A 144,179-nucleotide genomic window follows, 5' to 3' on the forward strand; every position below is an offset into this window, starting at 1 on the left:
CACTCCAATTTTGCAAGAATGATGCTGTCAGTGTTAAATGCCAGGGCTGATGCACAGAAATAGAAGTTAAAAACAAAAAAAAATTAGCACTCAGTATGCCAAGTAAATGTCAGATCTGGTCCTTGTCTAATAATAGTCCAAACATTTGTGATACTACTGTAAATTAAAGCACTTTTTCCTATTTGTCGTGCTTTGAAGCAGTACCACTCTCAGAACGCTTGCAATCAACCTTATGCAACAAGTACAAAAGCCCCCCCAACCCCCCCTTTGTAGCCTCAAAATCTGGCAGCTTCCAGATTAAGAGCATATTAACTTATCTTCTCACAGTCATTCATTTTGAATCTCAAGAGCAATACATTTCTTCTTTGCCACATAGCTGTTTTTGTTAAATGATAGTGCAGGCAGTATTTGTTCAGTTTTGTAATATAGTTTGCTCTCGGATTCCTGTCTTAATTTTATCTTGTTTCTCTTATACCTTCAATTCTGCTGTCAAATCAGTTGTTTCTCAACTCACTTTGAGCTGTGCTCCTTTACTTAGACAGTGTTTGGCAGCCATATCAGCATCACGCAAATGGAGATGTTCAGCAGTGCCTTTCAAGATTCCTCTAGTGAATTGCCCTTTCAATCACACTTGCTTAAAACATCCATTATAAGCAAAGAAACTGAGAGACTGAGGGGTGGCTCAGATGGAGAGAGAGAAAGGAAAGCTGTGACCTGTCTGTATCTTTACAGAGATGTGGTGAACCACTGTGAACTGATAATACACACATCTATCAGTGAGGGGCTTTTCTCTCCAGTGCACAATTTTATTTTCTTACATGTTAGAGCTGCTTTAAATTGCTCTTTGTGTACAGAGTAGTGACATGTTGCATAGTCTAATTCAGTGGTTTGTGTGTACTCTGTTTGTGTGGCTAATGGGTGAGGCAGCCAGGCTCTTCTGTTTACTCTGAACTGTCTCCTGTAGACAACACCCTGCCACTGGAGGGAAGGATGATGGGGAGACGATTCTGCCAGCCATTGAAGAGCCTGATGGTGCACCTCAGTGTGCTTGTGTGTGCCTACGTGGTGGTTCAGTGCCAGCTGATACTCAGCCTTGTCTTGTTTTCATTGATGCCCCAGAGAGGAACCTGAGTGGGTGCTGTGATGCTGCCTGTCTTTGTTGCGGTAATCAGGTGGTGATTTCCACACAGTTGGACTGTATCCTGTGAAAGGAGGATGCCGTACTGTGCCCAGGAAAATTGAGATTGAGATGGGCTCACTGTCATAAGCTTAGCAGCTTCAGGCCCGAGAAAGGCTGTTTGTTGATCAAATAGTAATTGTGTCTCAGAACATGCAGCATGTCTTGAAACCACTTTTATTTTCTTTCCTGTGCTCATTATATCTTGAGTTGAATGGACCCTCTTTACTTACTGACATTTCAACGGACTCTAATTTCAAATGCGCGGCTAATGAGTCATAATCCAGATGTTAATTGACTTAAATGTGCTCTAATGTAAAGCACATGTCTAAATATGGTAAGCTTATTGTACAGTGCTGTGTTAGCAATTACACAGTATCTGTAGCCTTCAGGTTGGTCAGATTGACTAAGAAAGGAAAACCACTTTTATTTGTTACAGTGCTTCTCCTTTAAATATGCACACTCACGCCTAGTGCTACTCACAAATGCCCATGTGCTTTATGCTCTGTCTGATTCAGTCACAGACACGCATTTACCCAGGCACACATTTGCTTGTGCTGTATCACACAAAGATGTCTCTTTTTGAAGTTGGTCAAAGGTGGCAGTGAAGATTTCTGGGTAAAGGCACTTCTGAGTGAAACAAAAAATTTTCACTCATCACTTTTTGTAACTGTACCTGCTGATGTCTTAATTTGATGAGTGTATGCTAGATAATTGGAGATAGTACAATTGTTATTCACTGGGCATATTATATATATGTTAAATATTGAAATAATAGCATCACACAGTTGCTGTTGATTTGTTGGCTGCAAACCCATGATGTGAATCTCCCGTTCCACCACATCCCAGAGATGCTCTGTTAGATTGAGAGCTGGTGGCTGTGGAGGCAGAACAGTGAACTCACTCCCATGTTCAAGAAACCAGTTTGAGATGATCTGAGCTTTGTGACATGGTGCATCAGCCACCAAAAGATGGGTACACTGTAGTCATAAAGGGATGGACATGGCCACCAACAAAACTCAGTTAGGCTGTTTAAACAATGCTCAGTTGGTACTAAGGGATCCAAAGTGTGACAATAAATATCCCCCACACCATTACTCCACCAGCAGCCTGAACCATTGGCACAAGACAGGAAGGATCCATGCTGTTTAGGCCAAATTCAGCAGCTAAAATTGAGACTCATCAGACCAAATACCAGTTTTCCAATCTTCTATTGTCCAACTTTGGTGAACCCATGTTAATTGTAGCCTCAGTTTCCTGTTCTTAGCTGACAGGAGTGTATGGTTTGGTCCTGCTGCTGTAGCCCATCTGCTTTAAGGTTCAATGTGTTGTGCATTCATAGGTGCTCTTCTGCATATCTTGGTTGTAACAAGTGTTTTATTGAGTTACTGTTGCCTTTCTATTAGCTTGAGGCAGTCTGGCCATTATCCTCTGACCTCTGGCACCAACAAAGTATTTTGACCCACAGAATTGCTGTTCACTGAATATTTTCTTTTTTTTTGGACCATTCTCTATAAACACTTGAGACAGTTGTGTGGGAAAATCCCAGGAGATTAGCAGTTTCTGACACCAAGAGCTATGTACATTCAGTCATCTTGACCATGACTTTATGCTTAAATGCACTGAGTTCCTGAATGTGATTGGGTGATTAGATATTTGTGTAAATGAGCAGTTGAACAGGTGTACCTAACAAAGTGTCTGGTGAGTGTACATTGCAAGATGAAATTACACATATATGGTGATAACATGGTGTATCTACATTACAATGCCATGCCCATTCCTTCATTGCAGTGCAGTCCAATGTCTTTACTTACACAAAACTGTTTGACAGGTTTCTTCAGTTGTACTACAGGACAGGAAATTATCAGCCCAAATGATTGGTGTTTTTTACACACACACACACACACACACACACACACACACACACACACACACACACACACACACACACACACACACACACACACACACACACACACACACACACACACACACACACACACACACACACACCAAGAATGCCAGCATTGTGAAATATGAGACTGCCTGTTTGCTCCATGGAAAGCTCTCTGATCATAAATGAGCACAGAAGTCAATACTGTCCCAGCCAGAAAAGCCCACTACGAGCCATGAGCCCACAGGGAAACATTTCTAAACTGTTAGAAAGCATATGATACATACTGGAAAATACATGACACCTTCAGCCTAACATGGTCATTCTTCTGTAAATAGCATTATGTATCACTACAGACCAGTAGTACAGACAGTTACTATTTCCATGGCCATCTCGGAGCAGACACAAGAGAGCATGTCATTTCATCTGATCTCAGAGTTGGATATGTGAGAGCCCCTTTAAGCATTACTTATGCTAAAATGAGACTCAACCATGTAGAAAAGAGGATAACAGACAAGATGGGGGGCAGCAGACGAGAGAGGAAACAGAAAGGAGCAAAGGAAAAAAACAGCTGAGAGGAGGGAAGAGAGAAAAGTATGGGAGTGGGAAACCTATCCTGGAATAGTCAGCATTAGCTGCAGACTCCACCCTTCTCACCCCTCCCCTTACTCTCTCTCTTTCCTTTGCAATCGCTCTCTCTCCCCCTCTCGCTCTCTCTCTCTCTCTCTCTCTCTCTGAAGCAGTCTCCCAGTGTGTCATTTGACCAGGCAGTTCACAGAGGCGAGAGCTCAGCACCAAAGAGAAAGCAGAGGGAAAAAAGAGAGACAGGGAGAAGGAGCACGTTCAGTGTAACAGTAAGCTTGCTGGAATGTTTCTTTGACTGTTTATCACCAGACGAAAAGCCCTCTGAGTGTGGATTTCTTCTTGGTTTGCTGCTTTTGTGGACTCTTACACTTGGTTTCTTGGATATGGGTTTTAACTCTGCGTGCAGTCAACTGAAGAGGAGGATCAACTGACACCTTTTTGGGGGATTTACACTTTGAGGAGTAAACCTCTACTTGTGTGAGGGTGAGGAAGAGAAACCAAGAAGAGAGAAAGAAAGGAGAGACAGGAACAGGGAGAAAGGGAGAGAGACACAGAGAGAGAGTGCCGGGCCATGCCCACCTCTGCTCATGGTTCAACAGCATGAAAGGGGGCCACCATCACCATCGCCACCACCGAGGCTGTGGCTGCCAACACTTGTTCCGTAAAGTCCTGGCCAAGTGTGGCTGCTGCTATGCCAGAGTCAGAGGTCAGTGTTAAACACAAATGCACACACACACACACACACACACACACACACACACACACACACACACACACACACACACACACACACACACACACACACACACCTAAAAAATGTTGATCTTTAATAAGCTTATCATCATCAATCTGAGTTTCCTGGTTTTGAGGTTGGATTTGTTCTTAAAAAACTGCTTTTGTGATCCCGTTTGTTGTGTGTGTGTGTGTGTGTGTGTGTGTGTGTGAGAGAGAGAGAGAGAGAGAAAGAGAGAGGAGTTTTTCTTGATCACACTAAGCTTAAGCATTAAATAAAGTGCCTCTGTTCCTCTTCTCCTTCTCCCATATATTATCTTAGATGTCCACCCATGTCTCTCTTATCTCTTCTCCTTCTGTGAGCATATGTTAATCGTTTAAATGTAAGCCCCAGTCCTCTCCCCTGCTCCCTTCACCTCCAGCTAAAGCAACAGATGTATGCACACACACACACTCACTCACTCACACACACACACACACACACACACACACACACACACACACACACACACACACACACACACACACACACACACACACACACGCACGCACCAGAGCAAGTGAAAAAAGTTCTCCCTACAGAGGACAACACCGTGAGGAATCGGAAAGAAGACGTGCAGCATGCATTCTTCTAGCGAGGACAGAGAACGAGGAAAGAGGGAAAGAGCCTGCATGTGATTTGGAAGGTGACGGTCCTCGTCATAATGAGTGCATGTCACTCAGTTATGTGTTTGGCATGTGGATGGATGAATCACGGGTGGGTCTGATCTACGATGAGACATTCCTCGACCCAAAACAGTGGGAGCAGAAGAAAATGGCAACAGTCCCCAGCAGCACCCCTGTCATTGTCTTCCCCTCCAACCCTGCTGTTTGCTGTAATGACGTGCAACATAAATAGCAGCTGTCCATCAGAGTGGTGTGGCTGAGTTAAAGCAGCAGGTGGCATGATATGTAACAACAGCAGTCAGATGAGCGCACACAGTCGTCCATATGCAGCTGTGTTTGTTTGTAGTTTATACAAAACTCAGAACTCACTGTAACCTTGAGGTGAGAGCGTGAAAAAAATCTCTCGTAGTGTTTCTACCTCTGTTGGCCAGTTGCTGCTCTGTTCCTGTTGCCATCTTGTACACACACACGACCTCAGTCGCTGTGGCTCAGAGGCAAAGTTAAAACAACAGCGTTGTCTAATAGCAGTATAAGAGTTTATGCTGTGGTGCCACACTGTGCATTTGTTCCATTTTACAAGCCTGCATCAAAGGCATAAACAATAGATATACTCTTTGAGGCTCTGTGCTTGGTGGGGGGTGGAGTTCATGAAGTAGACTTTCATATTGCTGACCGGCATTGTTGGATGCATACCTTAGATTCCTTCATTTTAATCTCTTATATAATAGTTATTCTCCTTTTCCATCGCCTGCAGCTCCCCACTGCATCTCTAGCATGTTATCATAGCAAATACACACACACACTTAGATCATAATATATAAACATGTGGGGGATTGGAGGAATGAAACATTTCAGGCTATTAAAATAAATCTCAGTAAACATATGGCAAGAGCATGATGCCAGCAGATTTCTTTAAACATCTTTTAGTGTATTGGGAGGGTATTTTGGTCCAAAGTGACAAGATGAGATGTTATAAAATTTCATTTCACAAACTGACAGGTGAAATATGAGTGCTCTATGCCATCTAGAGAAGCCACGTGTGCTCTATGAAACCTCCTCATACAAGAAAGCACATTTTTATGATGCTGCTGTGTACAGTTCTCTCCATTTATCTGTATAACAATTTCTGTAATTAAGACATGAAGGCCCACGGTCAGTTGTGGACTTTGGTATTATTTAAATAGTGCTTTTTTTCTCTCTCTTTTTAAATCTGATGTTATTCAGTCCTTTCCTCATAATTATATCTCATACATTTGGGAGATCTCATGCTTAACTTCAAACTCATTTACTGCATCTTTCCCATTGTTTTAATTGTGGCATCTACAGGACAAATACTGAACAATACAGACGTTGTTTCACTCTTCTCACAAGAAATTGTTGTTTCAGGTCAGGCATGGCACCATGTCACTTACCATCTATTTGTTCAAAGTTTGCAATTTTTTCTCAGAAATGCCTGAAGCAGTACCTATACTGTGTTAGCTGAGATAATCAGGGTCATAGCTTAGTGTTAGCTCCCTCCCAGCAAACAAAGATTTCCTCTTTATTGTAATTTTTTAAATCATGATAGACTGTCTTCCTCTATTCAGTTGGACACAACTGTTTACACTGCTTTTACATCACTCATTGATTGTTAAAAAACAAAAAAAAAGGCCTCATGACTGACTCAAGAGGAAATTATCGTGTGTGGCGTGATTCATTCCTTACTTAGGCATAATGGCATTTACTTGCATGCTGGGTGATGACATGCACTATGCTATTATGTCACACCATATGTGTTCCTGGTGGATGCTTTTCACATGCACACCGAGTCCAACATACTCACAATACTCACATGTGGTTTTTCAATAGCTAAACTTCAATGGCTAAATGACTTCAGGTGCTGTTAGTCTGACTAAATGACTTGCACACGGTGGTCTTCTGTCCTATTTCTGACCCGTTTGTGTTTATGCAGAGCGCTGGCAAGTCAATGACTCTCTGTGGCATCATACTGGCTTACCCTGCCGCACTTTTTTCACATCGTAGCCCCTTAACTGGCAAGGGCCCGGTGACGGGCCGTTTGTAGTCCCTTTTATATGGCAGGCTAGACCCTCCCATTTTTATTGACACGTCATTCGGCCAATCATGTAACTGGCTGCACCAAATCACCTGACAAAGCTACGTGACGCCCTCTGAGTATTATTGGCTCTGGGAAACCCATTTCTTAACATGATTGGCCGAATGAGGTGTCAGTCAAAATGGGCGGGTCTAGCCTGCCATATAAATGCACTTCATTCGGCCGGCGGACCAGACGCAGCCAGTTAATAGGCTATGAAATGGGTTGTTCAGAGCCAATAATAACCAGAGGGTGTTATGTAGTTTTTGTCAGGTGATTTTTTTGCTGCCAGTTAAGGGGTTAAACAATATCCAGTGACACAAGTACAGAAACAGCAGAGTCCTTAAGTTAACAATGTGTGAATGAATATTATTTGCACTGTGTGTGGATTTGTTTTCATTACAATACTGACCAGCACTAGAAGGTAAGAAGAGTTGGAGGAAATGCATGGCAGAAGAGCTGGGATTATTGATCTGAGCAGTACTCACGGAGATAGAGAGGGCAGAAAGATGGACAGGTGGAGAGATGGGTTTAATGAAAGAGAAAGGCATGTATCATTTTAGCTCTGATATCAGCGGCCCTCTGCACAGCGCATTAGCAGATTGGCTGCCAGAGGGCCATTAGCGGGGCCTGCTTCCCAGCAAAGACTGTTGACAAACCATTTGAAAACAGATGGTATCCTTTGTCTTATATTGTCCACGGCGAACTGAATTCAGAACCCAGAGGGAGTAAAAGGAATCAACCTACTGATTTATCAAATCTGAGTGGAGGGTTGAGTTTCAGGAAATATTTTTAACATGTAAAGCACTGACAAGGCACTGACAACAAACATCTGTTCGCTCCTCTCTGAGTGAACTTTCAAATGTTTCAATCAGTACAAGGAACTCACATGCTTAAAGACTCCTGATGATGAAACCATCAATGTTCTCCTTACACACACACACACACACACACACACACACACACACACACACACACACACACACACACACACACACACACACACACACACACACACACACTCTGATAATGTTAAAGATTACACCCATGCAATTTGAGCCAACGTATCTTATCTTTTGTGTGGCACGGCCTCCCACACAGCTAATGCTATTTGGGATGCACCCTGGAGTAAATGTAGCACACTTACGTGCAGGCTGTCAGACAGTAAACAAAACAAAGATAAGGATGGAGCAGAGTTAAGATCACACTTAAAGGCAGATACTGTAATAGGCTGACCATATGGGAAGTGTATATATCTGCCTCTTCAGATTTTTTTTTGTGAAGTGACTCTGTTGAATCAGTTTTAGGTCAGGCAACAATGCACATTATATTTATGTTTTTAACCAAACTGTCTTTTTTAAGAGCAGTTTGAAGTCAAAAGATTTCTGCAAAGGCTTCCAATTTTAAAATGTTTTGAAGACAAGAAGGAGTTTCAAGAGTCAGTTTATCACACTTTTTGTATCTATTTTTGAACGCATACTACAATAAACTGTAAATGTACAAATTATATATATTTTTCCTTATAAGAGGATTTTATGCAGAATAAAGAGAGACTAAAAATGGAGGATTTAGGATTTAGCTTGACAAGAATGCATTATCTGAGCCGCCTTTAGCGCTCCATCTCTTATTTTACACACAGTTATTCAGTTGTGTCTTTTTCATTAACATATTCCTGACCTGCTTTGTTCCACAACTGAGGCAGTAAGCAGCTTTACCTGTGCGTGAGGGGGTAAAGTTCACAGCAGTCATGGGTACGGCAGCAACAATAATAATGTTTCCATCTATGGGTCTCTCTCCAGAAATATCTTTGTCGTTCTACCATCACTCATCTCTTTGTATTTCTTTTCTTTTATGTTCCTCAAAAGAAGGTGAAGGTTCTGTGTTGTCTTGCATGTGCATCTATATGTGGTTCCTTTGCATTTGAGAGTGTGTCTATTTGTGAGTATTGGGGGCTGGTGTTGACTCATGCATGCAGTGTGTTAGGACAAGTATCCCCCACAGCAGTGACACATACACTCTTACACACATACACATATATTTACATGGTTGAACGGCTGAGAGGGGGAGAAAAAATGCAAATGCATTAAAAAAAAGACATTATTTTTACATGTATGAACATTAAATGAGAATTTCGTTGCTTGCATGTAAAAAACATGCACTTATATATAAATTTAAGTTAGCTTCAATTTCAAAAATGATTTGCATCAAAGGCCTTTGAGGCAAATTTGCATCATCTGTACCATTGCCACCATGCTGCATTCACCCGTAGTAAACAGTTACTGTATACGTGCCATCTACAAAATAAGAGGAAAAAAAAAAACTCACAATAATCTCACTCGACACACAGTAATTAGAATTTAGCTGTTCAACAATGCTCAGCTTCAACATGCGGCTCATATAATAAAATAAATGACCGAACATTTATTTTTGTCCACTTCCCTTTGTCCCTTCACAGATTAGTCAGAGTGCATGATGTGCTACAGACCCCGGAGGTGGTTGGGTTCGGTGTCTTGCTCAAGGACATACGCTTGCACATTTCATCAGTTTGGTTGCTTTCAGACAAGAACTTGATCCCCACAGCTAACCTGTGACCCCACGATGCACAAATATATTTTGATAACAAGTCGAGAGTGCTTTTGACAGAAAGCAGCACTGCTGGCAGATGCAGGGACTGAAAATTGCTGTGGGTGAACCAGTGTGCCTTTTTATGTCTCAGCTAGAGAACCTTCGTTGTCATCAGCTTATAAGGCAGACTTCAGACATTATGGAAAAAGCAACAAAAATAGCTGAAATTGAAGGTATGCTGGACTGCCGCGGCTCAGCCTTGTATTCAGCAGGCTGAGATATTTTTAAACTTTGCACCCCGGCCCACCCTCCACCTCGTCGTATCTTCTTGCCCTCCCACCAAACCCCCAGCCTCCTTCCCAGCTGATCTCCACCATATTGTTTCTCTCTCGCACATGCAAAAGAGAAAACTACAAGTTTCCCAGCTGGATGAAGAAATCAGCCAGCCTGAATTTGGGCTGAATGTTGCATGATGTGCTGGCTCTCTCTCTGTCTCCCCCTCCTTCTCTACTTCACTTCTCTCCTCTCCTCTCCCTCAGCTCCTTCTCTTTAGTAATTAAATATTTTATTAATTATGCCCTCTCTCTCCTTTTCTATTATTTTCACCACTTCCCTTTCTTTCACAGTTCATTGTCATTTCCTTTTTGCTCTACTAAGCCGCCTTGCCCTGACATATTTCCAAGGCTCCCACAGTCTTTCCTTCCCTTTTTTTCTCTTCCTTAGGACTCTGTTTGTAAATGTGCAGAGGAGAAGAATGAGGGAACAAATTATGAAACACAGGAGTGCATTCCATACCTTGTTTAGAAAGAATTCTCCAACAGTGCAGAGGGGGAGAGGAGCTACTTCCCCCTGCGATTCTACCCCCACTTTCAGTCCATATGGCGCTTTTTATACCTGCCTTCTTTTAGGGGCGACTATAATGCTCACTCTTTCTGTTCTAATACTCAGTTATTCCTTTCACGCAGTTTTACTCCTTCTTTTTTATGGTCTATCAAAACAGCAACAGCACTGTAAAGAATTGTGATTGTGAGTGGTGTGTAAAAAGTTTTCACCTTCTACTCTGCACAGCTTTTCATTCAGTGAGATTGGAACGCGCTTACTGTAAGTCTTAGCAACAGGTTGACAACAACTATTGCTGTAGTGGCCCCTCTGGTTGTCAGAGTGGAGATTTTTTATTTTTTTTTAAATTCTGGCTGCTCCGTTCTGCAGTTCTCTCCAGAGGATACTTGATCGCGGCGTCAGTGAGAAACTTTCCGAAACAGTGCACAAAGCAAAGCAAACAATGGGAAGTGACAATACTGAGAGCAATGTGCTGTTGTGCTCAAGAAGCTTGCTCGAACTTTGACTGCAGTGCACAGGAGCTGAGCGTGGTACTTGGAAAAGTTACCTTGTGTTTAATCAGATTTACAGTTGGAACAGTGGTTAATTTCCTTGCGGCCTGGGATCAGTATATAGGGCATTATTGTTTGGTTCACATCTAACCTAAATTCTCCATCATGTTTGTCTCTCTGTCTCACTAGAGGATAGTTGTACGAGTTCATGGTTTATCGGTTGCATAAGAGTCTCCTGAGTAACTTTAAAGGGACAGTTCACACCAAAATCAAATTGACATGTTTTCCTTGCATGCTTGTCTGTGTTGGTGTGAGTCACCCAGTTTTAGAGATGTTGTCAACCCTTCAGTATAATTGAAATTAATGGCACATGCCTTGTGGTGCTCAAAGCATACGTTTGAAAAACTCAGAACTCATGCCCTGGTTAGTCAAATAAATCAATAAATCCATAAATATTGTTGTGAGCACTTTGATTGGTGCTATTTTCCAACTACGAAACCATACTTGGGCCATGTGACCCTCTCAGAAAGAAGTGAGATGATTGTGTTGGTGACAGCATGGCAGCTAGCACATTGATTGGTGGATGGAGTTTGGAAAAAGGAAAATATTTTCTGTATGAAATTATTTCACAGAAGGGTTTGCAGATTTTTTTTTGTACTAAATTGCCACTGATTTTTTTCTAACTATTATTTGTCACTTTGAGCACCTTTAAAGGATGTGGTATTTAGTTTCATCTTAACTGATAGCAGGCAGACATCTGTACCCCCGATATCTTCAAAACGAGCTCCCACCAAAAGAATCTAGATACATAAATAGTGCTGCAGAATGTAGAAAATATATGTGGGATGAACTGTCTCTGTAAGTATTTGAAAATCCCAATAAATTCTAGGCAAAATAGAGTTCTTTTCAAACTAATAAACAGAGCTGACCTGGCTTTTTGGCTTTGTTCATTTCAGCTGAAAACTTATATGTTTTTACTGGGAAATTCACAGATAACAAAGCAAAAAATACAAGAAAATACTTCCATGCAGTTCTTGCATTCTTAAATAAGCTTTTCCCCTGTTTCTGTATTATACACTACATTGGAGAAGATGGGAAAAAAAAATTGACCTGTTTTCCTCCTCTTTGTCATCCAGTGAGACAGTCTTTGTCACTCAGTGTCACTCAGGTACCATTGATTGCTACCATAGACACACAGCTTTTAGTTCATAACCTACAGCTATTACTTAAGGATCAAAGCAGCCTTGGTGGCACTGAGGTTAAGACAAAAGGAGTAAATAAACCAAAAAACAAGTGTGTATCTGATAACCCCTCAAATCTTTAGAATTGTTTTTTCATCGTAGCAGCAAAACTAAGAATACTGTAGCTGTTATTATGTTAACCTTTAACAATCCTAGATTTTTTTTTGGCAAATTATTTTGGGCCCGGATACGGGCCCTAGTATTGTTAAAGGTTTAATGCTGAAGTTAGAAACATTTGAGTGTGAATTTAAAGATTTGCCTTTATTGTAACAATCAAATGACAACAGCTAATAGTTTAGATTTTTGCAGTGCACTCAACACTTGCCCATTTTCTATTCTATCTATTTGCTTCACTTTAATTATTCAGTTTCATTAACCTGTATGAAAACTGTCCAACTGATAAGAGCATAAGACAAGAAAACATTTGGTGGTTTGTCACTGTATGATTATTGACACAAATCTACACAAATTGTTACACTTGTGTGTGTGTGTGTGTGTGTGTGTGTGTGTGTGTGTGTGTGTGTCACTGACAGACATATGCTCATGTGAGTATTACTATGTACAGCATGACATAGTGTGTGCACCCACATGTGTAGGTTGATTTCTTGCTGATGGCTGATCTTTTGTGTGGCTGTCCCTCACTCTCTTTCCTTCTGGGTTTAGTTGCTATGGCAATAAGAGTGGGGAGATGTGGAGAGCTATGGAAAGGAATGAGAATATGTGTCTGGAAAGCACATCAAGTCTGACTGAGAATCTCTATGCCAGCACATCTTTAAGTCTGGGGGTCGGCACTGTGTGCCCTACTCAAAGCTAGAAAGAATGAAAGCAGTTTGTTTTTGCTTACAAACCTCCAAATACCTGCTTACTCCAAATACACAATACGTTCTGAAGACTTGGATGCTCAAGACATAATTCTTTGTGAGATATTTGAGATATTTGCAAGAGAGGTTACAATTTTGTGTCAAATCACCAATTTACATCTGGCTCAGTTTGCCATATACAGCAGTCATGGCTACTTGCAGTTCAGAGCACTGACCTTGTACACAGCCAGAGTGACAAACAGCAAGAGCACAGTACTAGAGCTGTCAGGCAGACTGGGGCCAAGAGGAGAGGCTCTACGACCCAGCATGCATCGCTGCTCTGTCTCCAGCTCTCCTTGCAGGCCTCCTGACTGGCACTGCCGTATGAAATCACAATCGCTTTTAATTTGCTCTTTGTTTTCAGCCACCTCAGGCTTAATGGCAGCCTTGTTTACCCCTAAACACAAGTGTCAGCCAGTCGTTCTCTCACTTTTTTTTTTCTTTTGAAGTGTGTGTCTGTGTGTCACTGTGTGTGTGACTAGATAATCATAGTGATGACCAACAGTACCCAGTGTGTGTGCTTCCTTTTGCTAAAAAGGCAAAAAGGGTGGTGATGATCATTGCTGTGATTATCCAGGCACACGCACGCACATTCACACAAGATGTACCCACAAGTGCACACACACTAAATCAGAATGCCATGTAGAGCCTGCAAGGTTATTTAAGTACTTTTCCAACTCACATTTTCTCAAAATGCCTCAAAGCATTTTTCATTGGACCTTATATTTAGACTGAAAAATCTTAAGGCTGCTTTGGAAATATGAACAGTTGATATATATACCTTCCTACAGCAAAACATCCAACAGAGTTTAGGTTTTGTTTAGTTGTTATTTTGGGAAAAGTGACATTTTATGCTGCTGCATGCTTTTACTCAACATTTCAGAAACAAATAGTTCATCTTCATTCATACAATAACTTTAGTATCAACTACTTGGCAGATTCTGATCAATAATATAAAATATAAGCAATAAATTACCAGTAAAATTAGGTCCACCATTTCCAGGTGCAACATTGAAGTGCTGTAAAAATGAATGTATCACTAAATATAGTCATATATAACTACTGATAGATGGATGAGTCTGGGTTTGACGGTTGCCAGGAGAACGGTACCTGTCTGACTGCATTGTGCCAAATGTAAAGTTTGGTGGAGGGGGGGATTATGGTGTGGGGTTGTGTTTGTGGAAACAGTTTCCTGTTCCAACATGACTGTGTAGCAATGCACAAAGCAAAGTCCATAAAGACATGGATGAGCAAGTTTGGTGTGGAAGAACTTGACTGACTGGCCTGCACAGAGTCCTGACCTCAACCTGATAGAACACCTTAGGGATGAATTAAAGCAGAGACTGCAAGCCAGGCGTGCGTGCACACACACACACACACACACACACACACACACACACACACACACACACACACACACACACACACACACACACACACACACAGACACAGTGGCACAGGTGGGCCATTCAGTCCCTGTACAACCGCAGTGAGAGCTTGGTCCGTATTGCTGGCAATAAGTCAGACTTGTTTCCTGTGGGTGCTGGACATCTCCAGGGCTGCCCTTTGTCACTGATTCTGTTCATAATATTTTTGGATAGAATTTCTAGGCGTAGCCAAGTGGCGGAAGGCTTCCACCGTGGTAGCCTCAGATTCTCATCTCTGCTCTTTGTGGATGATACAGTCCTGTTAACTTCATCAGGTGGTGGCCTCCAGCTTGCAGTGGAATGGTTCACAACCGAGTGTGAAGCGGCTGGCATGAGAATTAACACCTCTACCATGGTCCTCAGCCAGAAAAGGTTGGAGTGCCCACTCCGGCTCAGGGATGAGTTGCCATACCTCTCCATATTCGCACAGCTCAGACGATACACACATTTAAATCTCTATTAAAAACACATTTCTTTTCCTTGGCATTTGGCTGCAGTGCTACCTCCTTTTAGATGATTGTTTTATGGTATTTTATGGTACTTGTTTTAAACGTTTTAATTTTTAATTTTCTTATGTTATTTATTGTTCTTAATGTTTTTATTTATTTATTTTTATTTTATTATTTTATTTATTTATTTATATATTTTTATTTTTATTTAGTATAGTCCTTGGGGTTACAGATCTTGTACAGCACTTTGGTCAACGTCGTTGTTTTAAATGTGCTTTATAAATAAACTTGACTTGACTTGACTTGACTTGCCCCAGGTGGAGGAGTTTAAGGATCTCGGGGTCTTGTTCACGAGTGATGGGAGAAGGGAGTGGGAGATGGACAGACTGAATGGGGCTGCGTCTGCAGTGATGCAAATATTGCACTGGTCTGTCATGGTGAAGCGGGAGCTGAGTGTGAAAGCAAAGCTGTTGATTTACCGGTCGATCTACATCCCTACCCTCACCTATGATCATGAGCTCTGGGTAGTGACTGAAAGAACAAGATTGCAAATACAAGCGGCAGAAATGAGCCTCCTTCAAAGGGTCCATCTCACAATAGTAATTGATAATATTTTCCTTGAGGAAAACATAGGAAAAAGATTACAGTTCTCAATAGGTAGACATCACTCAGACACAAACCTACAGAGGAGGCGTGTTCATGTGACATGAAGCTGAAATACTGAAAGTATTTATGTGAATTTATGTGATCTGAATTCTCTTTTTTCTTTTTCTTTTTACTTATGATACAGTGAAACGGTGGTTGGAGACCAAAATTATTGCGACCATTTACAATGAACTTGTGATCTCATTGACTTTGAAGATAGTCAGCAGTGATCTTCAAAGTGACTTTGGTGAATCAGGATGGTGATAAAACTGCAGTAAAATGCAGTCAGTTTACTATCTGCTATCTGTTTAGAATTGAATGGAGCCAGTTGGCTATTACATGCAATGCACTTATGATGAAAGGATGATTAAATTTTCACAAATCAGTGAAAATTGTAAATCTGTTGCTGTCTACATACACAGAAATTCACATTAACTACTTAGATTCAGAGTCCAGCCAAAACCTCACAGATCTGAAACAGAAATTCACTACAGGATGACATGCTTGGCAACATTGCTTTTAAAATATAATATATACTTAGTTGGCAACCAGCTGAGTCGAGTCCCCTGTTACAAAGAGATGTGTTGCAGTCAAGTTGTGCTCATCAGCACTTCAATGCCATCATCGGGCAACTTTTCCAAATTGTAAGGAGGGTGTCATCCTACGTTTACTTTAGTGTGACTGAGCCATTAGGCTTCTAATGATCAAATGATTGTGTTCAATTGCTTTCTTACAAAAGGAGTTTCCAAACTTTAATGAGTGTGAAGGCTTGGGTTACATAGATGGGACGTGGAGTTTAGCATTTACTGGGTGTGCAGGGTGTAATACTGTAATGTGACTAAAAGTCAGTATGTCTAAGCTTCTGCTGCTTGAAAATTTGACCATTCATAACAGTTCAGTGAAAGCGTGGCAGTAAATCACTAGACTTTGCCCCTTGATTAAATAATTGAATCATGATTTGTGAATATGGGACTTTCCATCTCTCAATACCTGTTGATCCTGTGGTGCATAGTTAATAAATGTGTGAGTGTGAAATGGACCACACTGCAACCTTAATCCCCTGGATTTGATTTGGTGTATTTATGTAGGTTTAGTTTCCAAGACCATAGATGAATAAAGGCGGATGGTGCCAAGAATCTGGCAAGTCTCTCTGTAGATGGTTCTAGAGGAATGTCTGGAGTGTTCAGGCCCACTAACCACAAACGTGGTTCCAGTCTCTCACTATACGCTGCTACGCTTGCAGACGGTCTCTGTGGTGAGATGACCATCATAGCCTCTATTTTTTTTTTGACAAATTAAGATCCAATTCAAGTTAAAAGGAAATGCTGGGAGTGCGATTAAAATTTCAGGTGAGATATCCACAACCTTTGCCACTTTGACTGCATTGCTGTACTGACCTGATTTTCACAGTCAGTGGCAGTAGTAGTGGGTTAGATTTATCTGCCTATCAATTAGAGTTGTTTCATAAGCTTTCATCAGGAGAAGTGTCTGATTTACTCTTTCACATTGTTCCATAGACAATAGGATTAATGCCAGCGTCATCCTTTGCAGGCTTGTTTTTCTAGTGACTGGCACTGCTTTGATGCTTACGCTGATGAAGGATATGCCGCAGAGTCTGGCTGTGGGCGCTGATGGCAGGAGACTGACTCTGATGACTTGTTTGTGTGTCATTTGATGTGTCTAGCACATATTTCCTTCTGTGCTCTGGGAATAACAGTGGTGTGTGGATGCATGCGTGTGAGTGTGTGTGTGTGTGTGTGTGTGTGTGTGTGTGTGCGTGCGTGCATAAACTAGGTCAGTAGGAGGACAGGAAACCACTGTTCACTTGTCTGACTGCAGTGTGTCGCTCCAAAGGTTTGACACGAACACACTCACATATGGCACACACAAGGAGGACCACAGTTGTGCTGCTGCACATGTGTCTTTGTTGCAATGCCTACAGTTACAAATCAGCAGTTCCTTTTTATATGCACTCAAGTATATGTCTCTTATGTCCTAATGGCCTTCCTTCCTTCATTCCCCTTGTGTCTCATCAGTGTTTCCTCCCATACTGAACTTCTTAGCTGCAGTCACACTGGCTCACATTCGCTCTCCTGCTTAACCTTTATATATACCTGCAACATAAAGAACCCCTGCTCTTCCCAGCAGCTCACGTCATAGCCTCTCCCTCTTTCTGTCAGCTTGAGACTTTCAGAAGATTCCTGCTTAAGCCTTAATACCAAAGTGAAAGATAAAAAATTAGAATAAATTAGAATAAAAAAAGATTAAACCCCCCCCCTTTTAAAAAAAATGTTTTTCTTTCTTCCTGTGGCATTGTCCTCTCTACTAGCTTGTTTTGCATTTTGAGCCTGTGCTTCGGGGCAGAGCAGTAGAGACCATTGCATTAGAGGAGGGAGCTGTGTAGTGTCCCGACCCAGCCATCATCTGAAAAACACTGCAGTGCACAGAGATGCAGAGGCCAAGAGAGTGCAAAAGAGGGTGGCAGAAGGAGGAACTTGCTGTAGAGAAACAGGACTCAACATGAACGGGGCCGGGGGCGGCGGTGGTGGGGGGGGGGGGGGGGGGGCAGGAGGAAAACAGAAAAGTTAAAGAGCAGGATTTATATATCAGCAGCAGCACAAATAAAATGTACATAAATCAGCTAGCAGGGTGAAATACAATGAGAAAAAGGTGAAAAGAGTTTCAAAGGGACCAAATGGTCCAAAATTCATGTTTTTATTAAGCATCAGTGCTGACAAGCGTAACTTATGATTTTAAATGTTTTACTGTAAAAAAAAGAAGACAAAAACTTTAGAAGGTTTTCAGTCATATGCTTCACATGCTTAGTGCCTCGTGGTATTTTAGATCTTTCAGTTTGTACATGAGTGCAGCCTAGGTCCTGCTGGTTTATGGGAAGGGTGTCCATTTCCTCTGAGTGGGTGAAATGTAATATAGTAGCTGAGTCTAGGCTGAAGAGCATAAGGTGGAGAGGGCAGTGAGTGAGCGAGAAAGAATTGAGAAGATAAGCGTGGTGTTGTGTTAAGAGTTGTTAGCAATGACACAGGCAAGCGTCTGGTGCCTATGCGTTGATCGCCACACTCCCCCAGTGCTGTAAGCCACAAGTTAGTATTGAATGGCAGCTCTAAGTCTCTCAGACTCAGCAGGATATTTGACATGTTTGCCACTGCGCTGAGCAGCAGGATGCTTGCCCTCTAATACTGTGTGTTGTTACACTGACAGGTTGATGACTCTGGATAACAGGTTGACAGCTTGTGCCCATGTGCCCACGAGAGCCTCTCTGGAAAAAATGTGCAATTTGTGAATGTTCAAGTGAATGGGCACCTGCTTGTCTGTCTGTATTTGTTTTTTTGTAGAGTCCAGTAATGACTAAATTGCCTATATGATCCCTAGAGGCCAAGGGATTGACAGGGAAATCCACGGTGGAGGGGCTGTGAATAAGTTTGCTCCATTAAAGCCAACGCTTTTAGCCTGATTTGCTGGCTCAGCAGCACTCACTCCTCAACTAATCAATAAAAAGAAGTTAGACTGGACTTCTTCTGGTGGGCAACCACTTAAAGCCTATCCATCCGCATCAATAACCCAAAAAGAAGAGAACAGCTTTGCTTTCTTATTTTTCTCTGGTTTTGCATTACAGACATAAATTGAAATTATCTATCCATCCATCCATCCATCCATCCATCCTTGGGGGACAGGGGGAAACCTATTTGGAGCCTATTCCAGCTGACATATGGTGAAAAGCAGGATACAGCCTGGACAGGCCACCAGTCTGTCACCTATGTCTAGCACAGAGACAGGCAACCACACGCTCTTACAGCCACCCCTACCTTTGCTTCAGTCATATCTAACTCAAACCTTCATGAGAACAGTGAATCATAAGTTTGCCCTCTCCACATGACTGGACAAGCTGTGCCACATATAGTTATTGGATAATTCAATCAGCTATAAATGAATTTAACAGTGGTAATAACAAATGGCTCACTGAGAACCACACAAAAAAGGATGGACGTGAAATTATGTAGTGGATAACAATCAATACATTTATCTGAGTGACCTTTTGGAAAATTAATCATTCACTGTATTGACAGAGTTTGATGAGACTCGTTGCTCATATTTATCAACACTCATCAAACATCTGATAATTTCCGCTTCTCAAATGAGTTGCTCTTTTGTTCCTTAGCTTACATTATAGTTAATTAATCTAAATTAAGTTAGGCTGTGCTTGAACAAACAAGACATTTGATGAAGTCACCTTGGGTTTAGGAAATGATGATAGAAATTTTATCAAAGTTATCTGAATTCTCATGCCAAATTATTAATTGCTTAATTTAGAAACCAATTGTTAGTTGGAGACCTGAAATAATTAGTACAGGGAGGCAAAGGCTTGATTAGTGTAAGAAAAAGTCACTATTTAGCTGTACAGATTTTGTAATACTGTACAAGAGTGGTGGCCTAGGGGAGAAGAAGAGGGTTCATCACTGAGAGGACCCTGGTTCAAATCCTCGGGCTGGCATCACTGTGGGTCCCTGAGCAAGCCCACCCCCCCAGGTTGCTCCCCGGGCGCCCTTTGGCTGCCCCCTGCTCCATGCTGTGCTGTGTGTATTACATACTCCATGTGTGTGATGGGTTAAATGCAGAGAATGAATCTCACTGCATGTAAATGTATGTGACAAATAAAGCTCTTTCTTCTTTTCTTCTTCAAGTGCTAACAGTGAAAAATGACTCTCTTAAGTTGCCCTCTTAGATGATGAGGGCTCTTTTCTGTATTGTGACTGACCAACATTAAGAAAAATCTGGAAGTACTTTGCAACAGATACCCACTTGGCTGTAAAGTTACACAGTACAGCAATTTTGGATGAGCCTCCCACCCCAGCACTCGCTCATCCTCTCAGACAGTGAGTGGGCGACTGGTGAAAACCTAGCATTAACAAATCACCACAGATCAGGGCAGCTTAATGCAGCCCTTTCCTCCTGTGCCTTTAACTGTTAATTGTTATAAGCACATAAACAATAGTCAAGTTGCATTAACAAAATCAGCGTGGGTAATCTTTTCTTAGCGGTGCCATTATGGAGATGAATATCACTGGGCACTATCAGCATGCACTGAGCCAGGGAAAGAGTGGGAAGGTTTGGTTTTTCCCAATTTCCTCTTTGTAGGTGTATAACAGTATTAACTCCACTTATCTTGCAGTGTGTGTGGGGAGAGCGGAGGTGTGTTTCTCTGAGGGGAAGCTCATCATCTCCCCTTACAGTTTTTTTTTCACTGTTACTGTGAAAAAGTGTTATTGATGTCTCCTTAATGGCTTGTATAAGGTACAGAGAATACATGATCAGTAGAACTGCTGAGTTGCCATGGTGACAGATGTAAGGATTGCCGTTATAAAACCAGTAAGTAATGTGTGCTCTGCGCATCGTAAATCTGTGCATTTGACAGAGCTACTGTATCATTCCGATGCAAAGCCTCAAATGGTGAAGCTGCTCTGCTCTGTCTCCAATCATTTCAAATTGCTTCCAGGCCATTGCAGCAGTGTCGGTCTCTTTCCCCTATTTCTTCAGCTGATGCTTGGAGATAGTTAGAAATAGTATTGCTGGTTGTATCTCTGCACTTTGAACCGTAAAAGCTGACCTAACTAAACTTGAGCAGGGAACACTGGGAAATACAAACCTCCGGGTCTGACCCTTTGTTAGAGGTCAGAAAAGCTGGGTTGGGAGGGTGCACAACATCACATGTGCTCCCCAGCGTTTTCACATCCTTTCTTCTCTCTGACTGGGGAGCCTTCACAGATGGTGAATGCTTTGCTTCTTCCAGATGCAACCATAAATGCAATGGCTTTCAGATGCATTTTGATATTGTAATAGTTCGCCCTGGGGTATGGCCATCTTTTTTCTCTCTGTTCAGGTGCCCATTCTGCCAGGCTCAGATCTCCTTTCACACTCTCTTTCTAGTCTTTTATATGGATATTTGGGGGGGAATTAGAGAGAAGTGGATGGGAAAATTGGCCACGCTGAGATCACACACATGAATGCATGATACATGGTGGAAAAATATAGAGGAAATGGTGTCTCTGTGGTGGTGAGTTAGTTTATTTAGTTATCAGCACAAGTTTTTTTTTTATGCGCTAGCAGAAATACGGTGTCATTAACATGGCATGTTTTGCTCTGAGGTTAACAATTTGTCAAACTCTATGATTTTTGTGCTGTGTGGAGTCCAAAGCTCATTATTATTGATCAGCACTGTTGCTACTATTGAATTTCTGAGACAGAAATTGAGATATGCTGAAATCCTTTAACTATGAACACCGAACTGAACTGAATTATTTACTCTGGGTATAAGTCTGCATTTTATTGCTGAGAACTATAAGAAGATCTTCCTCTGTGGCTCAAATAAGACACACTGAAATTAGATTGTCTTATGAGCAGATGCTATGAACTACAAACTTAAGAGGAACTTTAGGCTTATTTCTTGGAAAATAATTGTGGGTTTATTGGGGTGTTTTATACAATAAAGAATAATGGAAGTGAATCTGAGCGTGAAAGACTGTTTCTCCATCTGTAGGAGTGTAGATCTAATGTCTAGGGTGTAAAGATGGATAGGCAATATGACCAAACTGCGAATGAACAGATGAAACATTCCAGATGCACAGCTTAGAAGAAGAGCTGAGGACTGAGAAAGGCTGGAGGAAGGGCAGTAGGTTGAGGGGCTGAGGCAGGATGGGAATGGAAGACAATAAAGAAAAAACAAACAGTCCCCGGCAAGGAGCTCCCCTTCTAAAAGGGATTAAAGAGGATGTCCGGTCCTAGCTCAACCCCCAACCCACTTCCCATGTCCTCCTGACATCAGTGTGCAGCAGTCGATCTGCAACGGCCATTTAGTATTTTTTTTGTATCAAATATCAACCTTCCTTACCTCTGCTGTCTGTGTTGCATCAGAATGTGATCACATGATGACATAGACTGATACACAGCTCAGTGATATCAAAAAATACTTTGCATGATCAAAACATCTTTTATTGTGTAGCTGTGCACCTGCGCAGCCGTGGTTATTGAAAAACCTGTTTATATTTCCACTCTTTATTTTGATTTGATTCAGTTTAGCATCACCTCGCAGACCTGCAGTTATGCCTCATCTAATAGTCAAACAAGGGTTTTCTCCCTGAAACAAAATGCTCTTTTTTGCAAGTTTGTTTAAGTCCGCAGATTCATTGATTAACTAAGGTCTGAAAGTCGAGTTTACTCTGCCTTGTGACCCATTTAACCCTTCTTCAACCAATAACCTTTTGCTTTGTCTGTGTCTCTGTGTCTTTTCTTCAGACTCGTATTCGGCAGCAGGCAGTGAGGGCAGCATCTCCACCTCCGTGGTGTCACTGCCCCCGCAGGCATCAGGCAGCTCTGCCCCCAGCTCCCCAGGCTCCAGGCGCTCTGTGAGCACCCTGAAGAAATGGCTCACAAACCCTGTCCGCAAACTTAGCGCTGGATCCACTGCGAAAGGAGAGCGTCAGGTCCGCAAACTTGAGGGAAAGCCTGCATCTCTTCCATCCCAAAGCCAGAGCCAAGATATGGGCAGCCTCCCGAGGCCTGATGAGACTCTCACCATCTTGCCTGTCACCCACAGAGAACTGGTGAGAAGTGTAAAGCAAGGATATTTTTTTTCTTGATCATATGAACTAATCAAACAAAGTATTGCCTACGGACTTTGTGGTTCAAGTTCCATTTTGCACATTTTACATGAACCGCCTCATAAGTAAACCAAACTTAAGTCTAATCACATGGTCTTTGAATAAACTGGTTTTGATACATGCAAGACTTCATTCTTGTGTAAATACAGATTACAACCAACATTTTGACCCTGCTTGTTTACTTTAGGTAGCTCAAAATCATCAGTGGAGAAGCAGGTTTGATGTAGAGTTAATCCCTGTGGGAGCAAGCATTGACAGCTTCACTATATATGACAGCAGACTTGCTGGCTCTTCCTGCAGTCTCTTACCCTACCCTGTTCTGCGATTCATGTGCCCTATTTTCTTTTTGGAGTTGCTTCTGTCTCTGTGTGCCAGAACACTCATGCACGCTACAGATTTTGTTATTCTGACACTGTGAATATGTGTGTGTGTGTGTGTGTGTGTGTGTGTGTGTGTGTGTGTGTGTGTGTGTGTGTGTGTGTGTGTGTGTGTATTCCAGGAGTGGAAAGATGGCCTGGCAAGCCCTGAAGACCTATCACCAGCTACACTGCAGTCACCCAGCTGCATAACTGACTCGCTGATCGGCTGCACGTCACTGCCAAACACCCAGGTCTGCCATCTTGATATGCTATAAAAATAACACTCAAACAACACTGACCTGTTATATCTTGTAGCACAAACGATACGTATCACATAAAAATTACATCAAGCAGAAGTGGCTTAAATGCAGTTAGTAATCTTTTGAAGCAATGCTGGTTTTATCGAATCTAATAGCTGGTATGAGATTTAAACTATGAAAATAATTCATTAATGATTCATTTTAGCTGACAGTCTCAGAGAGGAGTAGAAATAATATTCTCAGTGAGGATGCAGCCTGGTGGGGAGGTGACATCAGTGCTCTTTGTCTCCATGGCCCTCCAGCCAGCTCTGGAAATGACTAACTCTACTGCTGCTGGAGGAACTCAACGATGAAGCAAAATGAGCAAACAAAAGCACGCAGGAAGGCTGCTTTTCGCAGCCGCACATACTACATATATGTGATGAGGCACATATAGACAGGGAGCACACATATGCACAGATGCAGATGGAGACAAATTGAATACAACACTATCTCAGAGCAGATCGATGCCCTCAGAGGACCAGAGGGCAGAATCTGGCAGTGACCTGTGTGATGCATGACTCACATTCAACACGTTGCAAAAGGACACGCCTGGAGATAAATAAGAAATGACAGATGTGGTGAAAGATGACTCCACTTCTAGAACAAAGAAATTTTTGACAAAGAAGCGAGCACATTTTCATTTCTCCTTCAAACTTAGTTGCTCAAGGCAAAAAGGAGCGTCTTGAGCTGGGTGTTCAGAGTGTTCCTTTCTTGCTGTGAGAAGCCCGGTGGAAAACGGTGTTTGTTTGAACAGCGGTCGTGTTGCATTAACCTGCGGTGCCTGTATCCCATCAACAGGAAACAATAATGATGTCTGAGCATTTAAACACTGTGAAGTGTGTCCTGTTGTTGAGTCAAGACCTGGGCACTTAAACTATAATTTCAGCCTCAACAACACTTTGAAAGACAATAGCGTGATTACATCAGAGGGATGAGGTCAGTGCTTTGGTGTTTTTACTGCCAGTGTTTGGTAGGAGAGCGAAAGCTGCGCAGAGGAAGAGAGGTAGTGTTGGAGAGATTAAATTATGTAGGTCAACCATCTTTGATAGTTCCTGTCATCTACGGCACCTTCTCTGGCCACGGGTCCAATTTACATGTGCTGTTCTTTTCCCCTCTTTTCTTCACACTATACTGTTTTTGACCAAATACGGGAAAATTCTGCAGATGTCAGCAGTCTAACAAGCTGCTGTGTTAAAAACAAACCCGAACAAATGATCAACAGATCTATTAAATCGCTTTTCCTGAAAAGCAGTTTGTACAGTCTCTCATCTTGACCCATAAAAAAAAATAACAAACAGAAACCCCTCAATTAAAAAATAAACTTTCAGTAAAACAGGAAAAGAATAAAGTGGTGCATTTGTTGTGAGGGCTCTTCAAGGCCCTCTTTTGCTTTGTGGCACCTGCATTATTGCTGTTAAATTAGATTTTTCTGCACTTGAGACATAATGAAATCATCTAATCATCTGTTTGTCCTTAGCATAGTATCTTAACTTTGATGTGTGTTTGTGTGGATGATGATTGGGCCCTTTGCTCCATTCCTTATAAAAATAAGAAATTGCTGATGCCACCTCTGCAGTTCAAAAATCCAGTTTTAAGCACTGGCAAATATGCCTCATAATTACTGTTGAAACGGTCACATTTTAAGCCACACTTAAATGTGAATTTAAAAGTTCTTTACATCAGAACCCAACTTTACTGCTCGTGATTTTTGATCCACAGCTTTGGATATGAAATGATAAAAGACAGATCATGAAATTAGTGAACAGATATAAAATTATGGATTTGTCTTCAACACTGTGCTTTAATCTTAGTATTATTCTGTGGTGCAAACCTTTAAACATCTGTGATCATTTTTGTTCTCATGTCTGACAGATGATACTGTTAAGATAAAATTCTTCTTTGACTTCTTCACATAAAACTTGGTTCTTGAACTTTGTTTTTTGACCCTATACAAAAAAAGGAAAACGGAGGTTTATAACCACTTCATTCTGCATTGCTTGGAAAGTTGTTTTTTTTTTTAATTCTACAAAGAAGGTTTTCCCTCGGCTTATTCTAAAACTGTTGTCAGTTTATTTCGTGGGCTTCTGGCTAGAAAACAAAACTTACAACAGAGGGAGACAAGGGATTTTTTTCCTTTGGTTTTTGCCACAGCACATCTGGAAATGATCAGGGAGCCAGGAAGACCTGTCAGCTAGGCTGGAACACTCCTAGCAGGGCAAGATGAGCTGGGAGAGAGAGGGTCTTCGTGGAGCCTCTCTGTCTCTCCTTGCTCGCCTCTGTCTTTTACTTGGCTTTGTCTCTTTCACACACATCACTGTGAGACGACAGAAAGTTCAAAATTTCTTGATGGCAACAAGTTTATCAAGAAGAAGGCAGGTGAACAAGTTGAACTAGACCAGAGAAGAAAATGAGAGTCTTGTCCTTCTTTCCGTTTACTTATACATGTATCAGTCCACCCATGTATTTATTTCTCTTTAGGGCAGCCTTCTGCCAGGCGGGTCTGAGGGATTAGACATATGTCTGTGGTGTGTGCAGATTTGTGTATGTGTTTAAGGTAGGGAGGTGCTGCTTGACTGGGACAAGGGGACACAGGGATTTAAGTAAAGGCATATGGCTGCCTCTATAGGTTTCCAGAGTCAGAAGAAGGAGTGAAAAGGCGAACAAGAAATTTCCAAAAAAAAATAGAAGAAACAACTTTAGTTATAGATACAGTTAGGTAGATATATTGTAGTGACCATATAAAAGGGATATGTGTGCTTGTTGTGAGAGGGAATACTAGCATAGAAAAACCTAAGGGTTGTGTGCAGATGTGAAGCATGTCTCTGTTGAGTTAGTCACGACTTAAGTCTTTGCAGGCCCTCTTTGCGGTGTGCACAATGACTCTATATTTGCACTAGGACCCCCACAGGAAATTATATCAATTCCAGGAAAAAGCTTGAAAAGGAGGTCATGTATATACCACATGAACACAATTGATTAGATCACAGTAACCCTTGGTTTATCTCACGTACAACGTGGCCAGTAAAGCAGGAAACAGTGATGTAGAAGCTGCTGTATACTGATACAAATGTTAAAGCAAAATAGATGTGTGATGCATTTTAATATATATATATATATATATATATATATATATATATATATATATATATATATATATATATATATATATATATATATATATATATATATAGGCAAACTTATTTATTAATTTAAACTTCTGTACTGTACTGTACTGTACTGTAAGTACTGTAATGCCACAGAGTGCAGGTATGCACTAAATCTTTATCAAGAACAGCTTTATTTGTTATCTCCTGCAACAATGAAACTTATTTCTTCCCCTGACTATTTATTTTTTCTAAGTGTAGCTCAGCATGCATCATTAACAGCAACAATCTGAATCAGATCTTTTTATCATTCAATCTCTGTTACTCATGTGTCTCTACGCTCCCTGGTCACCTTGGCAACCTACATCATTACCATTTCTCTCCTGCTCCTTATCTCCCTTTATTTACTTTATTCCTGGCTTGATCCACATTACTGGCACAGGACCTTTGATAAACAGTTTGTGTGTCTGTCTCTGCCTCCTCAGGACACGCAGTCCATTGGTGTTCTGCCAGATGACAGTGAGTCCGCCTTGATGGACGACACATCCAGCCAATGGTCAGCTGCGGCTGACACTGAGGAGGAGAGGAAGAGTGCCTTAGAGAAAAGCATGTATGTGTTTTATCAATGCAAACCTCACATAATTTATCCCCGATGACAATTTGTGCTGTTGAGCAGTCTCTAAATAAATGTGTTGTCTCAAGCAGTGTTATATTCGAGTGTAGCTGATCTTAGAAGGATTTAATAATTGCAACTCAACATGTAGCCAAGAGTCAGCTGAGAACATCTTCTTGCAGGCACTTATAGGACGTATGTATGTTGACTTGATGGTGGACCCAAATGATAAATAGCGCATCCTAGAGACGTGTATTTGTAAATAATGTGGCAAAAAAGATTAATTTAAAACAAATTTTCTACAAATGCTGTCTGTATCATCAAAGAATATTTCTTCCAGATTCTTGGCTGCTTTATTTTCAGATTCATTGCGACACTGTCAAGTTTTACTTGGACACTGAGCCACTGTTTAATATCTTTTATGGTCCTTTTCCAACTATGACAAGATAAATATCTGTTCACAAGGACCAACAGGGCAGGTCACTGCACCAAAGAAGAGCAAAGTAAACCTTTTTTTTTTACTTGTCTGACAGTTCAGATTGATTTATGAAAGAAACTAAATGATTTCATAGTAATTACACTGAAGATTGACCCAATGTTTTAAGACGATACACATGGTAAGTACCAACTGAAGTCGTTATGAAAGTATTTGTGAAATACATTTTTTTGCATTTGGTGATTTCAGTGAATCTGATGCTAAAACTGTAATGATTTATTTATTTCCAAGTTGATAATCTGTATAACTTATCTGTTGAGCTTTAGTCAGTCTTTATTAGCAGTAATCACATGACTGATGGTCCATGCTCTGGTCATGACGTGGCATCTTAGCCTTCCTCATGACAAGAGGGCAAAGTTGATTCACTTCATTAAGATTGCAAGGCAGTCCCATACTTTGGGAAACATTGAGTGTTTAGTTAAATTTTGCATGTTCACTTGATCTGCTGTGTCCTAACTTAACAGTTCTGTTAATTAATTGGATTTATTGAGAGTGTACCAGCTGTATACTAGCTGTGTTCTGTGTGTAATTTATAACAAAGCACATCTTCATTTGCAGGAAACTTCTTATAATCTTGAAATCTGTTATCAGTTCCATTCTGGAAACATATTAGGAAACTGGGACCTGTAAAATGAAGCGTTTTGCAGCGTGCAGAAGGAATTCAGTGAGATAACCTAAACCCTAATCTTTCCTCATTTATATTTTTATAGGTATGTGCTGAAGGAGCTTATTGAAACTGAGAAGCACTATGTGTCAGACCTGGGGCTCATAGTGGAGGTAAACCACAAAGTCTGGCAGCTAAGAACACACAATCTCCCTGACAAAAAAGGAGCACACTTAGTCATCCACTCAGACTTTCAGAGCACGCTCTAAAGCTTAATCATCACAGTTCTGTCACTTTACTCCACACTCTGGTCTGCCTCCATCACACATCTCCAATCTTAAGCAGATTTTGTGAGTTATTAGCTTGAGGAGCCTTATGTTGCCAGAGAACCATCTCCTGTTGCCTTAAATAGTTCAAGATATTTTGGTTCAGAAAAGAATTCTTGCCATCTGAAAGTTAATTAAAGCTCCATAACAGTGGGTGTGTGATTTCTGCTCTTTGTTATAACAACTTAGCTATATTTACCTTTTCTGTTTAGGGCCAACTTTAGATTTTTGCAGGACTGAAGAGATAAGAGCAGCTTTCTCTTCTTTCTACAGGGCTACATGGCCACAATGAGCTCTAAAGGTGTACTGGAGGACATGAAGGGAAAAGACAAAATTGTTTTTGGGAACATTCATCAAATATTTGACTGGCATAAAGAGTAAGTCCCTAGTTTTTTTTCTAAGCATATGCAAAAAAAAAATGTATGCTAACTGCATGCAAACTGAAAGGCAAACAATAATTTGCAGCTCTGTTTGTAGCTTAGAGAGGACAGAGGAACAAAAGTGCAGGAGGGAAATCTGACCTTCCGTTTTGTGGATGGTTTTGTTTGTGTGTGTGTGTGTGTGTGTGTGTGTGCGTGCGTGTGTGTGTGTGTGTGTGTGTGTGTGTGTGTGTGTGTGTGTGTGTGTGTGTGTGTGTTTCCTCTATGTAGCTACTTCCTGGGAGAGCTGGAGAAGTGTTTGGCAGAGCCAGAGAGGCTGGCTCAGCTCTTCATTAAACATGTGAGTACAATGTACACACACACACACACACACACGCACACGCACACGCACACGCACACACACACACACACACACACACGTGCGCACGCGCACGTGCAGGCAGGCATGCTTACCCAGATCTGGGTCTTCTTCCTTGTGCTGTTTGGAGCGAAGGTGCAAAGAGCTGCAGAAAACAAAACATAAAAAAAAAAACCCAGCAGAGCTCCTGTTGATCCTTTACCATACCTCTTTCCAACTCCCTCAGCTGCCAACCTCTCCTTCCTCTTCCCTGTTACTGATACGTCTTAGTCAGGCTGTGTTTTTACAACAGTGCACATGGATAACACACACATACACATATGACACGCTGTCTGGTCTTGCAGTCTGGCCTGGAGGAAACACCAGGGAAAAACAGTCTGAAAAGAAAACAAGAATGAAAGGAAGAATAATAAATTTTAAACTCAGGCTCTTTGAAATGCCCCTCCCCGCCGAAAAAAAAAAAAAAAAAGCAGGGTTCTCTTTCTTTCATATCTTGACTCAAGAACGATGATGTGTGCAAAACTATTCCCCGTTTAGTTTATTGTTCTGCTAATAGAATAGAACCAGAGTCAGTATAGGGTCACAAGACCAACACAGCAGGCAAGATTAGATTTATGTATATTGGGTAAGTGGTGGCACATGCAGATGAGATAGACACGATGTATAATTCGAACAGGACGACTTTGCTTCTTTTTGTGAAAATGATTAAGTTAAACGTGTCTCTTTTGCTATCTCTGACTGCAGCTCTTTAAACAATTCAGTAAGGCTCAGCCCACTGGATAATTAACTTAGAAAGCCTGTGGGGGAATAAAGAAACTTGTAACTAAATCTAAGCATGGTGTCAAACTGTGAAAACAAGCAGACTGGGAACATGGCCCTAATGAAAAACAGAAAGCCCAATCTGCTTTTAACGAGAGCTGTGTCACTAGTATGCAACACATGTGCTCACGTGCACATATGCAGCATATAAACACATACGAACATGTAACTACAGATTACAGGGACTTTGAACCCACAGTGTTACATGATGTCCGCGTTCATGTGGAGCAGCTCGTTCATTCTCTAGGTTACAGAGCCATGTCTGTTGCTAGGTAGAGTCTTATATCGGCAGCCTTTAAAAGGCTCTGGTTACACAGAGGGCAACCTGGGTAAATTATACATAACCTGATGCTCATCTACATATAACTCCATTAGGTCTCTCAGGTCTGCCACATCTACACTTCCATGCCAATTAGTCACAGAAGAGTAGGCACTACCAGAGAGAGCTGGCTTCAAAGGCCCTGTCTTAGGCAAATCATTATTGCTTTGCTCCCTTTCATCCCAAAGAGCAATCAGAGACCCGCACATCGATTGCTCATGTTTTTACTCACTTTCAGGGGCATTTTCATTTACTTGCAGTGCTATTAAAGATCTGTTTTTCTCAGTGTCTTTTTTTTAAAACTTTGTGGCTAACTTTTTGTTTAAAAAAATGAAAAAAAAGAGCTCAGTAAATGATTTTATAATGTGCCTCGCATTGCAGGAGAGGCGCCTGCATATGTATGTTGTGTACTGTCAGAACAAGCCCAAGTCAGAACACATCGTCTCAGAATATATTGAGACTTACTTTGAGGTGAGCAAATTTTAACATCTATCTTTTTGACTCTATACAATTTTTATAACTGATCAGTATAGCCTCCATTTAGTCTAAACGTGACATCTGTTTTGTTAGTTAAAGTGCTGCTATATATTAAGCACGGCCATGAGCTCTGTTTTGGGATTTGCCATTTATTGTTCAAATTGCCACATGCATGACAAATAGACATTAGTTACAAACCCTGTGCTTTATGCTCAGAGAGACATCATGCTGGTCATCAGCTGTCATATTTTGTCATTTTGACACGTGTTGTGTCTGCTAGGAGCTCCGTCAGCAGCTGGGCCACAGGCTGCAGCTCAACGACCTTCTCATCAAGCCTGTCCAGAGGATCATGAAGTATCAGCTTCTGCTCAAGGTAACAAAGCATACCCTGCTGTACTGTTAATCACACACTAGCATTTCTACATGTATACTGTGTCTGCTTGCATACAACCCTCTGTGCATAAATGCTGATCACAAAAAGTGTATCGTCTGGTCAGGTAAGAGAGAAAGAGGCCCTTTACAGAAAGAGTATCCGTTCTCACTCTAAAATTGAAACAATAGCATGTAAAAGTCTTTGAGTCATTCCTCCTTGTCATAAGGAAGCATGGTGCTCATAAATACTCCTCTCGATTACCTCTCCTTACTCTGGGCAGTAAACCTGGAATGCTCTGGTGACCATGCTGTGTTTATTTCAACAGGACTTCCTAAAGTATTACACCAAAGCTGGGATGGACACAGAGGATCTGGAGGTGGGTGTTTCCACTCTGTGCTTTGGATGTATAAACCATGTTGTTGTTGTTTTTTCCCCCATTCTTAACAAACACTTGTTTGTTTGTTTTTTTCCTTTTAAACAGAAAGCAGTAGAAGTTATGTGTTTTGTGCCAAAACGTTGCAATGATATGATGAATGTGGGCAGGCTGCAAGGTTTTGAGGTGCGTCTTGGGATGTTTAGATCATCTTTCTTCTGTACAAAATCACACTGTAACTACTTCCTTTTTTTACTTTTTTTAAAAAATCTTTGTGGTGGTACCAGGGAAAGATCACAGCCCAGGGCAAGCTGCTCCAGCAGGACACTTTCACTGTTGCAGAGCAGGACAGTGGCTTCCTGTCACGAGCCAAGGAAAGACGCGTCTTCCTGTTTGAGCAGTTGGTCATCTTTAGTGAGCCGATAGACAGGAAGAAAGGCTTCTCACTCCCTGGATACATATTTAAAAACAGCATCAAGGTGAGTAGGCCTTAATAAACTCACATGAGCCGCACAGGATGTTTTTTATGAACTGTAAGTACTAATAAAAAGAAAAGAGAAACTTCAACTTACTCCCAGGTTATAAGTTACACAACCGAACCAAAACACATTAATTCCTGCCTAGAGCCACAGCTTACATAATTCCATCTTGTGTGGACTTTTTTTTTAGAGGCATACATGTGTTATCAAAGCATTTCATGAGTAGATACTAGTTAGATGTGTATGTTCCAGGTGAGCTGCCTGGGGGTGGAGCCCAGTGTGGATGGCGATGATGCGCGTTTTGTACTGACATCACGCAACCCTGATGGGAGCGTGGTACGCTTCCAGATGCAGGCCTCCTCCCCAGAGATTGGAAGGGCCTGGGTCAATGATGTGGTTCAGATCTTGGAAAGCCAGCGCAACTTCCTTAATGGTAAGTCCCAGCAGAGCAATGAAGACTCACAAGTCACTCTCAGTTCAGTTCAGCTCAATTCAATTCAAGTTTATTTATATAGCACCAAGACACAACAACAGTCACCTCAAGATGCTTTGTACTGTATGGTAAAGACTGTGCAGTAGTGAGAAGGCATGAGGAGACAAAATGTAATGACATGCTGCAGCGGTATATAAACATGTGGGGGGGGGGGGGGGGGGGGGGGTTAAATTTTTAATTTGGAATTTGGACTATTTTCCATTTATTGCCTATGCCTTTTTTTTTTTTAATGCACAGTCTTTATGTGGAAGCCCAGTTCGCCTTGAAGGAAAAAAGAAGCTAAGAAAATATGTAATAAAACTGTAAGATAGCATGAAGTTAGTGCAGAGCATAGATGCAAAAACCTTTACATATTTGAGCATCAAAACATCGATCAACTTTTTCACCATTTTGACTTTGTATGAGAATTTTGACAAGTCTACATTTTGTGGTGTTATGTCACAACTTTACTTTAAATGAGTAATTTTGCAATCATAACTTTAAACCTCTAAGGATTTGGTATCATTTACTATGTTTTTTTGTGCGAGACTGACATACTGGTGACCCATTAACTTTCTTCATGTAGCATTAGTAATCAGTAAAACATAACATTGATAATTTAACATTAAGTCAATGATTTTCAGAAGCACTTGTATTTATTAAGGATTTTTTATTAGCATAAAAGCATTTATTAGCATGTATGTGGCAGGTGATGATTACAATATAACACTGTCATAATATGAAAAATATGCCATATCATAGATTCCTTCATTTCCTCTAAAAATACATACTTAAATCCTCCTGATACAGTGTTTTATAAAAGAATCAGAATCAGCAGTAGAGTTTCATAAGACCTGCCTCTGTTCTCTGTCTCTTTCAGCCTTACAGTCGCCTATTGAGTACCAGCGGCGAGAGAGCAAGTCTAATAGCCTGGGCCGCAGTATGAGGCCCCCTCTGTCTGCTGCTAGTGCCCTGCGGCCTCACTCCTCTGCCTCTATTGACCGTCATAAGCTGCCCTCCCTTCACTCTCACAACACCTCTCTTCCTGCGCTCTACCTACCGAGCCAAGGCCAGAGCCAAGGATCCAATGAGACCTACTCGCTGAGGGATGTAAGTCACTTACGTTTCTCTCATCCTTACATACAAAGGCACTGCCCAGCAGTAACTGCTTACTCAACCTCAATACTTCTGTTCATGAGACACTGCATGGCCTATTTATCTCTTAAGCTTTTATGGCTTCTGGACTGGACTGTTGCAAAAAAAAAAAAACACCAAAATATTAATAAACAGCAAATGGTATTGTGTGCATGCACTCCAGTACTTAGAGACTTATCTGTTCTTACCTGCTTCTGCAGCCCACTGTGGTCCAGCCATGCCCTGCTGACTCCCACACTGTTTCTCCATCACATGTCCGACTTGGCTTAACTGATCAGCCAAACTGTCAAGCTGTGTCAAATGGGCTGTACACCCCAACCACACAAAGTGTACAGGTAGTGTATATGTATGCACAAATCTGCCTCGTTGGTACACTTAGGATGTAAATAATTTGCATGACAGGTTATAAGCAATAACAAAAAAAGCCTCACCAAGCCGTCCAGTGGGGAACAAGGTCTAATTAACATTACATTAATTTTAATGTACTCAATGAAGGTAATGAAAAAAATGAAAGAATTTAGTAAATGTTGACTATTTTTTAGACACTCATGCAGTGTAGAGATGTTGAGTCAACAAAAGGGTTATTTCTCCCCCTATTGGATGGTAAGGGAATGATTAAAAATCTGAAAATCTTTGAAGGAAATTGATTACAATAATTGTACAATAAGTTTTAGTGAGATCCCACAGCTTCACAATAAGAATTCAGGCCTGGCTGTCCTGGAAGTTTGAAAATGTAGTCAAGAATAGGAGCATCCTGTTATTGGGCTTTAGTGGATTAGCAAAGCCTCCCTATGTCATCACTTGGATCATGTCCTTAGAGGGACTGTACTGACAAGCCAGAAGTTGTTGTTGTTCTCCACCTTGTTCTCTGTTTATTCAGACTGGACAGACTTGGCACATAACAAACAGGAAGTAGGCAGAACCAGAAGTCAGCAGAAGGAAGTTAGAAAAAGATGCTTATCAAATGCAGATAATTGTTTCCTATACTTGTGCTGAGCAGCATACAAAAGATGGACAGGCCAGTGCATTTTTCATGCTGAGGCTATAAAAGGCTGTATAAAAAGTGCTGGAATAGAAAGATGTATTGTGTTCTTTTTTTATATATATAAAAATGAAAATGGTGTTTGCTTGCAGCATGCTACTGCATTAAGTGAAAGTCCTTTAAATCTTTGTGATGAACGTTCCCTCTCTCCCCAGCAGAGAGCAGGAGAGGGCTGCCGCAGGGGTCAGGCTTCTGATGCTGGAAACCAGGCTGCGTTGTCAGGTCCCTCAGCTGGACGACGTCCTAGCAACCTGGCCCAGCTAGCTGAGGATGACCTTTGAACTCTGATGCTATGTGTGTCCTGGGTCAGGAGGATGGCAGCTAATGCCACAGCTGGGAAGACAAGACTCTACTATTTTGTTCATGCCAGACTGTACCTTACCTGCTTCAATCAGGATTTCTGAAGATTAATGAAGGAACATGAAGGAACAGATGAAGGAACTATAGGCTGCAACTATCATAATTGATGTTGCTCCTTTTAGAGAGCCATTTAAAAGGAGGTGACTTAGCCTTGATCACCTTCAGTGTACATGAGGAGCACCCAGTGGGATGTCACTAACACTCCATGGACACTTACTGTTATGACAGTTTCTGCTTTTTACCTTTTTTGAGAATTTATATTCTCTCTTCAAAAGGGCAAGGGGAATTTATTTGATGATTCCATTCCTAAATGGGGAAGTCACTGGAGTTACGTGTGTGCCTGAATCATGTGTGGATGTGTTTGTGTGTGTATGAGAGTGTGAGAGTGTGGAAGGAGTGGCTCTGGCTCCTCTCGTACTCTCTGGTAAACTTCCTTGAAGTTTTTTTTTTTTTTTTTTTTTTTCTGATGCCCCATTGTGAAGACAAACACAGCTACAATTATACATGTTTTTCCTTTCCCTGCTGACAACTGAGTTTGCTGTTTGTTTCAACAAGTAGGGGGAAAGACAGAAGACTTGATGTGAACGTGCCACAAGTACTTTACTCGCTCAAATATCGTCTGAAAGTTAAAGAACTTTCTTTCTTGCCACCGTGTTGAGAGCACCTATGTGCTCTGTTATTCTGTTTGACTGGCCCTCCTTTGATCTGGACAAAAAGGCATGAGGAAGCCCCCTGGAGGTTCTCTGTGGGTATGACGTCACTTCAGAATACTTTTTACTCTTTGGGTAACTCCAGAGGAGTTGCAAGATATGCATTGAAAGGGCCTGCTGTGCTGACCCAAAGTTCTGCATGCAGCATCTTTACATCTTTCTTTCTTTACTGGCCAAAGTGGGTTGCTTGCGATTTTTGGGGACAGAAGTCCTTCAAAAAATGCGTTGGTTTAAACTAATATGAATTTTTTTATCAGACCACTATTGTCATGTCAAAGCCGTGCACCATTTCTATAATCTCTGTTAGCTTTTGCCCTCATGGACTAAATACTGTACAGTGCATACATTTTCACTTGTACCATGAACAATAAGGTATGCCAAGAAATGTCACCGTTCCAGCTGGTTCAATTGAAAGTGACATGTTGTTGCATAAACAGAGTGATGCTGACAAATCTGCATGCTCCCTCCCCCTCGACAGTGCCAAACACAACTGCAGCTCAGCTTTCCACTACTCTTACCACCAATTGTTGATATTTGTGTTTCTATCTGGACTGTGTCAAAAAGAGGAGAGCAGAGTGTAGAACAGGGGCTCTCCTGTCAGGTCTATTCTTCTTTGTGGCCAATAGAGGTCCCCACAAGGCTTCCATTCTCAGTTTAGTTAAATCATACAGCTGCACCAAAGATCAATAGGCCTCATGCTTCCTGCTCGCAGTGAAGCTGCTTGCTAATCGGTCCAAAAAGCAACACTAAATTACTTTTAAGTAAAACTGAAAGATGGGGCATTAGGTGAGTTGAACCATCTCATAAAATGTATCTGCAGTTAATGTGAAGTGGGGAGTTTTCATGGGTATTACTGATCAGGCAGTTTTGCATGTAACACAAAGGAATACCACTACAGAGAACCAAAAGCAAGGACATAAAACCAAGAGAGGGTTTGTTAATGACATGTTTGACTGAGTAGAAACAGTTGTATCATATGAATTAAAAATTGTCTTTGAAACAGAGCATGGTGTTTGTGTTTCTCTATGTATTTGCTTCTTTTTAGCTTAAAAAAATAACCTTCTACAGAGTATTTCAGTGAGTATTTGACTTCTGTGGCAGGCAAGTGAATTTTATTTAAAAGCAGTGGAAATTGACCCAATTGGCTCTACAATCTGTGCAGAATTCTCTTAAATTCTGAACTTTTAAATTGGTTGTGGAGGTCCTCAGACACCACTGCGGGACCTCCGACAAAGACAAAGCATTTTGCTTGCTTTTGCATCCCAGCTGGAGAAAGTTCAAACAGGATTAAAAACAAAGGGAAGAAACCCCTGGATGAGCAGACATCTGGTTGGCTGGCCTTTGAATAAAGCCCCATTCTGGGCAGTAAAGCAAGGCCGATCGTAACGTGGCTGTGATATATGGGGGGCTTATGGGGGTAGGGTGGGGGTTGGGGGGGTATTAACTTTCACAAGGGTGCAAAATCAAAGGGAGTTCCTGCCACCGCTGAGGGGGTCTCAGCAACAGGGGTCCTATTCACAGGGAATTCCTCTCCACTGCCCTGTGTCGCATCTGTTGACTCAATTTTCTCCATTGAGAGAATGAAAACACTCATTAAAAGCCACATGACTGTGAACTTGATTGCAGCAGGCAAGACAAACAGCTCCATCAATGGGATGAGTATTTACTTTGAGGTGTGAAAATCTTTGAACAGGCACCATGTTAGGTCTTCTTTATGAGCGCCTTCCCTCACACCAACAGCACAATGAGCAGCATTTGTATTCTGGAAGCAATAAAATATAATTTAAATAAAAGGTTAGCTCTTTGGGTGCTTCAGATTGCCCTTAGAAATTCACACATTTGCTGAATGAGCTGCTAAGAAAGTTAAAACTGTTGACCTTTGCTGTCTTTTTCCTTCCCTTTCGTCCAGGTGTAAACAAACAAACAAACAAACAAAAAACGTTGCTAAGAAACAAAGAAATTGTTTCAAGGACAATGTTTATTAAAATTTACATGCTGCCATAATACCAATAAAACTGTTCATGATATTTGTACACAATTTACAAACAACTTCAAAATGTGAAATGTTTGCTTATCTGCAGCAATGAAGATTGCTGCTTCAGAGCAGACACACATGTGGATCAAAGACACTCATGTTTATATTTTGAAAAAGATTCTTACCTTGCAGTTGACAAATTAGCACATGTTTTGGAATAAAATTCTAATAATCAGCAGTAACACAGGTATTCATCCATTCTTTCAAGGGAGCAGAAATCAGGGCTGTACTAAGGCATACATTTATTTAGGAACATATTTAGGAAAGCCTTTTCAAATGTTTCTCATCTTGCTAATCCTTCACATGAATAAAATATATACATCACAAAATTAAAAAAAAGAAATCTAATCAGCTGAAATTTAAATACATTTTGAATTATGAAAGTGAAAGAATTAAGTTTAGCTCCAGATCTGTTTGTGTGGCTTCAAGAAACGTACACTGAATGCAGCAAAAACTCACAATATCGCTTAAAAAGGCTTCAAATTTCCTTTAAAGGTGCGTGGCTCCAAACAGCACATAAGTATGTAACTCAAAGTGGTCACTAAATTTACTTTATAGTAGTACTTGAAGTCAAAAGCAGGACTTTGACAAGAGAATATATTCAGGGAGCTTGATGCTTACCCTCTAGTGCAAACCTATGGCAGTGAGTGAGAGTCACCCAGTCTGGTCATTGTTGGTTTTTGTCTCTGAATGAAGAACCACAGAAATTATTCTCTCTTAATATTGGTGAGCAGAGGGTCCGTGCTCTGTGAAGGCTGCCCAGATCGGCTCTTCCTCGTCTGGTGGGTCTTCACATGTTTAGAGAGGTGGTCACTCCTCATGAATCTCTTGCCGCACTGCTGGCACCCAAAGCGCTTCTCTCCGGTGTGCGTGCGGAGATGCCGCTGTAGCTCATCTGAACGGGTGAAGCTTTTACCACAGAAAAGCCAGTTACAGATGAAGGGTCTCTCCCCGGCATGCCAGCGCAGATGTGCCTTCAGGTGTGAGGTCTTCTTGTACACTTTGCCACACTCCGGGATGTGGCAGATGTGCAGTCTCTTCTTTCCAAACTCTAACCCACCACCATTCGCCTGGCAGTTGGGGCATTTGCAGCGGCGGCAGCGGCGCGTGGAGCTCAGCAGACCTTTGGAGGTGCCCTGCAGAAGAGCAGCTATCTGGGGCTGATGTCCCAAAACCAGCTGTCTGCCCAGGGAGAAGGGATGGTTGGAAGGGGTAGCGTTGGTTTGGGGTAAGCTCCACCATTGTTGCCCATCTTCCACATGCCCTCCAGACAAATGATGCCTACCTGATGAATTCTGGAGGAAGCTGGGGAAGTTTTGTCCCACATTGTTATGCTGAGGATAATAGGGGCTATTGGTCTGTGGCTGTGAGGACAACACTTTAACAGGGGAGAGTTCAAAGGAGTAGGATGATGGAGGTTCAGCTGGAGGGGTAAGAGGCAGCTCATGGTGGTGATGATGGGGATGATGATGATGGTGATGATGACTCAGGCCGGACTGCATGTGTCCAGGGAACTGCATCTTGGGCACTGTGAAGGTCATCTGATGTGTGCTGAGGGCTGTGCTGGGTGCCATCTCATTGCTCCAGAGCTGAAACATTCCAGATGTTGAGCTGACAGTGCCCTCATAGGGGAACTGAGAACCCTCTGAGCCCATTGCGCCTCCCACCTGCCAGGCCTGGCTGCAGGTGGTGGCCAGAAAGGAGAGGGCGTTTGGTGCCCCTTCTGGAGAGGAGCTGGGCGTCCGGTCCTGTGTGGGAATATAAAAACACACATCAGGTTTCCTGACGACTCAAGTTTTAATTCATCATACAATTAAGAATGCAATTTGTATGTGATTTCACTCACGCAATTCAGAAATTGGACCTATGTAGTTCGAAAAAGTTTAAATTTAAATAAATAATCATCATATTTGAGTTTTTTCCTCTTTTCCTGCTAGTTTCAGTTGCCCTAATATTATTTTACTACCACAAAAAAAAACGTAATAGACACGCAGGACATATTCGTTCAGTCATCTATAAGTTGTAGAGACACGTGCTCTCACTACCGAAAAAAGATATATCTAACCAACCTGTAAAAAGGTGTGCAAAAAGTTGTCAGTCCTTTGTATCGTCAGCGCAGCCATCTGTCCTCACACTCCTTCTCCACGCACCTGCAACACAAACTGCGCCGAGAGGCACCGACGCACCAAGTCTGAACTACAGCTGGTCGCACAGAAGAAAAAACGTGTTCACAGCCTGGGAATGACTCCGACGCTTTGGCAGCATATAAAGGGAAGTTCATTCACATTCACTCCACTAGGTAAATATTTTCAGTCTGCTAGCAGTCCAGATGCTTTTGGCGTTAAAACAGCCGAAGGTGCGTGCCCGTCAGAAGTTAGGGGCAGAGAGGCGCGGAGTAAATCCTTGCGATCATCTCAAAGGCGCCGGTGCTGCATCTTCTCTTTATAGTGAGAAAAGATCCTCTCAACGGGGTCTTCAGTATGATGCAGGCGAACCCGTCAATAGAGAGGAGATGTGAGGGAGGAAGGAGGGGGGCTTGTTAGGTGAAGGGGTGGGCTACTCATAATTTCACTCAATTTCAACCAAATGCTGACCCCAACAACTGACTCCTCCCTCAATTGTTCTGAAAAAAAAAAAAAAAAAGACTTGAGGAATGATTTAAAAAGGCTCCTGTGAAAACTACTTCTTAGAGAAGTACACAGCATCTATTTGAGCTGAGGTCGTGTGTTAGGATGTACTTCTATAATTCAAAATAAGCTTATTACTCTATGCAATTAAAAAAAATGCAATAAAAAAAAATCTAAGTTAACCTTATGCGTTTCAGCAACTTTCACTGTGTGCATTTAGGACTAAATTTTGCACAGGAACAAAATGCTTAGTCTGTTAAAAGATCTAAGATAAATAGAGCCAGCTAAGTCAAAAATCTTTCTCACTCTGGGAGTATTTGCATGCTGATTTAACCCCATTGTGGGAATTCAAGTAAAGATAGAAAGTGGGTGGATTTTTATTTTTGGCAGCCATTAATGATGTGGTGTTAAATGAAAAGGTGAGCAAACCATGATCCCCAGTCAACAAATAGAAATAAAAATCATTCATACTTATAGGACAGCATTATAAAGTAACAAAGTGCACCACTTAATCAAACAAGGGACGATGAACATAAACGTTTTTCTTACTTGTAAAGATTAAATGGACATTTTAGAGGATTATTAATTTTCTCCTGTTTCTTAACAGAAGATCAGGTGCAATCTTGGCCGACATGAGGCCCCCACACTTTGAAGAAAGTCCCAGTATTTTCTGTAAATGATAAAAACTTAATCAAAGACTCTGAGTTCTCACCAGTAGGTGACATGTCAAATAGGCTGCCCTGTGTGACATCTCACATTTCAGAGTTCAAGTAGAGGCCACCTCAGATCTGTTCCATTAAATGCAGATTGGAGCTTAATCTTATTCTGTAAGTCTGTTCACCATTACAATGTTAAGAGTTTAAATCCAGGCTGGGAACCTGTTTCTCATGTAAATTCCTTGTTCCTCGCTTATCTGCTCCTCACTGTTTCACAAGCTGTGATCCTTAAATAAACACACCCCACAGTGAAGCCATCTGAAATGAGAAACAAGGAACAGAAATATATATATATATATATATATATTTCTGTTCCATATATATATATATATATATATATATATATATATATATATATATATATATATATATATATATATATATATATATATATGCTTTATAAATACATTTAAACATAAGCGTAAGGTTTGTTTCGTTTCTCTCAGCCAGTAACTCAATTAAAAATACATGGAAGGCAGTAATGTTAATCAGTTAACTGTACCATTTGGTTAAGGCCTTTTTTAGGTTACTGGTGTGAAAACTAAACATAGAGTGCAGCTTATTTTGTCTCCTTAACAGAACATCTGATCTTGAAACACAAGATGTTTCCAGGCCACACACATATGTGCAGACTTTGAGCTGAAGCCTGTAATAAATCACACCTATATTTTTGACTTTAGACTTGATTTTATCTGACAAAACATCTCATTATTGTATCAGTATTGTTGTCTAAATCTTTTACTCAATGTTGCAGCACATTTGGAAAAACAGCAGATCGAAAGATGTGTTTTATGAATTCTATTTAACCGAATGTTTCTCGGTGCTTTTCAGCATGCAGATCAGTGCTGCAGTTAGATTAAAGCAATACCGATTTTCTTATGATAATTAATTACCTGTGCATGAGGTAATAAATACAATGTAGTCACAACAGCCTTGAGAGAAAAAAAAAAAAACAACTAAAAAACAAAACATTAAAACTCAAAATAAAAAGCTGAAAAGAAAAGGGTAGGAAAGCAAAAGAGTGAGAAGGACATGAAAATAGGAATGTATCTTGGAGGCAGAGGTATACTATGTCTCTGGTTTATTACAGAGCAGAAGTTGTTAATTACCCTGATTCTTATTTCCTGTCCCCTCTCCCCCACGCCACCCCACCCCCACTGTACTGCCTCCCAGATGAGTGTCTTTGAAGTGCAAAGTACTCTCTCCTCACTTTGAACTGTGAAAACAATGCTCATGTGGTGGTGCTTACCTTCCCCATGTTACCTCATTTAAATAGACCTGGATACGGCTTCCACAGTATTCAAGGGAAAACTAATTTCCAGAGAAAGAGGTCCCTGTGTTCATTAAACAGCTGGTGAGATTGCTGGTAATCAGGCCTGCTCCGTCATAGATTGCACGCTGTTCTGACTGGGTGGCTACCAGCAACTTCAAAACTGACACAGACTTTGAATCCCAACAAGATGATGCAGATGTTCTCATGCACCTATTTCTAGTCAGGAAACGCATCCAAGAAAATAGAATAACAGATTTTAAACTCTGCAGGGACGTTTGTGATAGTTTAATCTCCCAATGTTGGAGGAGTTTTCAGTTCTTCTGCCCATTGCAGAACGCAAATGGTGCTGTTTTTGTTTTCAGACATAATCTTACCCCGCGTAGAATATGCAAGTGGGTATTCAAGCTGTTTATCATGCCTGGGGGGCATTTTAAAAGCCTCAGATCACTAAATTGTCCCAGCTGTCTTGACCATCTGCACTGTAAAAGGGCAGCCACAGAGGAAGGCAGCCTTTGTACTGGTGGCCATGTCAAAAAGCCAGTTTTACAACACAGAGCTGCCTCAATGGCCCTCGTGTGACAAATGTGGCCTAATGGATGAGACAGACAGCACGAAGAAGCCTGCAGCTAACTGTAGTGCCTCGCTCTTTAACCATTCAGGGGGACAAGACGGGACACGATGGGCCATAATTACCATGACAGTCAGTTTCTTTAGGATGAAGAGCAACGCTTACAGCTGGAGTTTACAGTGCAATCAGTTGAGACTTCATTGAGGAGTCTGTTCTTCTTCATACCGAGTTAGAAACGTGTGTGGTTGTTGGAGAAGGAGGCACAGATACTGAACAAAGACTGATGTTTACTCTGCATGGTATTCAAAAGGTTATTTTCTGTAGATTCAGGCTTTTCAACACCATATCTCAGATTACTATTACAGCCAGATCATCTCTACACTTATAAATCTTGAATATTCTGGAGCCTGAAAACTTTAGCTTCTTTCCAATTGGCACAGTGAAAGGTTGGAACTGATCTTAAACCTTAAAGCTTTTAATATCTTTCTGTATATCAGAATTCCTTTTTTTTGTTTTTAGAACATGATGAAAAAAACTGATGAAAGTGTTTTTTTTTTCTTATCATGTTTAGTTATTTAATAAATATGATGTTTTGGTGTGGAAGAATATTTAAATCCCCCCAAAACACATCCAAATGATTTATTTATTCATTTTTTCCCCTGTAAGCACAGTAGGTTTCATTGCATGAGGAGACTTCTTTAATGTGCTATACTCACAAGTGACTTAATTTAGCCTTTTTAGTTTGCTAATGGAGTAAAACGATAAACTCTAACATGCTTAATCAGAATTGGATTAAAACATAATTCACAGACTTAGAATAGTTTTGCGTTGCTACTCGAGAGCCTTGATATCACAGCGGGATTCTGAGGTGATTCCCACCCCTGCACCACGGTTTGCATTGCTTGGTGTGTGAACAGCAGAAAACTATAATAATTCCCTCATCTCATGTCCATTAGCATGTACGAAAACCCCAAAATCTCCAGTCTTGGGCAGACGCAGGCAGACAGCACGCATCTCCACTTGTCAAAGAAAACTTTTATCAATACCAAGAGCACTTGAAGTTTGTTTGCATTTTGTTTTCCAGCACTCTTAACAACTTCAGAAGTCAGATCACAGGAGTATCTGATCAAAGCGCTTCGTGGTTAGTTCTGGAAACACAGGAGTGCTACGCCACGCTTTGATACTCCACATCAATATTTCAATTCAACAATCACTTGACATGCACCCATACTCCCAGAGACGAAAGACGAAAGGGGAGAGAGAGAAAGAGAGAGATCCAGGGAAGACGGAGGGGGTTTGTGAAATACAGATACAGTAAAAGAAATGGATTCATGAAATCACTGCTTTCTTCACCTTCATGGCCAAATTATATAAATTGGACTATGATGTCTTGATTGTAGAAGTCAGTAAGTTTAATTGTGGAACAGATTGACTGAAGAAAAACATTCATACATACATACATATATATATATATATATATATATATATATATATATATATATATATATATATATATATATAAATATATATATATATAAACACACACACACACACACACACACCTGAGTACTAAGTACTGAAACTAAAACACTTGTCACAGGCTGAAAATCTGAGCAGAGAAGGTGTTTCATGTTTTATCAAAGGAAAGTAGTACAGGAACTCTGCAGTGATAAAGATGAATGCAGTCCATCTGCCAAATGTCACTTTCATGGTGCTTCATGATCATTTCATCATCTCGACAGGATATGATATGCTTTGAAGGTTTTGGCCTATAAAATATTGCGTTTGATCTGAAAAGCAGACTTGTGACAAAGTTGCATGACGAGACATGTAGTCAGTCAAAAGATAAGTGACGCTGCTACTTACTGTTAAAACTTTTTTTTTACCTCAAAAAGAGAAACAAACTGACAAATGTACACAGGTTGTTTTCTTTGTGAGGAGAATGAGATGAAAAGATCTATAGCCACCGCTTTCAGATCTCTGTGGTAAATATGGCTCTAAAGCCAGTGTCCGGTTAGGTTGTATACAGGCTGGAACAGGAAGCTCTGTTGATGACAAAATACACTTACCAGTAACTCTAAAGTTAAATTATTTATTATTCATTATTCAATTATTATGTGAAATATGTATATTATTATTGCCATAGTTGCACCTCAGTGTAGAAGTTACATATGTATGTACTTATTTGTTATCATAGGTTTTACCTGTAAAAGCTTTGATAAAACAAAGTGTCTTATGAAAGTGCTGGGAGCAGCACGGTGGCATTGATTTTCTGTCTTTGGAAATCTATTGGAAGTTCTTCCTAAAGATATTTTCTCATATAGTATTTTTATTTATTAATTTATATTATTATGTATCTATTTATTAAATTAATTGATTTATTTTGTTGTCATAGAGGGCATATTTAACACACAGTTCCAAAATATCTCAAAGGTGTGCACAATGGGTTGAGAGCCCATACTGTAACAGAGCCGCTGGGTCCCCCGAACATAAGGGTGAAGGGTTCAGGTTTTTATGCTAATTTGCCACCAATCTGTTTCTGACAGTCTGCCTGTTTTTGTCTTTATTCAGCTGCATGCCTTCATTTGTATTTCATGAGATACTGACAGCTTAAGTCAAATATATACTGTATATTCATCTGTGACCAGTGAAATTGTTTGCAATTATGATTGAGAGATTTTTTTTTATAGAAGGTGCTGTACATGTGTCAGTTGTGTGGCATCCTCTGTGAGTTTCCTCTTGGTGTTTAAAGTATCCATTGTTGCACCTTTGAGTCTGATAACTTTATGTTAATTTATTTCCCCAGCTCAGCATTTAAAATTAATGATTACTAATTTACTGGGAAAAAATGAATTGTTTATTCATAGGGTCTGCTTTGTAAATTCCCTAAAAAGATGAATTCCCTACAATTGCCTGTCTGTGCAATGTGACACAAAATGAATAATAAAAAAGCAAACACAAAGACAAAAGAAGAAAGAAACAATGGGATTATCAATCACAAAGCCTATACAAACCCATTTAGACAAAGATGACACAGGTAAACAATTACCTTTAACGCTTGACAATACAGTTTACAGCCATCAAGTTAATGTGGGTATTGTAGCATGCAGGGACCTCTGCCAATTGATCTTATAGCTTTGTTCAGTGGCTGTGGGAGACACAAGCACCTGTCATGGTAATATTAGCTGATTTGATCTAAGCTAGTGTGGCTGACTCCTAAAGAAAATAGTTGTAGTATAAGAGTTAGCAAAAGCCTGGGTTCGCATTAATATTGTCTGTCATGACCATATGCTGGAGAAAATGGCCACTTGGAACACTGATATTACAGAAGGCCGTAGTAGCAGCGGTAAGAAACAAAACCTAGAATCATATGGATCCTGCCTCTTAAAAATGATCCAGGAGGCCCAAAAATGCCATCTGGGAAGAAGGACTGAGATCAGTATGGTAACTGGATCTTATGGCAAAGCTCCAGCTGAAATCAGAAATGCAAAGTAGGAGCAGAGATACAAGGGCTACATGTGCTGAAGAGTGCTGCACAGCCCGAGCAGTAGATTTATTTGTAAATGTACGCCTGTGATGCCACTTTCTGTTAAGCCCCTCCGTCAGCTCAGCCTGCGTAATGTGAGGGGAAGTGTCACCCTGTCACCACCATGCCAGGGATCAGCCTGCTGTTTGTGTGTACTGCTAATCAAGCCAAGCTTTGAGGAGGAGGGGAGAAAATGACACAGAGGCTCTTTCATCTAATCCTTGTGGTGTAATTTGCACCTCAGTAAGTTTAATTGATGACTACTGATCAAATGCTTGCCTTTGAAAATAAAATCTTTGGGATTGTTATTTTCCCCTTCAACCTGCAAAAGGAATTCTTAATGCACCTGATGAGAGGTTTCCAACTGATGGATCCGTTTTAACTTTAGTACAGTGCACTGAAGAGCTACAACTCCTGCCAATATTAGGTGTATTTTCTTTTATTTGCTATAATAACTTTAGATAAACTTGATTTTGCAAACTTGGAAGGAGCTGCCTTTTGCAGCAGTTGCAGCATGTGCACCTGGTTTCTGCGTCTGCACAACTTCCTCCAGAGATCCAAACTGAGTATCAGTGTCATTCAGATGAATGGAAAGTGACAAGCCAAGCTTATCAATGTCAACGTCAGGGTGCTCTCCGGGTGTTTGATTCCGCTCTTTTCCCACAGCTGAACAGAAGGCTGTGCTTTGCAAAACAAACCAACAAACAGGGATCCTGAAGAGTGTGATGAAAGAGTAAACAACATGGCCCGGTAACATGCCCCACAACCATGACACTTCCTAAGTAGGTTACCATGGAGGGTAACCCAATTTAACAGGTGTGTCTGATTGCAGTCAGAACACGCTGAGAACTTTGGGAAGTTAACGGCGTCCCAGCACAGTGAGGCTGATGAGGACTGATCCATCTCAGGACCATGGCCGTGAAAAAAAAAAAAAAAATCAAATGGGCCCACCACTAATCCCCTTGCACGTTCATTCATGAGTTCATTATCAAGAAAAATTATAGGGAGTCAATCTATTGATGTTGCTTAACTAATTGTAAAGCTGGGGATTCAAAAGCAGATGTTGCATTTCAAAGCAGTTGTTAGCAAGGAGACAGGTTATGATTTATGCTAAAATGTGTGGCTTCAAAGCGTCGAACGCGGCTTCTAAACAAATTGAACAAGTCAAGCGCTATTCACCCAGGACCAGGAGAGAGCCCAGCGCATGTAGATCAGAGGCGCACGGCTGCCGCTTGTAATATCACTCAGTGGAGGAGGGGTCCCACTGGGGGGAAGCAGCACATAGAGGCTAACACCGAGCAGTGCTCACGCAGAAAGGAATTATGTACGAATGCAGCTGCAGCACCTGTGCAGAAACTACACCCGCCTCCCTCCTGGAGCATCATCCACACAGGGGGAGTGGAGAGGGGTGGGCAGCATCTTGAGACTTGACATCCTTTCTGTGGATGGCACTATTATTTGGGAGGGGATGGAAGAGTTGGTAGAAGATACCAGGCCTGTGTCAACACACTGATGCAATTTTAGAAAACACGGAAAGCTGGGTTAGTTGTCGGGGAGACTGGTGGCTGGGGGAGGCTTAAAAATGTGTTCATCACTGTTGTCTTCTAAACGAGTTAAAGATGAAGATGAGCAACCTGGACTGATTTCAGGTCTTTCGGCAACAGCAGGCCAGAATGAGAGCAAGAAACGAAGAGTTAGGAGACAGAATGAAGAGTTATATATTCAGAGTTTTTGGATTTATTTGCTAAAATAGAAATAGATGTACTACACACAGGATGTAACATATTTCCTGATAATGCATGCTGCATGAAGGGAAACGGTGGATAGGATCGGTGTATCATCCTGAATTTTACATTACAGAAATATTCCTCCTTGTTGATGTTGCTATACATGTAAAAAGACAGACTGCACGGACTCCTCTCATAAGTCATTTTTCCTTCTGTTTTCTTCCATTTGATGCAGCCTAAATTGGGACGGGAGAAACGAATTGCTAAATTTTTAATTAACTTCATAACATCTGCACTTGCGCTTTGAGAGAGCAGCGAGATTTCCTTTTAACCTATTCCAGCACATTTGCACACCAAGGTAAATCTTGATGCTGGCACTCTTACAGAAAGGAAGGGGGGAAAAAAAAAATCAAAAATGGAAATGAACTCTCACTTGTGTGTGCAGATCAAAGAGGCAGAATTATTCAACTTTTTGCCATTGCTTGATCTTCAAAAAACAAGAGTGGAAAAAGTAGGGGAAAATCTAGACGGATGAATGAGTTTTAGTTCTTTAGAGTGTTCAATTGTTTTAGGAGTGTTCGTTTTCTCATTTTGGTGTATTTAGTTGTACAATATGACTTTAATGCTTCATGTCTGGGCTGCTTCATTTTGCAGGTAAAACAGCCACACTATAAGTGAGATTACCACAGGTTAAAAAAATGTCTTCACTGCTCTGCCTCAATTAATGTAATACTTTATAATACTTAATCTTTCATTTCTCCAGCCACTAATATTTCCTTGTTGACTAATGACTCATTAGGACTGAATGCATCAAATAAAATGTTAGTGTTTTTGTTTTTTTATATAACATACAGAGCTAATGCATACTATATAAGAGTATGTAATAAAAATGATCACCAGGAAGACCTTAAATAACTGGCTACTTCAGTATTTCCCTCCAGTAGACCAGGTAATCAGGCAGAGACGATCACTTTAATCATCACACTAATTGTTAAAGTGCAACAGCAGCTGTTTTATATTGTAAGGGAAATTTCTGCTTAGCAGTTACCCACTTCCCGTACACACAGGCAGGCCCGTGTTCCTACACTATCACTCTTAATGATACAGTAATAGAATTAGTTCAATTCTACATTATAAGGAGTAATCGCACCACACATGCTAAGGTGGCATACAGTTCATCTTCACCCCACTAGAGAGAGCTGTTGAGGAGCAAGCAGAAGTAACAGGACAAGAATCACATCACTAAAGGGAAATACTTTATTTACATTTCCATGTATATTTCCGAGGAAAAGGGGGATTCATGAATTTGTTGCTTTAACTTGGTTTAAATATGACTCCTCTCCATTCCTGATTCTTTTCCTTCTGCTATTTCAGGCTTTCTTGTCACGTCAGAAGTCTGTGAAATTGGAGCCGACAGTGAGCACCCCCCCCCCCCCCCCCCACCCACACACACACACACACACACCAGCCCCCATCCCTGCTCACCAACTCCAGGTTGTAAGCACCTGCACAGGTAGACCTGACTGATGTGGGTGATATCACAGCACACCAAAGCTCCTTTAACAAATCTTCCTTTGATGCAGCACAAACAATGGTGTCTCTATAGGAAACCCCCTTACCTCTGTGTGTGTGTGTGTGTGCGTGTGTGTGTGTGTGTGTGGGGGGGGGGGGGGGGGGTCGAAGAGTCTCAAACACAAAAAGAAAATGGCACAGAAAAGAGACAAACTTCCAAATGAGAGGAGAAAGGTTCTGGATAAAGAGGAAAAAGCCTAATTTGTTTTACCACATCTCTCCACAAGAGGACGCTGCCAACTTGCATCTGCTTTACTGCAGCGCTGTGAAAACATTTCACAAACAAATACACAAGAACAAAACCAAATCAAACAAAAAAAAGGTGTGTATATAAAGAATAGATTAATGTAGTTATATATATTTTTAGGCAAACAATTACTAACAATCTCTGTGAGAAAGAAGAAATTTTATTTTTTAAAGCTTAAAAAGTGAATCTTAAATTTTCCAGAAGGACTTTGCACATATAGTAAACATACTGTAAATTATTTTAAGACATTGTGTCATTTGTGATTGGGGGAACGAAGAAATAACAAAATGAAATTTTGAGCATTTTCAGTGCAGGACTGCTCAGCAGAAAATTAATTATCAAAGCACTTCTTTTCAGTGTTCACATTTGCCTCCCCGAAGCCTGTTTACAAGGCTTTTTGAAGTGAATTTAATCAATGAGCTTTTGAACTTACACCATGCTTGTGATTGTAGATTTTTTTTATTGCTGCTTGAATAGAAACTGCATATTAATGTGACTGAAAAGATTTTTTTGGGAGGGCAGGTTAGGTAAAATGGACCCTTTCTGAGATGCTCTGTTATACCAGGTTATGATATTGACTTGTTGCAAAGAAAACCCAAATTATTTGTGAGCTGTTCCATGTGGATTGCATAACATTTTCAATTTTTTGTTGCCAGCCTTTATAAAATGTGTTAGTAGTGCCTAAATTAGCAGTTATAGTAAAAAATGATACAATGTATCTGTTCCAGTTTTGAGCTACTGTTTTCTTTTTTTACTATGTTTATATATTGTATGTTTTTATCGTATGTTATATATCATATGTATGATATGTTTATATATTGTATTTATGGTGCATTCTGTTTTTATCTACATTTTATACAAATTTGGGAAACAGGTATGATAATCAATCTCTGAACACCACCACTGTGTGGCTCGTGTGGTGCTTTTATGCATCTAACAGTGCTGAACTCCTTTCTTGAGCTATTGATATGTTTTTAAAAAAACTGAGCACAGCCTGCGAGGTGGAGGGGGGCAAGTCCTTGGCTTTGTCTCTCTGTTGAGTGGAGCCATCAGATAACAGCCAGGACAATAGTGCTCCATTCTGAGGGCTCACTTAAATGAGCAGGAAGTGTCGGTGAGCGCCTAGTAGAGGCTTCTGGTGGACTCCCTGGGGTCTGCTCAGCCCTGATGGAGCGCGCCACTGCTGAATGGTTGGAGAGCATGAGAGGAAATGAGAAGCTAGTAGCCACCCAGCTGGAGCCATGGGTGTCCTTTGATGCTGAAAGTAAAGTTGGGAGCAAGGTAAAGGTGATGGAGGGGAGTAAGAAGGGGTAGAAGAAAGAGAGGAGGAAAAATAAGGAGAAGTGAGAATAGAAATGGAAGAGAAAGGTGGTGGCATGCAGGAAAAGGAAGAAACAAGGAGAGGACTGAGGCAGATCTCATTTGCCTACAATCAGGATGAAAATGGACCAGAACACAGTTGATTGCTGCGTAGGTGTACACCTCAGAGGAATGTGCAAAACAAAAACCACCTAACAGTGATGTATTTTCAGAGATGAGCTATTGTTACAGATATTTTCACTGACATGTACTTCAGTGGTGGTATGCCCTGGGGTCACTGTATCATGCATATGATTGTTCCAGGGTTCAAAACAGGCCCTACATTTATCTTTTAAAATTCTCTCTCTCCCCCCTTTTTTTTTTATGGTTTTGATTTTTGACAATAAGCAGACTAATTAAACAAACAAAGCAAAACTTTTCAGGTTTTACTATTGTTGTCTAGCTTCATGTGTGATTTCATGAGTGATGTCCCTGCAGGAAGGTGGTTTGGCAGTGGCAGCCAGTACACTTCAGCGCCTGCATCTCCCTGCCCTCTCCACCCTGCTTATTTCAGCCTGGTACGTGCAGGAAAGAGTGTCTGGTGCTAGAGCCGTCGTGCCTCAAGCTGACAGCATCAAATCAGGAAATCTAGTGTTAATGAATATTATTAAAGCAGACTGGAATCTGTAAATGAATGTGAACACAAGCGATGCAGTGGAGAAAACAATGTTTTGTTTCACATGCATGAAACCTGCACGTTCATCTTATTATTGTAGTGTAGCGAGCTCACAGTCACACTCAGCCTTGGACACTGTGTGACACTATGTGACTACATGACACTGTGCTAGTGTAAGTGTTGTAGCAACCTACTTAAGCAAACAGCCTGAGACTCATATCTTATGTGTAACAATTTTAATATTCTGTTCAGTTACTTTCTGACACTTTTACTGTTATTGGTTTAAAAAAAATATGTGACAAAAACATCACACTCCAAAGCTTTTCATGAAATGAATCTCTTTGATCTACATTCTTGAGTACACCACCTCATGATGTAGATAAAATCCAAAGCTTGAGAGTCAGGGAGTACTAGGGGAAACCAGGATACAGTTTTAGAAACAGAAATTTTGTTGAAAGATTTAGCAGAAATCTGAGATATAGCTCAACACTAACACGTCTAGGTACCACCAAAGGTAAAATAATATGTTTCAATGTCTTTAATATAGAGATGCCAGTCTATAAAGATCACTGTGTTGGGGCACACAACTGAAGCTGATGAGTCAACATTTTGGGTAATGAGTACAACGTAACTACCATGAACTGTGTGAGGTAAGCCTGGCTGCACTGGTGATTCTCAAGGACCCACTCAGAGTCTCACACACAAGATGAAGTACAGGAGTCACTACTGTGGATGCACGTAAAACACCTTTAACCACATCACTGTGGCTCAGGTTGCAGTCACAATATTTGCCACTTTGGGGAAAAGAAATTCCCCATTCCCTGCACACATACTTCTTATTTGGGTTGAGAAAATGCAGAAAGAGAAACTTTGATGGGTAGAGGAATCTTTTATAATGCATAGAAAACATAAACACTGACTCTTTTCCATATCATATGCAGAATAATTCCCCATGTCTCAGATCTTTTTTTCTGTTTTCTAGCCTACCATTTTTTGTGTAATGCCTGTGGGAGTGATTATTACTCTCGAGTGTGCGTACGACAGAACTGACAATACAGAGAATTGTTGTTTCCCTGTTGTGTGGAATGCTCTAAGTGCTCCAAAGCTGAAAGTGAATCCAGTGTTGACAGAAGTGTTGAGGTGAAACAGACAATGCAGTCATGGCTCTTACAATGTGGTTCAAGGCTGTGTCGCCACTGTGTACTTGAGCCGCACAATGCTTTGGCATAGGCTAGGAAGTGACACATCCCAAAACCCAGGCTCTCCAGTCAACCCAGAGCCTCGGTATCTCAAAACAGCTCTCCGTCACGGATTAATAAATCAAATTGTCATTTTGAGTGATCAAATGATAAATGGTTACAACTATTGTTGTGTGGTGACTATTCTGTGATGGCAGAGCACATGTGAACAGTAATAACAGTACACTTTGTGTGTGTGTGTGTGTGTGTGTGTGTGTGTGTGTGTGTGTGTGTGTGTGTGTGTGTGTGTGTGAGACACACTACATCCTGAACAGGGACACAACTAAAGGAAGGTCAGATGGGAATCCAGGTCTCACCTTTTCTTCTTTTTTGATGACAGGCAGGGTGCTCAGGCAAAGGGTTTCTAAACTGTAAGAGCAGTAAAAGTTTGCATTTCCTGCACCAGCACTGGACCAAACATTTACTGTACTCAACTGATCAATCTTTGCCTTAATCATATGGGAATATGGGAACATAAAATTTAACTATAGAGGATGCTTCTTGAGTGCACACTCCGTAGGGGGACTTTTGATATAGGCGGGTACTCCCTTGCCTGCCCAGGAGATGCATGGCCCAGATGCTTGATGAATGGACATGACTTGTGTAGGTGTGGTGGAGGTCAAGTGACGTTCATCACAAATGAACAGGAAAAGCAGTCCACTGCAAAATCTGCCCAACTCACGCAAAGGTAAGAAACTGCTTTAAAAGAGAAGTATTGAAATCATAAGTGAAAACCTTTAAGCTTGCCATGTATGCCTCAAGTGAGACAAACAGATCGGGGACATGGGAGTAGAACTCACTACACAGCTCTGATAAAAGCAATGAAATTATAGTGTGTTGGCTAGAAATTGAGACATGGGTGATTACAGGTGTATTTGAGAATGGAAGAATTATTAAAAGGAAAAAACTAAATCATGCATTTTAAAAAATATATATATTTCCTAAATACAAGCTGCTATAAAATATATACTTTTCAAAACAAATCAAATGGTTGTCTGACAAAATCCCAGTTTCTGTTTGGCATTTAACCCTTGCAGGAGCTTTGTATGGTCTGAGTGACAAATAACAATAAATTAATGACTTTGGCAATCTTATTCCTCAGAAGGGAGATGATTTCTGAAGTCAAACAATACTTGGACAGGACAAGGAGAGGAACTAATGGATGGAGACGAGCAGCAAACGGAAAGGGTTGGGAGAGGTACGGAGACACAAGGAGAGGCTTGGCTTCCAGCAGTCAACCTCATAGACAAGGTCACTTCCAAATGAACACGCCATGGGGGGTCGGGACAAGCATCCCATAAAGTAGATAAAGAACAATAGCAGGAACTATAGGCCACAAAGTAACTGGAGACTCTCCCTGGAAGAGAATAATTGAAAGACCCTGTAAGATCAGGACACACACTCAGCATGAAGGAGACAGGCTGGATGAAATATTTTTATAATGTGATTAATGCTAATGCAAGAAGGAAAGTGGGATCATGCTGCCAAACATAACTTCAGCTGCTATCAGATTGGATGTTTTTTCAAGCCTCACTGAACTCTGGACAAGATAACTAATTGTTTTTCTTCCAGGACAATTCTGTGTGTCAAAAACATCAACAGCCGTGAAAACTGATCCCATAGGTTGCTTGTGCAAGAAGCTTATTACAACCCACAGGTCATTATTTATTTATTTATTTTTACTACATATACAGTATTACATACGGATACGAATACCTTTATTAGTCCCACAATGGGGAAATTACAGTTAACAGTTAATATACAGTGTTATGTCTCCTACAGCAAGTTTGCTCCAGTGTCAGTGCTAGTGCATTACACATTACTCATTACATTTCTTAAAAGTAATGCAGTACAATACTTGCTGGAGAAAGTAATTATTTACACTGCTTGCTACATTACTTTTGTATTACGCCCTAACATAAAATTGAAACTGAAATGCATTTTCACACAATTACCAGTTAACAATATAAACCTGAGGCTACAGTCCCACACACCATCCCTCCTATCCTAATGAGGACACACATATGAGCTTTCTTTGAGTGCTCACATATGAACACAAAACCAACGTCACAAAGCAAAGATGAAAACCAGCCCATAGAGAATTCATGTGATTCTACTGTAGAAGCATGTACAGGTAGAAATGGAGGCTACAGCGCTGCAAGTCTGACTGCTCAAAATTGCTCTGTTACCTGTTGAAGATCAGGCTCTTGGTGCAGGGCTTGGTTCCAGATACACTCGACTGTAACATCACTCGTCAGCTTTGTGTTAACATGCTGGCTGTCCAGCTGCCTAGTTATGTTGTTTCTGTGTGCACTTTATCACTGCACTCTTGTCCGTTCTTGCAATAAAAATAAAAGTAATGTCCATATCTCCACCCCTCAAAAGCCGTAGACTGCTCCATCGTTCTCCTCCTCCTTGTACATGAACAGCTGATTGCAGAGATGCAGGAAGAATAAAGCATATTTGATGTTTCTATCCACCCGACATGCAGATAACTGCAGAACCTTTGTAACGGAAGTAATGACATAATTGTAACTGTAATGTGATTAGTGATGCTAGTATAGTAATGCGTTACATTACTAAAAAATGTAATATGATTACAGCAATGTATTACTTTGGAATGCATTGCACCCAGCAGTGGCTGGAGCCTGTTGGACTGGTAGGAATGAAAAACCTACATCTGAACGACTAACTGAACAAAACACACCATTTACTACTGTAAGAAGTATGTTGCACATTTAAAAACACCCTTCGAATGTTTTGCTTCTGTACACCACCACAGTGGATTTTAAATCAAGCAATCAAAGTGAAGACTCAGCTTTAATTCAAGAGGTTTAACAAAAGTATTGCATTAATTGTTTAGGAATTACAGCCACTGGACAATTGACTGGCAAGCAGTTTCATGGCCAGGTGAGGCCTTCTCCCTTGTTATTTCACGACAAGTGAAGAAGGCATAATATCTGAAGTTGTTTCAAAGTGCTGAACTTGTACATTATAGCTTTTCACTGTAATTGGAAATATGAGACCCAAAGAGATGTTAGTGCAAGCAAGGAAGGCCACCACTGGGGTGAAAGTCCGTAAGAAACTTATCAAAGAGATAGCAAAAACTTTAACAGTGGCAAAATCAACAATCTGGTACCTTCTTAAAAAGAATGAATGCACAGACCAGCTCAGCAATACTGAAAAAGTCTGAAAGACCACAGAAAACAACTAAAAATGCACGATGACAGATGCACAGTTCTGAAAAAACACATCTGGACAAATGAAACTACCTTGTTCCAGAGTCTTGAGAACTTTGGAGAAGGAGATACAATTACTCTTCTGAAAATGTAATTCATTGAACTACTTGTTTTATTACTTTTGTGTTACTCCATAACATGGCCTTAAAATGGTTAATAATATACAATTTAGGCTACAGTCCCACACAAATCCCTATCCTAACGAGGACACACATGCAATTTTTCTTTTAGCGTTTAAGTTTAAGCACAAAGTCGACAATGCAAAGCGAGTTGAAAACCAGCTCAGAAAGACTTCAAAACGATTGCCACAGTGATTCTAATGGAGAAACATGTCCAGGTAGAAATGGAGGCTTCAGTGCTGCAAGCCTGACTGATCATCACTGCCTTTGTTACCTGTTGAAACTCAGACTCTTGCTGTTGGGCTGGGGATACACTACAGTTTAACATACACACCTTAGTGTGTGTGCAGAAGCTTGCAACGTTCAATTCAAGCCAAATCACAACAAACAGTGGCCTCAAGGGGCTTTATATTGTGGGGTAAAGACCCTACAACAGTCAAAATGACCTCCTATGAGTAAGCACTTTGGAACCCCTTACTCCCAACACTATCTGTTAAACATGGTGGGGGCAACGTTATGGCATGGGTATGTATGGCTGCCAGTGGAACTGAAACCAAGAGTTTCTCCAGGCAAAGAAACAATCAAGTTGGTCACCTGATCTCAACCCTTTTCAGTTATTAAATACAAAGCTGAATGCAGAAAGACCACAAAAAAAAAAGAAAAAGAAAAAAAGAAAAGCAGCAACTAAAGGCGGTTGCAGTAATGACCTAGCAGAGGATCTCAACTCAAGAGGATCTCAGACTTCAGAATTTTCACCCAAGTATTAAAAGCAATCCTTATATTTGAAATTATGTTAGTTTGTCCAATTACGTTTTGGCCTCTGAAAATAGTTGCAATTCCTAGTTAGTGGAATTGTTTTTGTTAAACTCATTGAATTAAAGCTGAAAGCCTGCACTTCAATCATATCTTGATTGTTTGATTAAAATCCACTATGTTGGTGTAGAGAGGCAAAACTACGAAAATTGTGTCTTTGTTCAAAAACTTATGGACCAAGCTGTATGTAAAGCACACAAGTGGTAGCTTAGTTTGCCTCTCAGGTATTCACATTTTCATTGTTCTGAAGAACTGTGGTTGTCTAGTTTGGGGTTTGCATTATCCTTTTCTATTCAAGGCATTTTTTCATTTAACAACTGATTAATATCTTGTTTAAACAGTCTGCAGACACATCACTCTGTTGGCATGTTTATAAATCCTCTGGAGCTAATCAACACAATGGCCCACATTCCTGGCATTTAAAGGAAGTCCCTAATATCACTGGATCGCCTCTCCACCAGAGACAGAAATTCTAGGAATATGACACAGGAACAAAACAACTCTCCACATGCATGTCTGTTTATTTCATTGAGTTACAAAGGCAAGAATACATCACACTGCCCATGCAGCGCTTTGCATCTGTAGCACATCCTTGGACCTTTCACCTACACCCTGTGCGACTCCCCTTGCATTCTTAGCAGTGGTTTCTCTTTCACAGAATGACAACAACATGGGAAGTTTCAGCTCAAATTAGCAAATGTTTTCCTTATAAAAAAAATTAAATAAAATGAGCAATAGTAATTAGAAAGAAAGATTCCTTGGGATTAAATATTTGACCTGGATCCAGCTTTGTCGCTGTATGTGGGATTGCCTAACACCCCCTGGGCTGAGGGGACATGGCATATGAAAATGATTTCATGTACTTGACATGAAAACTCCAAAAGTGATTATTTTTATATTAAGAATAAATCAGATGACTACATACAATGCAGTGATGAACTTTACAGAGATCATCAAAGTGTGCAGCTGTATAGCTTGGTTGCACTGATCCTTTTTTGTGTGTGCAGAAACAAACAAAACACAAATAAAAATGAGATAAAGTAATTAACTGTCAGTATAGCAAAGCTCACCTAACCCCAAAGTACTTATTTAACCCATACCCTGACTGTTTTCCAAACCTGACCAAGTTGTTGTTGTGATGTTGCCCTGCTGATGGGAGTGCCAGATTAATTACTTTAGAGAACACAGTGGTTACCAAGTGGATGTGTCAGCCTGTGTCTGATAGCAAATTGAATACTTTATAGTACTACAACTCCTCAGGGTGATATAATGTCTGAGAGTGAGTATCCAAAAGTAAGTGAACATTTATTGCTGTCTCAGTATTAATTATTCAAATATTTTGATCACCTTTCACAGGTATTACACTGGAATTATGGTACTTATACATTACATTGTTATTATACCTGTATGGCGCTCTGTATACTGTTATTACACCTGAGTCTGCCCTAACTAGGTTCATGGTTAGACATTTATAGCTCATGCTTTGTTACCTTTGATGAATGTTTGATGTTTGGGGCATGCATGAATTTATTTAAAGTACATTTTGAATTTTCAAATTTAAACTCGATGCCCTTCTAGCCAAGGTCTAGGCCCATTCAAGCCGAAACCCCTGGGTGTTGCCCTGTACAACAATAGAAAGCAGTGGCATTGCCTGCCCTACCTCACGTAGCTTCCCATGGAATGGGAGACTTTATTCATGAGACGAAAGAGATTCATTCACAGCACCCAAAACTGGCGTTTACTTCTAAGATAAATTCTCCATTTCCTTTGTTTTATAACCGCCATTCAGACTGATCCTTTCTTGAGACAGCGATTTCCTTCTGCTTCACCCTTACTCATACATTTGGTAAAACTATTTCTGTTTTGATTATACGGTTAGATTTCTACGCTGCCTCTTGCAGATAATATGGCCAGTGGGCAAACACAAACAGATCCAGTTTTATCTTGTATTTATCCCAAGCTCCCCTGTATCCCCTTATGTCTGACAAAGAACATCTCACTCGTCACATACAATCTCTGATCAGAGTCAAGGTGTGGTTTGATCCATGAACCAGGATGCCATGTATGATTGAGTTTCACAGAGGTCTCATGTACCATGCAGACTCTTTTCCTTATGGCTACACAGTTTAAACAACCCCCACCATTACAGACATTCATCCTTCTCGGAAATGAACTCCTTGTTAACTGACATGGTTTGAGGTTACACCTCAGCTCCACCAGCAATACTACTTTGATCTCTTTAGGAGTTTCACAGTGCTATATATTGTATGACTTTATCGATTGTGCCTCCTTTGACCTCCCACATAGCAGTGCAGTGTGAAGGAGTGTATATGTGTGTGTTTAGAAGTAGGTATTGTGAGTGGAGGACAGGCAGATTGTATGTCTGTCTTTCTATCTTTTGCTGAAAAAAAAACAACAAAAAAACCCTTTAGCAGTAGGACCCAGAGGATTTCTGTAAAGGGGGGAAAATCGACCAGCACACACCTTTATAATTTTTGAGGCTGGACAAAGATGTGAAGAAAAAAAAAAAAACACTTGTTGATTACTGTAACAAAAAAAAAAAAAAAGAAAAAAAAAGTTGAGCTATGAGCCATGTCATTGGCTAGGAAGAGTCTGACAGGAAAATGCAATGGCTCTTGAGGTCAGGGTAGAGTCAGCTATATATGTAATACAGCTGACAATACCTTGACTGAGTCAACTGCCGCGGCTGCTCGGTGTCATTAGTTATCTCTACAGAGACAATATGAGCGCTTCTGTTGCCGTGTACAGGAGCGTTTACACGGAGGACCGATTCAAACAGGCTTACGGCTCTGATGATAACGCCAGTGGAAGCTTGCGGCTCCGGGAAAGAATCGCAGGGAGGTGCAGGTGCTCAAAGCGAGCCTGCCTTCACCTGTTGAGGGAGAGAGTGCCCATTTTCAGCTGGCTGCCAAGATACAGGCTAAAGAAATGGATTCTAGGAGATACTATAGCAGGACTGACAGTTGGTATTCTTCACATTCCGCAAGGTGAGTAAGCACTGCGTTCAAAAAAAGAGAAGAAGTTAGAGTTAGAAAAATATTTAATGCACATCACGACAAAACGTAGTTAATTGTTAATATGTTAATACTGATGCTTTAATTAAGAGCAATTTATTTTTAAAAACCATTGCAAAGTGTGCAAAAGTAGTTTAAGTTGTAAACTTCGATCAAAGTGCACTGCATCTCCTGGCCTCAGCGTGAGGAACGGGATAAACAAAATAAAATTCCTAAAGGAAGGCTGAGTAACACATTATTAACTGTCCTTTTCTTTCTTTCTTTCTTTCTTTTTTTCTTAACAGGCATGGCCTTTGCTTTACTCACATCCGTGGCTCCAATATTTGGCCTTTACACCTCTTTCTTCCCTGTTGTCCTATATATGTTTTTTGGCACAGGTCGCCATGTATCCACAGGTAAGACATTAACCCACATGGTGTCTATTTACAGATTCTATAGAAGTGTACACAATAAAATTCAGGGATGACAGTGTTGAAGATTTAACCCTTACATACTTTTCATGCCTTCACGGTATGGTCTGGGTCACTTTAGACCAATATAAGACAAAGTCTGTGACAAAGTCTTTCGAGAACTGCCACAACTGTCCCATAAAAAATACACACAGACATGACGTGTACGGTTTCACTGTTTTAGACTGGTGGATCTAAAATCTGCCTCAGCGTGGGTCAAATTTGACCCAAAACAGCCTCAAATGCACAGAACTTTATAGTAATTATTTTAAAATATTGTAATTTTTATTTTTTACTTTTTTGTAACGTGGGTCACTTTAGGAAAAGGCATCAAATTTCAGGTTAAAAGAACAACATTTAGGGTACCCAGCCAGTATGTAAGTGGTAAAGGACTTCAAGTATCCATCTTGAAACTCAGGCTACTTTTATGCTGTTTTTACACTGATAAGGAGATAGTTGGCCTTTTTTTTAGGGACCTTTGCTGTAGTGAGTTTGATGACTGGCTCTGTGGTGGAGCAGCTGGTTCCCAGTCCTCTGGAGATGAACTCAAGTTCTTCTGAAGCGACTGACTTTGAGGCCCAGAGAATTGGTGTGGCCTCAGCCATAGCACTTCTCTCAGGAATTATTATGGTAAAACAGATGCATAAAGTCACGATGTCCAAAAATCATAAAGTGAAGTAATAACTATGCTGCAGAGGTGGCAGATTCATCTGTGTGTGTATCAAACTTACAGTGTTAAACTCTCTTCGTCCAGCTCTGCATGTTTGCTCTTCAGCTGGGATTTCTCTCCACCTACCTATCTGAGCCAATTGTTAAGGCTTTCACCAGCGCTGCTGCCTTCCATGTCACCATCTCCCAGCTGCAAAGCATGCTGGGCCTGCGGCTACCTCGTCACACCGGTGCCTTCTCCCTCTTCAAGGTAAGCAGTGCTTCTTGATGAGGCCTTGATTCCACAAAAGGTGTTCCTATTTGAGTTTTTTTTTTGTCTTCACACTGTCTCATGTGCTCAGACTTTAGCATCCGTGATGGAGAACCTGCCTCAGACTAACATGGCGGAGCTGCTGATCTCTTTGATGTGTTTGGCCGTCCTGGTCCCAGTTAAGGAGCTCAACATTCGTTTCAGGCACCGCCTGCGAACACCTATCCCTGTGGAGATCCTCACGGTTAGTTAACTGGCTTTATGAATGCTAAAAGTATATTTAATTATTTACAATGTATAAAACAGGCTTAGACTTGTGATTTTATGCTTCAGGTGATTACTGCTACAGGTGTGGCTTATGCCTCCTCACTGGATTCTACTTACAACATTGAGATAGTTGGCCATATCCCTGCTGGGTAAACATTTAGATTTAGATTTTAAAAAATAAAACACAGATTTGCTCAGTAGTTAAAAGTGCTTTGACCAATTCTCACAAATCTCTCGGTCTTCAGATTCCCGAGGCCACAGCTGCCTGCTTTTCACACTTTTCCTGCCATTGCTGGGGACACGATAGCCATAACATTTGTTGGTTATGCTGTGTCTGTCTCACTGGCAATGATTTATGCTGATAAACATGGATATTCGATACACCCCAACCAGGTAAAATCCAGGAATGTCACTGCTGCTTGTTGAAATGTTTGATTAGATTCTTGCCAACCTGTCAACTTGTTTTGCATTGAACCCGTGTTTCATTTCAGGAGCTGCTGGCTCATGGGATCTCCAACACAGTGTCCTCCTTTTTTACCTGCTTCCCCAGCTCAGCCACGTTAGCCACCACTAATATACTCGAGAGTGCTGGAGGATACACACAGGTAGCGTATATGGTATTCAAATGCCTCTATGTGTCTTCTCTTGTTATTAAACTTACCTGCCACTGGGAGCTTCTTTTGGTTAAAGACATTTCAGTAATTTGAAATGTCACGGAGGAACAAGCAGCAAAATGACTGAAATGCACCTTTACTGATGTTTTAAATGCTGCAGAAAAACACGCCTGAATCTAAAAAAAAAAAAAAAAAAAAAATCTACAGAGAAATGCAAAGTGATGGTTTTACATTTAATGTATAAATCCTTTCATTGTATATCTTTTGTGTATTCCTGCAGCTCTCTGGGTTGTTCACTAGTCTTGTTGTCCTGATTGTCCTTCTGCTGATTGGACCACTGTTCTACTTCCTACCCAAGGTGAGCTCAAATGTGTGTGTCTGAACAACCATCAGAGAAGGAGAGAGGGCAAATTCACTTATCCTGTCCTTTGTGTCTTCAGGCAGTCCTGGCATGCATCAATGTTACCAGCCTCAGGCAGATGTTCCTGCAGTTCCAAGACTTACCTGAACTGTGGAGAATCAGCAAAATTGACTTCGTAAGGCCATTTAAAAGCAATATAACATCAAAAGAGTTTCTCTCTTCTAAAGAAAATTAAACATAAGAAAATGGAAGAAGGATTTGTTTAATTTGTCTCCCTCCCCTCACCCCCAACTGGCTGCAGTAGATGACTGCCCCTCCCTGAGCCTGGTTCTGCCAGAGGTTTCTTCTTTTAAAAAGGGAATTTTTCCTTCCCACTATTGCTAAGCGCTTGCTCACAGGGGGTCGTCTAATTGTTGGGGTTTTCTCTCTTTTACTGTAGGGTCTTTAATATACAATACACAGTCAGAGGGCAAAGGTTGCCTGTTAAAACTACTGGAAATCAAAGGAAAGGACAGGAACTCAAATAATCAAATGCAAAGTTTGCAACTATCAGCTGTGTAAAAATTGGTGACACAAACTTCCTCAGTGTTTTGAACATTTTACAAAGATGGGGTGAAGTATATGTGAATATTTAACCAAGCGGGAGACAAGTACAATCTATGTCCAACTTTAAACTGTATCAAAGTATGTAGCATTTATAGAAATGCTGTGATTATTTTCCAAACAGGTCTTCCATACTTTGTCTGTAATATTAATGCCCAATTATTCCAACTTAATTTGACAAATTGATGGCACTTGTACTATCTTTAAACAGTAACTGCTGTATCACTTGCCAGGCTTTGTGAAATAAACACTGCTCGAGCCAAGAATTATTAATCAGTGTCCTGGAATCCTGAGCTACTGGAACATAGGGAACACATCAGATAAATTGCTTGATCCTTGCACTTTCACATTAATTGCTTGGCTAGAATTAACCGTAAGTTACGCTGACAGGCGTCCATTGTTAATTGTTATATCCTGACAAGACAATGCATAATTGTGTCTGTGTTTGTGTGTAGATGGTTTGGCTTGTAACTTGGCTGTCTGTGGTGATACTCAATGTGGACCTTGGCCTGGCTATTGGGGTGGTCTTCTCTATGATGACTGTCATCTGTCGCACACAAAGGTACATTTTCCATTCCCTCTGCATAGATACTATAGTGCAAACCAGCAAAAGCAGCTTTATCAGTTTCAGTCATAAAGGAAAGTGTGCACACCCGAAAGGCTAAAAATAAAAATCACATAAACAGAAACGTCACGCTCGCCTCATGTCTGTACCTCATGTAGGGTATCATAATGTGTTAGTTTAATTGAAAGTTTATGATTTAATAGGGCTGGTTGTTCAGTACTTGGCCGGGCCAGCAACACAGAAATTTACAGACCTCTGGAGAACCACAGCAAGGTGAGCAAAGTTTATAATTTTTCTTCTTTCAAATGTGAAAATGAGCAATCAACTCTATGCTCATTTACCTAAACATTGACACACATACTCCATTTTTTCCTAACCTTTTAATAACTGATGGTCAAATTTGCATTTGCATTTGGAGCAGGAATATCCCAGAATGAAGGTGAAGCAATCCCATTTTTCTTGCAGTGCTATGAAGTGCCTGGAGTGAAAATCCTGACTTACAATGGGCCTATTTACTATGGCAACCGCAGCTTCTTCAGGGAGGAAATGAGCAGGCTGTTGGGCCTGACACCAGAGAAGATCAGCAGCTGGGAGAAGGCCAGAAAAGCCCTGGAGAAGCGGGAGAGGGATACCACTGTCAACACCGTGGTATGACTGCTGTTATCGCTCATTTAGCTGAGTCACGAAATATAAAAAATCTACAGTACACATTTCAGTAACTTTCCGTTTCCCCTACATTGTTCTTTAGGAAAGAGGTATTGCAAACACATCATTTTCCTCAGAAAACGAATTCTTCAAATCAGGTACGCAGTGACTTCTACAGTGGTGTGTGTGAAGTAAAAAATTATAAATATCCCTACTATTTAATCTATTTTAATAAAACATTTAAGTGTACTTTTATCGCCATATTTACATTTTCCGTGGAGACTCTTTTGCAGCAAATAAACAACAACTGTTTTTGTTGTTCTCTGCAGAAACAGAGAGCGATGTGCAGGAAGTGCTAATCGATTGCAGCAGTGTGATATTTGTTGATGTTGCTGGAGCAAGACTACTCACGCAGGTTAGTCAGTCAAAGTAAGACTTAATGTACTTGCCACTGTAATGATGCATTGTAATCAATGCAGTCTATTGCTTTTGTTTTTTTGCAGATGTGTACCGAGTGCCAGAAAATTGGAGTTCATGTATATTTGGCAAACTGCAATGGTAAGGCCTATGTACCCAAAATATTTTGTTCCTAATTGTTTTTCTTTTTTTCTGTTATTTTCTTTGTTTACTTGGGAATGATTCATACTGACTGCTGGTTCTCTGTGCTTAGAGAGTGTCTTAAAGATCCTAACATCGAGTGGCCTGATGAACTACGTGAACCCTCAGCATATCTTCGTCACTGTCCACGATGCTGTGGTGTATATTCAACAGCAGAAGGTAAAGATCTGAATATTTTACAAATAGATGAGACTTTTAATTCTGATAATTAAAATAATGATGATACTTCTGTTGTCTGTTGCAGGAAAAACCTTCAGAGAACACGACTGTGTGGGTATGAGCCAGGAGGATATTGATGATGATGATGGGATCATGTACCCCTCAACCAAGTGTGTAGTGCTAAAATGGCAGAAAGCACCAGGGCTTCTGTTGAATTAGCAAAGACTGTACTGTATGCCTGTGTTTTGAAGGCGCAGTAGCCTGCTGTAGCATGATGTCTTGAATTGTGTTAACTTTTTACATATTTTTAACATGTTTACTCAAATGTCAGACTCACTCTTGCTAAACTTAAATCGGAGCCAAATCATGCAGACGGAATTACGCCACAACACAAAACAATACAACTTAGTTATGTGAATAATACTGTTCATGAAGACATGAATTGTTTTCTTCTGGGTTTTTTTTATTGTAAATTTGTGATTTTTTTTTTTTTTTTTTTGGTTGTATATGTTGTATTTTGGCATGATATTAGCATTGTATTATTTATTTTTTGTTTGTTCTAAATACAAATGCATTTCATGCACACTATATATATTTTTTACTATGTATATTTATATATTTTTTAAATCTGTGCTTCAGTATGCAGTCATGTACAGTAAATAACGTTGCAACTCCAGAAAGACGACCTGCTGCAACTGTGCCATCCAGTGGCTGTTCTGACAATAAATACACAATACAAACAAAACTTTGCACCAGGTTTTTTTTTTCTTCCTAGAATATAAAAACATTTAATAAATATTTGTAAAATTTCATTTGTAAGTCTCTAAATCTGTGTATATGGGACCCATAGTTATTAAGTGTGAATAACTATGGGTCCCATATACACATAGTTATTAAGTGTGAATAATTATTTGGGGGAAAATGGTGTGGAATGTGAAGCATGCCGCTCTCTGAGATTTGGAAGAAAGAAGAAGAGCAGTCTTTGTTATTTGGTCAGGTACTGTAGATCAGAAGGTCCGGAGTGAGAAAGATTTTTTAAAAAGAATTACAAGAATTACATAATAGCAGTGACAAAGGACATTTTATTATTCCAAAAAAACCCCCCCAAAAAAATCAACAGAGAAAGAAAGGTTCTCAGCTCTGCAGATTAATTCATCGTGCAAAATGTAGTTTTAACTGGAAATAAAGAAACCTTCTACTTTTTTTCTGGCACATGTACCTCTCTTTACTTTCAAAACGCGGACACATTATAAAACAAGTCATAAGAGATGAAATCATCTGTTATGGTCATTACATTTACTGAAAGTATCTTTACTGCCATGCTGCCCTCTGCTGTCCAACAGGTAAGAGCCTTCCTGTTCTCACAATCCTGTTACCTTGACCCGATAAAAACTACAGTATATGTAGTGAGAGATTAAAACCAGGACAAAAAGGAAAAACCCTAATTATTTCCTTGCTTGATGTTGGATAGCCAAGTTATTAATTTTTTCCTGTGCATATTTCAAAGAGCCCTCTTGATACCGTGCCCGTTGGGTTTTCCCTTTAAAGCTCAAGGAGTGTTTCACTAATTGGCAGGAAGTAGTCCACTTCAATTAGAACGCCATACACAAGGCTGCAGCCAAATGTTTACTTAAGCCAGATTCTACACTCAGGCCTACCAATACACACACACACACACACACACACACACACTTTTCATTTTCTCCATAAAAAAAGTCGCAGGGGAAACTCCCCCAGGAAGGTCAGCGATTTAGTCAAAAAGCTCTTATTTACATGAAGATCTGCTTTAAGGTAAGGTAGTCTGAAAACATGGAAACATTCTGAAGGTGTAAAGCATGTAATTTATATTAGCTGACTTGGTTACTGAGAAAAAATTCAAGTCATTTACTCTACACATTCAATATCAACACCAAAAGCTTTTGTGGCAGCAAAGAAAGAAAACCAGGAACAAAAAAATTCGATTATAACTGAAGCATAATTAGTAATAATAGTAACTGATATCATTTGTAGATAAAGGGCATGGATTACAACTAAAATAAATACGCTCTAATTTACTTCATGACAGTTCAGTGGAATTTTCAACTTGTGTGGCATTTTTGTCTGATCTTGTGTTTCCACCTTGCGGTCAAACATGAGAACAGCAGTCTGTCTGCAGGCGTCTAGCCTGATAAAATGGTCACATGTCGCTCCAGCGTCATCAGAGAGGATTCTTCAGTATGTTTGGACCCTAGAGGGAGCCCTCCAACCAGCGTGACATTTTCCATTATATCATAATCTGACACACACGCGTATTTTTCCAGTATATCCATTGGATAATCCAGCCTCTATCATGTCATATATATATATATGGGTATACTGGATATATATATATATATATATATATATATATATATATAGTGCTGAGGGTGCTAAACATATATATAGGTTGTGACATGATCAAGGCTGGATTTTCCAGTGGGTATTATACTGGAAAAAAATGCCCAGGGGTCCATGCAAAATTGGGTGGCCCATCAAAGAACCAGCAGTGTCTCAGTAGTTGCTCCAGCAGTTGAGGCAGATGTCCTTCCATGCATGAGAACTTTCCAAGGGACCAGTTTGGCTCACAGCCACATTATGGACCAAATTGAACTGTCCAAACTGAACTTCAAGGGCCCACAATACATTTGTGCCCAGGGGTCTGTAGATTGATGATCGAGGCATGGACATGATTAACAGCAGTGTAAAGAAGAAAACTGAGTTCTGCTACTAATCATTTTCATTAACTGGCACTTTATCCCCTCCCAAATATTTCTTTGGGAAATGTTGGATAATTCTGACCTCATTGCTAAATGGTTGGAAGCCCTAGTTAAAGGCTGACGTCATGCTTTTAAATGCAAATTCATAATTCATCCTTGAGACAAAATACTGTAGATCTCTTTGAAGAGCTGTGATACAATAGAGATACCCGGTCCAGTAGAGGTCACTAATGAAACATTTGTAACCAGGTGAAAGCCTTGACCAAGGACTGCTACCTTATTTCACAAACTGTATGTGTGTGTGTGTGTGTGTGTGTGTGTAACTCACACACAAACGTTTTGTTACAATAATAGCCCCATAAATAGGCCACTTTTTTTTTTTTAAACATATCTTTATTAGTTTTATGCATGTACAAATACCATGAACGACACTTCCCAAGCCTTCCCATATTGAACAGCTGGCAGTATTTAAATAATAATAATAATAATAATAAACAAATATAAATATATAAATAAACAAACAACAAAGAAGTCACTAATAATCAAAAGAAATTAAACAACATGCATTCCTCACACAAAGTAGATATTATAATTATCTCACTCTTCCAATTGGGATATTGAAATATCACAATTTTTGACAAACTCCAAAAACATCTTCCATATATCATAAAACTCAGAAGCTTTTTTCCTTACTATATAGGTCAGCTTTTCAAGCGCCAAACTTCAAGTTAAGTTCTTTAACCAGCGGCTAAGAGAGGGGCACTTTACATTTTTCCAGAATAGTGCAATAGAGCGCCTGGCCTGTAGTAAACACAGGTCAATCATTTTTCTTTCCCTGCTGGTTCCAGACCAATTTTCTGATAAATAGGCCACTTGATAGAATGGAACAAAGTCCCACATTGTTTTTTATCCAGAACCAATGATTATAATGACGAACGCCTTCTTTGGGTCTCTCCACCTTTTGGTTTGAAAACTGAAGCAGCCTGTCGGATGAGAGGTGAAACATCTTCAAAAAACTTAAAGAAGTCCAGTCACCTCAACTACTATCACCTGGATGACCGAGAACCTACACAGACATATGTTAATCATAGTTATTATATAGGTTTCTAATATCCACATTTACTGTAATCCAGTGGAAATTCAGTCATAACTGAAGTGTATTTTATTTCAGTAAAGCATAATAAAAGAGAACTAAAAATAAATTGAAAGGTCAAATGTCATAATGATATTTAATGTATGCTGACTGAAGTCACCTCATGTGCCAAATAACACGCAGTAACACATTTCACCTTAAAAACTGTTAGTAGCTGCTGGTGTTTCATATACGGGGTACTGCGGGGATGGCACTGTGAGTTGGATAAAACCCCAGCGCTAAAATTAAATAAGAGCTGTATAAATTATATATGCTGCATATAGGTTATGCATGTTTTCTAATATGACGATGATTTTTAAAGGCAGTACAGCATGTGCAACTCACTCTATACCAGTGAATCATCATACACTGTTTTATTACACAGACACTCTGGCTTTCATAATGGCTCTGCACTGGCTGTCATCAAAGCCACATTTGCAAAACATCTTGATGATCAGAGGTTGGTTACGTTCACAGGCAAAGTATCACGAAGGGCAACCATATGCTGCAAGCGGTTTAGGGTTAGGTGAGAGAAATGGGACAAAAGACAAACTGTGGAAGAGAACCCGAGATTAATAAAAAATACTACTGATTAAATACAAAGTTGTATATGAAAATAGAGTGAGTGAAAAGAGATGCGTGAAGAAGAAACACATGGGAAGTCCTCAGCAGCCTAGGCCGATTCACCCTGAACCTTTTCCTCATGCCATTAATATCTAATTGTCAGCTAATTGCCAAAAATGAAAGAGTCAACATACGTTGGTGGTCATCATGAGTGCAGTTGGAGCAGTGTTTTGATTCAGATAATCTGCTGTGCCAAATTGTAATAAGATTTTCATCATATATGGATTTACAAATTACGCAAAAACTTTTTGTGATAAATGTCTTATCTGCCAAAAACATAACTCTCAGGGACAATGTCGACCGAAGAGGGGAAGAATCCCCCTACCAAGTGAACCTTTTGAACAGGTACACATGGACTTCATTGAATTAAATACATGCCAAGGAAAGAAATACTGTTTAGTCATCATAGATGCCTATTCCAAGTGGGTGGAAGCATTTCCATGTTCTCACCCTGATGCCTCATCAGTAGCGAAAATACTAGTAGGGAGTTATATCCCTACATTTGGGATTCTACAATACATTTATTCTGACAATGGTACACATTTTGTGAATGAAATAATAAAGCACATGGCAACACAAGGAGGTATAAGGTACCACCTTCTGTCAAATGCATGTCAAGATCTTATCAGTAATAGATAAAGATCTATAGCATAGATAAGATAAGCAATTTTCATATAGATGACGTCATATTTTTAATTGAATGTAGATTATAAAAATTGATAATATTATGTAAGGGGTATATGGAAATGAATGTCAGGGTTGGTGCTTATGTGTCACTATAGGGGAGGTGGGTGAAAGTATACATAAATATATATATATATTTATATATTTATATATATATATATATATATATATATATTTATATATTTATTTTAATTGGGTATTTTCTTTTTATTTTGTAAAACATAAATAAATAAAAAGGCACAGGACTTGTCATTTCATTTGTGTGAGACATTACAGCATGTATAGTTTGTTTTTTTTTCTTTTCATTTTTCATTCAGCTATGACTGAAACATTTTGCTGTGGACCACATTGGAAATCTTTACTTAATTTTATTTGTATATGTTTAATTCCGTCTAAAAAAATTAATGAAATCAAGATTCGTTTTACCCGATTTTCGCAAAGACAGCACCAGGACACCGTTAGTGAGCCTACTGAGACCTCTGTGTGCCACCACGAAAGTGATCATAAAATAAGTCAGACAGAAAGGTCGGCAAGCCTGAACTTTCGCCCCTCCTCCCTTCCTCTCTGCCCCCGCCTCTCTCTCTCTCCTGCTCCTCCTCCTGTTCCTCCTCCTGCTCCTCCTCCTCCTCAGTGTTAGGGTTTTGTGTTTAATTCTTCTGAGGAAAAAGAAAAATTAAAAAATGAAATTGTAAATTAAAAAATATAATTGAAAATAAAAGCAAATAAAATAAATAAAAAGAAGAAAAGCAAATGAAAATATATAAGCAAGAAAAAATAAAAGTAAATGACAAAAACTAAAAAGTAAATGAAAACTAAAAAAATGAAAGCAAATAAAATTGAAAATTAAAAAATAAAATTGAAAATTAAAAAATAAAATTGAAAATTAAAAAATAAAATTGTAAATGTAAAAATAAAATTGTAAATTAAAATTTAAAAAGTAAACTAAAAATTAAATTTTTAAAAAGTAAAATAAAAGTAAATTAGTGAAATCATCTGTTTTTTAAAAAGTTTTCTGTTTTTCTAGTTCCACTAAAAACCTACCCCTCCCTCCTCCCTCCTCCCTCCTATGTTGAGCTGCTTTGAGATGTCGAGCCGCTTTGAGATGTTATCCACCTCTCTGTATTACAGTGTATTACGGTATTGAAAAAAGAAAACCAATAATTTAGACTTCAGTGGGGCCCCACCTATGCCCCTATTCAGGGCCTCTCTTTTGACGGTAACACCTCTGTTTGCTTTAGGTAAGATACAGAAAAATAACGGTCACCGAACCTCTTTAGCTTGCTGGACACATCTGTTTTTGTAAGATAAGAACCCCACACCCCTTTTCCAAAAAATTGAAAATTAAAAAATAAAATTGAAAATTAAAAAATAAAATTTGAAAATAAAAAAATAAAATTGAAAATTAAAAAATAAAATTGAAAATTAAAAAATGAAATTGTAAATTAAAAATAAAATGTAAAAACTAAAATGTAAAAAATACAATTGAAAAAATAAAAGTAAATGAAAAAAATGAAAGCAAATGAAATTGTAAATTAAAAAAAATAAAATTGTAAATTTAAAAATAAAACTGTAAATTAAATAATAAAATTTAAAAAGTAAACTAAAAATTAAATTTTTAAAAAGTAAAATAAAAGTAAATTAGTGAAATCATCTGTTTTTTTTTTTAAAAAGTTTCTGTTTTCTAGTTCCACTGACCTGTAACAGAAAATAGACACTAAAAACCTCCCCTCCCTCCTCCCTCCTCCCCCCTATGTTGAGCCTCTTTGAGATCTTATCCACCTCTCTGTATTACAGTGTATTACGGTATTGAAAAAAGAAAACCAATAATTTAGACTTCAGTGGGGGCCACACCTATGCCCCCTATTCAGGGCCTCTCTTTTCACGGTAACACCTTTGTTTTGCTTTAGGTAAGATACAGAAAAATAACGGTCACCGAACCTCTTTAGCTTGCTGGACACATCTGTTTTTGTAAGATAAGAACCCCACACCCCTTTTCCATAAAATTGAAAATTAAAAAATAAAATTGAAAATTAAAAAATTAAATAGAAAATTAAAAAATAAAATTTTAAATTTAAAAATAAAATTACAAAGTAAATAAAACTAAACTAAAAATTAAATTTTTAAAAAGTAAAATAAAAGTAAATTAGTGAAATCATCTGTTTTTTAAAAAAGTTTTCTGTTTTTCTAGTTCCACTAAAAAACCTCCCCCTCCCTCCTCCTTCCTCCCTCCTATGTTGAGCCGCTTTGAGATGTTATCCACCTCTCTGTATTACAGTGTATTACAGTATTTAAAAAAGAAAACCAATAATTTAGACTTCAGTGGGGCCCCACCTATGCCCCCCTATTCAGGGCCTCTCTTTTGACAGTAACACCTCTGTTTGCTTTAGGTAAGATACAGAAAAATAACGGTCACCGAACCTCTTTAGCTTGTTGTACGCATCTGTTTTTGTAAGATAAGTACCCCACCCCCACCCCACCCCTCTTCCGATCAATCAGTTTCGTAAATGGTCCAGACTTTTACCGTGAGCACATCAGAGCCTGTCTCGTTTATGAAAAAAACAACTGAACCTACTAAATAGAATAGAATAGAATAGAATAGAATGCCTTTATTGTCATTATACAGGATGTACAATGAGATGGGAGGGCCACTCCTGTTCAGTGCCATACAACAGAAAATCAAACTCTCTAAAATAAAAATAAAAATATTATAACCTATTATAATCAAGAAATATACAGAAAAGAAACAATGTATAAAATATACAAAAAATAGAATGTATAAAAAATATATACATACATTGGTGCATCTGTACATTGTAAGAAAAGTAAATAAGTGTATACATATAATAATAATGAAGATGATGAATATTGCACTTGGCGAATGAATATTGCACTAGTGAATGAATACTGGATATTACACAATATAGGAATGTTAGATATTGTTCAGTATGAATAATCTAATATTGCACAGAGATGTGGGTGTTGCACAGTTACGGTGGGTGAGTGTGAGAGTTCAGGGTGGTGATTGCTCTGACGAAGAACCTGTTCTTGAGTCTGTTTGTTCTGGCAACCGTGTAAAACAAGTGATTGGCAACTTTAGTTAAGGTAAGTTATGTTTATTTCCCCTTTGGATGTATAGTTCCAGCCTCATAACTCAAAAAAAAAAAAAAAAAAAAAAATATATATATATATATATATATATATATATAGGTTATTATAGATCACAGACCTGCCTTAGAAAGAAGAATGATAAAATCTGCCATTTGGGTGTAAAAGCTAACTGTCAAACACACAAACCTATAAAGAGCCTCAGTGTAAATATGTTGTTAGTTTGTTCCTCTAAATGTGACTCTTGGACGGTCGCTAGGATTTTTTGTAAAGACATGGTTTATACAGGTATATCAAACTCTGTTTTTAGGTTGTAGGTCATTTAAAAAATACTTTCTAAATTTTTTATTTTTTTTTTAACTTTTGTGTTAGATCACACGCTCATGGGCTCCATTTCAGATACAGATGTCAGTAAGTTTTTTTTTTTGTTTTTTTTTCACGGCATGTCTTGATGAATAAGAGGGTCATAGAACTTTTTTTTTTCTTCAGATGCTGGATTGATTGGGGAGGCGGATATTGGTATGTTTTGGGGTTTTTTGAGGGTTTTTTTTTTGTGGTATTTTTGTTTTTCAGACAAAAAAAACAAAATGCTTTAAAAATAAGAAACTTTTTAAACCATTTCAGACATATTTGAGTTAGACCTCTATCTTCACATTCAGAGACCTTTGTCCCCTCAGTAACAGGACTGGGCTCAGCTTCTAAGGGCAGCAAGCTAGTGGAAAGCCAAAGATAGAATCTCCGTGGTGCAACCTCAATAGGAAAACATCTCACAGTTGACAGAAGTGACAACCCTGCCCCAAATTTTGTCACATAAGTTATTAAAAATAGGTGAGTATGTTTACTATGTTTGTTTTATTAATTTAAAAAAATCTGTCTTTCAGGAGGTAAAGGTGTTATTGGAGCTCGCATACCAATACGCAGAAGGACGTGGAGAAATGAGAGGAGGTGCAGGGGCCTATACACTAGGGTTCTTTTGTAAAACATTTACACCTGTGTTAGAATTATTAACCTTAATAAAACATTTACAGTCATGTCAGAGTTATTGACCTTAATAAAATAAGTTTTTTGTTTTTTTTAAACTGGATTTTATTGAACAATAAAATGTCTAGTAATGATTATTTTAGAGATTTAAATGCAGCTTTAGCCTTGTTAGAGGGTGAAAATAGAGAGAACGCTAGTCAATCCAATCCTGAAATCATCTCTTTGACTCCTGTTATTGATGCTGTGAAGTCTTTCAACTGGCTACAACTATTGGACCCCCAACTCTCCCCGTGTTGATAATACATGAGATAACCCTATTGAACCCCCTCAAAATCAGACACCCAGTCATGATACATTTGATGTTTTTGATGCTATCGATAATGTTCTAGCTCAATTACAGTCTAACCAACAACCTATACCGTCTGAATTAATAGCCTGTTAAAGCAGAGACCCCGTGAAAATCCCTGTCCTTACTGTAAGGACGGCAATTGCAGTGAGATCAGCAAATGCACTGGGCTTGACATGCATGGAGTTCTGCTCCTGATTTATACTGTGTGTAGTTAAGTTATAGTTTTATTAAAAAGGCCCATCAAGGCCAAACTGTTATAATCTCTTGTGGTTTTCTGTCCTACTCTCTTATCTCTGCTGATTTTACTAGTACAGTCTACTATATTGCAATGAAATGCAGTATATTCTTTCATTTGGGACAGATCACATATTTTTAAATGACTATGCATAGTATATTTACATATTTGGTATTGCTGGATTTAGAAAATAAGCACATTAATTCAACAAGCCTACTGTGTTATATGACAATACATGCGACATAATAAAACTTGGGACTGAAGACTCAATTTTGTCAATACTTTTCAGTTGGGGCACTTCATACATTAAGTGACTTAACACCCTGATTATGCAGGCCATATTTACATATGTATTGATGGATTCAGCACAACCTCATCTTTCCAACAAGCCATCATATATGTTTCTATGACAAACCCTGGCAAAGCAATTACAAAGTAAATAAAAACATTTTGCATAGATATATTTTTTCCATGTTTGCCTATTTTAGGTATGTGTTCCAAGGTCTCTATCTACCATACTTTAAGATATTTCCATCCAGTTTTTTCTAGTGGGTAAAGCGAAGTCCTGACTACATACATGTCTATTCTGAAAGCTCTCAGGCCTTATGTTATTAATCTACATCGGTTTTGGGGGTTAACCCCATATGGACAGGCTGTACTTGAGTTCTTTTTTAGTTTTGGGTATATAACAATATCTATCAATTTAACCATCTTGGCAGTAAAATATTTTTGGCCAAGAATCCATTTCGTATAGGGAAGACATCAGAGATGAGGAAAAACATGGTTGGGTTTAGTTCTACCTCCAGTAGGTGTATGTCAAAATTTGGGGGGGGGGGGGGGGGGGCATTGTCACTAGCCTAGTGGATACGACGCCACATTGAGTGGGTGGGCCCCGTTTCTGTGATACGTCAGTGTATATGTCTATGGATTTACTGAGCTAGCGGAAATCCTGCTGACTGAAGGATGGAAGTTTGTTCATTCAGTCTGTTTACATGTTTTGTTATCTTACACAGGAGGAAGCACTTTTGGTGAAGTCTACTTCACTGCAGACTGTCTTTTTAAAGAATAAGTCAGCCTTTAGCTGTTTTTGCTCTGTATCTTTTCTGTTTACATTTTAATAGCACAGCTGTTAGTCTTTTCTTATGAAGGAAAAAAGCATTAATTTATTTGAGGAGCATTATTATTTAAATATGCCAGTGGTTTATTTTTCAGCAATCCCTCATGCACATCTACAGCTGAATGTTAATAAAAGTGTCTGTGTGACATTTGGGACATGTAGCTTTGACTCAGAAGTACCTTTTTGTTTATACCTTTGGGAAGAAAAAAATATCAAGATATATTTCTTATATCGCCATTCAGATAAAAAAATTTTGAGATATTATTTTGGTCCATATTCCCCAGCCCTAGTAGTTCTAAACATATTTAGGGTGTTTTTTCTTTACTTTTTGTCTCTTTTTCTTTACTTTTTGTCAGCTGGTTTACCAAAAGAAGCCATCTCATGCCATGATATGAGCTGTAAGAATCCTCAACATAGCGCTGAGTTATGCACTATGTATGAGAATGCTGTGACGCCCCTTCTTACCTCAAGTAAGCCTCTGTATAAAACCAGCTCACATGGTATCAAGCCAGGCTGGAATGACTATGTAGGAAAGCTTCATGGAGGGTCCAGAAGGGCTCTTAAAGCATGGGTTGATTTGGGTAAACATAGACATGCCCCTTTGTTTGAGTATTAAAAAACAGGCAAATGCAAATTTTAAATATGCTTTAAGATTTATAAAGAGAAACAAAAACACTATGAGGTCTGACTCTTGCAAGAAAGTTAAAAAATAATGTCTAGGACTAGAAATTAAGAAAATAAATAATTGCAAAACATCACTTCCAACTACTATTGATGGTGTCAGAGATGTAAAAGAAATTACTCAGTTACGGCAGGAACACTACACTGAGCTGTTTAATTGTGTCAAAAGTAACGCTTATGTGGCGGGTGACATACATAGTAATGAGAATGTGATTGTCTCCCCTCAAGAAATACATAATGCAATCATGACACTGAAAGACAATAAGGCATGTGGTATGGATAACATTTGTACTGAGCATCTGAAAAATGCAAGTAGAAAACTCTGTCCACTACTTTCTATGTGTTTCACTGGCCTTTTAGTCTCCAAAGATGATATTCCTTTCCCCCGACAGCCTTGATTGCAACTACATGCAAATAATCAATTATGCACATTAGGTGATGGCGTCATATAGCAACTTCTAGGGGATGCTGCTTGGGCTGCTGCACCTACAGCAGCATCCCCGACATCACCGACATCCCCGACATCACCGTTTACATCATTAAAAGATTGAACTTCCACGGTGTTACATATCGATGTTGAATGGGAAATTTGATATCTAATGTGAGAGGAGCATGGTCAGAGATGACAATAGGATGATAATTAACAGTCAGCACATCTGGAATTAGTTTAGTATCAACAACGACATCGGTGATGTCGGTGATGTCGGGGATGTCGGTGATGTCGGGGATGTCGGTGATGTCGGGGATGCTGCTGTAGGTGCAGCAGCCCAAGCAGCATCCCCTAGAAGTTGCTATATGACGCCATCACCTAATGTGCATAATTGATTATTTGCATGTAGTTGCAATCAAGGCTGTCGGGGGAAAGGAATATCATCTTTGGAGACTAAAAGGCCAGTGAAACACATAGAAAGTAGTGGACAGAGTTTTCTACTTGCATTTTTCAGATGCTCAGTACAAATGTTATCCATACCACATGCCTTATTGTCTTTCAGTGTCATGATTGCATTATGCATTTCTTGAGGGGAGACAATCACATTCTCATTACTATGTATGTCACCCACCACATAAGCGTTACTTTTGACACAATTAAACAGCTCAGTGTAGTGTTCCTGCCGTAACTGAGTAATTTCTTTTACATCTCTGACACCATCAATAGTAGTTGGAAGTGATGTTTTGCAATTATTTATTTTCTTAATTTCTAGTCCTAGACATTATTTTTTAACTTTCTTGCAAGAGTCAGACCTCATAGTGTTTTTGTTTCTCTTTATAAATCTTAAAGCATATTTAAAATTTGCATTTGCCTGTTTTTTTATACTCAAACAAAGGGGCATGTCTATGTTTACCCAAATCAACCCATGCTTTAAGAGCCCTTCTGGACCCTCCATGAAGCTTTCCTACATAGTCATTCCAGCCTGGCTTGATACCATGTGAGCTGGTTTTATACAGAGGCTTACTTGAGGTAAGAAGGGGCGTCACAGCATTCTCATACATAGTGCATAACTCAGCGCTATGTTGAGGATTCTTACAGCTCATATCATGGCATGAGATGGCTTCTTTTGGTAAACCAGCTGACAAAAAGTAAAGAAAAAGAGACAAAAAGTAAAGAAAAAACACCCTAAATATGTTTAGAACTACTAGGGCTGGGGAATATGGACCAAAATAATATCTCAAAATTTTTTTATCTGAATGGCGATATAAGAAATATATCTTGATATTTTTTTCTTCCCAAAGGTATAAACAAAAAGGTACTTCTGAGTCAAAGCTACATGTCCCAAATGTCACACAGACACTTTTATTAACATTCAGCTGTAGATGTGCATGAGGGATTGCTGAAAAATAAACCACTGGCATATTTAAATAATAATGCTCCTCAAATAAATTAATGCTTTTTTCCTTCATAAGAAAAGACTAACAGCTGTGCTATTAAAATGTAAACAGAAAAGATACAGAGCAAAAACAGCTAAAGGCTGACTTATTCTTTAAAAAGACAGTCTGCAGTGAAGTAGACTTCACCAAAAGTGCTTCCTCCTGTGTAAGATAACAAAACATGTAAACAGACTGAATGAACAAACTTCCATCCTTCAGTCAGCAGGATTTCCGCTAGCTCAGTAAATCCATAGACATATACACTGACGTATCACAGAAACGGGGCCCACCCACTCAATGTGGCGTCGTATCCACTAGGCTAGTGACAATGCCCCCCCCCCCAAATTTTGACATACACCTACTGGAGGTAGAACTAAACCCAACCATGTTTTTCCTCATCTCTGATGTCTTCCCTATACGAAATGGATTCTTGGCCAAAAATATTTTACTGCCAAGATGGTTAAATTGATAGATATTGTTATATACCCAAAACTAAAAAAGAACTCAAGTACAGCCTGTCCATATGGGGTTAACCCCCAAAACCGATGTAGATTAATAACATAAGGCCTGAGAGCTTTCAGAATAGACATGTATGTAGTCAGGACTTCGCTTTACCCACTAGAAAAAACTGGATGGAAATATCTTAAAGTATGGTAGATAGAGACCTTGGAACACATACCTAAAATAGGCAAACATGGAAAAAATATATCTATGCAAAATGTTTTTATTTACTTTGTAATTGCTTTGCCAGGGTTTGTCATAGAAACATATATGATGGCTTGTTGGAAAGATGAGGTTGTGCTGAATCCATCAATACATATGTAAATATGGCCTGCATAATCAGGGTGTTAAGTCACTTAATGTATGAAGTGCCCCAACTGAAAAGTATTGACAAAATTGAGTCTTCAGTCCCAAGTTTTATTATGTCGCATGTATTGTCATATAACACAGTAGGCTTGTTGAATTAATGTGCTTATTTTCTAAATCCAGCAATACCAAATATGTAAATATACTATGCATAGTCATTTAAAAATATGTGATCTGTCCCAAATGAAAGAATATACTGCATTTCATTGCAATATAGTAGACTGTACTAGTAAAATCAGCAGAGATAAGAGAGTAGGACAGAAAACCACAAGAGATTATAACAGTTTGGCCTTGATGGGCCTTTTTAATAAAACTATAACTTAACTACACACAGTATAAATCAGGAGCAGAACTCCATGCATGTCAAGCCCAGTGCATTTGCTGATCTCACTGCAATTGCCGTCCTTACAGTAAGGACAGGGATTTTCACGGGGTCTCTGCTTTAACAGGCTATTAATTCAGACGGTATAGGTTGTTGGTTAGACTGTAATTGAGCTAGAACATTATCGATAGCATCAAAAACATCAAATGTATCATGACTGGGTGTCTGATTTTGAGGGGGTTCAATAGGGTTATCTCATGTATTATCAACACGGGGAGAGTTGGGGGTCCAATAGTTGTAGCCAGTTGAAAGAGTTCACAGCATCAATAACAGGAGTCAAAGAGATGATTTCAGGATTGGATTGACTAGCGTTCTCTCTATTTTCACCCTCTAACAAGGCTAAAGCTGCATTTAAATCTCTAAAATAATCATTACTAGACATTTTATTGTTCAATAAAATCCAGTTTAAAAAAAACAAAAAACTTATTTTATTAAGGTCAATAACTCTGACATGACTGTAAATGTTTTATTAAGGTTAATAATTCTAACACAGGTGTAAATGTTTTACAAAAGAACCCTAGTGTATAGGCCCCTGCACCTCCTCTCATTTCTCCACGTCCTTCTGCGTATTGGTATGCGAGCTCCAATAACACCTTTACCTCCTGAAAGACAGATTTTTTTAAATTAATAAAACAAACATAGTAAACATACTCACCTATTTTTAATAACTTATGTGGCAAAATTTGGGGCAGGGTTGTCACTTCTGTCAACTGTGAGATGTTTTCCTATTGAGGTTGCACCACGGAGATTCTATCTTTGGCTTTCCACTAGCTTGCTGCCCTTAGGAGCTGAGCCCAGTCCTGTTACTGAGGGGACAAAGGTCTCTGAATGTGAAGATAGAGGTCTAACTCAAATATGTCTGAAATGGTTTAAAAAGTTTCTTATTTTTAAAGCATTTTGTTTTTTTTGTCTGAAAAACAAAAATACCACAAAAAAAAAAACCCTCAAAAAACCCCAAAACATACCAATATCCGCCTCCCCAATCAATCCAGCATCTGAAGAAAAAAAAAAGTTCTATGACCCTCTTATTCATCAAGACATGCCGTGAAAAAAAAACAAAAAAAAAAAACTTACTGACATCTGTATCTGAAATGGAGCCCATGAGCGTGTGATCTAACACAAAAGTTAAAAAAAAAATAAAAAATTTAGAAAGTATTTTTTAAATGACCTACAACCTAAAAACAGAGTTTGATATACCTGTATAAACCATGTCTTTACAAAAAATCCTAGCGACCGTCCAAGAGTCACATTTAGAGGAACAAACTAACAACATATTTACACTGAGGCTCTTTATAGGTTTGTGTGTTTGACAGTTAGCTTTTACACCCAAATGGCAGATTTTATCATTCTTCTTTCTAAGGCAGGTCTGTGATCTATAATAACCTATATATATATATATATATATATATATATATATATTTTTTTTTTTTTTTTTTTTTGAGTTATGAGGCTGGAACTATACATACAAAGGGGAAATAAACATAACTTACCTTAACTAAAGTTGCCAATCACTTGTTTTACACGGTTGCCAGAACAAACAGACTCAAGAACAGGTTCTTCGTCAGAGCAATCACCACCCTGAACTCTCACACTCACCCACCGTAACTGTGCAACACCCACATCTCTGTGCAATATTAGATTATTCATACTGAACAATATCTAACATTCCTATATTGTGTAATATCCAGTATTCATTCACTAGTGCAATATTCATTCGCCAAGTGCAATATTCATCATCTTCATTATTATTATATGTATACACTTATTTACTTTTCTTACAATGTACAGATGCACCAATGTATGTATATATTTTTTATACATTCTATTTTTTGTATATTTTATACATTGTTTCTTTTCTGTATATTTCTTGATTATAATAGGTTATAATATTTTTATTTTTATTTTAGAGAGTTTGATTTTCTGTTGTATGGCACTGAACAGGAGTGGCCCTCCCATCTCATTGTACATCCTGTATAATGACAATAAAGGCATTCTATTCTATTCTATTCTATTCTATTTAGGTGCCGTTTACACGAGACCGTTTTCATTTTGAAACGGTGTCGTTTTGATGCGTTTCGGCCTTGCGTTTACACGACAACGGTGTCGTTTTGATGCGTTTCGCCCTTCTGTTTACACGACAACAGAGTGAAAACGATGTGTTTCAGAAACGGGGTCCAGAGTGGAGCGTTTCAGAAACGCACCGGCTTGCGTTTTCGTGTAAACACTTGAAACCGGGGTGATTTGAAAACGCTCGACTCGCACATGCGCACTATGGTTGCGACGGCCAGTTTTTCGCGCACGCGCAAACTGATAAACAGTACTCGCGGATTCACGAGTGCTTCTTATGCTTTTCCTGTGTTTTTACCGTTTTGTAATTCAGCGTTGTGTGCAGCAGCGATCCAACCTCATCATCTGTCCACACAAAACCTCTCACATTGGCCGTTTTGTAAGTAATGAACAATTTGCCGCACTACCTACTGTGTCACTCCACGCATGCGCGTCTTGCGTAAACAAACTGCAAAGAGAAAACCAACGCCAACTTGTGGCCTGGCATGGGAACTACATCGTTTTCATCGTTTCACATGTCCTCGTGTAAACGCGGATCGTTTCTGAAATGCCATCGTGTAAACGAAAGGCTGAAACGCATCAAAACGACACCGTTTCCAGTGAAAACGGCTTCGTGTAAACGGCACCTTAGTAGGTTCAGTTGTTTTTTTCATAAACGAGACAGGCTCTGATGTGCTCACGGTAAAAGTCTGGACCATTTACGAAACTGATTGATCGGAAGAGGGGTGGGGTGGGGGTGGGGTACTTATCTTACAAAAACAGATGCGTACAACAAGCTAAAGAGGTTCGGTGACCGTTATTTTTCTGTATCTTACCTAAAGCAAACAGAGGTGTTACTGTCAAAAGAGAGGCCCTGAATAGGGGGGCATAGGTGGGGCCCCACTGAAGTCTAAATTATTGGTTTTCTTTTTTCAATACTGTAATACACTGTAATACAGAGAGGTGGATAACATCTCAAAGCGGCTCAACATAGGAGGGAGGAGGGAGGAGGGAGGGGGAGGTTTTTTAGTGGAACTAGAAAAACAGAAAACTTTTTTAAAAAACAGATGATTTCACTAATTTACTTTTATTTTACTTTTTAAAAATTTAATTTTTAGTTTAGTTTTATTTACTTTGTAATTTTATTTTTAAATTTAAAATTTTATTTTTTAATTTTCTATTTAATTTTTTAATTTTCAATTTTATTTTTTAATTTTCAATTTTATGGAAAAGGGGTGTGGGGTTCTTATCTTACAAAAACAGATGTGTCCAGCAAGCTAAAGAGGTTCGGTGACCGTTATTTTTCTGTATCTTACCTAAAGCAAAACAAAGGTGTTACCGTGAAAAGAGAGGCCCTGAATAGGGGGCATAGGTGTGGCCCCCACTGAAGTCTAAATTATTGGTTTTCTTTTTTCAATACCGTAATACACTGTAATACAGAGAGGTGGATAAGATCTCAAAGAGGCTCAACATAGGGGGGAGGAGGGAGGAGGGAGGGGAGGTTTTTAGTGTCTATTTTCTGTTACAGGTCAGTGGAACTAGAAAACAGAAACTTTAAAAAAAAAAAAACAGATGATTTCACTAATTTACTTTTATTTTACTTTTTAAAAATTTAATTTTTAGTTTACTTTTTAAATTTTATTATTTAATTTACAGTTTTATTTTTAAATTTACAATTTTATTTTTTTAATTTACAATTTCATTTGCTTTCATTTTTTCATTTACTTTTATTTTTTCAATTGTATTTTTTACATTTTAGTTTTTACATTTTATTTTTAATTTACAATTTCATTTTTTAATTTTCAATTTTATTTTTTAATTTTCAATTTTATTTTTTTATTTTCAAATTTTATTTTTTAATTTTCAATTTTATTTTTTAATTTTCAATTTTTTGGAAAAGGGGTGTGGGGTTCTTATCTTACAAAAACAGATGCGTCCAGCAAGCTAAAGAGGTTCGGTGACCGTTATTTTTCTGTATCTTACCTAAAGCAAACAGAGGTGTTACCGTCAAAAGAGAGGCCCTGAATAGGGGCATAGGTGGGGCCCCACTGAAGTCTAAATTATTGGTTTTCTTTTTTCAATACCGTAATACACTGTAATACAGAGAGGTGGATAACATCTCAAAGCGGCTCGACATCTCAAAGCAGCTCAACATAGGAGGGAGGAGGGAGGAGGGAGGGGTAGGTTTTTAGTGGAACTAGAAAAACAGAAAACTTTTTTAAAAAACAGATGATTTCACTAATTTACTTTTATTTTACTTTTTAAAAATTTAATTTTTAGTTTACTTTTTAAATTTTAATTTACAATTTTATTTTTACATTTACAATTTTATTTTTTAATTTTCAATTTTATTTTTTAATTTTCAATTTTATTTTTTAATTTTCAATTTTAATTGCTTTCATTTTTTTAGTTTTCATTTACTTTTTAGTTTTTGTCATTTACTTTTATTTTTTCTTGCTTATATATTTTCATTTGCTTTTCTTCTTTTTATTTATTTTATTTGCTTTTATTTTCAATTATATTTTTTAATTTACAATTTCATTTTTTAATTTTTCTTTTTCCTCAGAAGAATTAAACACAAACCCTAACACTGAGGAGGAGGAGGAGCAGGAGGAGGAACAGGAGGAGGAGCAGGAGAGAGAGAGAGGCGGGGGCAGAGAGGAAGGGAGGAGGGGCGAAAGTTCAGGCTTGCCGACCTTTCTGTCTGACTTATTTTATGATCACTTTCGTGGTGGCACACAGAGGTCTCAGTAGGCTCACTAACGGTGTCCTGGTGCTGTCTTTGCGAAAATCGGGTAAAACGAATCTTGATTTCATTAATTTTTTTAGACGGAATTAAACATATACAAATAAAATTAAGTAAAGATTTCCAATGTGGTCCACAGCAAAATGTTTCAGTCATAGCTGAATGAAAAATGAAAAGAAAAAAAAACAAACTATACATGCTGTAATGTCTCACACAAATGAAATGACAAGTCCTGTGCCTTTTTATTTATTTATGTTTTACAAAATAAAAATAAAATACCCAATTAAAATAAATATATATATATATATATATATATATATATATATATATATATATATATATATATATATATATATATATATATATAAATATATATATATATTTATGTATACTTTCACCCACCTCCCCTATAGTGACACATAAGCACCAACCCTGACATTCATTTCCATATACCCCTTACATAATATTATCAATTTTTATAATCTACATTCAATTAAAAATATGACGTCATCTATATGAAAATTGCTTATCTTATCTATGCTATAGATCTTTATCTATTACTGATAAGATCTTGACATGCATTTGACAGAAGGTGGTACCTTATACCTCCTAACACACTTGAAAGATAAACTTAAAGGATCACTGTGCATGTCATACACAAGCAGCAGGGCTCGTGGAATGACATTAAAAGCAAGATTGAGAAAAACTATGGCTGAAACAGGGAAATCCTGGATTGTCTTCCACTAGTAATGTTGCACATGAGAATTTCTCTAACTCATAAAGGCCTGACTCCTTTTGAAATAGTGTTTGGAAGACCATATAGGATTCCAGAGTTAGAAAACCCAAAACCTGATATTTCAGAAACTCAAGGTGAACTTGTAGAATACATGAAAAAAGTGTTGACGAATAAAGAAGTAACTGCATGTAACATTCATTCACAGCAGGACTTGACAGCAGAAATGCCAACGATGAAACCAGGAGACTGGGTCTTCATCAACGTCCTAAAGAAGAAAGTTTGGTCTCAAGCCACCTGGCAGGGACCATTCCAAGTGCTCCTTTCAACCCCAACTGCAGTAAAGATAGCATAATTAAACACCTGGATACACTTGTCACACTGTAAAATCGCACACATCGAGAGGGACAGCTAAAGGTTCCACCTGGACAGAGGTAAAAGTCTGGCTACAAAGGAGGACTTGATCTCCAGGACCTGACCGTCTCAAACCAGTGAAAAACCTAACGTACCAAAGCCCTTTAATGGAACCTACTCAGGGAAAGTAATAATGGTGTGTTGTATTTTGCTGTGTGCTCTGTTCCTTATCTATCTTCTGACAGAAATGGAGTCTGGTTGTAGATGAGAGATCAGAGTCCTGGGAAAAGGCCAAGATCCTAAAAAGGAGGAACTGCTTCAAGGAAAATGAGTCCAGATAACAGTAACTGAAGGAATAATGACCATGAGAGGGTTATAAGTGAAATGCAGCTTTATAAGAACCTTCAAGTCCGGAGCAGTCACTATACACACTACAAAGAGGATGTGAGGAGTGCCCCAGAATGCTTCTGTTCATCAGCTTTTGTATTTTACATATCATATGTTTGTAGTTTACATATCATATTGATTACAGGGCAGAAGAGGACGTGTTCCTTTTTCACGGTACTTTCCACACGTACTGACTGTTAACACATTTCTCAGTAAGGTGTATCAAAACAATTCATAAATAGTATCATTATTCTTAGCAAACTGACCTTAAGCCTTGGTGTATGTGCGGTCAAATAAGTTACTTGTAACACTGTCAACTTCCTCTTTTCTGTGTATCACTTACAAAAATACTTTCTAGCAACCGCTGACTTGTCACTATACTAGTCAGAAGCAAACTACATAAGTTGTTTATGAGTGTTAAAGGATTACTGTAACAATGATTATACTGCAATACGATTAACTGTAAAAGGTTAAACATGTAGTTAACTATAAAAGAATACTTTTACCTGAATTTTCCTATCATCTGCAATGTCTTACTATTTGTCAAGGATTCATTAAGAAATCTAAAAATGAACCCCAGTAACCTAAGATGCACTATTAAAAGCTGCCTTGGATGGTTGCATCACCACCTCTAAACAGCCCACGGCACATCAACGCATCACCCCCAAATGGAGGCAGCTGCTTTGGCAGGTAGCAGCTGAGGGTGCCACCAATGAGGTGCCAGTGCAGTCATTTTCACCATTCCTGTAATGTGGATTCAACGTTTGTTTAGCAATAAGATTAGATATAAAGAACCAGTTTAATGCCATCTCTGTACCTGGGATAGCTTGTAACTTATTCTGTATTTTTATGAATGCTGATATTAATATTCTGTTACCTGTTTTTTCCCCCCATTTTTATGCCTTAGGGAATCAAGAAGGTGGTATATAACATGACTGTAAATGAAGCTTTTAATTTTGGTGCCAGGGTTGTGAAGGACTAAGCTGTGTAGACTTGCTGAGAGGGATTACAGGCAATAAGACATGAAGCCTTAGCAGGAAGAATGGAAATCAAAAGGGATTCTAACACTGTGGACAAAACACAACGGTCTATATTGTGGCTCCTCATCTCATCTCTTCTCTACTCCATCCTTATCCCCCAGTGCCACATTGAAGAATAATGGGATTTCTACCCAATTCCTAAAATTCATCAGGAAAGAGGAATGATGAGAGATTGGAAGATTGCTAACAAAACAGTAGCCCATAATATACGTACAGCCTACTGAGATTTGTGCCACATTGTGAATTTAATTAAAATTACCGTTTAAGTTGTCCAGAACACTTTTAAGCTCATTTGACAGATTATAAAATACAGACTGATACTTAGCACCTTTCTACTTTAACTGAGCACTCAAAGCACCCAGTCACACACACAGTCATACAACTCTTTTATTCTGTCTATTGTCTACAATTCATGCACACACTCACACTATAATGAATGCAATGGGGCAACTCAAGGTTCGGTTTCCTGCCCAAGAATACTTCAACACGCAGACTGGAAGAGCTGGATGTCGAACCATCAACCTTCTGACTGTTAAGATGAACCAATCTTCTTCCTGATTCCCTGCAGGCTTTAAGAGAACAATGCCCAGAAAATGCACCTGTGCCTTATATTTAAATAATGATGCTGAATCAAGGATGTATAATTTTCTGGAATATTTAATTGCAATAGTATACAAAACACACAGTATGGCACATTATTTGGAGTAAATATTTCATTTTTCTTTTATTTGAAGTAAAAAAAAATGGTTTTCACAGAACAAACAAATGAACAAATAGAAAATGGAGCTACCTTTATTCTCATATAGGTACTTGACTGATGGTAGAATAGAAACAGATCAACTACCAGTGCCATTAGGACGCCTTTTGTCACAAAGCTTTCTGTTTGCTCCGTGCATGCTTTTTTCCCCTTCCATTATATAATATTTACTTTGCTTTCCAGTGTATCTGCTGTTTGGGAGTGAGGGTCAGTGAAAAAGGGAAGTTCCTATCAGAGTGTCGTTGAGAATAGTCAGTCCAGTACACAAGTGATGGCAGTCAAAGGATTGTGGAGTAAGAGAAGTAGTGCAGGAAAACATTTGTTCTACAAGAAACAGTACATGGTGAATGATGACTGCTAATGACTAAAAAGAGTCCACCTGTGTGTAATCTAATCTCAGTACAAATACAGCTGCTCCGTGACGGCCTCAGAGGTTGGTTAAGAGAATATTGGGGAGTAAACAGCATCATGATGTCCAAAGAACACAGCAGACAGGTCAGGAATAAGGCTGTGGAGAAGTTTAACGCAGGCTTAGGCTATAAAAAGATTTCCCAAGCATTGAACATCTCACGAAGCACTGTTCAATCCATTGTCCGGAAATGGAAAGAGTATGGCACAACTGTAAACCTACCAAGACAAGGCCGTCCACCTAAACTTACAGGCCGAACAAGGAGAGCACTGATCAGAGATGCAGCCAAAGAGGCCCATGGTGACTCTGGACGAAATGCAGAGATCCACAGTTGAGGTGGGGGAATCTTTCCACAGGACGACTATTAGTCGTGCACTGCACAAATGTGGTCTTCATGGAAGAGTGGCAAGAAGAAAGCCACTGATAAAAGAAAACCATAAAAAGTTCTGTTTGCAGTTCGCCAGAAGCCAGAAGGGACACAGCAAACGTGTGGAACAAGGTGCTTTGGTCAGATGAGACCAAAATTGAACTTTTTGGCCAAAATGCAAAAGGCTATGTGTGGCGGAGAGTTAACACTGCACATCACTCTGAACACACCATCCCCACTGTCAAATATGGTGGTGGCAGCATCATGCTCTGGGGCTGCTTCTCTTCAGCAGGGACAGGGAAGTTGGTCAGAGTTGATGGGAAGATGGATGGAGCCAAATACAGGGCAATCTTGGAAGAAAACCTGTTGGATTCTGCAAAAGACTTGAGACTGGGGCAGAGGTTCACCTTCCAGCAGGACAACGACCCTAAACATAAAGCCAGGGCTACAATGGAATGGTTTAAAACAAAACATATTCATGTGTTAGAATGGCCCGTCAAAGTCCAGACCTAAACCCAATCGAGAATTTGTGGCAAGCTCTGAAAACTGCTGTTCACAAACGCTCTCCATCTAATCTGACTGAGCTTGAGCTGTTTTGCAAAGAAGAACGGGCAAAAACTTCAGTCACTAGATGTGCAAAGCTGGTGGAGACATACCCTAAAAGACTGCAGCAAAAGGTGGTTCCATAAAGTATTGACTCGGGGGCTGGATACTTTTGCACACCGCACGTTTCAGTTTTTTATTTGTAAAAAATGTTTTGAATCATGTATAATTTTCTTTCCACTTCACAATTGTATACCACTTTGTGTTGGTCTTTCACATTGAATTCCAGTGAAATATATTTATGTTTGTGGTTGTAATGTGACAAAATTTGGAAAAGTTCAAGGGGTATGAATACTTTTGCAAGCCACTGTATGAGGCTCGAGTCATTGTGAACAAGTCAGAGAACTACGTCTTCACAGCAAATTGTACCTGCACGGCAGCGTGAGTACTTCGTCAAATTGCTATTCTAGCTTGCTAAGAGTTTTCTGGCTGCAGATATTGATTTACAATGGAAAAACAAAATATTGTTCCAGTCAAAAGTCTGGTCAAAAGTCTGGACACACTCAACCATGAGTCTGCTCATAGTTTTGACTGGCACTGCATATTGGAATCTATAGTACCATTAAATAATATTTTAAAAATCAGGACTCTCTGAGTCCAGCAATGCCTCACCTGTAAATAGCCAGCTACACTACAGTTTAAAAGCCAAATAGCCTACCAGCTAATGCTGTTTACTTTTAGGTATCAGTATTTATCTAAACCTGACATTCCAGTAAAACCAGAGTAGATAAATAACTTTACCTGATATAAAATGGGCACTACAAACGTGAGCATTTCTGATCATGTCCTTAGTCCAGTTTTTATCAATACATTTATTTGATGGCTTGCAACCACAGATGCCTCTGGTTTCTCTCAAACGGCTGTGATCCTGTGGGCATTTGGTACAACTTCAGTACTCTATTGGTAGAGTAGCAATTCTGACAGCCAAACACGCAACAGCCAGACATTTTGATGCTGATATTGCTTTTAAATCCCGTTTTACCGCTGTGCAATCTCGTTGTCCTTACTGGATTGAATGGAGTTCCAGTTTACTTCTGTTGCCAGTGTGTGCGCATACTCTGATCATACTTTTGATGACATAGGCCGTAAAAGGGTCTATACCTTCATCCATTAAAAAGACAGGATTCCCTAGAGCAGGGGTCATCAACTACATTTGTCAAAGAGCCAGAATATTTCTTGGCAGATGCTGTGAGGGCCAGATGCTCTTGTAAAGTAAAATAAAATTAATATTGTATCTTAAGTAATATATTATCATTTCACATATCAAATATCCTTTCAAATTTATACTATTTTTAATAACGTGATGTGCAAGTCTTGCACTTACATGTTCTCTGTTGACCCCACAGTTGTGTGCAGTTGTGCTCATTGTAGATATAATGAGCAAGGGAAACAATAAAACGTTACATGAGAGCAACGAGTTCATCTATGTACAATCTACTTTTCAGAAGGTGATTTTGTTGATTTTTTTTCTTAAGGCACAAACAGACTATGATAAAAAGATTTTGACATAGATTCACACAGTACAACTCACACAATAACAGAATAGTAGATACTTGGCCGCGGGGTTGGTGACGACGGAGGGACGGAGGCATTGGGGGGGGCTGTGACCATGCGGGTACAAGCTCAGCCGCCGAGCCACCTACCCGTCCGGTCCCCTGTGACCCTCACAGGAGAGATAGGAGCCCCGAGCAGGCTGGGGAGGAAGCTCGGCAGTCAGTAACAATCCTTCTGCAGGTTCACTGACGGAAACCTCGTTATGACTTTTACTTCCTTTAGTTAGACAAGTTTGATCACCGAACATTTTTTCTACATAAAACAAAGTTAGACTCACCTTCAGCTGTGTTTACAGTCTGATCACCACCAACAAAGGCCGGCTGCTCAGTGCAGCCAGAAAATGCATGAAGTCACATGGTCCGATCTTGCATTCTGATTGGTTCTAGGGACATGGAGGTATTTACGGGCAATAGGAAATCGCGTTTGAAAGCTCTTCAGACTAGTCAGAGACGCTTATTTGACAGGTTATAAGGTGACATGATTGATTGGCGTATAGTACCTCTGGCAGTACTAATCAGGGGCTGGATGTAAAGCTCTGGCAGGCTGCGGGCCGCCAGTTGACATTCCCTGCCCTAAAGTATAAGGAGGGTTTAGCTGTAGTAGATATTAATATTTAATTACTATATTTAATGTTCTACAAGATTTGGGAATATGAATGGAAAACAAGTGTCAAAAGATCATTAATCTGCTGGGACTGTCTTCATTTACCTGAGAACAATTATTCCTTGTGTTTCATTGACTGGTCATACACTTAAACCTGTTCTTGAAGTACAAGGCTTCATTAAAAATGTTATTCTCATTGGAGTTTAAGTACCGGAATTTTTCATAGGCCTTTTCTGTTTTTGTTTTAGTCCAGGGTAGTTTGATCTTTGATGCGTGACTCACAATGATGTCACTACAGGAGCCAATGTGGAGGAAGCCCAGGGCATTGATGAAGAACTCTGCAGAATCAAAAGAAAAGAAAATGTTTATTTTTCTAAGCCTTGTTTGATTATGGCCCCAGTTTGCCACTTTACTTTTTTCCATTCTGAAGAAACTGAACGATGTCATTGCAGTTCTATACAGAAAATAAATAATAACTCACCTAGATGGCCTTGTCGTGAAAAGCGCGGGTCAAAGCCAACCTGCTGCACTTTGTCTGTCCGCGCCATGAAGAAGTTGATGACACCATCAGCTACCACGCAGTTGGGAAATCCCTTGATGACATGATGGTAGCCAAGTCTGACATGTAAACAGTCACCTTCATCTCCCCCTTCATCCACCGAAATGGTGTGACGATAAGTTGCAGTGTAACCTGTCACCTCTCTAACTGCTCCGCCTACCTGAAATCAGTAAGGCAATAACAACGTTAAGAAATTTCCAAAAACGAACATAGCTGCAAGCAGCAGGTTTAACAAACTTTGAGTCTAACCCTAAATTCTGGATTGATTAACTCTGAGATGAGTAACTCCAAGTTTTTAGCTCCACCACACCTGAAACAAGTTGGTTTAACTCTGTGAACATTGGTCTCCAGGTAACCGTGTGCATGGGTAGTGGAAAAAAGCCATCATTAATGGAACAGTTAGCATAAAAGGCCTATTTTATTCATAGTTCATGTTTGAGGTATATTTTTTCAGTTGCAACAAAATAATTAATTTACATGCTTTAATGGCCGGAATACATTATTTAAATGTCTGAATATAGTCTATAGTTAAGTAACAACTACAGATACAGTCACTTATAACTGCTGCTCCCAGCTGGCTGCCAGCCACTTCTCAGCCACTGAGAGCTGAAAGCAGATGTGTTTGATATGATGGAACTTAATTTTTCATTTATTGTTTGCTGGGATGTTACTTGTTCAGACCTACATTTTTCTTCTGTCAGGTTACAAATTAATATTTTGTTTTAGCCTACAAATTTTGTTAAACTTTGATATTGTGCAAACTTTTGAGCCACCCATCATTTCTTCATATTTTGCATAGAAGAAGCCAGACTTTCACCTACTGTAGTTTTTTTTTTTTTTTTTTTTTTTTTAAAGGACTCTCCAGGTTTTATTAAGGTCTTTCAAAGTTGTTCTTTGAATTAAAAAGCAGCCAAAGTCCATTTTCAGTCTAGTCCTTGTAACTGAAGAGGAATGTTTTTTGTTTTTTTAAGACACCTAACAATGAACAATTAATCATTCAAAAATGCACCAAATAATTGGCTTTATGGATTCTTTAAAAATAATTGTCATCAGTTTGTATGGAGGAGTCAGGAGACAGGTACAACAGTGTCTGTAAAACATAGTGGAAGCTCTGTCATGGTTTGGGGCTGTATTTCAGCCAGTCATGTTAGAGATCTTGTCAAAATTCTCAGAATTATGAATGCAAAAAAGTCCCAAACACACTGCCACTGTACTAAAAGCATGCCTAGATAAGCAGTGCAAGCTCATCCTGACAGAGAACGGAACAAAAGGCAGTCAACAGCCAAAGAAGAGCTTTGAATGTCACCCCCTCCCTCCGCTCCTTGCTGTGACACAACTGTGACCCAACCCCATTCCCGGACCTTGCTTCAGTCTTTATCAACTCTTACACAAGTTGGCAACAGTGGCCCAGATAAAGGAAGACGGTTGAATGTTGCTAGCAGTCGCACCTCACATAAGTGTTTTTGTTAAATTTGATATTCTAACATTAAATGATATGGGACAAAATTGATTTATGTAATGTGGGTATAGGCAAAGCATTAAAAATATTAAGTTATTTCATAAAGATAATCTGTAGTTCTAAACATATTTAGGGTGTTTTTGTCTCTCCAAAGATGTTATTCCTCTCTCCTACAGCCTCGATTCCAACTACATGCAAATGCAAATACATGCAAATTAGGTGATGACATCATATAGCACCTTCTATTTTTGGCGGCGGAAAATTTCCCTTACTTTTAAATACAAAACTTGACAGGTATGGTCTAAACTACTATGTGAATTCTGTAAATTCAAGGTTTTCCAACTTGCCATTCACTTTTTGTTGGTTTGATTTTTACTGTTGAAACTGGCAATTTCTTCTAAGTCCGTTCCTCTCACATTTGCTCCACGATAACAAGAGTGATCTGCTGATGTCGGAGTTTTCATGAATGCAGCTCTGCACTGCAAAACAGTGTCAACCTGGAAACTGTTCTCTGGTTGAGCAGACCTAAAACTAAACAGGCATATTCTAACTCGGCAGATCATTCCATCAAGTGGAAATGACGTCTGTATATTTTTAAGTTGCACTTTATTATGAATTCAACACAATATCACAAAGTTTGGGGATGTCTTGGCACCAGTTTTTCTAATATACTCTGGGTTGCATACTTTTAAAAACTTAATTTTAATAGTAACCTAAGAATCAAACGAATCTTCTTTGATTAATAATTTTGGGGTCAATATCAGTATAAAGTACCTTTTGGTGTCCTCATCAGAATCAATAAATTATTGTTAACATGTTTCAAAATAATGAAAATTTTAGGTATTATTATAAATGTGGATACACTGACACACACATCAGTACAAGAACAAGTTTCTTAAAATGAATTTCACTAATTTTATACCATTTTCTCTGGTCGGATGTATCTGTTTTTGCTATGTCCCACACGCTGGTCTGCTCCTTTCAAGCAGTGTATTAAGGTATTAAATGGCACAAAATGAAAATACTTTTTAAATGTTCTTATTACTCTTACCAAATTCTTGGGTAAAACAAACCATTTTGATTTTTTGTCTCCATTTTTATGTGCACGTCCCTAAAACTACTGTCCACCCTGTCATCATAGAGTAACTGCCCCTTTAAGAGACCAACTAATGAAATCAGTAACATCAACACCCTGAATCTGTCTTTCTTCAGTGGAGGGTGAAACAGCTGCGGCAGCTACAGTGAGGAGTTACACTTATATTTCCTAATTTTTATGTAATTATGTTGGTAGTTAGGTGTGGTCAACCTTAACATGTTCACCCTGTCAGAGGAAAAGCTGATTAATAGAAAGTTTTCAGAAAGTTTAAATATATTTTGAAAACATGTGGTCTCCTTCAATAACCAGTAACTTTGGTAGCTGATGGTCCACTGTGTGCTTCTTAGATACTAAATTAATCCAAAAATGTCCACCCTGTCGCCAAACCCCACACGACAGGGTGGACTTTTTTTTTTTTTTTTTTTAAAGGACTCTCCAGGTTTTATTAAGGTCTTTCAAAGTTGTTCTTTGAATTAAAAAGCAGCCAAAGTCCATTTTCAGTCTAGTCCTTGTAACTGAAGAGGAATGTTTTTTGTTTTTTTAAGACACCTAACAATGAACAATTAATCATTCAAAAATGCACCAAATAATTGGCTTTATGGATTCTTTAAAAATAATTGTCATCAGTTTGTATGGAGGAGTCAGGAGACAGGTACAACAGTGTCTGTAAAACATAGTGGAAGCTCTGTCATGGTTTGGGGCTGTATTTCAGCCAGTCATGTTAGAGATCTTGTCAAAATTCTCAGAATTATGAATGCAAAAAAGTCCCAAACACACTGCCACTGTACTAAAAGCATGCCTAGATAAGCAGTGCAAGCTCATCCTGACAGAGAACGGAACAAAAGGCAGTCAACAGCCAAAGAAGAGCTTTGAATGTCACCCCCTCCCTCCGCTCCTTGCTGTGACACAACTGTGACCCAACCCCATTCCCGGACCTTGCTTCAGTCTTTATCAACTCTTACACAAGTTGGCAACAGTGGCCCAGATAAAGGAAGACGGTTGAATGTTGCTAGCAGTCGCACCTCACATAAGTGTTTTTGTTAAATTTGATATTCTAACATTAAATGATATGGGACAAAATTGATTTATGTAATGTGGGTATAGGCAAAGCATTAAAAATATTAAGTTATTTCATAAAGATAATCTGTAGTTCTAAACATATTTAGGGTGTTTTTGTCTCTCCAAAGATGTTATTCCTCTCTCCTACAGCCTCGATTCCAACTACATGCAAATGCAAATACATGCAAATTAGGTGATGACATCATATAGCACCTTCTATTTTTGGCGGCGGAAAATTTCCCTTACTTTTAAATACAAAACTTGACAGGTATGGTCTAAACTACTATGTGAATTCTGTAAATTCAAGGTTTTCCAACTTGCCATTCACTTTTTGTTGGTTTGATTTTTACTGTTGAAACTGGCAATTTCTTCTAAGTCCGTTCCTCTCACATTTGCTCCACGATAACAAGAGTGATCTGCTGATGTCGGAGTTTTCATGAATGCAGCTCTGCACTGCAAAACAGTGTCAACCTGGAAACTGTTCTCTGGTTGAGCAGACCTAAAACTAAACAGGCATATTCTAACTCGGCAGATCATTCCATCAAGTGGAAATGACGTCTGTATATTTTTAAGTTGCACTTTATTATGAATTCAACACAATATCACAAAGTTTGGGGATGTCTTGGCACCAGTTTTTCTAATATACTCTGGGTTGCATACTTTTAAAAACTTAATTTTAATAGTAACCTAAGAATCAAACGAATCTTCTTTGATTAATAATTTTGGGGTCAATATCAGTATAAAGTACCTTTTGGTGTCCTCATCAGAATCAATAAATTATTGTTAACATGTTTCAAAATAATGAAAATTTTAGGTATTATTATAAATGTGGATACACTGACACACACATCAGTACAAGAACAAGTTTCTTAAAATGAATTTCACTAATTTTATACCATTTTCTCTGGTCGGATGTATCTGTTTTTGCTATGTCCCACACGCTGGTCTGCTCCTTTCAAGCAGTGTATTAAGGTATTAAATGGCACAAAATGAAAATACTTTTTAAATGTTCTTATTACTCTTACCAAATTCTTGGGTAAAACAAACCATTTTGATTTTTTTGTCTCCATTTTTATGTGCACGTCCCTAAAACTACTGTCCACCCTGTCATCATAGAGTAACTGCCCCTTTAAGAGACCAACTAATGAAATCAGTAACATCAACACCCTGAATCTGTCTTTCTTCAGTGGAGGGTGAAACAGCTGCGGCAGCTACAGTGAGGAGTTACACTTATATTTCCTAATTTTTATGTAATTATGTTGGTAGTTAGGTGTGGTCAACCTTAACATGTTCACCCTGTCAGAGGAAAAGCTGATTAATAGAAAGTTTTCAGAAAGTTTAAATATATTTTGAAAACATGTGGTCTCCTTCAATAACCAGTAACTTTGGTAGCTGATGGTCCACTGTGTGCTTCTTAGATACTAAATTAATCCAAAAATGTCCACCCTGTCGCCAAACCCCACACGACAGGGTGGACTTTTTTTTTTTTTTTTACATATTTTGATGAGATGGTGATAATTTAAGAGTTCTTTGAACTTTTTTTTTCTCAAATTAGGCTCATACTGCTAAAAAGGGTCAATCATTGGTGAGTTTTGTATTGTTTTTTTTTTTTAAAGCAATGAGTCCAGGTAGAGCAGAGACAGCAAGGCAATATTGGGAACACCATGATGCTGCCCCAGACAGAGGAAGAGATGGCATAAAGACAGAAACACTGGAAAGAAGAAGGGTATCCCTGAGCTCAGAGAGACAGAGAATGGGGGGGGGGGGGGGGGGGGGGGTGGTTAAATAAATAAATAAATAAAGAGAGAGAGAGAGAGAGAGAGAGAGAGAGAGAGAGAGAGAGAATGTCAGTGGCATGGGAGCATTCCTACAGTTGTAAGCACAAGGACAAAGCTTTGGGTCTTTGAGTGTTTTACAGAATGATTCAACATTATGATTCTGTGAAAATTGTACAACCCCTAAGCAAATTTAAAATGCAGGAATATACAATGCAGCAAGCTGTCAATGAATGAGCTTCCATTAACACTGCTCAGTCATTGCTTTATACACACATGTAACATGTCTCACTCCTTACAAATCATAACACCAAAAACACTCTTCAACTTGGCATAGAAACCTCTGGAATATCAGAACATTGCCACTCTGCTCCTCCTCTCAGTTCATATTTTTTACATAACTGCATTATCTCACCATATCCAGAGTGGTCTTCTCTAGGATGTCCACCATGTTCTCCAACTTGGTGTTTTCAGTAAAGATGAAATCATCATCCACCCAAAGCACATATTTGGTTGTCACTTGAGACACTGCCAGGTTTCTACCTGCAAACCAACCCTGAAGAAGAACAGAGAGCAATTAACACACAATGACTGCACTGCCAATTGCAAAGCAGGGCACTATTCGAGGATGCAAGTTCAAAAAACTGAGTCTGAACATAAACTCTGAGTTGATGAATCAATCTGCAACTCTGAGTTTTCGGTACCAGAACAGCTGATCAGAGTAAGCTCAGCCAGCTTTGAGTATATTCACCCTGAGTTAAGAATGTGTGTGAATAGAAACAGAAAGCCTTCATCATCAGTGGAGCTCCAATACGGTCTTCCTCATTTCAAGGTTAACAAACTCAGAGTTGTTAGCTAACCCTGCTTCCTGGAATAAGGACCAGACTGTTACATTGAGAAATAGTAACTTGCTTACCTTTGCAAATGGCATAATGTAGTGTTCAATATGAGGACCAGTCACAGGCTGTGGATGTTCATTATCATCTGCTATCACTATTGTAACGGTGGGATAATACTGTCGTATGCTGTCAATGAGATCTTTCAGCTTGTCATAGCGTAGAAAGGTCTTGGTGGCGATGGTAACAAGAGCTGTGATATTGTACTCTAAGTGAAAACAGAACAACAAATTAAATACTGATGTGACTTTTAAACAAAAAAGAAAAACTTTACATGTGTTTACAGTAAATGCTCACAAACCTCCTTGGTATCCAGAGTTATAAAGATTCGGATTGGTTCGGTGTCCAACTTTGATGGTGAAAAATGACTGGTGATCTTTGGTTGCAAACTGAACTGCAGAATGAAACAAAACAGTGATTGAGTTCCAGCTGCAGACTTTATGGGAAAGATTAAGCAGTCATTGTTGTGAAGATAATCTTTGCATGTGAAGCTGTCAGCACAGTCCCTAACTCACTGGCCTACTGTGTGTAACCAAGTGGTTACACTGCTAATGGAACCATTTGCACATTTCCCCAAACATTACATTTAAGTAGTTTCTACTACATGTAAAATTAAATAACTTTGATTCCTTTATTAGTGTTACTAGTGAGATTTGCTGGTATTAACAACTAGGAGTTGAAATTAACAGAATAGTACTGTAACTTTTTTTTTCATTAAGTACATAATGAGTATAACTGACTGTAAAACAATAGTAGCACATGTAGTAGGCACACATAATCAGATTGCAATCTATGACTAAGTGCTTCCAGAAGTTTGCCAATATGCACTTCTTATTTACTCTACAACTTGTTTGACATTTACTGTAGATCTCTAACAGAGCAAAGTACAGGAAGGACCGGTAGGACATACCCGGAACACCTCACCCAAGAGGTGCCCAGGAGGCATCCTAATCAGATACCTGAGCCACCTCAACTGGCTCCTCTCAATGTGAAGTAGCAGCAGCTCTACTCTGAGCCCCTCCCGAATGGCCGCACTCCTCACCCTATCTCTAAGGAAGAGGCCAGCCACCCTTCAGAGGAAGCTCATTTCTGCTGCTTGTATTCGCAATCTTATTCTTTGGACAACCCGCTATGAGCAAGGGAAGGAAAATCTCCCTTTTAACAAGAAGAAACTTCCAGGCTCAGGGAGGAGCACCCATCTGCCATGACTGGTTCATAGTGAAGGGAGGGAAACAGGACAAAAGACATGCTGTAGATTAAAAATAATTAATGATTAACTGCAGAGTGGTGTATAAACACACAGAGTGAAAACAGGTGAGTGAGGAAGAAACAGTCATTATGGGAAGCCTACAGCAGCGTAGGCCTAACGCAGCTAAGGAGGGTACAAGGCCACCTGATCCAGCCCTAATTATAAGCTTTAAGAAAAAGGAAAGTTTTAAGCCTAATCTTCACAGTAGAGAGAGTGTCCGTCTCCCGAATCCAAACTGGGAGCTGGTTCCATAGAAGAGGGGCCTGAAAGCTGAAGGCTCTGCCTCCCATTCTAACCCTATATTAATGAATGCTTCCTTAACCCTTCCACAAGATTGTCTATTATTTCCTTGATCCATGATGTGAATTACCACGTTTACTCCATATGCTCAAACAGGTACACTCTACATTGTACTTTTAGCATCAAATTAATATAAACATGATAACTTTACTTGTATCCGCTGTCTTCGGGTGAAACACGGTGTTTGTATAGGTGACAAACTGCAGTTGCCTGTTCAGAGCAGAGAGAAGAGAACTCGACAGTACCATGTGCTTCTCTCCCACTCCTTGGATGGAGACCATGTCCACCGTAGCAGCAACATCAAAAGTGCCAATTGTTGCAGTCAAAGATACCTGTTATGGAATCAGCATGGTTTGTGAAAAAAATAACATTTGAAATTAAGATAAAACAAAACCAAAAAACCAAGAAGTGCAAATCAAATAATTAAGACATTACCATATGGTCTGATCTTGTTTCTTCTTTGAGGCCTAAACCTAAGGAAACAGCAGTTATTTGTGGAGACAAAGTGGAATTATATTTAAATAGCAGGTATAAAGAACCAACCTCTCTGGCCTGTGTGTAGTGTTGGTGCCTTTTGAAGCAATTTTAGTGTAATTACCTGACTACATGTACAATGTTGGCCTTAAAGAGGTAAAGGTTAAACTCAGTTTCTTCGTTATTTGCATGCTAAATATGCCTTTACCTGGAATGATGATTGTCTTGAGGGGTTGCACCTCCACACCCTGGATAGGATACTGAAGAGGAGTGTTGGCCTCAGCTACAATAAGTGCATCTGCAGGACTGTAGGACCTTTGCATACATAACACATTATATACACACTACAACATAAATCCTTAGGGTGCAATAAGTCACATATTCCAAGTATTTACTAAATGACTGGAGTTTGGAGTTACTGTTAAATATTCAGTTTCTATGCCATATGTCAGAACAAGATACAGATTATGATTAAAGTGGTAGGTGGGCTCATTTACATTTGGAGAGAAGCCAGTTGAGTCAAATTATAGCTTACGTGCAGTGTTGAGGCTGTCATTTTCAGCATGGCTCTTAAAATCACCCACTATAGATATTTTATCTGATCTGAGCACTACATCAGATAAAAGGTTTGAGAAATCAGTTAGAAACTCTGAGTAAGGGCCAGGTGGATGATAGATAATAACAAGTAAAACTGGCTTTTGAGTTTTCCAGTTCCAGGGTAGATAAGGCTAAGAGTCAGGCTTTCAAATGAATTAAAACTCTGCCTAGTTCTTTTGTATTCTAATGGGCATTTCTTTCTTTAATAGATAAAAATTGATTAACTTTCCATAAACTTTGGCTTTATGGTGAATTTATTTTAAATAAATAAATAAAAAAGCTAAATTCACCAAAGAATCCTTCTGTATAACTGAAATATCAAACTTTCATGATAAAGAACACCAGAGCTGTGGAAATTTTGGATTCAAAATTGATACAAGAAAAAAAATGAACTTGCAAATTGTATCAGGAACGTATAAAAAAAGAATCAAGGCTGAAAGGTTTAAAACACTGTTGCCAAGTCCACTTATTATAAGCGACTTTGGGCTTGTTTTTTCTAAAGTTGCTTGCAAATCTCGTGAGTCGCAGGTTGCGTTTTTTTTGGGCTTGTTTTTGAATGTCAAGTTACTTATTTGGACTTGACTTTCTTTCCGAGTGAAACTCCTTGATATATAGTTTTTTGCCCTATAATAAAGCAAAAGACGAGTGGTAGGTAGTTTGTCCCTTCCAAGTTCCCATTTACTGTTTATTGCTCCCGCCCAAGTTGACCGGGCGCACACCCAAACAAACACTCATAACAGCCCAGAGTGAGGAAGAATAAGCTCCAGTAAGTGGCGAAAATATAGAAAAAAAAATATAATAAAGAGTGGGAGAAAGAGAGTGCACTTAAAGAATGTATCCGAGCTCAGATGAGAGACAGTGGCGCAAAAAGTGGGTATGGACTTTATGCAGTGCATAGGGGTGCCTCACAAGAGGGGGGCGCCAAAACGATGTGCCGAAATTATTTCTCTAGTCGGCATTTTCTGTATTTAACAGTTGTGCGTATGATATGATCAATAACAGAGGCACGGCGCTGATTAGGCACCCCTGTTCTCTTTCACCTCCCCTCCTGCTATCTCCCCCGTGTAAGAGGGGGGGGGGGGGGGGGTTCACTGCTCCAAAACACAATGAGACAAAACAAAGAAGTACTAATATAGAGCTATACTGTTTAAAAGCGGCCTCAGTTTTACATAATGTTGTGATTTGCGAGTTGGGCTTGTTTTCATAGAGCTGGTTCCTTGTTTCTGTCGTGAGATCTGGCAACACTGGTTTAAAATCATTCTTCTGCTTTCTGTGCAGAGGATTGCTTTGCTCAGTGTGGGAAAGGTCCAGACCTTGTCTCACACAGAATGCTATGTAGCAGTTATCATTTCATCACAGCTGTCACTTGGTGTTTGCTCTCATTATGGTATTGTATCACGTCCTGTTCCTGTTTCGGAGCACAGGTGTGTTTTGCTCTCTGTTAACTGTTTAATCTGTATAGCTCGATTTATCTGGATAACAACATCCATCCATCCATCCATTTGCTGTTCAGGGTTGTGGGGTGGGGGTGGGGGTGGGGGGGTGGAGCCTATCCCAGCTGTCATAGGGCGAGAGGCAGGGTACACCCTGAACAGGTTGCCAGCCTGTCGCAGGGCCAACAGAGAGAGACAAACAACCTTTCACACTCACATTCACGCTCTCATTCACACCTATGGGCAGAGTAGCCAATTAAATTAACCCCAGTAAGTGCATGTCTTTGGAATGTGGGAGGAAACCGGAGTACCCGGAGGAAACCCACGCAAGCACGATGAGAACATGCAAACTCCACACAGAGAGAGGGAGAGGCCTGGGCCAAGGTGGAATCGAACCCAGACCTTTCAGATGTTATTCTAGCTGTGCCTTGGATAACAACATATTTCAGTATAATCTTCACCTACTTTATCTAGAGCACACTCTATGCTGAATCACCATCCATCCATCCATTCTCTTCCGCTTATCTGGGGCCGGGTCGCGGGGGCAGGAGCCTAAGCAGAGAAGCCCAGGCTTCCCTCTCCCCAGCCACCTCCTCCAGCTCATCCGGAGGGACCCCAAGGCGTTCCCAGGCCAGCCGAGAGATATAATCTCTCCAGCGTGTCCTGGGTCTACCACGGGGCCTCCTCCCGGTGGGACATGCCCGGAACACCTCACCCAAGAGGCAGCCAGGAGGCATCCTAATCAGATGCCCGAGCCACCTCAACTGGCTCCTTTCAATGTGGAGGAGCAGTGGCTCTACTCTGAGCCCCTCCCGGATGGCCGCACTCCTCACCTTATCTCTAAGGGAGAGGCCAGCCACCCTTTGAAGGAAACTCATTTCTGCCACTTGTATTCGTGGTCTTATTCTTTCGGTCACTACCCAAAGCTCGTGACCATAGGTGAGGGTAGGAACGTGGATCGACCGGTAAATCGAGAGCTTCGATTTTACACTAAGCTCCCTCTTCACCACGACAGACCGGTGCAGCGTCAGCATCACTGCAGAAGCAGCCCTGATCCGTCTGTCGATCTCCCGCTCCCTTCTCCCATCACTTGTGAAAAAGACCCCGAGATACTTGAACTCCTCCACTTGGGGCAAGAACTCGTTCCTGAGCCAGAGAGGGCACTCCACCCTTTTCCGGCTGAGGACCATGGCCTCAGACTTAGAGGTGCTGATTCTCATGCCGGCCGCTTCACACTTGGCTGTGAACCGTTCCACTGCGAGCTGGAGGCCACCCCCTGATGAAGCCAACAGGACCGCATCATCTGCAAAGAGCAGAGATGAGACTCTGAGGCCACCGAGGAAGAAGCCTTCTGCCACCTGGCTACGCCTAGAAATTCTGTCCATAAAAATTCATCAATCACCTGTATTCACATTATTCACTTTGTTTTTAGAAATTCCCTAGCTTAGCGCAGCTAGTAGCATAGCTCTTAGCCGACTCACTAGCAGCATGGCTTCTTCTCCTGTCCCTCGTACATTTTCCTGCTCTGAGTGTCACATATTTAGTTACTCCTCGGCCTCCTTTAGCAGTAATGGTACTTGTAATAAATGTAGTCTGTTTGCACCTCTGGAGGCCAGGCTTTCTGAATTGGAGACTCGGCTCCGGACCCTGGAAAATCCTATAGCTAGCCAGGCCCCTGTAGTGGGTGCGGACCATGGCAGCTTAGCCGCCGTTAGCTCCCCCCAGCAGATCCCGAGCAGCAGGGAAAACAGGCCGGCTGGGAGACTGTGAGGAGGAAGCTTAGATCTAAGCAGAATCCCTGGGTACACTACCAACCTGTTCACGTCTTTAACCGTTTTTCTCCGCTCGGCGACACACCCACCGAGGAACAAACTCTGGTTATTGGCGTCTCTGTTTTGAGAAATGTGAAGCTAGAGACACCAGCGACCATAGTCCAATGTCTTCCAGGGGCCAGAGCAGGCAACATTCGTGGAAATTTTAAACTGCTGGCTAAGGCTAATCGTAGATTTGGTAAGATCGTTATTCACGTCGGCAGTCCCTGTTAGTAAATGATTTAATAATTGATCAACATATTGATTTATTCTGCCTTACAGAAACCTGGTTACAGCAGGATGAATATTTAGTTTAAATGAATCAACACCCCCGAGTCACATTAACTGTCAGAATGCTCGAAGCACAGGTCGAGGAGGAGGAGTAGCTGCAATCTTCAATTCCAGCTTATTAATTAATCAAAGACCCAGACAAAGTTTTAATTCTTTTGAAGGCCTGACTCTTAGTCTTGTCCATCCTAATTGGGAAACTCAAAAACCTGTTTTATTTGTTACTGTCTATCATCCACCTTGTCCTTACTCAGAGTTTTTGTCTGATTTCTCAGACTTTTTATCTGATTTAGTGCTCAGTTCAGATAAAATAATTATAGTGGGTGATTTTAACGTCCATGTAGATGCTGAAAATGACAGCCTCAAGACTGCATTTAATCTATTATTAGATTCAACTGGCTTCTCTCAAAATGTAAAGGTGCCCACCCACCACTTTATTCATACTCTAGATCAGTGTTAATTTTGTTTATGAAATATTTTCGTCATAGATTTCGTCAACGGCCCTTTTTTTCACGACAAAAACGAGGCGATTACTAAATTAAAACCACCTAAAAGGATAAAAACGATGACGATTCGTCAAGACGAAACCATTTCCAAAAGTGTAAATTAATCTTCTTGCGAAATTAACTGACACTTTTGTCTTGACGAAAGTGTCAGTTAATTTCGTCATCGTTTTTATCCTTTCAGGTAGTTTTAATTTAGTTATTGTCTCGTTTTCGTCATGGAAGAAAGGACCGTTGGCAAAACCTATGACAAAAATATTTCGTCAACGAAATTAACACTGCTCTGGATCTTGTCCTGACATATGGCATAGAAACTGAAGACTTAACAGTATTCCCTGAAAGCACCCTTCTGTCTGATCATTTCTTAGTAACATTTACATTTACATTAATGGATTACACAGCTGTGGGGAATAAGTTTTATTACAGTAGAAGTCTTTCTGAAAGTGCTGTAATTAAGTTTAAGGATCTAATTCCTTCATTATTATGCTCTTCAGTGCCATGTACCAACAGTGCAGAGCAGCTACCTAAACTCTGCTCCAGTGAGATCGATTATCTCCTCAGTAGTTTTACATCCTCACTGTGTACGACTTTGGATACTGTGGCTCCTCTGAAAATGAAAGCTTCAAATCAGAAGTGCCTGACTCCGTGGTATAATTAACAAGTGCACAGCTTAAAGCAGATAACACGTAAGCTGGAGAGGGAATGGCGTCTCACTGAATTAGAAGATGCTCATTTAGCCTGGAAAAATTGTTTGTTGCTCTATAAAAAAGCGCTCCGTATTGCTAGGACATCTTACTACTCATCATTAATTGAAGAAAATAAGAACAACCCCAGGTTCTTTTCAGCACTGTAGCCAGGCTGAAAGAGTCAGAGCTCTGTAGAGCCGAGTATTCCTTTCACTTTAACTAGTAGTGACTTCATGGATTTCTTTACAAATAAAATTTTAGACATTAGAGAAAAAATTATTCATAACCATCTCAAAGATTTATCTTCATGTTCGGCTGCTTTCAGCACTGCTGGTATTTGTTTAGACTCTTTTGCTCCAGTTGATCTTTCGGAGTTAACTTCGATAGTTACTTCCTCCAAACCAGCAACATGTTTATTAGGTCCCATTCTTACTAGACTGTTCAAATCTTAAAAATGATCAATCTGTCTTTATTAGTTGGCTATGTACCACAGGCCTTCAAGGTGGCTGTAATTAAACCGCTACTTAAAAAGCCATCACTTGACCCAGCTGTCTTAGCTAATTATAGGCCAATCTCCAACCTTCCTTTTCTCTCAAACATTCTTGAAAGAGTAGTTGTAAAACAGCTAACTGATCATCTGCAGGGGAACGGTTAATTTGAAGAGTTTCAGTCAGGTTTCAGAATTCATCACAATACAGAAACAGCATTAGTGAAGGTTGCAAATGATCTTCTTAGAGCCTCTGACAGTGGACTCATCTCTGTTCTTGTCCTGTTGAACCTCAATGCAGCTTTTGATACTGTTGACCATAACATTTTATTACGGAGATTAGAGAATGCCATAGCTATTAAAGGTACTACACTGCAATGGTTTGAGTTTTTTCATGTAAATGGGGAGTCTTCTTCAGACACTAAGGTTAATTATGGAGTTCCACAGGGTTCTGTGCTAGGACCAATTTTATTTACATTATACATGCTTCCCTTAGGCAGTATTATTAGAAAGCATTGCATAAATTTTCATTGTTATGCAGATGATACTCAGCTTTACCTATCAATGAAGCCAGATGATGCACATCAATTAGTTAAACTGCAGGAATGTCTTAAAGACATTAAGGCCTGGATGACCTAATTTCCTGCGTCTAAATTCAGATAAAACTGAAATTCTTGTACTCGGCCCCACAAATCTTAGAAACATGGTGTCAAACCAGATACTTACTCTGGATGGCATCACTTTGGCCTCCAGTAACACTGTGAGAAATCTTGGAGTCATTTTTGACCAGGATATGTCCTTCAATGCACATATTAAACAAATATGTAGGACCGCTTTTTTGCATTTGTGCAATATTTCTAAAATTAGAAACATCCTTTCTCAGAGTGATGCTGAAAAGCTCATTCATGCATTTATTACTTCTAGGCTGGATTATTGTAATTCATTATTATCAGGCTGTCCTAAAAGCTCCCTGAAAAGCCTTCAGCTGATCCAAAATGCTGCAGCTAGAGTACTGACAGGGACTAGAAAGAGAGAGCATATTTTTCCCATATTGGCTTCTCTTCATTGGCTCCCTGTTAAATCTAAAATAGAATTTAAAATCCTTCTCCTCACCTACAAGGTCTTGAATAATCAGGCCCCATCTTATCTCAAAGACCTTATACTACCATATCACCCTAATAGAGCACTTCACTCTCAGACTCATGGCTTACTTGTGGTTCCTAAGATACTTAAAAGGAGAATGGGAGGCAGAGCCTTCAGCTTTCAGGCCCCTCTTCTGTGGAACCAGCTCCCAGCTTGGATTCGGGAGACAGACACCCTATCTATTTTTAAGATTAGGCTTAAAACTTTCCTTTTTGATCAAGCTTATAGTTAGGGCTGGATTAGTTGACCCTGAACCATCCCTTAGTTATGCTGCTATAGGCCTAGGCTGCTGGGGGGTTCCCATAATTCACGGTTTCAGTTCATTCACCTTATTTACTTTGTTTATACTCTACTCTGCATTTAATCATTAATTGTTATTATTCTCTGGCTCTCTTCCACAGCACGTCTTTTCTCTCAGCCCAACTGGTCGCGGCAGATGACTGCTCCTCCCTGAGCCTGGTTCTGCTGGAGGTTTCTTCCTGTTAAAAGGGAGTTTTTCCTTCTCACTGTCGCAAAGTACTTGCTCATAGGGGGTCGTTTTGACTGTTGGGTTTTCTCTGTATTATTGTAGGGTCTTTACACCCTGTTGTGATTTGGCACTATATAAATAAAATTGAATTGAATCAAAGTGCGCACAGTAAAACTGATTTTACCTTCTTTTAAAGTTGCTGTACTCCTGAGCTCTGTGGTGCTTTATGCTCTCAGGATCGGGGTGGTGCTCCAAGAATGCTTGAGCAAAATTGTGTGCTGACACACGTGGGAAGAGCAGATTGGACAATGGGATGTGAAAAGATCCCTCGTCGGGCTTGCATACGCAAGCATTGTGAGCCAAATGACTGCCGAAAATAGCACAGAGTGAGCTGATGAGGAGAAAAACTTGAATTTAAACAAAACAGTCACACTTAAGGGAAACATACCTTCTCACTTCCTCTTTTACATGGTAGGGAATGTCATAACCATTTGTGGCATCTCCAGTTTTAATAGTGAGGAGGTTTATTATTGGAGTATCCTGTCTTGGGCCTATGTCAACTTCCTTGCTGCTTCCAGGGCTCCAAAAATAAAAGAGGGCTGCCAGCAAAACTGCAGCAACCAAAGTAAGTTGAAGACACTTCTCAGACTTCTTGCGCATCTAGAAAGAAAATACATATAAATGTTATCAGGTATGAAACACATTGTATGTGAAACACATTGTATGTGAAACACAATGTGAAACACACATACCCCGATGAGCATGTGTTGTCACATTGGAATTACTGAGGCCCTGTTTACACGACACCGTTTCAAAATGAAAACGGTGTCGTTTTGATCACTAGCGGAACAAATCAGAGCCGGGCCGGGGGCGGGGCAAATGACCGGGCCCTTTATACCTAAATAATAAAGCTTATCATAACATCATTTTACAACATTCACATGCCCAGAACATAACATACACATTCCCACTGAAGTGCCACTCATGTTAGCTTAGTCCGTAAAAATGCTCCACTTAAGGCCTTTAAGGCCGTTTCACACCGGACGCGCTGTGTAAAAACGACATGAAATTCCGAATCTTTTGGATGCGAACTTGTCGTGTAACCTTTATACACACCGGACGCGCTGTGTTTTTGCGAATAAATCGCCCTCATAAAACGCACTGTGAAAGAAAGGAAGTCGACATCAAACGATCATATAATGAGGTTGTGATGTTTCTAAACAAGAGAAGGAAGAAACAGAGATTCTGGGTTCATCCAGCTCATAAGAAAGCGGCAGCAGGGAGAGTTTAATGGTTTGATCCAGGAGTTGAAGCTGCATCGGAATCGATTTTGTGCAGCGACATTTATGGATGAAATACTTGGCAAACAATATGACATTATTTATCAAGTATTCAGCTTTTTTGTTTTTTATTGATATACAATATTTGACCCCCTTCCAGGTAAAAGTATCTATATGAAGAGATTTAGACAGCAACCAGTTATGTATTTCCTTCCAAAAGTTGCATACAACCTCGCACTCAAAAAAACAGATGTTCTGTTGATTCCAACAATGATTTACAAAAATAACAATTCTCCATTTCAAATTTGAATATTCTTTTAATAAATTCCTGCGAAGGATAAATTTCATTTAAAATTTTAAAATGGATTTCTTTGACTTTAGGAAGGATTGGAAATTTCAGGAATTTAGTTCTGATGGATCGCATTTCTTGTTAAAGTTTTTTAAATGATGTGTTCTTTTAGAAGATCCAGGATAGATCTCATCAATTAAAAGTTTTCTCAAAAATAGGTTATTACATTTTTTCTCTACAAAGTTTATGCCATTGATGAACACTTTATTTAATCTGGGGGTTGGGGTCTGATCTAAGTTGTTTCTAATGAGATTAATCATTGCAGCTGGAATATTGTCAACTATGTTTCTATAGTCATCAGGGCTACAGACTATTTTATATTTGTCACTAAATTCGTCATACTTTAATAGATCCCCCTTATCATTTAACAGATGAACAATTGACCAAATTTGTTTTTCCATCCATCCTTCCATGAATATTGATTTTCTTCTCCTTAGAATCACCCTATTGTTCCACAGTGGAACATTGTGTGGACTAAAGTTATGTTTGTAAATCATTTTCCAGTAGAACAGAACTTGTTGATGGAAGGCAGAAAGTTTCACTGGTAATTTAGAAATCTCAAAGTCACATTTCAAAAGAAAATCTATGCCACCTAATTTTTTAAAGACAAAGTTGGGTAAAGAGAACCAAATATCCTCGCTGCATTTTAAAAAGGACTGAAGGACGGATCCTTCTAAGGATGCGGCCCCTGAATTTGGACACAGCCACTGTGTCCCTCCACGCATGCGTGTCTTCCGTAAACAAGCTTTGCAAAGAGAAAACCAAGGCCAACTTGTGGCCTGCCATAGGAACTACATCGTTTCACATGTCATTGTGTAAACGCAGATCATTTCTGAAACGCTATCGTGTAAACGGAAGGCTCAAACGCATCAAAACAACACCGTTTCCAGTGGAAACGGCATCGTGTAAACGGGGCCTGAGCTTTAATGGTTTGTTGAAAACTTAAGTATCATTTTGTAGTGCTGCTGTACTGCTTTTTTCTTTCTTGTACTATGACTCATTTATTACAGGATGTGGCTGAAATCTAACTTTCTTAAAAAGTACTTTCAATTTAAATTTCTTCAATTTTTACTTCAAAAAATGTTTTTTCCTACTTTTTTTTTGTTTTGTTTAAAAGTCAGTTTAGGGCGCCTGGGTGGCTTAGAGGTGAAGCTGGCGACCACATACATATGCCGTGTTGCGGTGCGGGCGGCGCAGGTTCGTGTCCTGGCCCATCGCTAATTTGCCCGCATGTCTTCCCCTGTATCCTCCCACATTTCCTGTCTCTCTCGACTGTCGATAAAAGCCGCTGTGGCCAAAAATGCAAAAAAAAAAAAAAAAGTCAGTTTAAGTGGCTATACTTTAGTAATAACTTCAATAAAAGAATGTCTCTTGCCTAACAAAGTTAAAAGTTTTAATATTAAAGCCCCCCAGGACCCTGAACAGGATAAGCAGAAGAAAATGGATGGATGGAATATTAAAGCCAGCTTCTCATTTCTTGGTGGGTTGTAAGCCAGCCTGCCACTCACTAAGTAGACTTCACAGCAGCTGCATGCTATGCACACTGCCACACTGATACACACTATATGACCCTGTTACCTATTCTCCAACCAGAGACTTGCCACCCTCTTGCTTTTGGTGTTAGTGATTCTCATATATTCTTCATGTACTCATATAGCTAAGGTACCCACCCAACAGTAAATCATTCACTGGAGGAGCAGCAGATGTGTGCAGACTATGACAGACAAACTTGGAAATAGTGAGAGCAGCCATCCAGCCCTTGCTTTATTTCAGGCTGACCACAATTAGGTCTGGTGCAAAGGTGAAAATCAAACAGTCCTGAATGAGAGCATGGACACACATTGTGTGGTTCACTGATGGAGCATTTGAGATCATTTCCTATCAGTGAACCACATTCTAGTAAAATAAATACACATCAATACTGGCAATCATTTAAATTCAGTTACTAATTCCATTATTACTTCTCATTGTTAAATTGTTTATCCTCGTTTGGGAAGTTTGAATTCACAAGATAAATCTGCTTGATTTTCTCCTCTCTTCTGTGATTCCAAAATTTCCAGCTGGTTTGTAAACACAGTCATGGCCGAAAATGTTGACACCCCTTAAAATTTCTCCCAGAAAATTATTGCAATCACATATGTTTTGTTATGCACATGTTCATTTCCTTTGTGTGTATTGGAAAAACACAAAAAAAAAGGAGGGGAAAAAAAAAGCCAAAATTCATATAATTCTACGCAAAACTCCAAAAATGGGCCGGACAAAATTACTGGCACCCTTAACTTAATATTTGGTTGCACACCCTTTGGAAAAAAATAACTGAAGTCAGCCGCTTCCTATAACCATCAACAAGCTTCTTACACCACTCAACTGGAATTTTGGACCACTCTTCTTTTGCAAACTGCTCCAGGTCTCTTATATTTGAAGGGTGCCTTCTCTCAACAGCAATTTTAAGATCTCTCCACAGGTGTTCACTGGGATTTAGATCCGGACTCATTGCTGGCCACTTCAGAACTCTCCAGCACTTTGTTTCCATCCATTTCTTTGTGCTTTTTGAAGTATGTTTGGGGGTCATTGTCCTGCTGGAAGACCCATGACCTTGGACGCAAACCCAGCTTTCTGACACTGGGCCTTACATTGCGACCCAAAATCCTTTGGTAGATTCAAGATTCAATGCTTTGTTGTCATATGCACAGTAAAGAAACATTGTTTCCCTAATGTACCCAGTCACATACTCAGCATAGTCATCTACACTCACAGAAGAATCCTCCAGAGTGGCTGCAGCTCTAAACACTGTTGTGACAAAACAGTCCTGTAGAGTGCTCTCAGCCTCCGGTGTCTACAGCTGAACTTGTCTGCTGACAGGGTTTGACTGTTTGAGTCTTTGTAGGCCGGATACATATGGCAGGCTGTTTTAACATAAAATCCGCTTGTCTGACTATCCGTAATTACATTTCAGATATCTAAAACTGCATTTTGACTAGACAAAACTACATTTTGACTATCCAGAATGGTAATTTAAGATATCCGCAATTACATTCTGACTAGTAAGAATAATTCAAGATATCTTCAATTACATTTAGACGAGTCAAAATTCCTTTCAAGATATCTCAAATGACGTCACCGGATTCGTCATTTGACGGGTCACACATCCGTAATTACAATTTAAGATATCTCAAACGTAATTATGACTAGTCAAAATTATTTTTTAGATATCTAAATTTAACGATTGCGTGAAGGCCCTCTTGTGCTGTACTGAGCTGTCCAAACAATTGCCTGTGTAGAATTTCAGGTGGCTGCAATGGTGCTGGCCGTTATGGACAAAATTGTAATAAAATGCAACAATATAGAAAAGGCTATTCAGTATGGGATATGTGGAGAGCGCGAAAATCGTTTACTTAAAGACTGCTTAAGACATCTGCAAAGAATCTCTGATTTTATGGCAGACTGTTTTAACAAACTGCCTTATAAACATTCTGCCAAAATGCTCCGTAATTCAAGATATCTCAAACGTCATTCTGACTAGTCAGAATGTTAATTTAAGATATCTTAAATAGAAAAGCTGTCTAATTCAAGATATCTGTAATTCATTTTGAGATATCTTAAAAACGTATTTTGACTAGTCAAAATTACAGTTCTAGATATCTCTAATTTAGTTTTGCCTAGTTGTTATTTGCTTTCAAGATATCTAGAATTTAATTTACACTAGTCAAAGCTATTTATCGCCTATCTAAAAATACATTTAAGATATCTTAAAATATGGTGTCATTTAAGATATCTTTAATTAGAATTGACTAGTCAGAATAAAAAACAAGATATCTTGAATTAACTTCATGACTAGTTATAATTTAATTGTAGATATCTGAAATGTGAGTTTCAGATAGTCAGAAATTCATTGAAGATATATTGAATTGAAGCTGCCATACAAATCAATGGTAAATCTGACGTCATTTCGACTAGTCAGAATGTAATTAGAGATATCTCAATTAGGTATTTTGTCTAGTCAAAACATAATTAGAGATATCTTGATTCAATAATATGTCTAGTCATAAATCAATTTCAGATATCTGGAATGTAGGTGTGGTGAATCGGATTTTATGTTAAAACGGCCTGCCATAGGATACAGGAACAAAGAGATATGATCCGAGTCTTCAAATCGGGGGGGGGCTAAGTCCACCACGTATGTTGCTGTAAACGTGGTCTAAGATGTTCTTGCCACGGGTGGGGATATCCATATGCTGGTGGTATTTAGGTAGTACTGTCCGTAGGTTGCACTGGTTGAAATCACCTGCGACAATGAAAACGGCATCGGGATGAGCAGTCTCCAATGCACTGATGACGTCATAGAACTTGCTGAGCGCTGCTGTGTAGTTAGCCCGCGGATGGATTTAAACAGCAGCTAAAAACACACACGTGAATTCCCTTGGTAGGTTAAAATGGACGGCATCTCAGCAGTAGAAACTCCAGATCTAGGGAACAGTGCTTGTACGCAGTCCGTATATCTTTACACCACGAGTTGTTGACACACACACACACACACACACACACACACACACACACACACACACACACACACACCCCGTTGTTTTACTGGAGGCTGCAGACCAGTCTCCTCGATGCAATGAATGAGTCTAGCTGGACGGCGGAGTCCGGGATGTCCTCTGAAAGCCATGTCTCGGAGAAGATCAGAGCGCAGCACTCTCTTACTTCCCTCTGTGATGTAATACTGGCTCGAAGTTCGTCCAACTTGTTCTCCAGAGACCGTACATTGGCTAGCAAGAGGCTGGGTAGTGGTGGTCGGCTGGTGCGAGCTTTTAGTCTAACATGTAGCCCCCGTCTCTTGCCTCGCTTGTGTCGCCGTCTCTGAAGCACTCTCCTGGGGTCCTCGTACTCACTTGAGGTCATTTCTTTGAGGCCTTCCTGGTGGTGGCGGTGGTGGCTATAGGGGTGCACAGTGAGTTGCAGCTCCGGTGGGATGTGTCCAGCAAACTCCAAATTGCGGCAATGTCCAATAATGCCTGCCTGCTGTATGTTCGTAGTGCAAGTCTTTTATGTATCGCATCCAAAACAAAAAAACAAGACATACAAAAAAGAAGAGAAAGGTGAAAAAGGTTACATCCAGGAGCGGAGGGAGCAAATATGTCTGCCTCGGAGCGCGCCATGTTTTGACTTGCACACATTCAAAGAATCCAGTGCCAGAGGCAGCAAAACAACCCCAAAACATCTTTGAACCTCCACCGTATTTGTCTGTAGGTACTGTGTTCTTTTCTTTGTAGGCCTCGTTTTGTTTTTGGTAAACAGTAGAATGATGTGCTTTACGAAAAAGCTCTATCTTGGTCTCATCTGTCCACAAGACATTGACCCAGAAGGATTTTGGCTTACTTACATACATTTTAGCAAACTGCAGTCTAGCTTGTTTAGGTCTCTGTGTCAGCAGTGGGGTCCTCCTGGGTCTCCTGCCATAGCGTTTCCTTTCATTCAAATGTCAACAGACAGTTTGCACTGACACTGATGCACCCTGAGCCTGCAGGACAGCTTGAATTTCTTTAGAATTTGATTGGGGCTACTTATCCACCATCCGGACTATCCTGCATTGCAACCTTTCATCAATTTTTCTCTTCCGTCCATGTCCAGGGAGATTAACTACAGTGGCATGGGCGGTAAACTTCTTGATTACATTGCACACCGTGGACAAAGGAACATCAAGATCTCTGGAGATGGACTTGTAATCTTGAGATTGTTGATATTTTTCCACAATTTTGGTTTTCAAGTCCTCAGACAGTTCTTTTCTCCTCTTTCTGTTATCCATGTTTAATGCAAAGATTGAGTCAACTTCTCTCCCTTTTATCTGGTTTCAGGTGTGATTTTTATATTGCCCACACCTGTTACAGGTGAGTTTAAACAAGCATCAAATGATTAAAACTTGATCAAAGTGTTTTTTACCCACAATTTTGAAAAGGTTCCAACAATTTTGTCCGGCCCATTTTTGGAGTTTAGCATGAAATTATATCGATTTTGGATTTTTTTTTTCTCTCTTTTTTTGTGTTTTTCCAATACACACAAAGGAAATGAACATGTGCATAACAAAACATGTGTGACTGTAATAATTTTCTGGGAGAAATACTTTTGCCAACATTTTTGGCCATGACTGTATGTACTGATAGCTCTGTAGATCTACCTGCAGAATGATGAATTTGAGATTCCCGCCAATCACTGAAGACATACCCGGTATCAACAAATGGTATGACATCTAACCCAGTCATCAAACTTTGACAAACATGGCAAAACAAAGTACAAGTTGACAATTTCTGTCAATCAGTTGTTGCGATCTTAACTAGGCCGTTTAACTTCTGTGGTATCTGGTGCACAACATGTATGTAATTTGTGTGTTTTTGCTGTTTTGCTGACAAAAGGACATTGAGGCATAAGGAGCCTCTCCTGGGTCACAAGGCCTAGGATCAGAAGTTTCCTGATTGCATATGTTCAGTTCCAAAAGCTAAGGATAATATATACAGATAAAATTTTCTGTGTGATGGGGCTGGCGTCAGCAGTCCTATTGGGGAAGTCAGGTGCATCAGAAAACAGGATTTTTGACGGTATATTAACTGAAACTTTCTGATGCTCTGAGAGTCGGGGCGATTGGGCTTTCCTCTCCCGTTCGTCAATGACGAATGTAAAGATATTGTTCCTTTTGTAATTAACTATATTACTTATAAAGGCTCTGTTTACGAGAATTTCTCCAACACACTCACAGCAGGACAGAAGCAACATTATTTCTCGACATGTTACTTCTCCACACAATTCATAGCTTCTTATCTTTTCCATCATTTTGAAGGAATTTGATGAGGCTAGCTGTCTAGACTGGCCTGTCTATCTCACATGAGCAGCTATGTTTACCACATTCCAGCTAGTCTGGAAAAACTACCTCAATCCTAGTGGCGTTGGGCTCAATGCGTCTTGCACTATGTTTGTGCACACCAGCATTGGTGACCAAGGAACTGCTGAGAAAGAGGAACTGAAATTTTGTGGGAATGGAGTTGACTTTGTTTTCCAGATCATGCCAGTTCCCCTTTTTTAAACCTCTACCCACTTGCATTGCTGCAAATAGGAAACAAACTAGCAAAACTTAAAAACACATGCACCTATTGTCATATTCAGATCCTTTACAAGTCAAAACCAGCCTAATTTGGATAACTATATTATTTTGGGTCTGGTGCAATTTCTGTTACAGCCTGCAGTACTCTATTTCTGTTAATGCAGTTCATTAATCTACAAATTAAGTAGCAATTAATGGAGCTGAACTAAAGGATCCTGTTTCCTCCGTTAATGTATCCCTGATGATGTTTGAGCCTGGATGAAATAAATAATAGATTTATTTAGAGGCTGCTTCTACATGCATGCACAGCCCTGAAAAAACAAAGTGCCAATGTAGATCTGATGGCCTATTTGTAAATCTGGTTCTGGAGTTATACACCCAGAGTTAAAGGGTAAATGTTTCCTTTTCTCAAGATACCAGATTACATATGTAGACTGATAAACTTGAGAAGGTCAAGTTGTGCTTCTAAAAGACAATAAAGGCAGTGTTAACATAATATATTGGCAGGAAACGTATTTCTTAACAAGCAAAACATGCAACACACCAGTTTGAATGTTGCAGTGTAGTTTCAATAATGTATTTAATTAATGTTGCTTGTATTCTGTCTGTTGGTTCTTGCTTTTACAGAACACGGGATCCATCAGTACAATTTTGCTGTCCTGACATCAATATCATTTTAAAAACTAGAGCTAAGCCTAATGTGTGACCATGTGCTCTCTGTTACTCAGAAATAACATGACGCCACCTTCATTATTTATAGACCATCCTTTGAATAATGCTGCTTGCATAGTTGCATAGTTTTGCAGTGCTACTCTTATATTTTGAACAGAGTTCACATCACAGTTGTTCTGATAAAAAAATTTCCAACATCTTGCTGACTGAAGGCAAAAGGGGCCCAACATGGCACCAGAATGGTGCAATTAATCATGTGGCCAGTGAGTGTATACACTCTGGAGCCCATTTTGTAAAAGCTCAGTGTCCCTACAGTTAGATAACAGTTCTACCAACAAAGGCACTGCTGCAACAAAAAGCATTACTGCTTCCTTTGTAGTAGTGAACAAAGTTCAACTGCATATTGCTGGCAAAAGACAGAAAAAATAAAGATTTGTTCATCGGGGATTCATCCAGCAAAATGACACCCCAAAGCAGATATAAGAAGAACTAGAAATTAATCTGGAACACATCCTCCAGACATAAACTTCATCCTCCTATTCTGGGTTAAACTAGACAGATGAATGAAAGCAAAACATTTAAAGTGCAACATAGTTATAAGAGCTTCTCCAACAGTGTTTCATCTCGACCGGGACTGGATATCACTAGTGTGTTCAACTCTGAATCAGTCAAACATGTAGATTACATTTAGATTAGTAATAAATATTCCCTTTTTAAATAAAATGTTTTAATATATTTTTTCAAATTATGCTTTAATTTTAGAGTATACATACAAAACTCTAAATTTCAGCAGCAAGTACTAAAAATAGGTGTTTTAAAGCTTTTGAATAGCAGTGTATCTAAATTTGTTTCCACATTTGCATGTGGGTCAGGGAGTATAGGCTCACAAACTTTGTGAGCCTATACGATAGCGAATCATTTTGTATAAATAAACTTGGAGGCTACACATGATCCAAAATAATAGTTTTGACTGTATGACTAATTAACTGCCAACCTAAGCTTGTAATCTTTCATTAATAGCAATTTAAGCAACCATATTTATTAACTTTTAAATTAAATTCATTAATTGGTATTGTTAAGGCGTGTTTTTTTGCTTGTGAAGGAATGAGTCAGAAACACCTTAGTCCTCATGCAAAAGAATTTATATATATATATATTGAAGAATCAAAAAAAAAAAAAAAAAAAAAAATCACATGTACATGGATCCTCTCAGCTCGGAAAATCGCAGTCTGCAAGCAGTTAGGTGCAACCAACCTTACTGAGAAGCTCTTTATTAAGTGAGAGGGGTGAAAACCGGGAGTAAAAAACAAGCCCCAACAGTATATTTCAGTTTGAGTTTTTAAAACTATTTCAGATAAAAAGGTGAAAAGTAGACTTCACCCAACAGGATGGCGTCCTTCACCCCGCCCCCCCAAAATAAAACCTATTTAGCACAAGGTGTTCACGCATTTTTTTGGCTCCAGTTTCAGGGAAACTGCTCAATGCCAGATTTCAAACACACCCGAGAGCCTTCACCTTTTCAGAAAATATTTGACAAAAAGAGAAGAAAGGAGAAAATTATTTCTTACTGTTAATGTTTCCCTGGAATAAATATTTCCTTTCTGACGAGCAACCCCTCACATTGAAAGACCTGCTGGATTTGCACAGGGTGTGTTGGTGATTACGGTCAGCGGCAGCGCGCAGCTCCTTAAAGCTGCAGCGCCGAGCTTAAAGCGCGTAGCGTGCATACTTAGAGCTTTTAGGGATTTTTAGTGTCTTGTAACCGAATGATGACACTTGGCATCATGCAAGTTTGTTTGCAGTTTATAGCACAACACGAATGACTGCAGACAGCACAATATAATTTATCATGTCTATAGATTTAGTATGTTTTCCATCTTTGTTTACCTTGGTTAAAAGACTGTAGCTGTTGTAGGTAAAGACCTATTGCTCCACTGTCCTTATGACTTGTTTTTGAGAACAGCAATTGAGCAAGGAGCTTAACAGCTGCCAAAAAGTGATTGCCTCATGTAAGACAGGTAATACCTCAAACACTCCCTTAAAACAGTTAAAATTACTTTAAAGCAGTGATTCTCAAATCCAGGCCTCGTGGCCCAGTGTTCTGCAGGTTTTAGATGTGTCCCTGATCCAACACACCTGAGTCAAATATAGAAGTCATTAGCAGGACTCTGGAGAACTTGACTGCATACTGAGGAGGTAATTCAGCCATTTGATTCAGGTGTGTTGAATCAGGGACACATCTAAAACCTGCAGAACACTGGGCCACGAGGCCTGGATTTGAGAATCACTGCTTTAAAGGGACATTAAAACTGAAAATAACACCTTCAGAATCAGAATCAGAAGGTTTTTATTGCCATATGTGTGAACAGGTTCACAGCATTAGGAAATTGCTGCGGTACTTCGTGCTTACAGAAAAAAAACAAATAAGTATAAAAACTATAAGACAATATACAAGTATACAAATTGCAAATATACAGAGATATTAGAGCTATAACTATAGCACAATATTACAAAATTACAAAATATACAGTGCAGAGACTAATTAAAAGATAGAAGAATGTAGACTATATTCCACTAATATGTACATCAGTGCAGTCAGACAGGTGCATAGACATAGGGTCATCAGCGTTTGTGGAGGGTGGTGGTAACAGTCTTAGGGTAATTGTTCATGAGTCCAACAGCAGAGGGGAAGAAACTGTTCTTATGGCGGGAGGTTCTGGTCCGTATGGACCGTAGCCTCCTGCCTGAGGGGAGAGGGTCAAAAAGTCTGTGCCCAGGGTGAGAGTGGTCGGCTGTGATCCGACCTGCACGCCCCAGTGTCCTGGAGGTGTACAGGTCCTGGAGAGATGGGAGGTTACAGCCAATCACCTTCTCAGCAGAGTGCACAACGCGCTGTAGTCTCTGTTTGTCCCTAGTGGTGGCTCCAGCATACCACACAGTGATGGAGGAGGTGAGGATGGACTCAATGATGGCAGTATAGAACTGCACCATGGTCCTTGCTGGCAAGTTGAACTTCCTGGGCCAAAAGGTGATTGCAACTCATAACAAAAATGTTGTTTCTTTCTTAAATTTGCTCGATATCATTCAGAAGCCTCATATGAGACAGGTTACACTTCAAACGCTAAAGGGACATTACAACTGAACTGAACACAGCGTAGGGAAGCACGACAAAGAACAGAAGACAACACTGACAATATATATATACAAGTGGTAACGAGAGGAGAGTGGAACCTAAGAATTAAACAGAGACAGTAGAATCTCAAATACCAAAACAACACTGGGTCACAGACCCAGGACTATGACATAAACATCCACAGGTACATATCAGGACCAAATTAAAGCTCTGCGGGAGGACGTTCTGCTGCTTGGTGGAAAAACTTGAATCTGATGAGACTTTTTAGTTTTTTGGAACCCCAGCCCAAGGAGTCTGACTGTAGTGGTCTCAATCAAATAATTAGCATAACTTTCTTTAAAAATGTTTTAGTCAGTTTGGTTACAGCATTGCTCTGTGGCTTCAAATTGTTTTAAAAATGCCAGACACAGGAGGAATGTCTTTGATGCATCAAGCTGATTTTTTCAGGCTTTTGCTATCTGTAAAGTTTCAGATTTCCTGAAAATGAAACCTGATTATACTTCAAATGGTCTATTAGCACATAAACCCTTTCTGGACTTTCTGAATTTGGCAAAGTGCCACCACCAGTGAATATATGGTTTAAACCCCCAAAATATTAATGATCAAATGGCAGCAGCATGTGGCATGTTTTTGTCAGATTCATAAAGCTGTGCACAATCCTTTCTTTTAAATAAACAATTTGTATAAATTGTTGTATACTTACAGTGCTGTTGGAGGTTTTGTATGTCAAAAAACAAATACATAAAAGCATAATAGCAGACATCCACATCTTGCAAAGCAAATAAAAGAAGTGATTCATGAGCAATAATAGAGTGTAGAGATGTTGTTATTTCTCTTTAATTTTTTCTAATATACTCTCAGCCTTAAGTAATTCTTTTCGATCCTTTTTAAGTTTGTTTGATTTATATTAGTAATCATTACATTTTAGAGGGAAAAAAGAGAAAAGTTTTGATATACTTGTATCTGTTTTTCTATGAAGTATCTATGTTCATAACCCATTGTTTTAAAGCATGCAGAGCTGTTTAGAAGCAGAATAGGGACAGAGATGAGGGGGAGATATAAGTACAAAGCTGCTCCTGCAACTTCTGTGTGTGTGTGAAGCCGACCGCAAGTGTACAGGAAGTCAGCGGTAGCAAGATGCAGAAAGTCGCTGAGCAGGAAAAAGAGAGGAGACTAATACTGTGCTGATGTATTGGTTCATTCTTTTGTTTTATTGTTTTTATTGCTGAAGGTTTGACCAAATTCCAAAAGCCAATTAAGTGGCTCAAGCCATGGGGCAACTTAGAGAACCTAGACCTGATGAAATCCTGAGTGCTGTGATAAAACTTGGTGCTGATGAGACCCTGAGGAGCTCGTGTGACCAAACCTGGGAACCTCTAAAGATCCAGTTAGTCTGCATGATGGGCTTTCTGGGTCATGCCATTGGATTTGTTTCATTGGAACAGGGTAAAATCAGGATTAGACATTATCAGGAAAAGACGAGCCCCATCAAATTATGGAGAATTTCTTGCTGATCTATTAGAAAATACTAAACTGGATTTAGGGACTTCTCCGTCTCCAAGCTTGCTGGGGAGCGATCTTGCTGAGGAGGAGTGCTTTTGGCGCTCTTAACTGATTGTGATGTGTGCAGTCATTACATGTACTAAATTGTTTAAAAATCTATTTGTTTCTTGCCGAGGAGGGTGTTGGAGGTTTTGTATGTCAAAAAACAAATACATAAAAGCATAATAGCAGACATCCACATCTTCTAATATACTCTCAGCCTTAAGTAATTCTTTTCGATTCTTTTTAAGTTTGTTTGATTTATAGTAGTAATCATTATATTATAGAGGGAAAAAAAAGAGAGAAGTTTTGATATACTTGTATCTGTTTTTCTATGAACTATCTATGTTCATAACCCATTGTTTTAAAGCATGCAGAGCTGTTTAGAAGCAGAATAGGGACAGAGATGAGGGGGAGATATAAGTACAAAGCCGTTACTGCGCCTTCTGTGTGTGTGTGAAGCCGACCACAAGTGCACAGGAAGTCAGCGGTAGCAAGAAGCAGAAAGTTGCTGATCAGGAAAAAGAGAGGAGACTAATACTGTGCTGATGTATTGGTTCATTCTTTTGTTTTATTGTTTTTATTGCTGAAGGTTTGACCAAATTCCAAAAATTCCTGGACCTACTTTCCCAACAAGACTGTTTGAACACATTTTGCCACTTTCCTCAGTTTTGTAAATCTACATAGATACATTGGTTATACTGATGGACCAGTGCTCTTAATAACTGTATATGCCCAGCTCCCCCTGTTTTTTGTGTGGATTGTTTTAGGTGTTTGTTTGTTTGTTTTCTTTTTGTTTTATTTGATGTTCATGTTCATTTGTTATTATTTTGGTTATGTTGTTATATGTGTATAAAATTGAAAACTTAAATAAATAATTAAAAAAAATTATTACTAATATAAAATAATCCATTAAAAAAAAAGGAGTAGATTAGTTAGAGCAGAAGTTTGTGTTTTTTATTTTTTCCCTTTTTGGAACATTGTACCAGCGACTGTCAAGTCTTCTTCATAGTAAGTGTGTTTTATTGTAAGCTTGTTATCTATTTCTATTAATAAATAGGAGAGGAATTAACTCTCTAAAAGGCTTTTTTTGTTGTGTTGAGTTATTCCTGCTGGTTTCTTGTGGCCAAAATACTTGTTGACAGATGTAGAAGTCTCACTGAGAGTTACAGAGATCACTCGACTGCAGCTATTTCCTCAAAAGGTTGTGCAATAAAATATTGAGAGTCTTTCTATAATGGAAGGGTACCAACAATTTTGTCCATGTCTGTATGCTTTCCAAAATACTTGGTGGTATGACTGCCCAGTGAATTTGAGGGGCTACTTCCACCTTGTCCCATGCATTAAAACTTTTGTAGGATGCTTCCCTTGATGTGGCCTAAGTTTGACTACATACTGCATCACCAGTTTTGCCTGCTTTATTGTTAGTGGTGTTTCCCCCATTTCTACTCATAAAGCAGGGACCGGAGTTGTATGGTGGGCCCCACAGTATATCCTCAGGGCTTTACATCCAGCCTCTTTAGATTAGATTGAGCTGCTGTTCCAAAACATAAACAGCCATAATCCAGTTTTGACATAATCATTGCCCTGTATGTCATCAGTTTTAGTTTCCTGACAGAAACCCCATGAGCTTTCTGAGCTTTCACAATATTATCAATCTGTGTTTTCCATGTTAATTTTTCATTGAAATAGACAGCCAAGAATTTAAATTCCTTCACCCTCTCTGCTTGCCCATACATATGTAGGCCCTGACATTCAGTCTTCTTGTTTCCAAAAATCATGTATTTAATTTTATCCACTGAAATCCTAAATCCCCACTTTTCACCCTATTCAGCTATTTTGTTTAAGGCTTCCTGAATTCCTCTTTTCCATATTGCTACATGATCTGCAAATGAGAACAGTCACAAACTGGTTCCAGTGTCTTGAAATACATAATTAATAACAATATTAAACATCACTAGGCTGATTACACTTCTCTGGGGAGGTAGTGCCATCAGAATAACAACTACCTACCCTAACCCGAATGATTTTGCGCTTTAAAAATCCCAAATCCAGTGAAACATGCACTTCAGCCTCAGTCAGCTTAATTGCCAACCCCCTTTCCATAGCATGTCATATGCCTTCTCAATATCTAACAAGGTTGCTATCAGTGCCTACTTATTCACTATAGCTTTCTTAAATCCACGGTGCTACTCCCCCTACGAATTCCACTCTGAACAGGAGGGAACTTGTACAACTTTTAGACTAATCTCTCAGTAACCATTCTTTCCATTACTTTGTATAGCACAGTTGTCAGTGCTATAGGTCTGTAAGACCCTGCAAGAGAATCATCTTTTCCTGGTTGTAATCCTTGGACAACAGCTTTGGCTTCCATATATTATTCATAACGTCAGCAAAACAAAGGAACTGATCGTGGACTTCAGCAGGAAGCAGCAGAGGGACTACCATCCACTTGTCATCAGTGGTGCTGAGGTGGAAAGAGTGGACACTTTCAAATACCTGGGAGTGACCATCTCACAGGACCTGTCCTGGACTCATCACATAAACATCACTGTGAAGAAGGCCAGACAGCGTCTCTACCTCCTCAGGCGGCTGAGAGACTTCAAGCTCCCACTCAAGGTGCTCAGGAACTTTTACACCTGCACCATCGAGAGCATCATGCGTGGGAGCATCACCACCTGGATGGGAAACTGCACCAAGCAGGACTTCATGGCCCTAAAAAGGGTGGTTCGTTCAGCTGAACGGACCATCAGAACCACCCTCCCCAACCTGCAGGACATTTACACCAAGCAGTGCAGGCTGAGGGCCATGAAGATCCTAAAACAGCCCAGCCACCCCGGACACTCTCTCTTCTCCCTGCTCCCATCAGGCCGGCGTTACCGCTGCCTGAGGGCTAAGACTGAAAGGTTGAAGAAGAGTTTTTACCCACAAGCCATCCATCTGCTCAACTCTGAGCCCTAACTGGACCATTATTGCACAATGTAAATATTATAATTTATAAAAGTGTGTATAGTGTATAGTATATAGAGTATAGTGTGAATTACTTTTTTATTTTTATTCTTCTTATTTATATGTGTGTGTATATATGGTTGCAGGTACAAAATACATTTCACTGTGCATTGTACTGTGTATAACTGTGCATGTGACAAATAAACACTAAAATCTTATCTTAAATCTTAAGAGCCCATATTTCCTCCTTCACTTAGAATGTTAAATATTTTCTTTGTTAATATCATCTTTTCCGAGCACTGTCTTCCTCCCTTTTTAAAGAATAGCTGCAATACAGGAGATTGGTGGTGCTGAGAATCTGTCATTCCCAGCTATGCTTGGATGAGATCTGTTTGTGTTTGATTCATTGGACTGTAGCAACACATGTAATGTTGCAGTCCTAATGGCTCAAGCTATAAAGCCTGAAAAGAAAGAAATCTTCTGCTGCCAGCAGGAGTCAGGGATGGCTGCTATCCAAGTGTGAAACTTGGAGAACGGTTTTATTTGCTGAAACGCTTGACACCTGACACTTGATACTTGACACTAGTGATGTTACATCTGATACTAACCTGTATCCTCACCTGTACAAATTAGCACTTCAGTTTCTGTGACCCCCCTGCTTCTTCAATCCTCTGTGAGAGAGTGTTTTCTAATGCTGGGGAAAGTTATATCAAAAAGAAGGAATCACCTGAGCACACTGTCATTTTTTTTTTTTTTGCTTGTGAATAAAAATCAGTAAAGTACCCCCCACTCCCCCCAAGCACTTCCTGTAACTGTTTATCCACAAACACACACTGTCTATATACAATCATTTATTGATATACCACAACTGATGTGATGATACTTAGCTACACCACGATCAGCATAGTTTTAATCAGGTTTGACAGTACCTCAAATGGAGATTTTGACATAACTGCATAATCATGCCAAAAGATCTGCCAGCCAACTTGTAACGTAACCATAGGAATGATGTACACTTTGGATTTGATACAGGATACCAGACACTTGATGCACAAAAAGGGAACTATGGACGAAAACGCAACAAGGAACAATGGAAACCACAGACAAAGGGATAAAGAGGGAAGTGGAAACATCTGGGGAGAACAGGTCCAAAGAGCAAATACCAAAAAAAAGGCATCAAGACTTTGACACGTGAACTGGACATGGAAGCAATTAAATGGGGAAGACTCAGACAGCTGAAACACAAACACAGAAGACTTAACACAGAAGGGAAAACATAGACACAGAACACAAGAACATGAGAAAGATGAGGACAAGGGGAAACAGGAACTAAATATAAATAACTATAATAACAGAATTCAGAAAACTATAACAAACTAAGAATCTAAACTGTAAGCAAACTTAGAAACACAACTAGAGAAATTAAATAGTAACAATAACAGACTAAAATGACAAAAACCTAAAACACTGGGCAAAAGGCCCAGGACCATGACAGTTTGCCTTGGAAACCATTGAACTTGCTTGCATTAAAAAACACCTCCAGTCCCCTGGTCTGCATGCAGATATAGTCCAGTTCTGCAACATTTGCCCTCAGTGACAGAATATCTCTCTGCCAGAGCTCCAGTGCAGCCCTTACAAATCATTAGTACCCCATTTTGAACAGTTAGTGATGGTCATTATTCAACCTGTTAGGAGTAGGGAGGCAGGCAGCCATTACATGCTGATAATAACAGGCTATGCAACAAAATATTCTGATGTCTTTCCTCTCCATTAAAGCAAAAATTTGCCTGATGCAGTTATTCTCAAGGGTTGAATTCTCTCTCTACTGAAATAGACACGGGCAGTTGAGTAGGGAGTGGTAGAGACTCCTAATGTGAATGATGCTCGGGAATGTCAGAAGGTCTGGTATGACTGGTCAGCCCAGCAGAGGTCAATTATCCTCAGACAAAAGGCATTTTTACTTCCCCCAGGTGACAACAGCATGCCGCTAGCAACATGGTGAGGACCATTTGAGATCCAGCCAAACACCTACATGGTCGCCACCCCAGGTCAGCCTCATTCAGTGGTGCTGCATGTAAACCTACTAAAGGAATGGTACGAGAGGCCTGAGCAAGCAGAGATTCTGCCAAATGCAGAACTAAAAATGACAGAACATCTCTCAAAAGCAAAGGGTGTATTTGAGTTGGTGTTTTCAGTTTTTCATTCATTGCTGGAGCCACTCTACCAGTTTAAGGGTCACAGATCTTACTGTTCCTATTACTGCTGGGAGCACTCTGGACTTTACTTTCCACATCTGCTCCATTTGTTCCTTCAGTCCCTGGTACTTCTCTGGCTTTCATGCTCTTTCTTCCTGATGTTGCTGCCCGCTGGGATAGCCACATTTATCACAACTGTGGCCTTCTACTCGGTATCAATCACTGCCATGTCTGGTTGATTGGTCAGCAGCTGCTTGTCTGTATGGAGCTCAAAGTCCCACAAGACCTTCGCCCTGTTGTTATCAACCACCTTTGGTGGGGTCTCCCATCAGAACTTGGAGACTTCTAGTCCATATATAGCATAGATGTTCCTGTACACTATTCCAGCCACTTGGTTGTGCCTCGCAGTTTACACAGTCCCAGCTTTTATCTTACATCCTTCGACAATGTGGTGGATAATCTCTGAGGCACATTTCCACAGTCTGCAACTTGGGTTCTGTTGGCTGTGCTAGACTCCTGCCTCCGTAGGTCTGGTGCTTAGGGCATGTTCTTGTGTTGCCATGATCAGAGCCCCTGTGTTGTCCTTTAGGCTGGCTTTTTCTAGCCACTGGTTGGATTTCCTCATATCAGCCACTTTTGCTATCTGAAAATGGTACATGATAATTCATCTTCTTGTTACTCATCACTGTGTCTTCAGCTGCCTGCAGCATTCTTGGAGCAGCTCTGACACTTAATCCTCACCTGCCCTGTTTCCATTGCTCATTGTGGCTCAGGATGCTAGACTTACGGTGGAGACCTATGTAGATTGCAAAAAAAAAAAAAAAAAAAACCCAGTTGTAGAACAGAGATCAAGACAGGATTACAGCCACACAGTTTTATTGGTTAGAGCTGTTGTAAGGTAATGTCTAAAAGTACTTAGTAACTGGGGAGCTGAGTCGGTATTTATTGCCAGGTAGGACAAAGGGGAAATGGGGAGTCAGATCATGGGGATCCAGAGCAACAGATGGTTCAGGGTGTACTCTAGAACATATCCACAAGTGCTTTGAAAGTGGAGTCCTTCAGGGTCTGGGTTAGGTGGCTAAAAGCGGCAACGTGAGGGAGGAGAGGCAGGATTAGACAAGATGGTCAAATATGCTGGTAAATTCAAACTGACTAAATTACCTGAGTCTACAAACTGGTATTGTGTTGGAGTTGAGGGTTGGTATATAAACTTGCAGATGTTGAAGGAGACTGGATGATTGCTGTGCCTGACCCACTGGCATACCTGAAACCACTCATGACATGAGACAAGGGGGTTGGGAAAGGAAGAGAGGAGAGCTCAGCTCCTACCTAGGAGGGAGATGCTGGAGCAGTGGGCCTGACAAAATTCTTCTTTTAAAATCTGCTTTCCCTATTTTTGTCTATGCCACAACACTGAATTGAATAAGCAGTTAAGAAGATGTATGCATTGATTTGTTTTGGCATTGTACTGGTGGATGCATGGACAGACATCTAGCCCTTGGGGGATAGTAACAGTACTAATGACAGTGCTTTGCAGTTCTGATCTTGAGTAGTCCAAACAATGAATTAAATTTCAACCACGAGTAATGTATATGTGTGAATATAGGCGAGTGCTTATTCTGCGTCGTTTGAAGCTCACAATGTCACAATCTTTTAGAATAAAACAGTATGATTCACTTTAACCGTGTCTACCTGCGCTTAATTATTTGTTGCTTGTCCGGTGGAGTTCTTCGGAGCGGATGCTTCACGGAAACTTTATATAATTTATAGAGGGCCTTAAATCTTGCGTGCATAAACGGATAGCGCTTGTGATTGCAGAATATGGCTTGAAGGTTTTTGGAGGCGTTGTTAGGGTGACATCTAGTGGCAATGATTTGTAGGAAAAAGCCTCACCATCCTTCACCTTGTGTATTCATCCCCACCCCCCCTCCGTCCCGCAGAATAATCCGTTTAACATGTGACAAACAAATCTTGATTGATCATCTGAAACAATCAGGCGAATATTTGTCGTTATTATTTCTCAAGACGTAGATGAGCGCTTCCTCACACGTCACCGGCGTGCGACCAATGACAGCGTGCATTTTCGCAGCTTACCATCAGTTAGGTGGAAGAATGTAAATCTGCACAGTAGTGTTTCTCTCTTGGTAATCATCTTATTTGGCGGCCCATTACAGGGAGGACTTCACTGAGAAATAGTGTTTCGGATGAATGTGGCCTGCATGTAACCGTGTGCTCGGCAGGTGTTGCGTTCTCGTGCTTAGCTGCTGTTTGGGGTGGCAGGCATATCGTGCTCACAAATGACTGATCCCCAGCGAAGGTAAATAACACACAGGAGGGAGGAAGTAGCTATTAAATGCTTTTATTTAATTTTATCTTTTTTTTCCCCTGAGTGGACATACACAGAACCGTGGGTATTTATAATATTTCAGTATAAATACAGAAAACGAACCGGATTCCTTTTGGCTTCGTTTTGCTGCCACAGCAGTTTCCATCATGTTTGTTTGTTTGTTTGTTTAAACGGATGAATCACTGACTATGGTAACCAGATTGTCACATAATGTTATTTATGGTCTGGATAAAGTAGGGGAGGAACGGCTTAGCCATAAACGTTTCTAGTCAGGTTAATCGTTAACATCTGTCTCTGATTTGGGGTCTTTAACCTCGTCAGACACAAGGAAAAACACTGCCAGCGGCCCACCGACAGTGACTTGTGAAATCCGTGTCAAAGCACTTCTCTAAAGTCCTTTCGCTCTAATAACAAACGGAGTTAAAGTGTTAAAATGCATCTTAGATCGGTTTAAGTCACCCTGCCTTTAAACTAAACAAAAGGAGGAAGTACTATTGTGACGCCAGCTTTATAAATCAGGCGGCTTTTCCAAGCACCAGCAGAATTAATCATTATGTCAACATTAGCGCACATCCTGCATCATATACGTCTTCTGCAGTGTCAGTGCAGTTTCAGCGTGATTCACTGTGTGGTTTTCTTGTCGTTTTATTGCGCCAGCGGCCTAAAGTAAATTTAAGAGACATGCAAGTCTCTTAAATTTACTGTAGTTTGGCCTGAAAAGTGTGACAATCATCACAGTATACTATGTCATTCATTACTTAGACTTGCAATTGAAAAAACAATGATAGCAAAATTAATTGTACAACTACATACAGTGGGGACACAGTTTCTACTATAATGCACCGTACAGATGTAGCAAAAAGAAAGTTAGTGGCTGACTTTGTTGACAGTTGTGGTTTGGCTGTACATCAAATTGATCAAGTGTGCTGTAGTTTCATGCAGACATGCTCTAACTCGGACCTCGCAGTTGTGGAGACATTATCACCATGAAGGGCTCCAGCTCCAGATGGGGCTTTTCGCTGGGCTTCGTTTTAGGGGCCTGCAGCATGTACTTCTTCCTTCGCCAGGTGTGGTTTGAGAGAAGCTACCCTGTGCTGTCAGGAGCTCAGGAAAAAGCCACTGCTGTGAGGGAGAGGCCAACTGCCTGGAGGAGGGAAGGAACTGCTCTCATCAATCTGCTCCTTCCTCACCGTACAGGTGCTTTACAGTCATTCAGCCCTATGGGGGGGGGGGGTTCTTATTGACTTTCATATATTTACATTACAAAAAATGTTCTAAACTCACTGTGTTTTCCTTTAAGTTAAAACCTTGTATTCCTGTAAACCAATGTCCAGATTGGTTTACAGATCCAATAAACTTGGACACAGCGTCAAGTTTGATGTTAGTAGACTGTATGATGATGATAATACCTACCTCTATTGTGGGCTATGATGCACAGCTGCAATTTCTCCACTGTTGTTTTTCATGCTACTTCTAAATGAGCATGGACATAATAATTAGAATGTGGAAGTGAATCAACTGGATATGTAAACAGTTGCTTAAATGTATCAAAATAAGTGTGATGTGACTAGTAGAACATCAAATACACTAGACCCGCTGCACATCAGTTATCACTGCTATGTATTGTGCTGTGTCCCTCTAGATGAAGACAGCCAGCTGGCAGACGTGTTGTACCAGAAAGTACGTGTTCTGTGTTGGGTGATGACAGGGCCGTATAACCTGAAGAGCAGGGCCCGACATGTCAGGGCTACCTGGAGTCAGCACTGCAACATCGTGGTGTTCATGAGCTCTGTGGAGGATCCTGACTTCCCCACTGTGGGCCTGGGAACTAAGGAGGGCCGTGACCAGCTTTACTGGAAAACCATTCGAGCTTTCCATTATGTCTACGAACACCATGGGAATGAAGCAGACTGGTTCTTAAAAGCGGACGATGACACCTATGTGGTGGTGGACAACCTGCGCTGGATTCTATCCAACCACTCCCCTGAAGAACCCATTTATTTTGGTAAACGCTTCAAGCCTTACACCAAACAAGGCTACATGAGCGGGGGAGCAGGTTATGTGCTCAGTAAAGAAGCCCTCAAAAGATTTGTCGAAGGCTTTCGTACCAAGGTTTGCATACACACAACCCCTGTAGAAGACCTAGCGCTGGGGCAGTGTTTGGAGAAGATGGGTGTACTGGCAGGAGATTCCAGGGACACTTTGCAGCGAGAAACTTTTCACCCATTTGTTCCAGAGCACCATCTAACTGGCAAGTTCTCCAAGAGCTTCTGGTACTGGAGCTATTGCTACTACCCAATTGTTGAGGCAAGTCCCCTCATATCTGTTTTATTTGTGAGCGAGCAACGTTGAAATGGAATTACACAATGAGGTGGTAAAAATCAAACAAATCGACATTTTCGTGCACAGATCATCCATGAAAGCTTTTTCATAGTGCTTAACTAAGGCAGACACACTGAGTGGATTAACCTTATTAGAAAGGGACAAGTCAGACTACGACATCATGCGGGTAACAGACTGGACCTCAAGTTAGAAATCCTTTAATGTCATTAGTGTATATCTGCCCTTCAAGGGGGAGAATTCTTTCATTTTAAATTGTATGTCAGTGACTTTTTTTTTCCTTATTGAAAGAGACTACTGTGACATAGGCAATACTGGTTAAAATTCTTTAACTGAAAGTAGTTCAAAGACTAAATGCTAAATCTATTTGAAAAAAAAAATCTATTCAGAATCTAATTTTGAATTTGGTGCCAGCTACATATTTCAGAAAAGTTAAAACAGGAACATGCTTACCACTGTGTGGCATCATGTTATTGAACAAAACTCTGTTGGGAACTAAGGAGACCAGTTACTTGACCCTTGAAAGTGAAATGTTTTGCCATTTTGTTTGATATAGCATAAATTATCAGCAGTTCAGGCCTTTTTTTTTTTATTTTTAGTGTCATGCTATGTCAAATGATTTCAATGGATGACATATCTAGACTGCAAGCCAGCCAGTTCATTTTCTGAAACCTTTCCCACACAGCCACCTCTAGGGTTTACAGAGGATGGTCCAAAAAAGAGCAAAATGCCCAGTGGGCGACAGCTCTCTTGGCAAAAATACCTTGTTGATGCCAGACATTGGAGGAGAATGGCCAGATTGCTTTGAGATTTTAGGAAGGCAACAGTAACTCAAATAACCACTCATTACTAGTTATGCAGAAGAGCATCTCTGAATGCACAACACATTGAGCCTTGAAGCAGATGTGCTACAGCAGCAGAAGACCACACCGGGTCCCTGTCCTTTCAGCTAAGAACATGAAACTGAGGCTTACACAGGCTCCCTAAAATTGCACAATAGAAGATAGGGGAAAAAATGCTGGTAGGGTCAGAATTTGCTGTAAACAGCATTAACGTATATATCCATCCTGCCACTGTCCCAGTTCAGGCTGGTGGTGGTTTAATGAAGTGGGGAATATTTTTTTGGCAGACTACCAACTCAGCATTGTTTAAATGCCACAGCCTACCTGAGAATTATTGCTGGCCATGTTCATCCCTTGATGACCACAGTGTACCAATCTTCAGATGGCTGCTTCCAGCAGGATAACGCATCATGTCATGAAGGTCAAATTATCCCAAACTTGTTCCTTGAACATGACAGTGACTTCACTGTAGTCAAATGGCCTTCACAGTCACCAGGTCTCAATCCAACAGGGACACCTTTGGGATGTGATGGAATGGGAGATTCACATCATGGCTGTTCAGCCAACACATCTGCAGCAACTGTGTGATGCTATCATGTCAACATAGACCAAAATCTTTGAGAAATGTTTCCAGCACTTGGTTGAATCTGTGCCATGAAGAATTAAGGCACTTCTGAAGGCAAAAGGAGGTTCAACCAAGTACTAGCAGGGTGAAGTTGATGAAGTGGCTGATGGGTGCATATTGTTTAGTATTAATGCTGCCTTCACAGTACTGCAAGTTATCCATGTCCAGTGTTGGAGAAACTACTTTCAAAGCACAGTTTTTCAAATTTTGTGACTTCATACTTCAATAGGTTGAATGGAGGAAAAAAAAAAAAAAGACTACCCTTAGTGCAAATCTAATTTGATAAAATGAAGCTACTTAGAAAAAGTGGTTAAACTACTTTGATCAGAGATTATTGCAAATAGTGACCACTTGTTCACAGGTCGTTCATAAATAAATTGTATAAATACATTTATCCAGCTCTTTATTGGAAAGCTCATTTTTGCTTTCTATACAATGTGCATGACACAGACACTAGCCTTCCAGAACCTAGAGTTCAACTAGGGTTATCACCCCAAACAGAATTACCGAGTTAACCAAGTAACAGAAAAAATAGCATTGCAAGAACTTCTCTGAACATCTATAGGAATAATCAATAATTTTGACTAATTTATATCTCATAAATTTCATATATATTTTAGTTTTGTGAATTCAGAATCAATCTTAAAAACTGCTGCCTGTTTGCTATTAAATTAAAATAAATTTAAAAATATAGGTGTTGATTTAAATGACTCATCAGAAGAATAATGACTAAATAAATGAATATGTGAGTATCGAGCACATCCAGGTTGTGTGCCTGACCCTTGCACAGAATATTTGAGTTGGAACAAGAGAGTTAATTTTAAAGAAATGATTGCAGCACAGACAATGTCCTGTCAACAGAGGGGAAAATTGGTCAATTTGTTGCTGATGATGCAACTAATCTATTGTACTGTGCAATTAAAATGAGGCAGCTTCATTACTGATACTGTCACCCGGTGACTGCCTGTGTATGGAGCCGCTTTGTTCCCAGTCTTTGAAAGGAAAATGAGAATAGAAATTTACTTTTTTAATATTTTTAGCAATTATTCTTTTTTTCCCCTCAGACAATGAAAAGGAAAATTTGTGACAGCATGTGACCAATTTATGAAAAATATATTCTAATGAATAGTTCTTGTATTTTCTTTATAGGCTGTTGGGATACATGTATTTCTTCAATAAAACTCAAGTTAGCCATATTGTACCACTGTGTAGCAACACTTACAAAAATGAATATGCAAACTGTATAGTTCTTTATTAAATCATATATATGCTGCCCTGTGGCTGAATACTGTGCTCACTGGTGCTGCATACCCAGTGACAGTTTGAAATGGTACAAATTTCTTCTTGATTAAGTTTTCAGGCTTAGAATCCAGTCTCACAGGTAGAAGGAAACAAACATGTTCATCTAGTTTTGGTATTGCTGTAGTCTATAAAAAGTAAATGTAAAAATATAGACTATAATTATATTATGCATTTATTATTCATTTTGCTCCCATTTTTAACTTCTCTTATTAAAAAAAAAAAAAAAAGTTGAATGTGAGCAACATGGAAGAACACCAGTGTGGCTGTGCTGTTTGGTACCTGTGCAGAAGGTAATCTGTCTGCCTGCCTATCGATCTGTTGTTGTGTGAGATTTATACACTGAACTGGTAGCAGTAATCTCAACAAAATCCTGTTTGCAAGAAAAATGCTCCTATTTAGCACTGTCTCTTTTACTTGTACCGTATGTGGTTATTTATCTTTATTAAATACAAGATTTTGCAGAAAATTACATTTCAGTTCAGAGACCTAAAATAGAGAGCTTCGTACACTTTGTTCAAGGATAATTACTGATCAGGTTCTCTTTTGAGCAGTAAAGCAATGCTCACTGATTTACAGTAACACCAACTATATCAGTGTGATCAAAGATGGAGACTTTGATCACACTGTCTCAGAAGTAGTGATACTTCTGAGACATATATAATGTTAGCATTTCTTGCTGTGCAGTTATTTCGTTTTCTTATTCTGTTTGTGTTTTATGTGTGTAACCTGTGTGTTATTCTTCCTTAGGGTCCACAGTGTTGCTCAGACCTGGCGGTATCGTTTCATTATGTCGAAGCAGAGCTGATGTACGTGATGGAGTACTACACCTACCACCTGAGAGCATATGGTTATATTCCACGCTACCAGCCCTCTCTACGTCACGGTTTGAATGTCAGCCCGCACTCACAGGCAGCCGTAACGGCAGGACCAGAAGCAGTTCAGGGGGTGAAGGATGGAAAAACTCACACAACTGCTGCTTTTTCTGTCCGTGGAAACCAAACCAAAGAGGATACGGTGTCAGAGGAGAGGGAGCGAGGGAATTTAAACTCCCACCTCACTGTGAACAGGACTGCAGTCGAGTAAGACAGACATCAATGATGTTGTTCTGTATTTTAGGTGGGACTGAATGTGTTTTAACTGCAGTGTGTCTGATCATCATGAGAAACTGCACCAGGAACATATGTGGCTACTTTCCCTCTGTGATTGGTTAAAAGGAACTGTGCTAAAAAGCATGACTTTTCAGAGAACCCTTCTACTATGCACTAAGAAGTCTTACAGTATATTCCATCCAGTGTGACAACAGTGTTTAAAGATGATAAATAATTCAGTGGAACCTACATATGGCTTGGTTTTGTTTAACGAACGTGAACAGTTGGTTTAACCGCAATTTAACATCATCAGTGTTTGAATTTATTATAGCCAGAGTGTGCTTGGAGTGATGCGGTAAAAAGTATTATCCCAATTTGTAGTAATGACACAGCAATAAATTGAATTAATATGAAATTCATTATTGAAATTATTAAAGATGTTTGTTTTTTTGTTTTTTTTAAATAGGAAGAACAAAATACTTTGTAAAATACTTAAAATTAATGTCCATTTGAAATCATTTGCAACTCAAGCCAATTAACACAAATTTTAAAACCAGAAGCAGGAATGCTCCAATGTTTCAGAAATGAAAGCAACTGTGCTGTAAAAAAAATTATTTTTTTTTAACCTTTGACTGTATATTTGAACCCTCCTGTGCTTCTGTTTGAGAACCATAGCATCTGATTTTATTTAACCCAACATTGTGATCGAACATTATTGTCTCAACATGAGCCCAGCTTGAAGAATCACTTAAACAGCAACTGAAAATGCACCAACATTTAAATGAATGAATTATGTATAAAAAAAAAATTAAGTTTATTTTGACCTTTAAGAAAAAGAATGACATGATAAAGAAATAGAATTTATTACTTCTAATTATGCTTTGTCTCCAGATAAAACCGTACAGTATGCTTGGTACATTGTGACTTTCATAAGCCGGCTGACAGGTACAGTGGGAATCACGTCTGTTTTGTTGTTTCCATTAGACATTTGGTTCGCTGTTTATGTTCTTTGTGATATTCTGTCATTGTAGCCAGATGAAAGTAACTCTGTGTCTACAGTCCCTGAAGTAACCTGCAACAAAACACATCATACATGCAAATAAGTACTATAAATACCGTTAAATACACTGCTTAAATAACTACATGTAGACGTTTACTCAAAACAAAACAAAACAAAAAAAAAACCCATACAGATGACATAAGTGCTTTTTAAAACAGCATAAATCTTAAGCTCCTCTGTTTGAAAACGGGTTTATGCTCATTTATGCAGGATTATAATTTTTCTAACCAGCCGACACTTGGTGATGTCTGTTCAGTGAGAAGGAAGAGGCGCTCACCTCAGCCTACACTTGTTGAAAAAAATTCCTCTCCTCTCTGGATACACTCTCCTCCAGGGAACATTATCTGCGAGAGAAGATACATTACCCATGCGATGAATAGGAAACATGAATATGAATGGCTACAGAGCTAACAGGACATGGGTATTAGACTGCTGAGAATGGCCAACCTCACCAGACTCTGAGTTTCTCCGTCCCATAAGTCCAACAAAAATGTCATCCATCTCCCCTAATAATAATTAAAAAAAAAAAAGCCAGTACATTATTTTATGACAATTTTGAAGCGGCCGTTTTTATGTCAGTAAATTACAAAGATCTTACTTTTTTGAGGTGGTTGTTCAGCGTTGGCCTCTGATGTAGTAAATAAAACAAGACCACGGAAATTTTCAGAAATTTTACATCAAATATTCTTTATCACATCAGCATTACTGCTGTACTTTTACAGGAAATGTATGAACGTAATCGGCGGGGCATGTTCGTCTGTCGAAAAGACTCACCTGCACTTCTTCTGCCCATCAGTCCCACAAAGCTGTCATAATCCAAGTCGCTGTACCTCTTCAGAATGTTTCGCTTGAAGTTATCTAAGCCTGTGGTCTGCTGCAATAACGAGAAGAAAAAAAAAAAAACATGTTTATTGTAAAAGATTTTCTAACAGTCTGCGTGGGTATTACGCTCCCGGAACCTACATCTGAAGTTGGTCTGCGCGATCCGGGCTCGTCGCATCTGCACCGGCTGTACCGAAATTCCATAATGAGGAACAAAGTCACCAGTAGCAAACCTCTTCTCATTTTTCTCAGCTCCACCTGTGTAAAAATATTTGGTTTTATGAGGGGTTTTCATTATGGGAAAATGCATTGTCTTTTTGTTAAGGAACCTGATGCGCGCAAGGCACTATGCAACTGGTGCGTAAAAACGCACGATTTAAGGTTTGCAAAGTCAAGGAAAATTTTCATAACCAGTAAATAATTATTTCATATTCATCAATGAAAGAAAAACACGGAGAGTCGTTTTAGGCAGTGGTTTCGTGTGTTCGTTTACCAAAGTGTCAAAGGAAGCCTTAAATTTACTTCTTTATAAAATAAGATAACGGCTTTTTTAAAGATCATTTTTAAGCATTCAGACATGCGTTTTAGTTTTTACCTGTTTTCTGTCGAGCAGATAATTTGGTAGGCAAGTCAGCTGAGTGTGTCCAAGAGTGGAAACCGATAGATCCCGCTGTGAGATCCAGTCAGGATAAATGAGGCGCCCAGGCTTTGGGGTAATAAATAATAGCTGGATACCTGCGTAACGCCAATCAGCAGCGTAGGTGGAGTACTCTTTTATCACGTTGCACTGAAGGCTACATAGCCTACTCATTGATGGTCATGATGATGCTGAGAGCTTCTGCCCCCACCCCCCACCCCCCAACCCCCACACACAAAACACACGCACACCCTTTGAAAAAAGAAGAGAGAGAGAGAAAGTTTAGGCTTCGTGACAAGGATACTTGTTGGGTTTCGTGGACTGAAGTACACCACTGAACACATTTGCAATAGATTAGACTCTCCCTGCAGTTGGTTTTGGAAAAAAAAAATCTAGAAGTCGGTTAACATGACTTTTAATTTTATATGCACATGCTATATTTTTTTAGGAGGCAGAATAGGAAATAAAACACATACGATTTGTCTCTGCTGAAGTTCCAAAGCAAGACTTGAATATGTTTAAAATCACTGTGAAAATATTCTCAGCACAGCCAGTCTTAAAGCTGACACACTGAGCTGTTGCCTGGACAGACACATCCTCATACCAGTCCTGACACAATGAGTAACATGTTATTCAGACATCATTTGAGATTATTTTCACGGTTGCTAAATCCTCTGTTAAATGGCCTTTGACAGGTGGTGAGATGAAATGTCACCACCTGACTTCTACAAACAACTACGGTGAGGGACTTTTTAATATATATATATATATATATATATATATATATATATATATATATATATATATATATATATATATATATATATATATATATATATATATATATATATCCTGGTTAAAATGCTCAAGCATTGCAATGAAGTTAGTTTTTCAAGTTGAATCAGCATAGTCTGGAAATTTAATATATACTTTTAGTATTCACAGAAATCCTGAGACGTGTTTAAACATGTTAAAACATGTTTTCATCAGCAGCTGAAAACAGCTCAAATTTAGTGCAAATACCAAACCCATAATTTTTCTTGCAATTACACAAGCAATTACACTTGTGTTTGTTTATGCATTCAGAATGCAAACAAGCATGGATTTTTCAGTAAAACAAAGTTTGAAATTCAAACTGTAATGCAGGCAAAAGGAAGCAATGTAGATCAATTACTGTGGTCTGGAGATTTAAGGCCGATATGAGCGGGCGTGACACTAACAACAAAACATTAGGCTAGAATCCAAATTATGCCTTTCACATGTTAAGCAATGGCTTCCCATTCCCATATTTGTCTTGTTCCTGTCTCTATTTGTGTGGGGGTGGGTTGGGGTGGGGACTGCAACAGTGCAGGGGTTCGGGATGGGAGATCAGTCAGAAGTGGGGAAGTCATTAATTGCATTTTTACATTATTGATGAGTGTTTCTTTCTTATCTCCCCTGGTAATCAAAGCAACCCAGAGTAACACAGGGAAAGAGTGCCAGTGGCTGTTTTCCACAACATGCAATTGCGGGGAAAGCTTCTCATTTAATGATAAGGTGAGTAGCTATACTGTATTGACTGCATTAGTCACTGTGGACATCCTGCTATAGGTGACCTTACAGGCACATGCCCTGCATAATGCTCAACAATACATCTTGTACCTTGTGCTTTACAACATTTGGAAGTCATCCATTCCTGCCATCCCACTCGATACCAAATCTGTTGCAGTGTCATTATGCATGAGCTTCTCTCAGAGCTGCAGACAGCTGGACAATCTCTAGTCCTGACAGGTCAGCTGGACATTCACAGTTGGCTCAGTAACAGCAGATAGGCATTGGTGGTTACAGGTGATGCAGTATGTAAAAGGAAAAAAAACACACACACACACGGGCTAGCACCGTGTTGAAATCATTTACTGTGAATGTGTTAGGAAAAGTGTTTCCATGCATGCCAAATTTCTGTGTTCTTATTAGACTCTAATCACTTGGCTAGCTGAATGAATTTAAACTTTTGTTTGCAGTGGTTACGTATCGTTAAATATTAATAAATCTCCAGCTTAATTATGTTCTTCTGTGCTTCCCTGATATTTATCTGTGCATAAAGAGCAGGACATCCTTGTCCAACTTAAATATCCTCAGGTTTCAACCTGTCTGATAATAAAAACCATTTTGCCAGTTGATCCTGCTTTTTATGCAATGTTTATTGAATTAACAGGCTGAATAGACTGAGGTAACCTTGCTGTGGAACAGGTAGAAAAATGTGATAAGGAAAAACACAGAGAGAGACAGGATAATATTTTCCATGTGTGCATTTCTATGTGTGGGCTTCATTAGTTCAAATCTTCAACATGTTTAGCAGTTCATTTTCTTTGGAGGTCCACGTAAGGACACGAGGATAGAGATTCATACATCTGTGTAGCTGCGTACTTGGTGGATGAGAGCAGCACATAGAGCCTGGAGTACAGTCATACTCTCTTTGCTCGCCTTTCTCTTTAATGGACCTGCCAATCATCAGTTTGTGCAGGCTTTTGTGGCCCGAGAGGGAAGAGGTTCACAGTGACGCCAGAGCCCTTATATGGGAGTGATGTTATGAAAGAACAAGGGAACGGATGGATACAGAAAAGTCTATTGTGTGAGGCTGAGAAGAGAGAGTGAGACTGTAAAGATTGAGAAATTGCAAGGTGTAGATTTAGCTACAAATAACTGTGTATAGGCTAGGGTCGGACTTGCAGCTTGGCGTCTGTGTCCACTGAGTCCAAAGTGTGAATGCCATCACAGCTCTTCACGTGCTCAGTGGCCATCCCTGCTGATCACTGTTGCTTGTGGTGACGTGTCGACGAAAATAAGCAGATCTGGATTCTTCTCCATGGTAGATCATAAGACACACTTGCCAATAATTGACTTAATGTGCTTCTAATCCAATGGGTGATTTTAACTTAGAGTCCACTTTATACATCTCCTTGGGGCATGCAAAATGATTTTGATGGACCCGTTTTTTTCACACCCGCTCTGTCCTGATCTCTGACTCGTGAGGTCCTGGAGTGTCACTTCCATCTAAATGTTAATTTGAAGGCTGCTTCTTTACAACTGGCATGGATGCTGATATGCCTTGAAACGCTATTAGCATAAGACCACACTGGGTTTGTGAAATGGTGAGCTGTGGTCTCTCCAAACCAAAACTCTTTTTTTTTTTCTTTTCAGTGTTTACCAAAAGTGTTTTTCTGCTGTCTACTTGTCAACAGGTTTTTTTGTCCTCTTTAATCTTCTTTCAGTGACAGCTGTTGGCACTGGCCTTCGGGAGAAAATAAGATGCTCTGGTGCTGTTTAGCCTCTTGAATCACTCTTTTTTAGATTGGTGAACTTTTTTTGTCCTGACTCAAAACAGTATTTTCTATTGATCGCGGAGTGAGAATACTCTTGAAGACACATTCGCATCCTGTTCATCACAAACACAATCACTGTCTCTCATGTGTCATGCCCACACCCCTTTGGATTTAGTTAATAAAATGTGCGAAATCAAATGCTCTAGTTGTAGATGTGTTTCCTATTCTGACAAGGAACATGTTTTAAATCAAACACAGTGAGGACATTGAAAGTTTGATGATTAATGACGCGGTCTTTTGCTAAAGGAGTTTTGTTTTTTTAAGCTTATGGTGTATTATCAAGCACAGTCTTATCAAACCTTGGATTTGGATTTAATTTGCAGTGCTGTGATGAATGCCTCTTTTCCTCTGCTAGGGTTAGATGCTATTGCTTGATGATTTATTCGGCTCCCAAACCTTTCAAAACCTTTTAACTGCCCCTGTTACCACTCGCAGCCTTGTTTTTTTCTCTCTTTCTTTTTACATTTTAGTTTTGTGGTGTCAGACTGATTGCAGAGTTGCAAAAGTAACCAGTGAAGAAGTTAAGAGAACAGGCTTTTAATCCACTAGATGATGGTGATGTAAAATATAGTTCACGGATCCTTACCATGATGTCACTGAGAGCCCACAGTGCAACAGAGCTTCCATCACACCTGCGTATAAAAGTGAGTGAGTGTGCTTTGATGTGACCACTCTCTGCGACTTATTTTGTTTTTGTCCTGCCTGCTCATAAAATTGTGTCAAGAGCAATTATGGAACCACAAGATCAAGTGAGCAACATACTGACAGAGACAGAAATTGGAAACCATGAAACAGTTCATGCATTATTCACCCTCTGATTCAGTTTGAACATTTTATATCAGAAATTTTGTCATTACGTGTTCTGCTGATGCTGCATGTATGTTTATCTATCTGAGCAAACTTTTAGGTCCATATATGGAGGAATGGAAATATAAATGTTTAAAGACAGAGTGTATGAATGCACACTTAAGCAAACTACACATGCTTTTTTCATCTGGGATGTGACAGAGATCCACGAGACACTGTGGAAAATTTCCCAAGACAGAGCCGGAAATAATCTAGACACATTGATCTCTTTTCTGTAGCAATTACTCCACCAATCACCACAGTCATTTCCTGAATTAGTCCTTTGTTCTTAATTTGCTTATGGGGTCAGCTGCTCCCAAATAAGACGCATAAAAAGCTTGGAGGTGCGTGATCCTCTGCTGGCTGATGCCGGCTCCTGTGCCCACGCTTGCCAAAATTCTAAACAGTCAGGCAATGACAAGTCCAGACCAAACACGAGTCCTGCCAAGAAGTAATTTCAGATAATAAAATAACTTACCTATAAATGACCTCTAGCATTTGTTTGCTTCAGCTGGTCTTTTCACAGGAGACCAAGTCAATGAAACACATTATTCATGGAACACTCACTTAATATGTTGCTCCTGTTTTACCTGCAAGAAACAGCTGTTATTGCTTTTATGGTGTGAGGGTCAGCTATTGATCAACCTGACATACCAGCATATCTGTGTTTCTCTTGAAAATGAAGC

The 144,179-nt window shown here is 39.6% G+C and overlaps 6 protein-coding genes and 2 long non-coding RNA genes across 15 annotated transcripts; 4 read left to right on the forward strand and 4 right to left on the reverse strand.

The window, feature by feature from the left end:
• Positions 1-3,833: 3,833 nt before the first annotated feature.
• arhgef25a (Rho guanine nucleotide exchange factor (GEF) 25a) lies at positions 3,834-37,455 on the forward strand. Of its 4 annotated transcripts, none has more exons than XM_030734510.1 (16): positions 3,834-4,362; positions 22,973-23,280; positions 23,837-23,947; positions 27,588-27,712; positions 28,922-28,988; positions 29,415-29,518; positions 29,792-29,861; positions 31,399-31,488; positions 31,775-31,867; positions 32,193-32,243; positions 32,349-32,426; positions 32,528-32,719; positions 32,972-33,152; positions 34,072-34,301; positions 34,547-34,681; positions 35,544-37,455. In XM_030734510.1, exons 1-16 carry the CDS (start codon positions 4,257-4,259, stop codon positions 35,667-35,669), a joined length of 2,067 nt encoding a protein of 688 aa, XP_030590370.1. In that variant the 5' UTR covers positions 3,834-4,256; the 3' UTR covers positions 35,670-37,455. The 4 variants fall into 4 exon arrangements, with proteins under 4 accessions (XP_030590370.1, XP_030590371.1, XP_030590372.1 ...); XM_030734511.1 differs by having other exon boundaries at positions 35,547-37,455; XM_030734512.1 differs by lacking the exon at positions 34,547-34,681.
• Positions 37,456-38,998: 1,543 nt separating this feature from the next.
• On the reverse strand, positions 38,999-40,674 carry sp5l (Sp5 transcription factor-like). The gene is made up of 2 exons (XM_030734575.1): positions 40,563-40,674; positions 38,999-40,241 (listed from the first exon to the last, which is right to left on the reverse strand). The coding sequence occupies exons 1-2, from the start codon at positions 40,614-40,616 to the stop codon at positions 39,201-39,203; spliced, it is 1,095 nt and encodes a 364-aa protein (XP_030590435.1). The 5' UTR covers positions 40,617-40,674; the 3' UTR covers positions 38,999-39,200.
• Positions 40,675-60,847: 20,173 nt separating this feature from the next.
• Positions 60,848-66,592, forward strand: slc26a10 (solute carrier family 26 member 10). The gene is made up of 18 exons (XM_030734249.1): positions 60,848-61,141; positions 61,453-61,563; positions 62,090-62,247; positions 62,372-62,536; positions 62,628-62,780; positions 62,870-62,952; positions 63,049-63,196; positions 63,295-63,408; positions 63,698-63,775; positions 63,858-63,953; positions 64,837-64,943; positions 65,150-65,219; positions 65,412-65,594; positions 65,695-65,749; positions 65,921-66,006; positions 66,095-66,149; positions 66,262-66,368; positions 66,454-66,592. The coding sequence occupies exons 1-18, from the start codon at positions 60,877-60,879 to the stop codon at positions 66,487-66,489; spliced, it is 2,070 nt and encodes a 689-aa protein (XP_030590109.1). The 5' UTR covers positions 60,848-60,876; the 3' UTR covers positions 66,490-66,592.
• Positions 66,593-74,502: 7,910 nt separating this feature from the next.
• LOC115783413 (uncharacterized) lies at positions 74,503-76,563 on the forward strand. 3 transcript variants are annotated; one of them, XR_004020211.1, is made up of 4 exons: positions 74,503-74,645; positions 75,021-75,055; positions 75,138-75,167; positions 75,530-76,563. It is a non-coding gene; the product is annotated as an uncharacterized LOC115783413 (long non-coding RNA). The 3 variants fall into 3 exon arrangements; XR_004020210.1 differs by having other exon boundaries at positions 75,021-75,059; positions 75,326-76,561; XR_004020212.1 differs by having other exon boundaries at positions 75,326-76,561.
• Positions 76,564-80,702: 4,139 nt separating this feature from the next.
• Positions 80,703-82,759, reverse strand: LOC115783466 (uncharacterized). Of its 2 annotated transcripts, none has more exons than XR_004020215.1 (4): positions 82,617-82,759; positions 82,201-82,239; positions 82,092-82,121; positions 80,703-81,728 (listed from the first exon to the last, which is right to left on the reverse strand). It is a non-coding gene; the product is annotated as an uncharacterized LOC115783466 (long non-coding RNA). The 2 variants fall into 2 exon arrangements; XR_004020214.1 differs by having other exon boundaries at positions 80,704-81,728; positions 82,205-82,239.
• A 7,768-nt stretch (positions 82,760-90,527) lies between these two features.
• b4galnt1a (beta-1,4-N-acetyl-galactosaminyl transferase 1a) lies at positions 90,528-120,101 on the reverse strand. Of its 2 annotated transcripts, XR_004020189.1 has the most exons (12): positions 119,972-120,101; positions 109,458-109,669; positions 109,194-109,376; positions 101,801-101,907; positions 101,554-101,591; positions 101,270-101,450; positions 99,871-99,963; positions 99,590-99,777; positions 99,089-99,229; positions 93,207-93,444; positions 92,096-93,063; positions 90,528-92,002 (listed from the first exon to the last, which is right to left on the reverse strand). XR_004020189.1 is itself a non-coding variant. In XM_030733771.1 (11 exons), exons 2-11 carry the CDS (start codon positions 109,667-109,669, stop codon positions 92,855-92,857), a joined length of 1,590 nt encoding a protein of 529 aa, XP_030589631.1. In that variant the 5' UTR covers positions 119,972-120,101; the 3' UTR covers positions 90,528-92,854. The 2 variants fall into 2 exon arrangements, 1 of the variants encoding a protein (XP_030589631.1); XM_030733771.1 differs by having other exon boundaries at positions 90,528-93,063.
• A 10,189-nt stretch (positions 120,102-130,290) lies between these two features.
• On the forward strand, positions 130,291-137,181 carry c1galt1la (core 1 synthase, glycoprotein-N-acetylgalactosamine 3-beta-galactosyltransferase 1, like a). The gene is made up of 4 exons (XM_030734843.1): positions 130,291-130,539; positions 131,502-131,766; positions 132,212-132,876; positions 136,426-137,181. Exons 2-4 carry the CDS (start codon positions 131,556-131,558, stop codon positions 136,759-136,761), a joined length of 1,212 nt encoding a protein of 403 aa, XP_030590703.1. The 5' UTR covers positions 130,291-130,539; positions 131,502-131,555; the 3' UTR covers positions 136,762-137,181.
• Positions 137,182-137,610: 429 nt separating this feature from the next.
• tac3a (tachykinin precursor 3a) lies at positions 137,611-139,382 on the reverse strand. Its single transcript, XM_030734844.1, has 7 exons — positions 139,244-139,382; positions 138,790-138,906; positions 138,601-138,700; positions 138,425-138,454; positions 138,279-138,332; positions 138,104-138,170; positions 137,611-137,838 (listed from the first exon to the last, which is right to left on the reverse strand). Exons 2-7 carry the CDS (start codon positions 138,889-138,891, stop codon positions 137,820-137,822), a joined length of 372 nt encoding a protein of 123 aa, XP_030590704.1. The 5' UTR covers positions 138,892-138,906; positions 139,244-139,382; the 3' UTR covers positions 137,611-137,819.
• Between the last annotated feature and the right edge of the window lie 4,797 nt (positions 139,383-144,179).

This window comes from Archocentrus centrarchus, chromosome 7 (assembly GCF_007364275.1).
Source record: "Archocentrus centrarchus isolate MPI-CPG fArcCen1 chromosome 7, fArcCen1, whole genome shotgun sequence".
Classification (NCBI taxonomy): Eukaryota; Metazoa; Chordata; class Actinopteri; order Cichliformes; family Cichlidae; genus Archocentrus; species Archocentrus centrarchus.

Bases quoted from the DNA above. Each gene is read 5' to 3' on its own strand.
- b4galnt1a (XM_030733771.1), bottom strand. From the start codon at position 109,669: ATGCGCAAGAAGTCTGAGAAGTGTCTTCAACTTACTTTGGTTGCTGCA. The intron at 109,377-109,457 runs GTATGTTTCCCT...TATTTTCGGCAG, and splicing joins GTAAAAGAGGAAGTGAGAAG to TCATTTGGCTCACAATGCTT. The intron at 93,064-93,206 runs GTGAGTTATTAT...TTGATTCTGCAG, and splicing joins TTCACGACAAGGCCATCTAG to AGTTCTTCATCAATGCCCTG.
- sp5l (XM_030734575.1), bottom strand. From the start codon at position 40,616: ATGGCTGCGCTGACGATACAAAGGACTGACAACTTTTTGCACACCTTT. The intron at 40,242-40,562 runs GTTGGTTAGATA...ATTCCCACACAG, and splicing joins TTTTGCACACCTTTTTACAG to GACCGGACGCCCAGCTCCTC.
- c1galt1la (XM_030734843.1), top strand. From the start codon at position 131,556: ATGAAGGGCTCCAGCTCCAGATGGGGCTTTTCGCTGGGCTTCGTTTTA. The intron at 131,767-132,211 runs GTGCTTTACAGT...GTGTCCCTCTAG, and splicing joins GCTCCTTCCTCACCGTACAG to ATGAAGACAGCCAGCTGGCA. The intron at 132,877-136,425 runs GCAAGTCCCCTC...ATTCTTCCTTAG, and splicing joins GCTACTACCCAATTGTTGAG to GGTCCACAGTGTTGCTCAGA.
- arhgef25a (XM_030734510.1), top strand. From the start codon at position 4,257: ATGAAAGGGGGCCACCATCACCATCGCCACCACCGAGGCTGTGGCTGC. The intron at 29,519-29,791 runs GTAAGTCCCTAG...TCCTCTATGTAG, and splicing joins ATATTTGACTGGCATAAAGA to CTACTTCCTGGGAGAGCTGG. The intron at 31,868-32,192 runs GTAACAAAGCAT...TTATTTCAACAG, and splicing joins AGTATCAGCTTCTGCTCAAG to GACTTCCTAAAGTATTACAC.
- tac3a (XM_030734844.1), bottom strand. From the start codon at position 138,891: ATGAGAAGAGGTTTGCTACTGGTGACTTTGTTCCTCATTATGGAATTT. The intron at 138,701-138,789 runs GTAGGTTCCGGG...TCGTTATTGCAG, and splicing joins CGCGCAGACCAACTTCAGAT to CAGACCACAGGCTTAGATAA. The intron at 138,171-138,278 runs GTGAGGTTGGCC...CTTCTCTCGCAG, and splicing joins ACGGAGAAACTCAGAGTCTG to ATAATGTTCCCTGGAGGAGA.
- slc26a10 (XM_030734249.1), top strand. From the start codon at position 60,877: ATGAGCGCTTCTGTTGCCGTGTACAGGAGCGTTTACACGGAGGACCGA. The intron at 61,142-61,452 runs GTGAGTAAGCAC...TTTTCTTAACAG, and splicing joins TATTCTTCACATTCCGCAAG to GCATGGCCTTTGCTTTACTC. The intron at 64,944-65,149 runs GTACATTTTCCA...ATGATTTAATAG, and splicing joins GTCATCTGTCGCACACAAAG to GGCTGGTTGTTCAGTACTTG.